Genomic DNA, 130,525 nt, shown 5'->3' on the forward strand with positions numbered 1-130,525 from the left:
ATTTGTAAAAGGGACCCAATTTGGTGATTTTGCCCTAGTGATGGTGGTTACAACGATGGTGAAAACAAAAAGTATCATTATCAAATGTGAAAAATATGTGTTTTAAACTAAAAATCACATTTATAATTTTTTTTTCTTAATTTAAAAAATGAGTGTAGAAGAATTTTGAAAAAGATTTAAAAATTATTTTGATTCCATTTATGCCAAACAAGTTTAGTTTTGAAATTTTTATTTTAAAATAAAAATTAAAAACTCGCATACACCCCAAATGAACCCTTAAAAAAACATGACAAGCAACAAATTGAGTATTTAAAATAGAAAAATGTAAATAAATAAATAAATGATCACAAAATGAAGAAGAGTTATCTAGCTAATAAAAGAAATATTGTAGGCAAAATAAAATTCAAATTTATCTAGATAACATAAAATAATATATTAGTTAGATGAAAAGATAATAAATATTAAGAGGTTAAATTAATTTTTTATCCCCCCTTTTCATTTAAATTATTCAATTTGATCCTTTTATTTATAAATTTTTTAATTTAATCTTCTATTTTTTTAAAATGTTCAATGTTTCCCTTTTATCCAAATTTATCTTAACGATATTAATGAAATAAGGTGGAAAGACAACATCGAATATTCTTTTAGGGTGTTAAAATTGATTCAACCAAATGAGCTGACCCACGTAACCCACCCAAACATATCAATCCACCAACTTGCATAACGCAACCTGTTTAACTTGTCCACATGTCACAACTTGGTTAACTTGTCCACATGTCACAACTTGGTTTGGGTTAACCGGTTCAATCCATCAACCTTTTTTAAATTTTTTTTCTTCTTAAATTAATTTTTTTAATAATCATCTCTTTAATATTTTCTTGATTTACTAGTTTTATAATATTTTTTTTCTTTTTTTAATTATAGTTGATTATAAAATTTGGATTTTTTTTAAAAAATATTTCAGGGGATTGAATTGGCCCGTTTAATACTCATATTTTTTTTTTGAAAATTGGAAGATTAAACTGAACATTTTGAAAAAATAGAGGGACAAATTGAATTATTTAAACAAAAACAGAAATCTAATGAGTAATTCAACAAATAAAATACTATAACTACTGTGCATTTCTACTTTCTAGACTACTCTATAAACATGTTGAAAATTTAAATGATTAAATCCTTCAAACCAATTCAATTAGTTAAGTTACGGGATACTTTTTTGGGTACATAATTAACTTCGTACAGGATAATAATTGTGAATGTGTAAATTTAATTTCTGGCAAAGCCGTTGCACTTTTTCTCATTCCTTCACCCCCTCTCTCCTTACATAATTTATTATGAGCCACCTCATGATTGAAAAAAAATATTTTTTAAGGTGAACAATGGAGAGAGTATTTTAGCCCAATATGATACAAAAGAGTGAAAAAACACACCAATCCTTCGTTCTCATGGACTGACCTATCAATTGATAGTTAAATAACCAACTGAGACCGTTTCCAAACCTAGAAAGTTAGGCAATATTAGGCCTCAAATAACGACGGTGGAAATGCTACATTGTCTTTTATTGAAGACATAGTTGTTGGATTAGATAACCTTCTACTTCATGGCAACTGGAAAGAGCATTCCCATGAGGAAAAGGCATGATGACATTGGTGTGTCTAGGAAGGATTCCAACAGAGTTGAAGGTGATGAAGTGGCAAAAGCTTATCTAAAAGCTATTTTGTCCAATTGATTTCATTCATTTTAGGGCATAATTAATTCTTTTCATGCTATGCAATGCAACTTGCAAGCACAATGTCACCAGTTTCTTTCTTTTTGCTGTCGTTCTATTATTTTTGTGTTCGTTTAATGATATGTCTTTCTAAGGATTTTGGTCCCGAGCATCATTAGGAAATGATAAAAGTTTAAAAATCATGAAGGAAATAAGATAAGCTAGTCTTGCATGTATTTCTTCTTCAAGTATTTAATATTATTCATACAATGTTTTAATAATAGTTTTTAGGCATTTACCTTTTCTCTTTATTTGCATGTTTGATCTGTGTTAGCTTAGGGATATGATTTTCTTGTTAATAGAAGCTACTAGTTATAGCTTTTTATCATTTGTTCATTTGATGTAATTTTTCACAGAAAATTCTCAACTTACATTTACTTTTCTTATTTATTTCACTTTTACCACTTTTTCTTTTCTTTGAACATTACTTATTATATTTTTTTTCTCTAGCTTTTTCTCTTATCTTCTTTTCCTTATCCTATCTTCACCCCAATCTATCACAAAATAAAGTGGATAAATATCACTATCCATTTTTTACTGAACGTATTTTCAAACATATGATTATTATAAAAAAATTTGATGTATAAATGACATTTGTCTTGATTATTCTCTGTTTCTGTTTAAGAATTTTCCCGGAACAAATATGCAATGGACTTCTCTATTATCAACACACTGCTTGGTTGATTTACACTATTTCTTCGTGCAATTCAATATTTCGAATAATCCTCCCATGTCTTCTCAGATTTCTGAAGAGTGATGGACTTACATTTTCACATGAATCAACTATGTTTTTCCAAGACCAACGCATGAATGTGAATTGATCGAGTTGTATTTCTTTTGTTTCTGTTACTCCTCCTTTTTGGTCCTCACGATTTCTCTTGTGATTTTGACAGCTTACTTGTTTTGAAGGTAAGTTTTTCCAAGTAAAATGTTAGTTTTAAATAGAATTTAAAATCAGTGATGCTATAGGCTCTGCACCCCGGGAAACACAAACACTTACATATTGTGTCACGAAATTTTCTACGTGAAAAATATATCAATTTAGTTCATTTATCATTCACAAGCCATTCCTGTTAATGGTCATTATCAATTTTCTTGCTGTTTCCAAGAGGTCCAATGCAACAATAAATTTCCTCCTTAGATATGGGATTTTACTTTCAACTACGGGTGTGGAAAAAAACCCAAACCGATCCAAAACCTAATCAAACCTTTTTTTAAAAATCAAACAGTTATGATGGAGAAAAAAATCAAACTAAACCACTTTGTAAAACGATCATGTTAACCGAATCGTTTTTAAAAAGAGATTCAGTGTAATACAATTTAGTTCTTTAGATAATATGACCCATATATGTATAAAGCATAAATAACCAAATTGAACCTAAAAAATGAACTGCTTAAAAAGAAATTGAACTAATTTACTTTATAAAATCGGTTTGATGAACCAAACTAGATTTATAAAATATGATGCGTAAAATATGTTAGGCTAGTACATGAATAATTGTATCTTATGCAATAGTAACAATGAATTTGAAAGTTTGGATATCGAACCCAAATGATCAGTTGTATTCCCAATGAGTTAAACTTATTTTTGGTCCTAGGTCAGAGACCATGGGTGTCCGTCTAATCACTAGGTAAGAGATTAATCTTGTTCGCAATGGGTGGTTGTTGCTGGTCCAAGGAAACTTTGTACACGGTAGGAATTGAATACGGGTTCTCTCGTTAAATAGATTGTTTTCACTCATATGGACACAACAAGGCCTTACACCACTGTGCCAACCCTTTGGGTTGATTAGTTAAACTTATTAAACTAACAGTAGAATTGATTAAAAATATGATTTAAATATTTTTGTGGTTTTGGTTTTTATAAGAAAGCAGATAAACAAATATAAATAGGAGTTTGAGTTATGATAAAAATGGTAAGGGATTATGACTCACTAGTGCCAATTATATCCCAATCCTAGCCCTAATGAAATTCCTTACCCAGTTAATTGCCGATTCTCAAAATCAAATAAAACCTATGATCAAGTTGAGAAGATGCTCTTTGCCTTAAATCAATACCCCAATGGTTATGGATATATCAATTTAAGTCAAATGATAAGATTAATTCTAGGGATGATTAATTAAAGATTAACTAATCTATCGGAGATTACCCAAACAATTTGATCATGTAATTTGGTATAAACATTCTCTACCTAGATCTACCAATTACATGCAAATGATATTACTATGCAATCGATTGAGTATTAGAATGGTCGGTTTCAAATACACATTAAAATAAGGAAGAAAATTAATTAACATAAAATAATAAGGAATTTCATTAAGAACAATGAGAGAAATACATTTGGACGGTTACATAATCACGATCCGTCTTAACGGTGTTGTTCACGTTCTTTAGCTCTTAAAAGCCCTCAAGGTTCTCTCAAAATTGTAAAAGACAATAATAAAACTGAATAATAAAAATCTCTTTTTACAAAGTCTAGAGATCTATATATAACTTCTTAAAGATATCTCACTAAAAGGCACATTGTGATCATGGTGAATCCACCACGACTTTAACATCCCTGATTTTTGACTTCTTAATGGCTCTCACACTACGACACTTCATGTGGTGACACTTCACTCAACATCTTTGTTGATTAGAATCTTCCATTGATCAGAATCCTCTATAGGTAACCCTTTCCAAAACCTCTATAATCAGTTCTGCCTACTTCCAAGATCAATGATTGATCCCATAAACCAACATGAGACTTTTCAACGTGCTTTGTCCTCACTTATACATTTTTTGGAAAATTTCCTAGAAGGTCACCCATCTCATAATTACTTTAAGCCAAACACGCTTAACTATGAAATTTTTATGTAATAGACCATCCAAAAGTAGATGCATCTTATTGATATAGGTAGTACCAATTAATTTATTTAAGTCATCATCAACTGTATAGTTTCATACCTACAAAATCTCTAGATCCCTCTCTTTTCGGTGTGATTCGTCGAGGTGTTACAATAGCCGTGGTTGGAAGTAACACTGAAGCCTTGGGTCATTATGGATTGACTATAGTCCTCTTGATTGACTACGACCCTCATGTGTTGACCACGATCCTCATGTGTTGACCACGACCCGATTTTGTTGGATTTTGACGTTGTGTTGGAGGACTTTTATCACTTTATTGTTGTTATGCTGATTACCATGGTCGTGATAAATGTACCATAGTCGTGATCAAGTGTAAAACCTTCAAATCTTCATAAATTTGTGGAATTTCTAATTCTTTCACTCAATTGAGCGACTGTGTTTTTCCAATAAAAACTAGTATCCAAACGTGATTTTTATCGAAAAAAATACATGCAAAATAACACAAAAACTCATATAAAATACTACTCAGAAATTGATTTATCAAAGTGGATCAAAAATACATCAGTTGGGATTTTTAAAAATTCAAATTTTGCACGGCCCTACTTTCAACATGTGATGTCACCATGTTTATTGGCTTATTGTGAAATATTTGGACGGCACATAACATGTGAAGTGTCACAAATTTGAATGGTAAAATAAGTGAATAATTGTTTTTATTTAGTAATTTATAGAGAAATGATGTTAAAATTGTTTTAAGATAGTAAACATAACATTCTTTAACTTATTCGCCGTACGTTGTACTTTGTATTTGTACTTGTACTTGTGATTACTTTGGTATCTGATTTCCAAATAGCTATTTTTGGGTTTTCCTACTAGTATGCCATGTTCTAAATTGAATTTAAACTTTATTTAGTTGGCTAACATAAGTCGGTGGAAATACCAGTAATCATATATTATTAATTTTTTGTTTGATGCAGTCATTTCAAAGACTTTAAAAAAATCTATCATAATTTATCATCACGTAGATTGTAAATTTTTTACTCTGAAAATACATTAAACTCAAATTTATAATCTTTCTAAGAACACTAGTTTGGAAATCATAACAATCTTCCATCCTCATTAATCCCATTGTTTTTCTGTTATTAATGTAGATAGCAAATTGGCAAAGGGAATAAGAAAAGTAACATTAAGTGGATAAAGGTGATAAATTGTAAGTTATCAATCTCCTATGGTTGTGTATCACATTTTAATCATGGCATTTTCATGTTGTAGTGCATAAGCTGCAAGAATCAGGGACAACCATGTGCATTATCAGAACTTAAAGGAAGATAGGTCCCAAAAATAAAAGCCATATCAGTGTCATGATCACCCAACAACAAAAAACAAGATTCAAGGACCATTTTTTGATTTGAACTGGTCCTTCTCGAATGAGCCTTTGTTTTTATCTCGGAAACTATGCACGCATGGACCGCAAGCATAGATCTGCCCAAGCAACCTACTAGTGGGTGCCAAACCATTAATAAAGGCTATCCAAAACTTATTGATGGATGATAGCTGGTTCACTCTTGTTTGGTGCAATGCTATGTGGTACAACGTTAAGGGCCTGGTTTTTCCATCACAGGCTTCAATTTGAGTTCTCTTACTAAAAGGGTAGATGAAAACATGAGAAAAAAAAACTTTTAGGAGGAATAATTAAGATGGACCTTACTCTATTCATTTAAAAGGTTGGTTAATGATAGAGCTTAATGCGGGTTTGATTCCATGTTGTTTAACTATAAGACTGTCCTAATCCAAATGAGATGACAAATGAGCTAAGAACACATGGGGTGGTTTGGCTTTTAATAGGAATTAGATAAGCTTCTGTTGTGAGTACAGGGTCTGAATTTTTCAAAGTTCAGGACCACCATCATATACTTATGATGTCTATATAAAAACATAGAGCTTGGCTTCAGAGTTTCAGAAAGAGCACTGGACCATTTACTACGATTTTGAGGAACGATGGCATATTGCCACTGCCTTGCTGGCTTGTTTGGTACATCGTACGTTGAGACACAAAATTGTGTGTTTTTGCACATACATACATATATATAAAAGTAGTTGCTAGTGGCTGTTTTTTTTGACTGTGGGAGAAGTAGAGGTCTTAAGAGTTTGAGAACTGAGAAGAGATGGGTGGTGTTGCATGGACAGAAGAAGAAGATCACTTGCTCAAGAAATGCATACAACAATATGGAGAAGGAAAGTGGCATCGTGTTCCTTTACTGGCTGGTAAAGCTGAATTCAATTCATCTCCCTCTCTCTTTTTTCTTTCTTTCTTAGAGTTTTTAAGTTATATTCTGCAAAGGAGTGCGCTATAAGTTAAAAGGGGATAATTTATTAATAGTAAAATGGTTTGTTTAAGATTAGCAACTGCAGGGTCCGCCCAAGGATAAAATAACAAAAATTCAAGCTTTAGGTCCACCAATAAAAAATATTTTCTATTAATTTTTATATGTGAGATTTATGTATCAATCCAATGCAAAAATAGAGAAGAATTATTATCCTCAAGAATAGCAAGATGTATAGAGTAGGCACTAAGGAACAACACATTAATGTTTTAAAGTTGAAGGAGTAATTATTTTTGTTTTTTTGTTTTGTTTAACATAGAGACATGTTTAGTGAAATTTCCAAACACATAATACTCCTATTTACAATTCTTTTTCAACTGATAAAATCTTCTTTGAATATTGGTTTGTTGAAGGTTTAAACAGGTGCCGGAAGAGTTGTAGGCTAAGATGGCTGAACTATCTCCGTCCTAACATCAAGAGAGGAAATTTTGCGGAGGAAGAAGTGGAAATGATAATCAAACTCCATAAATTACTAGGCAACAGGTTAACTTGGAAGTTGTAGTATTTCTTTTGGTATTTTTCATTGTAGGCTAGCCACTGGGAGTATAATTGTCAACGTTTTAATTTAGCCGATGCGGTTACAATTACGATCGCGATTTTGTCATGTTCTTTGTTGCGAGAATTTGTGGACAAATGTAGTAGATGAGGTCACAATTGCGATTGCAGATGTCCAACAAACCTTAATGTTGCGGCTGAAATCACAGTTGCAGACTATTTTTAAAATCTTGATAATAGCATTATATGCTATGCAGAGGATACCTTTAAAAAAAAAGCTTGTTTGCGTTTTGTAAGTTGTCATAAAGTAATAACATGTGTACCATATTGATCCTCATAAAAAGGGGACATTTTAGATAGGGGTTAAAGCTAGTTGCTTCTGTTTTTTCAGATGGTCGTTGATTGCAGGAAGGCTACCAGGAAGGACTGCCAATGATGTGAAAAACTATTGGAACTGTCATCTGAGCAAAAAACTAAATGTAATAGAAGCTGAAGATAGACCAATAACAAGAGATGTTCAAGTCATTAGGCCCCAGCCTAGGAACATTGTTGGTTCAAGCTCAGTGAAAAGAAGGGGTCAAAATGAGTCTCCAACTGACAAAGGAGTTCAACAAGAGAGTAGCATGTCCTCACTGACGTTTGATACTGCTGATGGACAGAACCATATGCTTGATTCACAACAAGACAACAACATATATGCATGCCTGGACCAACAGGGCATTGTTAGTGAGTTGTCAATGGATTTTCAGTTCGAAGGATTTGGAGCAATGATGAATGGGGAGGGTAGTAGCAGCCAATGGGATTGGGGTGATTTGCTCTTAGACATGGACTTGTACAAGTGAATTAATTTTCTTCTTAGTTATTGCTCCTGTTGATGTGGGGATGGCAATGTTGGTCTCATACCTTGGCTACGTATCAATATCGAAGTTAAGTGTTTCGATGGAAATGGTAGCTAAGTTGGTTGTGTATCATGGGTATGTCATAATCATAATTAAGATCTAGTGGGTTTCATCTTTTGACCACTGTAGATGGTCCATCTCACTACCATGAGCCATTTATAAAATCATCTTCAGTCAAACATGGTTATGCCCATAAGTCATTTCAAGCCATAACTACCAAACATCAATATTTATTTAATTGGGCCATCACCTTTAATTTATGCATGGTTGGTGATGTAAACCCATTTGCAAAGGGTTGAAGATGGATTTTCAAAGGTTTTTTTTTTTTTTTTATGAAATTTATTGAATGAGAGAGAAAGTGATGAGTTTATGGAGGGTTGAATGTAAAGTATTTGGTTCAAAGTTTGAATGTGTTTGGATGGAAAATGAAGATGATAACAATGGTGTTCAAGTAGGATTAAAGAATGAAGGTTTAGAAAGATGAAGAAGGAGAATGAAGAACGGGGTTGGAAGAATCACTCATCCGGAATTGGTGCCACACACAAGGTGGTGTTCCTTGATAAATCAATTTCTTGCATCACTCAAGTAACTAAGGAGATTCACTCTCACACTTTAGAAGGTGATTAAAAACTCAAATTCAAGGTCTATCTTTTTTTATTAGAAAATGTGCAGCCTATAAATAGGAATGACATCAAGTTGGTTACACAAGTGAAATGATAACCAAAAACAACAATTGATGGTGTCATTAAACCTAATTAAAACTAGAATTGATAACAACAATTGATGTAGTCATTATACCTAATTAAAACTAGAATTGATAACAACAATTGATGTAGTCATTATACCTAATTAAAACTAGAATTAAGACACATAAACATATGGAAAATTGTGCAACTCCTTGGTCAGCCAAGAGGCAACCATAATCCTAGAGTTTTCCCCTTATTAAACCTTAATTTCTTTAAATTAAAACAAGCCTATAGGTGGTGCAAATCCCAAGACAATTGACAGTCACTTTAACACAAGTTTGAGCCTTTATTTCAACTAACAAAATGCTAATAAAACCACTCAACAAAAGTGGCACCCTCTACTATTCTTGGAACATGGTGCAATCAACAATCCGAAGCTTTTCCATTTGTAACTTGGGCCTAAATTCAAATGGCATGGTTAACACTTGTTGAAGAGCTTCCTTGGCCTCCTTTGTTCTAACCCTTGCCATAGGTCCTCCATGTCCTTCTAAAGGTTCCTTGCCCTTATTCCTTGCCTTGTCCTCATCACTCTCTCCCTCTTCAAAAGGATTTGTCCTCAAATCGGCTTCTCGATCTACATCAAAAAGAGTTAAGTCGAACACATTAAATGTAGTACTCACATTATACTCACCGGACAATTCAATCTTGTACGCATTATCATTTATCCTTTCAAGTACTTGAAATGGACCATCCCCTCTTGGTTGAAGCTTGGATTTCCTTTGCTCCGGAAACCTCTCCTTTCTCATGTGAACCCAAACCCAATCTCCGAGTTGGAAAACAACCTTTTTGCGCCCCTTGTTTGCTTGTTTAGCATAGCTCTCATTCCTCTTTTCAATTTGGGCCTTGACTCTTTCATGGAGCTTTTTCACATAATCCACTTTGGCTTGTCCTTCCTTATGCTTAAAAACTGAAATATTAGGCATTGGTAACAAATCAAGAGAAGTTAGTGGATTGAAACCATAAAAAACCTCGAAAGGAGAACAACTAGTGGTGCTATGCACAATCCTATTATAAGCAAATTCAATGTGAGGTAAGCAAACTTCCCAATTTTTAAGATTTTTTTTCAAAACGATCCTTAGCAAGATACCCAAAGTCCTATTCACGACCTTCGTTTGTCCATCCATTTGAGGGTGACAAGTAGTAGAAAATAGTAGCTTAGTACCCAACTTCCCCCATAAGGTCCTCCAAAAATGGCTTAGGAACTTGGAGTCCTATCACTAACAATGCTTCTTGGTAATCCATGGAGTTTCACCACTTCTTTGAAGAACAAATCCGCCACATGATTAGCATCATTAAATTTCCTACAAGGAATAAAATGAGCCATTTTAGAAAACCTATCAACAACAACAAATATGGAATCCTTACCATGACTTGTTCTAGGCAGCCCTAAAACAAAGTCCATTGATAAATCAATCCATGGAGAATCCGGAATTGGTAAAGGGGTATACAAACCATGAGGCATTACCTTTGACTTGACCTTTTTGCAAACAATACAATGCTCACAAAATTTTTGCACATCTTTCTTCATGTTAGGCCAATAAAAATGCTCTTTCAATGTATTTAAGGTCTTTTGGACCCCAAAATGCCCCCATCAACCCTCCTTCATGTGCTTCACACACAAGCAAGTTTCTAGTAGAACACTTGGGCACACATAATTTATTTTCTTTGAATAGATAGCTCTCATATTTATAAAAACCATCTTTAGAAAACTTTTCACAATTTTTGAAGATTTCACCAAAGGTGTCATCTCCTTCATACATTTCTTTCAAGCAATCAAATCCAATCATTTTTGTTTCAAGCATAGAAAGCAAAAGGTGTCTTCTTGACAAGGCATCCACAACAATATTTCCTTTTCCCTTTTTATGTTTAATAACATAAGGAAATTGCTCAAGAAATTCCACCCATTTGGAATGCCTTTTGTTTAGCTTACCTTGTCCTTTTAAGTATTTTAGGGACTCATGATCACTATGGATCACAAACTCCTTGGATAAAGATAGTGTTGCCATGTTTTCAACGCTCTCACTAAGGCATAAAACTCCTTATCATAAGTAGAATAGTTAAGGGTAGGATCACTTAATTTTTTACTAAAATAAGCAATTGGATGACCTTCTTATAACAATACAGCCCCAATCCCAACATTTGAAGCATCACATTCAATTTCAAAAGATTTTGAAATTTTTTGCGAAACAAGTATGGGGGCATTGGTTAACTTTTGATTAAGAGTATTGAAAGCTTCTTCTTGTTTCTCCCCCCATTTGAAAACAAAATTTTTCTTAATTAACTCATTCAAAGGTGCTGCCAAGGTACTAAAATCCTTCACAAATCGTCTATAAAAACTTGCTAGGCCATGAAAACTTCTCACCTCGGTCACACTTTTAGGTGTAGGCCACTCTTGGATAGCCTTGACCTTTTCTTCATCAACTTGAACCCCTTTGGAACTCACTACAAAACCAAGAAACACAACATGGTCTTTGCAAAAAAATACATTTTTCAAGGTTAGCATACAATTGTTCCTTCGTAAGCACACACAACACCGATTTTAAGTGTGCAACATGCAAATCAAGGGTTGTGCTATAAATAAGGATATCATCGAAGTACACCACTACAAATTTACCAATGAATTCTCTCAAAACATGGTTCATTAATCTCATGAAAGTGATTGGTGCATTAGTCAAACCGAAAGGCATAACCAACCATTCATATAATCCATATTTAGTTTTGAAAGCGGTTTTCCATTCATCTCCTTATTTAATCCTTATTTGATTGTAACCACTTTTCAAATCAATTTTGGAAAAGAAACAAGCACCATGCAATTCATCAAGAAAATCATTAAGTCTAGGTATTGGATACCTATATTTAATGGTAATATTGTTTAAAGCTCTACAATCGGAGCACATCCTCCAAGAACCATCTTTTTTTGGAACCAAAATTATCGGGACAACACATGGACTCATGCTATCTCTTACCCATCCCTTACCAATGAGTTCCTTCACTTGTCTTTGGATCTCCTTGGTCTCTTGAGGATTACTCCTATAAGTTGGCCTATTAGGCAAAAAAGCTCCTGACACGAGATCAATTTGATGCTTAATTCCCCTCAATGGTGGCAATCTACTTGGAACACTTGATGGAAACACCTCCTTAAATTCCTGCAAAAAAGTTTTCACACTAGAAGACAATTCAAAGTTGTCAAAAGTGTTAGTGGTCAAAATATAATTTTTGCAAATCAACAAGTATAGGGGCTGTTTTGAATGAAACAACCATTTGACCTCTCCTTTTGTAGCTAGAAAATTCTCCCTCACTTCAAGTGTTTCAATCATCTTTTTCCTCTCTTGTGTTTCCCTTTTTTTGTCCTCACTTTTTGAACTCTCAAGTGTTTGGCTCTCTTTTACTTTTCTCTCTTTTCTTGAAGAATTCTCTCTCTCATTTTTCTTTGATCCTCACACACTTCTTGTGGACTCAATCGTTTGAGCACTATCTTTTTGCCTTGATACGTGAAAGAGATCTTGTTGGTGAAACCATCATGATTAGCCCTCTTATCAAATTGTCATGGTCTCCCCAAGAGTAAGTGGCTGACCTCCATAGGAACAACATCATAATGCACCTTATCATTGTACTTTCCAGTGGAAATATCCAACTCCACTTGCTTCCTTACTTGCACCTCTCCATCCTCACTAAGCCATTGAATCTTATACGGCCTAGGATGTGGTTTTGTGACTAAATTCAATTTAGACACAAGTATTTCACTTGCCACATTGGTACAACTCCCCCCATCAATGATCATCATGCAAACTTTGCCATTGATCAAACATCTAGGGTGGAAAATGTTTTCTCTTTGACTTTCCTCCATAGACTTCAATTGATGGCCAAGTAACCACCTAATCATCAACAATTCTCCCTCCGGTGTTTTCTCCACTTCCTCCTTATCATCCTCACTCTCTTCTCCCTCAACTTTGGACTCACTAATGTACTCTCCGTCTCTAAGAATCATGGCTTTCTTGTTAGGGCACTCCTATGCATAATGTCCCAAGCCTTGGCATCGAAAACACTTCACATCCCGACTTTTTTTGGAGGAGTTTTTGATGGTATTGGTCCTGCAGCTCAACAATATCACGAATATCACTATTTAAACCATTAAGAAATCTAGCCATAGTTACCTCTTCATCCTCTTCTATCTTGGCTTGAATCATGAGCACCTTCATTTCTTTATAGTATTCCTCAACGCCTTTGCTACCTTGGGACAACTTTTGAAGTTTGAATTTTAAGTCCCTAGTATAGCTTGCCGACACATACCGCTTCCTCATGATCCGTTTCATCTCAACCCAAGTTTCCACCAAAGGCTCCTCATTTCTAGCTCTCTCCCTTTTCAATTTGTTCCACCACACAAGAGCATAATATGAGAATTCCACAACTGCTAGCTTCAATTTTTGGGCCTCTTCATAGGTGTTACATGAGAAGATATGCTCTATCTTGAGCTCCTACTCCAAATATGCCTCTGGATCACTTTTGCCTTTAAAGGGAGGAATGTTGAGCTTGACTCCTTCAATTCGGTTTGGCCTTGGATCACCACCATTTCCTCCTCTTCTTTCTTCCTCATGACGTTCACGATTCTTTAATCTCTCAATTCTTTCATACAACTCCTCATTGTTCTCCCTCAATAATCATTGCATTTGAGCATTGAGAGCATCCAACAAGAATCTTTGTGCCCCATCCAATTGATGTTCACCACTACCTAACATATTCAAAATAAAAATAATAATTGTTATAAAGAAAATAGAACCTCAACACACTCAAGTGTATCTCTCAAATATGGCTTTTTTTATAAAAAAAATTGTACACTCTTGCCTTTTTCCACTCTAGAATTCTCCTTGAGTTCTAAAGCAATTCAAGATAAATTTTACACAAAGTTCAACCACCAATTTGTGACAAGGAAAAGGCTTAGGGTTAGGCTAACAAAAGCTTAGAACAAGGATGAAAAATTCCAGCAACTACACTATGGGATTTTTTTTTGAAGGAATTAAACTTCATAATTCGGTAATTCAAACCTTCTAACAACCAATTATATTACCTTCAAGAGTTTTTGAAAGCTATTATAGCATGAACCATTCAGCCCAAATAATTTTTTTTAAATAAGTTTATGTTTTTTTTAATAAGAAATTAAAGGCCTAATTTTTGCAATGGTTCAACCTCAATAAAAAAAAATAGCATGAACAAGGTAATATAAAATGGCAATGAAGAAATTAGAAGGATGTTACCAAGAAATTTCAACCCACGCACTCTTGAAAAACCCTTGAACCGAAGCTCTGATAACAAAAATGATGTAAACCCATTTGCGCAAGGGTTGAAGATGGATCTTCAAAGGTTTTTTTTTAATGAAATTTATTGAATGAGAGAGAAAGTGACGAGTTTATGGAGGGTTGAATGTAAGGTATTTGGTTCAAAGTTTGAATGTGTTTGGATGGAAAATAGAGATGATAACAATGGTGTTCAAGTGGGATTAAAGAATGAAGGTTTAAAAAGATGAAGAAAGAGAATGAAGAAGGGGGTTAGAAGAATCACTCCTTCGGAATTGGTGTCACACACAGGGTGGTGTTCCTTGATAAACCAATTTCTTGAATCACTCAAGTAACTTAGGAGATTCACTCTCACACTTTAGAAGGTGATTAAAAACTCAAATTCAAGGTCTATCTTTTTTATTAGAAAATGTGTAGCCTATAAATAGGAATGACATCTAGTTGGTTACACAAGTGAAATGATCACCAATAACAACAATTGATGGTGTCATTAAATCTAATTAAAACTAGAATTGATAACAACAATTGATGGTGTCATTATACCTAATTAAAACTAAAATTAAGACACATAAACATATGGAAAATTGTGCAACTCCTTAGTCAGCCAAGAGGCAACCACAATCCTAGATTTTTCACCTTATTAAACCTTAATTTCTTTAAATTAAAACAAGTCCATAGGTGGTGCAAATCCCAAGAGAATTGGCAGCCACTTTAACACAAGTTTGAGCCTTTATTTCAACTAACAAAATGCTAATAAAACCACTCAACAAAAGTGGCACCCTTTACTATTCTTGTAACATGGTGCAATTAACAATCCGAAACTTCTCCACTTGTAACTTGGGCCTAAATTCAAATAGCATGGTTAACACTTATTGAAGAGCTTCCTTGGCCTTCTTTGTTCTAGCCCTTGCCATAGGTCCTCCAAGTCCTTCTAAAGGTTCCTTACCCTTATTCCTTACCTTGTCCTCATTAGTTGGATACCTTTCTTTCACACTTTTGTTTACCCTACCTTTCTTTAAAGCACTATTTTTTTCACTTTATTTTTCTCACTCTCTCAACTTATAAAATAAAAAAAATAAAGGTTATATTAGTGAGTACTGTAAAAATATTATTTATGATACTAACAAATATTTTTTTTATTAAAAAGTTGAAGTAAAAATACATTCATAACCTTGAATATTGTATTTTTTATAGTTTTTTATTGAATAAAAATAGTAATTTTGCTAACTCCAATAACAGGACTAGCTACATCTTTTAGAAGATAAAACATTAACTACATTAGTAAAAATAAATTAGAGTTTCTTAAAATGAACAATAAATTAGAAAATTCAATTGTAACTATTAGTTACCATCCCATTATTTAGCTATACCATAGAGTGCTGCAATTTATTTTTTTAATTAAAGATGCAAAAAGTAATGAAGGCTTAAATAAAGGGTAATTTGTTTTATCAACAAAGTTAGATCTAGTAAAAAAAGATTAGTTTTAATAATGTGTTTGAATCATCACACGTAGATGATTAAATATTTAGTGTTTGACCATGTCTTAAAATAGAATTACCTACTTTTAAAGGAGAATCTCATAGAAAAAAGGGGTGCTTTGTTTTGAATTAAAATGTATAATAAAATAGGTTGACACTAAGGTGTATCAAAATAATTTTTTAAATATAAATAAATTGACACTAAGATTGAAACTTAATATACATTTGGATAATTTAATTCACTTTCTTCTTGGATTGGTTAGCTATTTGTCTAACAAATGTTAGTTTTTTTTCTACCTGATAGACCATGAATGTCTCTCAAACTATTGGATCAGAGATTGATTCCACTTACGGTGCATGAGTGCAACTGATATAAAGAAATTTTGCACATGAAACAAATCGAAAATATGTTCTCTTATTAAATAGATTTTTTTCCGACATGTGAACGTATTAACAAGATTTTATATCAGTAATTAACCTTTTGGATTTAACACATGTCTGCCATTAATGTAATAAGATATATAAATAAAAAAATAATTATATTACATTAAAAAATTAAATTGACAATTATTTTGGGATATTTTTTTTTCTTATATAATAATTATAATGAGAGGGAGGAAGTAATGCTTTTTAGTAGTTAATATACACAAACTCGTAAAACAGAAAAAGGTGGCCAATTAATTCAATGAAAACTATGTGCGAATCCTGTGTACATTGTTCATAATTGAAATGCACCAACATTCCAGCTAAGAAATTTAGCTAGACACAGTACAAAGACAAAGTGAAGAGGAAATGAACTCCATTAAATCATTAATGGATGATATGAGAGTACGGCTCCTCTAATGTTTCCAGTCAAAGGGTGGAGACCCAAAGGGTAATGCTTGGCTATGGCTCTCTTCCTTCCATCACTACTGTGGCACGTGTATTACTATGGATTCTCCTCTTTTGCTTCATTAAAACCAAAATAATGACAAATAAAACTACAATTAGAATACTATATTTAAAACTCTAGAATTAAACTAAGAACTAATCTTTTTTTTTAGAGGAAACTAAGAACTAATCTTAACAAGAGAAAAGAGTGAGAGCAGGACAAACTTTATTCTAATTTTGGGTTATCACAAAATTATTTACTTTTCTTCCCAAATGGTATCATGGTGCTATCCCTCTTATGTAAAATTTAACTAAGTTATGAACATTATGCTTCGATGTATTTGTCTCAAGAAGAGTAGAAGAGTCCATTCAAAAGCTATCAAAATACGGTCTAAAATTTGAGAAGTTGAACTTATTATTGAAGGGAGTTATTTTGATTGGAATAGACAATTTCGATAATTTCATTAAGATGTGAGATTGGAAAGCGCTCAGAAGCAAAATTTGTTTTGACAATTGAAGTATCAGTTGATGCAATTGCAGAGAAGTTATAGAAAGACAATTACTAGAGTAAGATCAATGTATTTAGAAATATTGTTGTACACATGCCGAAATCATATAATTCGATCATTAGTATTAAAAGTCCATAAATAAAACTACTAACTGTCAATTTTGAGGGGTTGAAACACTATCACTTGATTCCTCAAACACTGACAACGTCTACTGTTAACCGTTTGACAAGTGTACCAAATGTCCAAGTGGTAAAGACACAGAAGTCCGAGTGTTGATTTCCACAGGGACATTGTTTTGCACTTGTGTTTGATAATTTTCAATTTATAAGAGGAAAAGATAAGATGAGGTAAAAGATGAGTAAAAAGAACAATAACTAAATAGATATTAGTGGACAAAGGAAATAATAATAGACAAAAGAATTAATAGGGAATTCAATGAGATGAGAATGTTAGGACCTAACATGCCTTATTTGCTTAAGATGTATTATTTTTTGTTTTTCTCTATCAATTAGGTGAATTTATCTTACCCACATTTATTAGAATACTTGTCTCTGATGTATCACGATGACAAACCTATTTTACCTATCTATCTCCCAAGTGTCTTTGCAAAGATTCAATAGATAAAATGTATGAAGTTCTAATTCTAGATGCTTGCTTTGATGTATGTGCATAATGCAATCACTCTATGTCTAGCCATGATTTTATTAAGATACCCTTCTTTTTAGTTCTATTAGAAATTACCCTTTGTCAAGCGATTAATTCCTAAAACTGATGCATGCAAAACCTTCATTGTATATTCTATTAAGGATTATCCTCTGTCGAGCACCTAATCCCCAAAGATGATGCAAGGATGAATGATGCATGAAATTAAAAGTAAGAAAGGGTAATAGGAAAGAAAACACATGTTGTATTGATAAATATGAAGTGTACAATACATCTTTCGGCTTTTTAGGCCTGTTAGGCCCTACTAAGGGTTTAGTCTCTCATAACCATAAGGGGCCTTACACTAGAAAAAATATATAAGAACTGATGGAGGAGAAGGGATGGAAAAAGGAATAGAAAATGATGAAAGAGAAGAAAGAATTCCCTAAGGGAGAGTTCTCAGGCTTTGGGTGTGTATTAGAGTGTTTTAAGACTCAGTGTGTCTTTTTTCCTTGGTTTGTCTCTCTTTTTATAGTCGCTGGAGTGGAGTTAGGCCTGCGTACTTGCGCTTAGCGCACTCTGCTCGCTTAGCGCTGGTGCCTATATTCGCGCTTAGTGCGTGCTGCTCGCTTAGTGTCGATGCCTGTATTTGTGCTTAACACGCCTCTCCCTCGCTTAGCGCCAATGCTTGTTTTCCCGCTGAGCGCGTCCTGCGTGCGTATTGGACTGAGTCTTTTTCAACTTTTTGCTATTTTCTTCAGCTTTTAGGCTTTTAATCTCTCATTTTCATATCTGCAAGCCATGAATAGGAAAAACATCAGTTCTTAACAGTTAAGCATGAATAACTACTAAATAATCCTTTTTAAGGATATTTTTATTATAAAAAACAACTCATATTTAGCCGTTATCACCTATTATCGAAAATTGGCTACAAGTTTAACATGTCATCGTATATGTATTCAATTCTCATCTTTTATGAATTCATGTCTATTTACTTTAGCGCATCTTTCTAAATCCTTTACTTTTTTCAATCTTCATTTCTTCTAAAACAATCATTAAATCGAAAACACTTTTATCAAGTTTCCTTACTAACCATCTTATAAACTATTATATTATTGTAATGAAAATGGATGCGTTTATTGAAATTATAATTATTGTATGTATTAAGTATTAAACAATTGTCTGACAAGTTAAAAACTATGAACTTGCTTGTTTAATAAAAAGAACTCATTCAATTGAGAATTGATTAAACAATCAAGAATTGATTCTATGTCTCATCTTTAAACATTTATTTATTAATAGAATGATTTAATGAAAATTCCTTTACTCATTCAAAAATATCTTCCTTTCGAGAAATAAATACAACAATAACAAATAAAACTACAATTAGACTACTATATTTAAAACTCTAGAATTAAACTAAGAACTAATCTTTTTTTCTCCCGATAAAACTAAAAACTAATCTTAATAAGTGAGAGGAGTACAAACTTTATTCCAATTTTGGGTTATCACAACCAAAATTGTTTACTTTTTCCCCAAATGGTATCTTGGTAAAATAACTCTGGTAATTTATTGGTTTTTCCCCTATATTTTAAGGACTCAAGGTCAAGCTAACTGCCTATATATATATATATATGTTAGGATCACATTTTCTAATATACTTTTTTGGACATATCTTTTATTATCATTGATTAAAATTTATTAAAAATTATAAAATTTATTAAGTCTCATATCTTATTTAATAAATTTTTTTCTGGATAGAAATGTGTGTTAAAGAGTATGTTATTTGTACTTGTGTTTCTACTAATCTAAAGGTACCTCTCTCTCCACATACACACCCTGATAGGAGTAACACAGACTCATGATAGGAATTGGGCCCAAAATCCACTCTCGCATGCCTAAGAATCAGTTAGAAGAGGTTAACAGTTTTGGAGTGAAAAAGGTTAATAGTTCTGCCTGAATAGATAATTAAATGTGAGACATGGGGTAAGGCAGATTCTTTCACCGTTTCAGCTTTTAGCTTGGAGCCGTTGGACAATAACCTTGGCTGAGAGCAAATATTAGTAGCGAAAGTGAAATGAGTTAGAATGGATTTACTTTTATAATTATTAAATTTGAAATTTTATTAGGGTAATTTATATAAACAATAATTTAGCATGATTAAGATAGAATAATATATGAGATAAGATTGAGTCAATCTAATTTATTAGACTATTATATCAATTTTAGCATTATTTATAATTAAATCATACAAAAAAAATATAAAAACTTAAATTAAAGTATATTTACATATATTAAAATAAAAAGTTAAAATAATATAATGTCATGATATATAAATATTATTTGTCAAGGAGTCTAATTTAGTTGATTGAACATGATACATGAATTATTATAAATTTTTTGATATTATCTTTGATTTGTATGGATAATAAAATATATAAATATTATTTATCAAATAAAAAAATTATTAACCCACGGTTGTTCAAGAAAATTATATTTTATTTAAAATAATATAGGATATTGGATTCCAACTTAAAACATAGATCATGCACAACCTTGGCAAAAACAATTCTTTTTATTATTATTATGTAACTCTATCCTTATTTCATCATCAACTAATCTTCATATATGTATAAATGGAAAATGTTTCGAATCAAATTGATAGGAGTAAATTGGCCTACGAGCCTAATTATTAAATGGCAAGGAAGTTGTTGGGATAGATAAGACCTACAGAGCTTGAGCCTGTACGTGCCCAAACAATTGGCTTCAGCTAGTTTAGCTTAACCGTCCCACGCATGACCAAAGTTTCACAAGACTTTCAAACCATAACAGTGGAATACCACAAAAACTCAAAAGTGACTTAATTGAGAGAATTACATATACCAATATACACAATCTAGAAAAGTATCTTAACACACTGCAGTATAGACTACATACATATCGAAGAAGAAGCTGAACAAACACAATCAGCACCAATCCACTGATAAATAATCTATAATAGACAAAAGAAACTTGAACAAAAACCATGCCACTTGATAAGCATATACTTTCCTCCGATCTTCTTTATAAGAAACAAATGACAGTATAAAATAGACTGTCATTTATTTCTTATAGAATGGATAGGAGGAAATATTACAAATCAAATACATCAAACATTGTTTAAGATTGAGGAAGACCCTTTGTCTTTCCTATTGGCGATGGAAAGTGCACGAAACTTGGCGACGAAGAATCCCAAGGTGTGACCAACCACAGCAGCAATGAAGATTCCGGCGTTAAAGGACATGACGGCAAGCATAACCATGTAAACGAAGCTGATACGAAATAAGTGGACACCAGCTTGAATAAGTCCTCCCACAAGGGGACTAGTCCCTGGCTTGAGGAGTGGTTGGTTAGATAACACTTCAACAGCCATGGCAAGGAAGAACACAAAAATTAGGGCTAAGATGTACATGCCAACATTGTTCTCAGGCCACCTAGGGAAAAGCACTATGGCATCTTTGCCCCAGTAGAAACTGTTGTGCATCATCATAGACATGTTGTTTCTGTCATTAGACATGGATGACATGTCTTGGCCTGGAGACATATACATATCTTAATTACTCACAAATCACAATGAGGGAAAGAGGGTGAGAGGTTGTAAGGGTTAATTTCTTGGTGGATTGACTTGCTTTTAATGTATAGAGGAACCAATGAAATTTGATGTGGTGATGACACCTGAGAGTTACACAAATGTTTTAGCTGTGTTTTTAGGTTCTCTCGCTGGCTACTATTTTGTTCATTTCTCATCGTCGTTTGTGAGGGGGGTCACATTAGTCCATTCAATTTGTTGAACTCTCTACATATACATATTGGAAACCAGTTAGACAAATAATTAAGAAAAGGAAGATTCTCATTTGTCACGATTAATATTTAACATATGTTGTGTCTCGGTTGTTTGTTTGTGTCTGTCACGAGAAAGTTTGATTTGTTTTATTGTTTTAAAAATAATATTAATTAGTATTTTATTATTAATTATATCTCTATGAAAAGAAGAGAAAGAAATAATAATGTATGAATATAGAAAAATGAATGAGAGATGAGGGATATATAAAAAAGTTATAATTAGATTTAATAATATAAATTTAAGAAGATTATTGTTTTTTCTAGCTTCGTAGTGTATTATAAGTAGCTTTAAACATAAATAAAAAATTAATAATAGAGAAACATATAAGTTGGCTAGTGAAATCTCGGTTATATCGTAGAGGAGGAAACCGTTGGAAGTCTCCTAGAAGAATGAGTCACAAAGTTGGGATCGTTTATGCTAACGGTGCTAAGAGTAAAATGAAATTATTTAATAATCACTTTTAATTTCAAATGAACATGGGTTGTAACGTCTTTGTCTACCTATTACTATTACGATATGCCCGTAGTCTAGTGTGGTATATACCAATTTACTCCTAAGTAATATAACCATTTTTTAAAATGTTGCTTTGCTAATACTTTATAATTTAACTTCTTGAAAATTTAATATTTTAGTGTTAGCTTATGGCTTGTTCATCACTGAAGACGACACTTTACCGTTAACACTATAGTTGCTTTAATATTATTGATTATAACGAGCTGCTTCCGGTATAATTAGCCAAAACTAATTAACACAACTGCTTTAAATGCCGTATACATAAAAAAAAAATTGGTCGGTAAAGGGGTTAATCGTTTTATGACTAGCAATATTTTTATCTGATGAACTTGTCATGGCCGTAATACACATACATTAATAAATGGATTTGTCTAGTTGATTCTAAATAAAAATGTGATTAGACAATCCTGGATTTTATAACTAACAGAATTTAGATAATTATTTTATTTTGAATTCAATCATGCTATGACAATCACACTTAGTTTTATCTTTAATTTCACTTTCATATTATTTATGTGTAAAACTAAAACTTTATAATTGTTAATTAAAGTTAATAATTGAAATTCTACTAAAATACATAAACATATATGCAATAAAATTATAAAATATTACAATCTTAATAATTATTTTTTAATCCTTATATTTTTTATTCACCTCATAAAAAATAAATATGCTGTAATTTTAATTTTTATAATTTTTATCTATAATTTTTAATTAAAAATTAGAATGAAAATGTTGAAAAATATTTAAAGTAATATAATTAGAAGTTATAAAATAAATGAAATTTATTTACCTAAAGTTTGTTTTTTATAATAACAATTTACCTAAAGAAAACTAGAAATATATATATATATATATATATATATATATATATATATTATTATTAAGATTTTAATGTTTTATAGTTTCATTATAATTTTAATTATTAAATTTTAATTAACAAATATAAATTTTTAATTTTATAAATAAATGATATGAAAGAGAAATTAAAGATGATACACTAAATGTGATAGTTATAATATTAATGATAAAATTTTAAATAAGATAATTATTTAAATTTTATTAATTATTTAAGATAAAATTATTTAACCTCGTTTTCTCTTGGGTCAAATAGACAAAGCCTTAATAAATAAATGCTCAATAAAATCATAGTCATACACACAATTCTTATAATATGGAATTTTGTGTCGTTGTGATTGCACGTAGCTAGGCACAATGTATACGAAAGAATTGCTAGTCGTTTACTTTAAATTTCAAACCAGATAAATAAATGCCTTTCAAAAAAAAAAAAAAAAGAACCAGATAAATAAACTGTTGATTAGGCACATAGCTCCAAATTTTTAACTCAGTCACTCGATACAGCATGATTGAGTCGATCCATGCAAATGCTTATCGTTAATGTTATTATTATTTTTTATATATATGAAGGAAACAAATGCTTATCATTATTAAGAGTTTAGAATGCGATTCTACTCTCTCTCTCTCTCTCTCTCTCTCTCTCTCTCTCTCTCTCTCTCTCTCTCTCTCTCTCTCTATATATATATATATATATATATATATATATATATTATAAAATTATGAGATAATGTCATGTGTCAATCTGATATTCATTCATTTTAATAAATATTAAGCAAGATTATTTTATTTTTAATTCAAACAAATATGATTAATAATTAAATACAATCATTTAACATTAGTATAATAGATTTATGTTAATAAATTAATTAATCAATAGATTGATGTTGATAAATGAATCATTAATAAGTAATTATCAATTAGATATTAATATATAAATTAATTTGATCAATTTGTATTTTACAAATTGATATATATATATATATATATATATATATATATATATATATATGTTGTATAATTTTTTTTATACATGTCACTAGTTATATGAAAAATATATAAAAAAGAATTGTTAACACATTGTGATTTTTAGAAGAATTGATAATCATGTTAAATGAAAAATATATGAATATATATGAAAAGAATATCCAAAACTAATATATTGATGTTTTGTTAATAACCAATTGATTGATGCATTGAATATATTTAATTTTAAAATTTATTATACTTTCTTTTATTGTCAAAATTTATTATAATAAATTATATTTATTATCACTTTAATAATTTAAGCTTAATTCAATCAAATAGATTCTTTTTTATCATTACATTTATTCTACATGTCATTTCTGTCTCTTCTATTTTTCAGTTCTATTTAAATTTCAAAAAAAATTATCCATAGAAAATTTGATAGAAATATATAATCAACATTCATTCTAATTAAATAAATATGTATCTTAAACTTTCAATTCTCATAACTTTTAAAAATATTTATTATAATAAATTTAAATTTAAATTGAGTAATATAATTATCAATTTAATATATAATATTTGATAATATTTTTTTATTTATGTTCAACCATTTAATTACAAAATTTAGAAAATATATTTTATCATTTAATTAAAAATATCATGAAAAATAAATGCAGTAAATTATTTCATATTTAGTTAAAAATAATATGCATAATTAGGAATGACAAAGTAATCCATACCCATAAATATTTGCTCATTCACAGTAGATACTAAATGAGTGTCTTTAGTAAGTACCATTTAATTACAAAATTTATTTATGTTCAACCATTTAATTACAAAATTTAGAAAGTATATTATAGCATTTAATTAAAAATATGAAAAACAAATATAATAAATTATTTCATATTTAGTTAAAAATAATATGCACAATTAGGAATGACAAAGAAATTCATACCCACATATAATAGATACAAAATGAGTATCTTTAGTAAGTATCCGTGAGTAGAGTCGTATATGTATATATTTTCACTATCTATTTATTAATGAACACGAGGGCGAATATCATGGTATTTATAGATACGGATATGTGTTACTTGTTTCTTTTAAAATACATAAATATTCTCAATTTTTTTTTACCAAACTTAGATACGTACGTATTCTTTAAAAATATTTTTTATTTTTACATATGCTTTGGAACATAATTTTAGTTGGACCTATATTTTAGTGTAATTTTATTTGAGTTAATATGTTAAAGAGTAATTTATAGATGATTTTGTTTGGAGTTCACAAAATTATTTATTTATTTAAAATTATTCATGGGCATTTTTATTTGTGTAGATTGTAGAATATTTCAACAACTTTAGTTGTAACAATTCAAATTATTTTTTAAAGAAAATATTAAAATAAATAAAAATTACAATAAAAGTATTTGTTAAAATATTTTTAAACTATTTTTTATTTTAGGATATCTTGAGATATTAAAAGAATTCACAGCTATCCGCTTAACTTGTACTGTGCAAGTAACAAACAAGCACATGATAAATATTTATTTAACGAGACAGCTAAAGGAAAGTATTACTTGCGTCCATCCCTCCAATTCTCATCCCTATACACAATATCATATACAATTTTTTGAGAAAAATAATTCAATAAGACATGTACACTTGTAATGTAAAACTATTTGTTTATATATATATATATGAATATTCGTAATTATTTTTTATATATATAGTAACATATATAAAATTAAAAACAAATAATTGATATATATATTATAAAAAATAATAAATTATGAACTCAACACCCCGTGTAGGGCAGGAAATATTTTGCTAGTAAGCTATGACTTGGTTAAGTTGGTGACTTGCGGCTTAGGCAACATTAGGTTCAAACCACATTACGGGACTCACATTTGTCCATTTCTTGACTATATAACTGTCCAGCAATTTTTTTTATTGGTATTGAAAATGGGCGTAATCCATTGGGTTTGGAAAGGATAAGCTGGTCAAAATAAACAATAAAAAGTAGTTTCTATTAAATATGTCTACAAGATTCTTGTAAAAAACAAGTTTATGTTAAGAGTCGTTTTATTAAAAAAATTACAAATATAAGTGGGGAATGAGAAGATGAAAAAAGTCATGGGCCATCACTTGGTGTTGTTCTTACATGGGCCTTTCCTTAGTCTAACCATATTTGGGCCTTTGCTTCCTACACTCCACATTTGCTTCCTGCACCCTATAGAAACCCAAATGGAAAAGATACCATTTGTTATCACTTTTACTCACTAGGCTCCACACTCTCAACCCTAACACACATCCCTTTGTGTGACGACCACTCCCAAGCACCTCCATTTTGTCATCTTTCGTTCTTTGTGTGCACATCCCAACTTCTTTCTTTCTTTCTTTATGCGCATGACTAACACACATCTCTTTTCTTGTTTTTTTCTTTCCTTTTTTTTGGGACATGGTTATAATTTTGGATTGGAGAATCTAGAATAGACAAAAAAAATGAGCACTTATGCATTTCGGAATTATGCATGCACAATTCCAAAATAAGTACCCAAAAAATAGCATATGTTGTATTCTTGGAACTTACCTTGGTTAGTTATTGCAAAACAGAGCAATGAATAGTAACACATCGAGGGCAATTATGGTGACAAAGTCTTTTAGATGGATGGAAAGGAAGTAATTGTGGTGGCTAAGGCTTTTAGACGAAGGTTCCATGGAGGAACATCCCAGGATATTTAAAAACAAGGAGGCATAGCTAGCAAAAAATGGGGTACTGTAACATGCGAGGAAGAGAGAAAGAGATTGCCGCCAAAGTTGGTTAGGGAGAATGGACACGTGTCAGCTGATGCAGGAGGCAGGCAAAACACGCAAATTAAGAGGCCGAATGTGCTATATAAGAAATTTGTTACGAAGAAGTGAAGGGAGCATGCAGAATAGAAACCTTCTCTCTGATACCTCTGTTCTTCCTCTGATTTCCTTGTTGTGTCTCTATCCCTCTGGTTCTAGTTCTCTTCTTAGTCTGCATGACGTTATTTCCATTTCATTTTAGAAGTGTATCATAATATTCGATAGCTTCTATTAATACAAAAAGCCTAGTATCTTTCACTACTGTTGCATTGGTGCTTTCATTTGTAGAAGCAAAGCTTCCAAGATTATTTTGATGATGCCAAAGATTATTAAAGATCCATTCAAACAAGATTAAAGAATCAAGAAGATTCAAGAGAAGACTCAAGATATGCAAGAGCCTCAAGAAAAGTATCAAGGTAAGTTAAAAAGAATTTTTCAAAGAAAAGATTGAACAACACAAAATTGTCCAAGAGAATTTTTCAAGAAATATCTTTTACTAGAGTTTTTACTCGCTGGTAATCGATTACCATAAGGTAGTAATCGATTACCCGAAACCCAAAATATTTTATAACTAATTTACAAAGTAGTAATCGATTACCATGGGCATGTAATCGATTACCATTGTCTTGTAACATTAAAAAATATTTTCAAAATAGTGTAATCGATTACACAATATTTGTAATCGATTACCAGTGATTTTTGAACGTTGGATTTCAAACCTCAACATGAAAAGTCCCAACTTTTGATAAAATAAACTGTGTAATCGATTACACTGTTATGGTAATCGATTACCAGTGACTGATTTTGAAGAAATTGTCAAGAGTCACAACTTTTAACATGATTTCTTCAAGAGCCATCAAATGGCTATAAATATGTGACCATGACACGAATTTCAAAATGATTATTCTCAACATCTTTTTAAAATTTTTTGTTCAACACTTGCTTTTTCAAGAAAAGTTCATTGGACAAAAACTTGTGCTATTCTATTTTCTTCCTCTTCTCCATTCTTACAAAAAGCTTTTCAAGAGATCGACTCTTGGTTGTAAAAGTTTTCAAGAGACGGTCTACTTGGTTGAAACACTGAACACAAGGGACCAACATTCCTTGGGTTCATTGCAAGAAGCGGGATTTGCTTCTTGGTTGATCACTAGAGACAAAAGACCAACGTCTTTTGGGTTCATTGCAAGAAGTGAGTATAACTTCTTGGTTGTTATCACTGGACACAAGAGACTAACGTCCTTTGGGATTCATTGCAAGAAGTGGGAATAACTTCTTGGTTGTAATCACTGGACACAAGGTACCAACATCCTTTGGGGTCCATTGCTTGTAAAGAATTTTACAAGGAGTGGAAACTCTCAAGTGGGATTTACTTGAGGACTGGATGTAGGCACGGGTTGTGGCTAAACCAGTATAAATCCGATTTTGCATTCTTTCTTTCCTTAATCTCTTTTACTTTCTGTTGTGTTTATATTTCTTTAAAGTTACTTCTCCTTATTTATTATTCAAGTAACTTATAATTAAAGAAATAATTGAATCTAGGGAATATCTAAGAAAACGATATTTTCAATTAGGAATAGTCAATGAAATCTTAATTCAAATCTCCCTTCTTAAAATTTCTGAGGTCACTTGTCTAACATCATTGTCATCAATGGCTAAGCACAACGACCGCACACGGTTACAACATCTCCAGTCTCAAGTTTCAGCTATTCAAACATGGATGGAGGATCAACGTACTCGTGATAAAAAATTACAGGACCGCTTCGATGAACTTCAAGCTTCAAACCAAGCTCGGATGGATCTCACGCAACGATCTATCGATTTGTTGATTCAAAGTCAATCTCATACCATTGGTGGTTCGAAATCAAATCGTGGCACTCCAGGTTCGTCTAACGGCGTTTCGGTTACTTCGATTGCGACAGTTTCTGCAGTTCGAGACATTTCTTTGGGTTTTCCGCATTTTGATGGCAATACACCAGTCTTGGAGTGGATCTTCAAAGAAGAGAAGTTCTTCAATTATCATAGCACTCCAGATCTGGATCGAGTTGATATTGCTTCTATTCATTTTCAGAAGGATGTGATTCCCTGGTTTCAGATGTTGTAGTGGATGCAAGTTGTGAGCACCTGGGCTGAGTTAACACGTGCTCTGGAAACACAATTTGGTCCTTCACTGTTCAATTGTCCCATGGCAGAATTATTCAAACTTCAACAATCTGGTACAATTGCTAATTATTGTTTGAAGTTTATGGCATTAGCTAATAGATATGAAGGTTTGACTCCTGAGGCTTTGCGTAATTGTTTTATTAGTGGATTGAACAAAGACATTCGTAGTGATGTTGTTGCTCAAGCTCCTAATAATTTTGTTGCGTGCTGTTTCTTTAGCTAAATTGTATGAGGAGAAGTATGTTACAATGTCTGTTACTCATTCTACACAATTTTCACCTAGATATTCCACCTTGTCTTCTTCAAATCATCATAATAATGTACAAAAAAATCAACCTAGAAACAATTTACCTCCTTTACTTCCCACACCCAATGTGCCTCCTGTTTGAAACACTTCTGTTAAGAAAATTAGTCCTGCTGAAATGCAATTCTGAAGAGAGAAAGACCTTTGTTATTTTTGCAATGAGAAGTTTTAATTCACTCATAAGTGTCCTAATAGACAAATTTTATTGCTACAAACTGAGAGTGATGATGTTGAGCTTGAAGGTCATGATAGTAAAGACATAATTGATAATGTGGATGGTAATGCAGAGGTGATTCTTGAAGATCATCACTTATCACTGAATGCATTGAAGGGTGGTAGGGGTGTAGGCACAATCATGTTTACGACCTATATGGATAAGCTTCCAGTTAAGGTTTTGGTGGATGGAGGCAGTTCGGACAATTTTTTACAGCCAAAAGTTGCTAAAGTCCTTAAGCTACCTGTGGAACCAACACCTTCTTTTAAGGTCATGGTGGGGAATGGAAATTACATGGCTGCTGAAGGCGTGGTCAGCAAGTTGACTATCAAGGCCAAAAATGCCAGGTTCCAATTACCTGTGTTTTTATTACCCATATCAGGAGCTGATCTCATCTTGGGATCTAGTTGGTTGAAAACTATTGGTCCTCATATTGCAAACTATGATAAGTTGCAATTGAAGTTTATGTATGATGGTAAGTTCACCACTTTAGAAGGAGAAACTGATATGATTCCTGCTAGGCTCAATTACATCACATTAGGAGAATGTTGAATACATATGCTATTGTTGAGATATTCACCATGCAGTTAATTGAGCCTAATTCAATGCAATTTCCCATAGTGGAATTGCCCAATGATATGGAACTTGAATTGGCATTGCTTCTCCATTCTTATAGTTGTAGAAGCAAAGATATCATGATGTTTTGATGATGCCAAAGAAACGCGCTTCTCAAGTTTGATCCAAAACAAGACTCCAAGAAATCCAAGATAAATGATGAAGTTAGTCTCTAAAGTCTTAGAAAGAAGTTTCCAAATTGATGATGCATAAGTTATGGCCAAAGGTTTTTCTCAAAAGCTTTTAAAAGATATATTTACTCTCTGGTAATCGATTACCAGTGAGAAATTTTCTAAAATAACTCCCAACAGTCACATATTTTCAAATGATTTTGAATGACCATCAAAGGCCTATATATAGGTGACTTGGGACACGAATTTTCCAAGAGAGTTTTTCTGAACTGAAATGTCTTATCCTCTCAAAAAGATTCATTGGTCAAACACTTGCATATTCAATAAGGAATCTTGATTGATCTTCAATTGTAATATTCTTCTCTTAAAGAGAGAAACTTCTTATTCTTCTTATTCAAAGGAAATTGTTTAAGAGATCGAGGCTCTCTTAAGTTGTAAGGATTCCTGAACACAAGGGAAGGATTGTCCCTGTGTGGTTCAGACTTTGTAAAAGGAGTTTTATAAAGAGAGTGGAAAATCTCAAGTGGGTTGCTTGAGGACTGGACGTAGGCACGGGAAGTGGCCAAACTGGTATAAATCGAGGTTGCATTTCTCTCTTCCCTTATCTCATTTATTTTATTGCAATCAATTTTGTCTTGCATGTTTAAAAAATATTATTAAATTGGTTGTTGCTTCTTCTTCTGCATTTTAAGCCTATCCTGCTAAAGTTATTAAGGCCACTTGTCCAACAATAGTGTTGTGTTTGGAACTCCTACTTCATTACCCCCTCCAAGGTTTCATGATCATTATATTCCATTTGTTGAAGGCTCTCAACTTGTTAAGGTCAAACCTTACAGGTATCCTCACAGTCAAAAGGAGGAAATTGAAAAGTTAGTGAATGGTATGCTAGAAGAAGGAATTATTCATCCAAGTAAAAACCCATTCTCATTTCCAATAATCTTGGTCAAGAAGAAAGATGGATCATGGAGAGTATGCACGGATTATGGAGCACTAAATTCCATCACTATCAAAGACACATTTCCAATTCCAACTGTTGATGAATTGATTGATGAATTATATGAAGTGGTTTTTTTTTTCTAAGTTAGATTTCAAATCTGGCTATCACCAAATTCTTTTTAATCCTGAAGATAGATACAAGACTGCTTTTAGAACACACCATGGGCACTTTGAGTGGTTGGTTATGCCTTTTGGCTTGACCAATGCACCGATAACTTTTCAAAGTTTGATGAGTGATATTTTCAAAGGAGCATTGAGGAGATTTGTTTTGGTTTTTTTTTTTTATGACATCCTTATACTCAGTTCTAACTAGAAGGATCATTTGTCTCATTTGGAAGTGGTGCTAAATACCTTGAAGCAACACCATTTATTTGCTAGATTCTCAAAATGTGCATTTGGAGTTAGAGAAATTGATTATTTAGGTCACACTCTTTTAGGAGTTGGTGTAGCTATGGAAACAACAAAACTGCAAGCGGTGTTGAATTGGCCATTACCTACATCTCTCAAGTAGTTGAGAGGATTTTTAGGCTTGACAGGTTATTACAGGAGGTTTGTGAAAGGTTATGCTACAATAGCAACACCTTTAACTGATCTTTTAAAGAAGGATTCATTTAAGTGGTCTGCATGCACCACTAATGCAGTTAATCAATTGAAGGAGGCTATGACTTCAGCTCCAGTCTTAGCAATTCCGAATTTCAAAGAACCCTTTATGTTAGATACTGATGCCTCAGGAATTGGAATTAGGGCAGTTTTGAGTCAAGTTGAGCACCCAATAGCATATTTTTCAAAAAAATTGTCATCTAGAATGCAAAAACAATCTGCCTACATTAGAGAATTTTATGATATTACTCAAGCATTGGCTAAGTTTTGGCATTATTTGTTGGACCATAAATTCATTATCAGAACTGATTAGAAGAGTTTAAAGGAGTTGTTAGAACAACGATTGCAAACTCCGAAGCAACAACAGTGGCTTCCCAAATTTTTGGGATATGACTTTTTTATTCAATATAAGCCGGGTAGAGAGAATATACCTGCTGATGCCTTATCAAGAAGTTTATTGATGGCTTGGTCTGAGGCAGTAGGGGTATGGATGAATTAGGTAGTTGAATTGTTACAAGAGGATGATAATTTGGCTGCAATATATAAGCAATGCAGGGAAGGTACTATGAAAGGCACTAAGTATATAGTGAAGGATGGGTTGTTATTTTGGAAGGGCAGAATGATGATTCCTGAGAATCAAGCATTAAAACAGCAGATTATGCTGGAGTTTCATGCTTCAAAGATTGGTGGTCATGAGGGAGTCACCAAGTCAGTATCTAGGATATGTAAGCAGTTTTATTGGCCAAAAATGCAGCAAGACATAAGGGATTTTGTGAGAGAATGCACTATTTGCCAACGAACTAAAGTAGAACAAGCGTTGCCAGCAGGATTATTACAGCCACTGCTTATTCCCTAGAGAATTTGGGAGGATATTGCTATGGATTTCATCACTAATTTGCCATTTTCACATGGTTACTCTACTATCTTAGTTGTGGTGGAAAAACTTTCAAAATTTGCTCATTTCATAGCACTTAAAGCTACTTTTAATAGTAAGATTGTGGAAGATGCTTTTATTGCTAATATTGTTAAAATGCATGGGTTTCCTAAGACAATTTTCTCTGATAGAGATCATGTTTTCATCAGTTCATTTTGGCAGCAGTTGTTCAAAGTACAAGGCACAACTTTGGCCATGAGTTCTGCTTATCACCCTCAATCGGATGACCAAACTAAGGTGTTGAGTAAGACACTGGAAATGTATTTGAGATGCTTTGTGTTTGATTATCCTAAAGCATGGTTTGATATGCTTCCTTGGGCTCAATTAGGGTACAATACTTCATTCCATCATAGCATTGGTATGCCTCCTTTCAAGGCTGTCTTTGGTCGGGATCCACCATCAGTTGTTCCTTATGAGTGCAATTCAAAGGATCCAACCTCTATACAAGAATCATTGACTGCTAGGGATACCTTGCTGCATTAGTTGAAACTCAATCTGCTAAGAGCTCAAAATTACATGAAGCAGAATGCCGATAAGAAGAGAATGGATTATAAGTTAGAAATTGGAGAATTGGCTTTAGTAAAGTTGCAACCATTAGACAACATTCAGTGGCTTTGAGGAAAAATCAAAAACTTGGTATGAAGTACTTTGGCCCATTTGAAGTGATTGAGCGAATTGGAGCAGTGGCATACAAGTTAAAGTTGACTGAAACAACTTGTATACATCCGGTGCTTCATATTTCGGTGTTGAAAAAGTTTGTTGGTAGTTCAAAGCAACCTTACTTACCATTACCACTTGCAATGAGTGCTAATGGTCCAATAGTACAACCCATAGCAGTGATGGATTCAAGGGTTATACTTAGAGGTTCAACACAAGTGAAGTAGGTGTTGATTCAATGGGAGCTTGCAAGTCTAGAGGAAGCAACATGGGAAGATGTTACTTGGGTGGGGACAACTTATCCTCAGTTCAACCTTGAGGACAAGGTTGTTCTTAAATGGAAGGGTAATGTAACATGCGAGGGAGAGAGAAAGAGATTGGCGCCAAAGTTGGTTAGGGAGAATGGACATGTGTCAGCTGATGCAAGAGGCAGGCAAAGCATGCGAATTAAGAGGCCGAATGTGCTATATAAGGAATTTGTTACGAAGAAGTGAAAGGAGCATGAAGAATAGAAATCTTCTCTCTGATACCTCTGTTCTTCCTCTGATTTCCTTGTTGCGTCTCTATCCCTCTGGTTCTAGTTCTCTTCTTAGTCTGCGTGACGTTACTGCCATTTCATTTCAGAAGTGTATCATAATATTTAGTAGCTTCTATTAATACAAAAAGCCTAGTATATTTCACTACTGTTGCAGGTACAATTGCTCCAAACTAGTTATTTAGTTACATGGCCCAAATCAACCCGAATGATTCTGTGTCTTAGTTTATTCGTGTATTAATACCTTTGGCATTGCTATTGGCATCACCAACATGGGTGACTTTTTTATTTTCCAAAAATACCCTTCTCCATGGAAGTATGATTTCATTGTACATTTTACAACAAAAGCATACTTCAGTTGCAATGTTAGGGGGTGTGGAAATAAGCAATGCAATAGAAGTACAAATTCATCGTGCATGTCCAACAAAATCATACTTTTGTTGTGTTGTTTGGGGTGACAAATTTTTTTACTACGGAATTGTATTTTCGACGTTGAAATAAAGGATGTAAAAAAGTAACATAAACAAGATTTTGTTTTATTTAATATACATGGAAACCTATTTTGTTACATATTTTTTACACTCTTATATTACAACAACAAAAAGCTGATTCCGTATATATTCAAATTGGAGTTACATTTTTGTTGAAACCATTGTTCAGCCATACACATGAAAATGTTGATACATGCAAACAACATGCCAAACATAGCCTCATCATAAGCAAAAGAAACTTCCTTATCATAAGACAAACAACAGAGAAAGTACCTAAATCTAATGATGGTGGTGAAGATTTGGGTTGATCGATCTTGGTTGATGCAAATCAAAGGTGTTTGGACATAGTGGTGGTGAGGGTGAACAATGGCCCAAACGAAAGTGCATAGGTGGTGTTGCGACGACGTAGTGGTGTCTAGGCCAATGGGTTGCACACATGCGGATCTAGAGTTAGGAGCGATGTGAGACGCATTGGGACTATGTTGGCTCTATGTGCTGTCAACACTGGGTCGCTGATTCAGATCTGGACTGAGATGGTGTGGTGGTGATGGATTGAATGGTTGCTCAGAGGGGGTCGCAAGTGGATTTGTGCGATGTGGGTGTGCACAACAATGTTGAAGGACGAGGGTGGGGTGGCAGAATGAGAAGTTTGAGAGGGTGTAGGATTTGGTGAGTAGACACGAAAGAGAATTTTCACAACTCTTGGTGGTGCTAATAGTAACTTCCTAATTCCTTTGTTTTTCAAAATTGATTGAATGATGATTTAAGAAAACTCAATTAATTGAATCAAATGATTTTTCTTCTTCTTAAAAAGTGATCCAATTCTCCAATACTCCATCCTTCCAATTGAGAGTTTCATGATTTTGGAAAATGGTTATTGTAATTTTTTTAAAGTTAAGCATATAGATAGTTCATATAGGGTGGATAAAACTTTATATTTTTTTATAGTTCAATACATTTAATTTAATTTTATTATATTTTTATCATTAAATATCTCTTAAAGGTTTTTTCTTTTGTAGTAAATGTCTCTTAAAGTTTAAGTTAAAGTAAAATTGATATATATACAGTTTTTTTAGGATATATACACAGTTAAAACTGTGATTAATAAGTTTTTTTTTATAGCATAGTTAAATTAAGTTTAAAACTATAGTTAAATTAAGAAAAAAATATAAAGGTCACGGAAGTTTAGATATACAAAAGAGAGTTTGGTGATATAATTTTATTTTGTAAAAGGTAAATTAAGAAAGTGTGAAATGACAATGGAATAGAGTGTAATTTACAATAATATATATTATGATTTTTGTTAATCTCTTTAGAACATTCATATATTAGACTGAAAATGAGTTGTAATGAAAAAAAGACTCAATTAAAAAAAATTTACTTCCAAGTAGAATTGAGATTAGATTTTTTAAGTAAAATTTTCGATTAAGTCTTATAGATTTAAAAAATGTAGTTGGAGATAGTTTTCATTAAAGTTTAATTAGTTATATGCAAATTAAAGTTGATGGATATTAAGTACCTATAATGAAAAAATATGCATAGTTTAAAATTAAAATATATTTAATATTTTGAAGTAATGAGAAAATTTAATAAAAAATTTATAATAAATACATTATATATGTAATTTTTATATATAACTATTGAAATTAAAACCTATTGACTCTCGTGGGATCTCGAGATATTTCATAAGTTTCAGTTAGTTGGACTAACTATTAATCCTTAATTGAAAATTTAGTCACATTTAAAATTCATCACTCTATCTCAAAGATTTATGTGAGAATTGAACTAAATTTTTTTTTCTTACAAATTTCAAGTGTTAGTAATTAAGCTACACTGATTTGAATGTTTTATATATGTACTTTAAGATTTAAGATTATACGTTACTAAAGTCTTATTATAAAATAACTATTTAATTTCTTAGTTTTGCTTTACGTTTAAGAGTAATTATGTTTTAGTCTTTTTGAATAAAGATTTTTCATCATGATTTAACAAGTTGTAATATTAAATTACAAGTCTGTTAATTTCTCATTACGTTTCAACATAAAGCTTTACTTATAAGTAATTATGTTATCACGTAAAAAAAAAAAATGTTACCAGCATTAAAATCCTAAAAGATAAATATCCTAAATAATAAAGTTAAAAATAAATTAAAACGTGCATTGTTGCATTTTTCAAGTATATACTATTTTTGTTATTCATAAACAATGTAAATGTTTCTACAATATTTTTTTTTATTAATTTTCTTATTTTTTTGGTATGAAGTATATTGAATATTTTTTTTATAATTTTTCAAGACATTATTAATTAAATATATTTTCTTTTGTATAATATTTTCTATATAAAATAATAAAAAATGTAAGAAAATGCATAATTACTCTTTTTGTTAGAACTTGTTATATGCTTAATGACTGAATTCAATTCCTTGTTCATAACCAGAGTGAAAAACAAGAAATTAATTGTTATTTCATCAAAAGGAAAACAAAACCCACCATGACGTACCTCTACGGCTCTACACGATACCCATCCAAGTTAATTGTTAATAAACCAACGCCTTCGTCTCCATCTCTAACAAGGTTACTGACAAATCTGACCTGACAAGAGGTTATTGGTGTGACAATTAGTACAAATCCCTTTATCAACATTGTTATTTCTATATCATTTAAGAAAAAAAGAGAAAATAATTTATATATTCACTTCCAATGTGTAATTTTTTTATATTATCATCTAATTATAAATCATGATGTTTGTATGATAAATTTATTGACTTTTATAATCATTATAAATATAATAAAAATTATTCTAACTAATAGTTATTTTTTCATTTATAATTTAAATATTTTGTTAAAAAAATATTCCATATTTTTCCTTTTTAATTAAATCTGACGAGGATACTTGCTTTCTGCAAGAAACAAATATTTTTCCTCTTTTTATTTCATTTTAAGTAAATTATTTAAATAATAATTAATCTCACTTTGTTTTATTTGATCACATTCCCCCCCTAAATGGATACTCTTTTTGACACAATCTTTTGCATGAGATACTATCAAATAGTAAATAAAAACACCATTTTTTTTCCCTTTCTACCACAATCTAATTCCGATTAGGGTACGTAACGATAAATTTTTTAGAAAAAATAAAATAAAAAATATTAAATAAACTATTTTCATAAGTTAAACTTTATTTTTATATAAATAATTTATTTTTTAAAAAATAAACTAATTTAAATGAAGAAGCTTCTACGAAACTAACTGATACCTAAATTAATTTAACTTATATAAAAAACTATTCAATTATTTTATAAATATTTTACATCATTAATACATATTCTATTCTATATTAATTTTTCATTAGCCATCATCACATCTACATATATTTTACATCATTAATACATACTTCTTCACCTCACACCTCCCTTCAGCCGGAGCCGATGCCGTCACCGACAGAGACGGCGCCGCCATTCGAAACGGCGGCACATACCACATCCTACCCCTCTTCGGGGTAAAGAACGGCGGACTAGAACTCGCCGCCACCGGAAACGAAACCTGTCCACTCACCGTGGTGCAATCTCGCACTGCTCAGATTTTCAGGGGCCTCCCAGTAAGAATCTCATCCCCTTATCGAATCGCTTACATCTCCGAAGGCCTTATTCTGAACCTCGCCTTCGCTTCTTCGCCGTCGTGTGCCCCCACTCCTCCGAACTGGACCGTTGTTAAAGGTCTACCAGAAGGGCAAGGTGTGAAACTACCCGGGTACGGGAGGAGCACGGTGAGTGGCTGGTTTAAGATCGAGAAATCTTCCCTTGAATACTTGTACAAGCTTGTCTTCTGCGCACGTGCCAGCAAAGCGTGTGGGGAAATTGGGATCAGTGTTGATGATGAGGGAATCAACCGTTTGGTTCTGACTGAGGAGGAGGGTGATGGTATCATTGTTGAGTTTATGAAAGCTAGTTCAGTTTCTGCTTGAAAAACGAAACATGTGAAAGAATAGTGTACTTTCTCCTAGTGTGAACGAGAGAGAGTATGTATGATAAATAAATTATTCTAAACTCACGACTATGAACTATGACAGCCCATATAAACAAGAGATAATACTAAGGGTTAAAGAATAATCTGGTGAATTCTTCTCGTCGGAAACTGGTTTTATATATTGTAATTAACGTTGCATAAAGGGATAGACTAATATTAACGACTTAATTAGTAAACTTTTATATTTGAAGTTACCGTTTCTCTGCATTTACGTACGAAGAAAAAACAAGAAATATTTGAAGTTTCAGTTTCTCTACATTTCAAAGGTACAAGTATTACTTAATCGATATACTCAAATCAAACATCAATTTTTTTAGGTATAAAAAAAAAAAAATAGAGGTTAGGTAATAAATTAAAATAAACTATATTATATGTACGAAAAATATTTAATATATATATATATATATATATATATATATATATATATATATATAATAATATAAATAATGTTAGACCAAATCTCATTCATTAATTTTATCATCATCTAATGGTCATGATATAAGAAAATTAGTGAGTCACATGACATTCATTGAAACACTATCTACTCTGTTTCTGCAATTAATCTGAATCAAACCTAATGATGGACACTGTAATATTCTCCAAACTTATTTATCCTCTCTTTTGGGTTTCCGTTCAACAATGGTTTGTATCTTTTGAAATAATAAAAATATAAAAGAACATATATACGAATTGATTTTCAAAGATAAGTTTCGATATAATTAATATGCACAGTGGATGCTCAATAAAGAACTTGCTGAATTAGAACAACAGTCATGGGAATCGCTAAATTGCTTTGCTGCGCAGTATCCAAAGGTTTTGAAAATATGCCAAATCCGTTTCACTGTTTCACTTTGGATTTTGCCTAATGAATTTGAAAACCAATTAAAGTAGTCTTAATAATCTGAAAACTATAATTTGGTGGTTGGAATGAAGGGAGGAAATGATGGGTTTTTCTATTCACACCCTCTCTGAGTCTCTGTTGCACAACAATTACAAATCCATTTTTTTCACCCAGTGCTGGATCTTATTTCAACAAAGCCTTGAAAACAATTAGTTGTCATTGTTAATGGCCGCCACCAGGCCTTATTTCGTGCAAGGAAGAGGCTAAGACGTGAAACAAGGGAGATGGGCAGGAAACAATATCAGTCACGTGCCACTTTAGTGATTAGATTAGAACCATTAGATTATATTAAAATTAGCGGGTAAGATTTAGTGCAACACTTTTTATGTTACCTGAAATTTTATTCCTCCTATAGAAAAAGGAAAGATTAAATTATATTGGTGCAAATTTGATAATTATTATATTATTTTTATAATTTAATATAAAATATGATTTTTATTGATTCAACAGTTGAATTATATTTATGTATTATTAAAATTGTTTGTGTCAAATTTTATCGAAATCAAATAACAAGAAGATAATTAAATGATTTATATTTTAATATATTTTAAAATATTTATATTAAGTTGATTTTAATCTATATAAATTAGATCACAAATGATTTTAGATTAATATGAAATTTTGCATATATGATCTATGCGAAAAGAACTTTCAATCCAATGATGATATTATTCGGTTGAAAACATGATTGGATATCTTCTCTCTATATATTGTTATTTAAAAAAATCCTCATCTTTTATAATAAAAAAAGAAAAAAAATTGTATGCTGACTAACGTACATGTTTACATGAGCCTAACAAAGTTTTAAGCTAGCTATCCTATTTAAAGGTGTGTTCAAGTAGGTGAATCTATTTTCTGAAGGATAAAGATGTTTGGATAGCCACATGCTATTTGGGAGAGAAATAAAGAGAAATATAGATATGATAGGTAATATAATTTGATAAGAAAAGAGAGAAAGATAATCTTTTTTTTTTGTCAAATAAATTTTTATAATATATAAGTGTTCATATATCATTATTGTAATACAAAAACACAAAATGTTAGAATGAGAGTTAACTTTATACTTACCTCTATCACTTAGAGCCTTTTCAACTCACCCTTTGTCAATAGTGGTCCTAGAAAAATGATTCGTGAACACTTAAATTTTAGATAGTTTAGATTGTTATGTTTGATTTAGGGCTGGAAGTGAAAAGAAAGAAAGAAAGAGATAGGAAAGAAAAACAATAGAAAGTAAGATGACTTTCTAAGTTATTTGCTAAAAATGGAAATGCAAAGAGTAAAGTTAAATATGTATTCAAAATGACATAAATATTGTACTAAAAAAGAAAATACAAGAATAAGGCTATTTTAGTCATTTAATATATAAGATCATGTTTCTCTTTCATTTCCCTTTTCATTTTGAGAGAAAAACTATACATAGGGGTATCACGTACACATTTTATAATTCTTCTTCCCTACTTTTAAAGAAACCAAACCTCCTTGTTCATTTCTACCTCTTTAAGGTTCCAAATTGAGCACAAAAGATATAAAAAATGTAGATGTAATAAGTAATGTAATGTGATAAAAAAAATAAATAGAGAGAAATAATACATGTTAATGAAATGTTTCTGATTTTCAAATTAATTGACATTTTATAATATATAAAATTTATATTGATTGACGTTTTTAATTTTTATTGAAATATTAAAATTTCTATTCCAATTGTGTCACTGAATAAATACTATTGGCTCGAATACTCCATAATATCTTTATAACAATTAAGAAAAAGAGTAAAATATTTTTTTTTTGCTAATGCTAAAAATAAGGTATCCTATGAACAACTTATTTCCCCACAAATGTTGCTTTATTCACAAGCTATTAGTCACTCATGTCACGCTTGTGTGCATTGTAAAGACATTTTAGTAAAACATATCTAATAAATTATGTAAAGTAGTTTAATATAGTTATTCAATCACAAATCATTACATAAGTTTATTAACTTTTACAATAATTATTTTAAAAGTTATATCAATAATGATTTTTTTTAATTGCTATACAGTGTAACTGTAATTAAGCTCAATGAATGTTATGATCTAGGAGTAATTATTTTCTTAATCTAAGTATTTTTTTAAAATAATTAATTTGAAATGAAAAAAAGTATTTGAAGTACTCATCTAATGTTCACATATCACTGCTCTAATCCTAAAATGCACTTGTATAATCTTTGAGATCACGGAACTAAATATTATTGTATGCCTAGCTAGCTTAGAGGAATAACATTGTCACCAAATCATTATTACTTTAGACATCCAAAAGTTATATAAATTAAGGATATCATTCTTATTCATCACTCAATCATTGCAATCCTTGGAACTTTATTTTTGTGAAAATGCTTTACCTGAATACACCATCACCTTATCATTAAAACCACAGTATATTAAGTTCAATTAATTACTGTCAACAGTAAGCTCCATGTCCAAGTTTTCATCACAGAAATCGGATCACGCGTGTTTCAGCTTGATTAACAGTAAGATTTTCAACTTTATTGTGAGATTTATTTATATTAGACATCCATATTGAATTGAGCACCTTTAAGGCTTGAACTCATCTTTATGCGACAAGAAAGAAAACCTTGACTTAGTTTATCAAAGAAAATGCCAAGTTGCCAACGAGGCAATAAAATACAGTAACCTAGCTAGTCCCATTCCTGTCCTCACAAAGGTACTATGAAATTTTAGTCACATTAGAGAAACAGATTTTTTCTTGAAACATTTTCTATAATGAAACAGAGGTCCTGTTTATATATATAGTGCAAAGTTAAACGCCTAAGCTGCTGAACTCTTTAATATTTTATGGCTACAATACATGCTGATAAAAGAGGAAATTCATTGCCAGATAAAACAAAATTCACTTTGACTTATTTCGCCACCAGAATTAATTTTGCTGCTAAGTTTTATCAACTCATAATCTGTCTTTGCCGCTAGGAGGTTAAACTTTAACCATGAAGTAAGCAACACCAATGTGATTGTTGATCCATGCATGACTGACGAGGGATTTACATATTTTTATCCTCATTAATTCAAACATTGGAACTCAATATTGTCTAACTTAGTATTGTTGTCTCACGTGCATTAATTAGTAGATGTGAACATTCAAATTAATTGGGAGAATTTGCATGTGTGGTTCAGCTTTTGGGAAATATTGCTGTGACGTTTTGAAGTGCATGGCAGGTGAATTTATCATTCAATTCTCGGAAGATCCTTGAGGAATATGCATCTGATTTGTACTAATGTACATCAAATAACTGAGTGCAGGGAGGTATACTGGTACGTGCTTTAAATTATAAACTGATATTATGCATCAATTTGTCGTTTTTAACCCCCTATACAGTTTTATTGACGATTATACTTGACCAGAAATCATGAGATTAATGCTGAGCTTGGAATCCTATGAGAGATCATATAAAATTTCCCAATATGAAAGCTACTATTTCAGAAATTAATACTATAGTGAGAGTTTGAAATCTGCAAGACTGCGACCAAAGAGAGAGTCTACTGAAGAACAATGCTGAATTTGGTAATTCATCTGGCAAAAACACTACTAAAGGATCTACAGCGATGAGAAAACCCTGTTCTGGGAAAGTTGGAAGCAAGTCTGAAAAGATCATTTCTGGTTCAAATATCTCAATGAGTCCAAAATCAAATATAAACATCAGGAAGATCTTTGACTGAAAATTTTGTTAGGACGTCCCACATTGTCTGTCTCAGTTCTTGGAATGCAATTTATATATCTGTTTGACAACTTCACTTAAAGGCAATTGATTTTAATATGAAATCTAACAAATTAGAGCTTGATTTCAGCAAAATTTGAAATGCCTGATTTTGAGGAAAACTAAAACCTGCTCCCAATGTGTGATCAGATGAAATACGCTTCATGAATTGGTGAAGCACAACAATCAAGTCTATTATGTGCTTAATAAGACATTAAGACACTATCTGTCAAGCCTGTTAGAAAGCTGAGTAATGCATTTCTTCTATTGGATGCTGATTCAGAGTCTGACTTCTGAGTTACTTGTTGCCTTTCTATTGATTCTGATTTGTTCTTTTGGGGTTGGTCTTAAATATTTCACACTATGATGGAATTCTCTTGGATTCTTGTTTGATACTTGACAACTAAATCTGCCATTTATTTTTTTTACGAGTAAATCTGCCATTATGATGTTGTTAAGAACTAGTTTACTTAGGATGCTTTCATCCCTTGTAGCTTGTTGACTTTGTTTAAAGGAGCTATATTATCAATTACGTTGGAGAGATGTCTTAGAAAAGCACACATTTGCTTCTATTCATACTCATTGAGAAATGTTGTGAAGCAGATCATTACTGTCTATATTTATTAATTATTTCTATGGTGTCTGATTCAGCAGTTTCTTGTAAAATTATGCATTCTGTCTCGTGTATATATATATATATATATATATATATATATATATATATATATACAGTCTGTCTAATTTATTGATTTTCCGCAGAGTTCAGCGCCAAAAACCAGAAATTATATTAAACATATTAAAAGTGTAGACATGGGGAAAAGAGTAATGCTATTCTGTATTCTTGTACATCAAACACCTTTGCAACATCTACAACATCAGACACTGTTACTACATACCACACCACACCACACCTGCTTGCAAACTTTTGGGCATACATAACACACTGATTAAAATAAACTGCACCTTTATTCCAGGGAATTCAAATGCTGCCTTAAAACTTAATTGCATCTTCAGTGTTAATGAAACACCTGAAACCAATTGAATACTAAGGTTCGTGTAATGACTAATGAACATGACCTTCATTAATTGCTTCGCTACACTGCAAAAATGAAACATCTTGTCACATATAAGCAAAACTGCAAAAGTAATTATGCCCTTTATAGATAAGTTTGTCCATAAGTATTAGATGATTTTGAGTCCTCCAAAAAGCTAATTTGAACTCATACATAAACTAATTTTAGAACTTATTTCATTTTTCCTTCTTATGTTCTTATCTTGTAAGTGACAAAGAAAGTTATCCAAACAGAGCTTTATATGTTAAAGATGTATTAATTCAAGCTAAAGATGATTACCTCAACATTTAGGAGGCGATTGCAGACCACATTTACCAGGCAAGGCCAAAGCCTTTTTTGGGGTTAATTCCAATTGAAGGTAGAATAGATTTGTATCTGCAGAGGCAAGGCAAATTGGCCTGGCGAATAACTGCACAACATTTTTCATCTGGTGGTGGAGGGTTTCGACTGCAGCACGACACAAGTTTAGTTGACTTGAGTCTATGTTACATAACACAATATTGTTGGAATAATTATGCTCATTTTTTCAGCTACTGTGTTGGGATTTTGTGACTCCAACAGCATGTGGTTGAAGGAGTCAAATCAGATAAATAAAGACATGTTCCTATGCTATTTCTTAGGAGGATTTTATGCATGGTTTAGTTAATTAGCTTAGCATATATCTCTCAAGTTTGTTTACATTTCTGTTTTTAATTTGTAGTATAAATATTTGCTGTTTATGCTCAATAAAATCATCAGTTTCCCTTTCATCCTCTTGTCTCTTATACTTTAAATCCTACAAATTGGTATCAGAGCAATAAGGTATCTTATGGGATCTGTGATATAACCCACAAACACCTACAACTACCAAATAGCCACCACACATAAGATGGAATTTGAAACCTCCTTTACTACCATTTCTGTACCTGTATTTGATGGACTAAACTATCAAATGTGGGCTGTCAAAATGGAAGCATATCTTGATGCTAACGATGTATGGGAAGCAGTAGAAGAGGACTACGAAGTTCCTCCTTTGCCAAATAATCCCATTGTTGCCCAAATGAAAAGTCACAAAGAAAGGAGGCTTCGAAAGTCCAAAGCCAAATCAATTTTGTTCACAGCTGTATCTCCAGTCATTTTCAATAGAATAATGACGATGAAAACGGCACACAAAATCTAGAATTTTATGAAGGAAGAGTATGAAGGCAGTAAGAAAATCAAAGGAATGCAAGCTTTGAATCTGATTCGAGAACTTGAGATGCAGAGGATGAAAGATTCGGAGATAATCAAAGATTATGCGGACAAGCTTCTCGGCATTGCAAACAAAATACGTCTTCTTGGCACTGAAATTCCTTACTCTCGAATTGTTCAAAAAATACTTGTAACAATTCCAGAAAAATATGAAGCCACATTGACTTCCTTGGAGAACTCAAAAGATCTTTCTATTATCACCTTGGCAGAGCTTTTGACCGCACTTCAGGCTCTGGAACAAAGAAGACTCGTGAGACAAGAACGTACTACTGAAGGGTCTTTGGTAGCTAAATCATTGGACAAAAAAAAGAAGGGCAAGTCAGGAAGTTTCAATCACAAAAATGGTAGCAAATCCTCTCATGATTTTCCATCATGTCCTTTTTGTAAAAAAAAAAAAAACAATCATCCACAGGCGAAGTGTTGGTGGAGGCCAGATGTGAAATGCCATAAATGTGGACAATTAGCGCATGTGAAGAAAATTTGCAAGTCATCACAAAAACAAGAGAATGTACAAGATGTTGTTGAAGAGGTGGATGAAGAAGAACTTTTTGTTGTTTCTTGCTTTGCTACCGCAAGATCAAAAGAAAGTTGGCTAATTGACAGTGGTTGCACGAACCACATGACTTACGATTAAGAATTATTCAAAGATCTTGATGCAACCTACAACACAAATGTCAGAATTGGAAACAAAGCAAAAATAGCAATGAAGGGCAAAGGAACCATCGTGATCAAAGGTTGCACAGGTTTGAAATTAATTCCTGATGTTCTATACGTTCCTGAAATTAACCAAAACTTGTTGAGTGTTGGCCAACTTCTAGAGAAAGGCTATAAAGTTCTATTTGAAGATAAAAGTTGCATGATTAAAAATTCAGATAATAAAGAATTATTCAGAGTTCAAATGAAAGGCAAAAGCTTTGTCTTGAATTTGATTGATGAAGAGCAGGTTGTTGTGCACAAGGTTGAAGACAACATGCTGGTTTGGCATAAAAGGATGGGTCATTTTCATCATGGCGCTTTGCTCTATTTGAGGAAGAATGATCTTGTACAAGGGCTGCTTGAGTTGGAAGAGAAATCACCCGTATGTGCTGCTTGTCAATATGGAAAACCAATGAGGTTGCCTTTTCCAAAAGGCAAATCTTGGAGAGCAACAAGCAAGCAACAGTTAGTACGTACGGATGTCGGAGGACCTCAAGAAACCCCATCTCTGAATGGCAGTAAGTAGTATATTGCTTTTATTGATTATTTTTCAAGAATGTGTTGGATTTAATTCATGAAAACAAAACCGAGGTTGCCAACATATTTTACAAGTTTAAAACATGGGTTGAAAATCAAAGTGAAAGAAAAATGCAGATATTAAGATCTGATAATGGAATAGAATATACGTCTGATAAGTTTAGCAAGTTTTGTGAAGATGCAGGAATAGAACATCAATTGACAACACCGTATACCCCACAACAAAATGGGGTTGTGGAGCGCAAAAACAGAATGGTCTTGGAAATGGTGAGATGTTTACTTCATGACAAAGATCTTCCAAAAAAATTCTGGGCAGAGGCTTCAAGCACTTTTTTTTTTGCTGAACAGATTGCCAACAAAAGCTCTTTCAAAATCGACCCCATTTGAAGCTTGGTATGGTTTCAAACCAAAATTGATGAACTTGAAAGTCTTTGGCTGCTTGTGTTTCTCTTATATTCCACAGGTTAAGAGAGACAAACTTGATAAAAAGGTGGAAGCGGGAATCTTTGTAGGCTATAACTCAACATCAAAAGCCTATAGAATATTCTTGCCACCAAGTAATAAAGTTATTGTTACTAGAGATGTGCTATTCTTTGAAGAAGAAAAATGGAGCAATGAAAGTGAGAAGCTTCAAGTTCAAGAGGAGAGCGAAGAAGATGTGGATGACCAGCCAGTTAGAGGAACTATATCTCTCTTTGATATTTATCAAAGATATAATGTTGCTGTAATGGAGCCTGTAGACTACAATGAAGCTGCAGTTGATTCGAAGTGGGTAACTGCAATGAAGGAGGAGCTTGATATGATTGAAAAACATCAAACATGGGGGCTCACAGAGAAACCTAAAGATAAAAACGTCATCAGAGTGAAATGGGTTTATAGAACCAAGCTTAATGTTGATGGTTCTGTAAACAAACATAAGGCGAGGCTTTTTGTGAAGGGATATGCGCAGATGTTCGGGGTAGACTTCTCAGAAACTTTTTCTCCAGTTTCCAGGTTGGATACCATAAGGCTATTGTTAGCTCTTGTTGCACAAAAAGGTTGGATTATACATCACATGGATGTTAAATCAGCCTTTTTGAATGGGCACTTGGAAGAAGAAATTTTTGTAGAACAGCCTGAAGGATTTGTAGTTCATGGACAGGAGGAGAAAGTCTATCAGCTGAAAAAGACCTTGTATGGCTTAAAGCAGGCCCCAAGGTCTTGGTACGACAGAATTGATGCACATTTGATAAGCTTAGGCTTTGAAAAAAGTCTAAGTGAGTTTACCTTGTATGTCAAGAAGAGGGATGTTGGAATAGTAATTGTTTCCTTGTATGTTGATAACTTACTTATGACAGGAAGTTCAAAGGAGTTGATTGAAGAGTTAAAAGAAGGAAAGAAAGAAGCCTTTGAAATGACTGATCTTGGAAAAATGTTCTTTTTCCTTGGTATGCAGGTGCAACAAGATAGAGGTGAAGTCTTTGTAAGTCAAGAAAAATATGCAAAGGAAATTCTTAGAAAGTTCAAGATGGAGGAATGCAAGCCAATTGCAACGTCAATGAATCAAAAGGAGAAATTCAGCAATGAAGATGGAGCTGAAAAGGTTGATGAAAAACTGTACAAAAGCTTAATAGGATGTCTGATGTATTTGATTGCAACCAGGCCAAACATTACCTATGTAGTAAGCTTGTTGTCACGATATATGCACTGTGCTAGTATGATTCATTTTAAGGCAACTAAAAGAAACCTGAGATATATCAAGGGTACTGTTGGTTACAGAGTGAAGTTTCAGCCAGTAAAATATTTCAGTCTTTATGGATATTCAGATAGTGATTGGGCTGGGAGTAATGATGACATGAAAAGCACTTCAGGCTACTGTTTCACATTTGGTTATGGATTTTTTTTCATGGCGTTCAAAGAAGCAAGATGTCATAGCACAATCTACCACTGAAGCCGAATACGTAGCAGCTGTTGCAGCTGCAAATCAAGCAATTTGGCTAAGAAAACTTATGGCTGATCTACACATGGAGATAAAGGAGAGTACACAAGTTCTTGTTGATAATCAAGCTGCAATTTCAATTTCTAAGAACCTTGTGTTTCATGGGGAAACAAAACATTTTAAGATAAAGTTGTATTTCCTAAGGGAGGTGCAAAACCAAGGTGACATGGAGTTGCTGTATTGCAAAACTGAAAATCAACTTGTTAATTTTTTTAGCAAAATCACTTCCTCAAACAAGATTTGAGTATCTTCGACAACAACTTGGTGTATGCTACCGTTGAGTCAAGGAGGAGATTGTTGGCATTTTGTGATTCCAACAACATGTGATTGAAGGAGTCAAATAAGTTAAATAAAGACATACTTCTATGCTATTTTTTAGGAAAATTTTATGCATGGTTTAGTTAATTGGCTTAGCTGAATTTGTTTACATTTCTGTTTTTAATTTGTAGTATAAATATTTACTGTTTATACTCAATAAAATCATCAGTTTTCCTCTCATCCTCATGTCTCTTATACTTTAAAGTTTGACGTTGACTTAGTGGTATTAGGCTGTCATGTGAGTGCAGTCGGTAGAAGTTCACCAAATGGATATACTTATTATAATGATGAAGGTAATCATTACATAACAAACTTACAGTGATCCATTACTTGCTAATTAAAAAAATACAACTAACGCTACTGTTTTTCATTTTTAATTCAACTATAAAATATTTAATTCTACTATATTCTTTTATTTTTTTATTCAATTTAAATGTAGACATAAATACAATTAAGAAATATAATTTCAATAATTTTTTTTATCATTTTCTAAAGTAAATTTCTATCTTATTTTTTTTTCATTTCTCCTTTACTGGTTTATTACGTAGAAAATATGTTTTTTTTAAAGGAGATGTACTATCTGGAGGAGCTAATTTCACTTTTATTTATGGGCCATATAAAGCGTAGAAGTATAACACTAAATTTAAATACTAACATTATTTTAATTTTAACTAAAATTAAATTGATAACCTCTTAAATCTAAATGACAAGAATAATATTTTGACTTTGGAAATTACACTTTTGGTCCTGGATATTATAATTGTGTGATTTTGATGTCTCATTTTAATTGCACCCATTTGATATCTTAAGTATTATAATTGTTCATTTTATTTTTTATATATTTAACAAATTTTACCGAGGTGAAATTAATGTATGAAATGATAGATGATGTTGCATTAAACAGTAATATGACAAATGATATAATAGACTAATTTTCATGTCATTTATCACGCCACACATTAGTGTCCAATCATTTCCCATATCTCTTATTATTATTTTTTAATATTTACTTTTAATATAATTTTTCTCCAATATATGATGTTTGAAGTTTACTTGCTACATTTTTTTTATTTTATACCTTTTGAGATGATGTAAAATATGGTTTAAAATGAATTAGAAAAAAAAGGAATTCTAATGTCTTAGAAAAACAACCTTAATTAACTTTTACATCATAAACTAATAGCGTGCGTGTTTGGACTTTGGACACCCTTCCACTCGGTACGTTCCTCAATAAAATCATGTCAAATGGTGCAAATGACACAAAAGTAACATTTTGTTGCATCTAAAAAACGTGGATAAAGTGTAAATGTACATTGTTAATTGCATCAAAACACGCTCTAATACAAGGAAAATGACTTATACATCTATCACTAGAAGTCCAAAATCTGTAGATAGATGTATAAAGGACTTTGTCCTACAGACGTTTTTTGCGTCAACTTTGAGGAAGTATACAGTGACAACTAATAGTCTGCCACTATAGGCTTTACTTAAAGATATATTTTTACATACAGTCAAATTTAACTATCACTATAGGTAACACTTACTATTTCAAATGTGTAGCTAAAAGATATTAATTTATACCTATAATCTCTAACTGTAGGTAAAAGTCAATTTACTTGTATCTACGGTCTTCTGTAGGTAAATGCCATATAATAATAATAAAAATAGTTCTTAATTACACTCTTTGTTGATTATAATTTTTAATTAAATATACATGAGCTTATTATTATGCTACACAAAGTTAGAGATCTACTGCAACATGACCTTTGAAAAGTTACAATAACCTGCTACATACAATTAAATTTTTGTTAGCCTAATTTGTGATTATATTAACTAGATTGTGTGCTTTTTAACATATTGTAGCCCTTGATCCATTGTCATTGTGAAATGATCTAGCATTAGTAGTGCTATAGAAAATTTTCCAATTCACTTTGCCTTGTTTTTTAGTACCATGTGCATAGTCCTTCCTAAGTGTATATTTTTGGTGCACCATGACCCTCTTTACATGGAGGGAATCATCACTAAAATGTAACAAGTTTCTAAATTTCTAAATGTATAAAAGAGTTAATTCTAGTTGTTGGACAAATAGACAAAGTAAAAACCAAACACTTGAACATTTTGTCGCCGACTCGCATCTTCATTACCATCTAAATTTCAACTCACCTCTAGTTAAGATTGTTTTTAGTTTGATGATCTTTACTGGTAGAACCATTTGTAGGTACCTAAATTAAAAGAATGTTTTTTCTTTGTAAAGTATCATATCATAGTTAAATCGTTGAATAAGTAGAATTATAAATTCATACCTCTTGATCTATAGCTTCTAAGACTTGATTAATTTGTGGATCTTCTGCAAATCGTACTTTAAGCACAACTACAAGGTTTCCAAGCAAATTCTCCAACTTTTGAATCCTATTGTTTGTATAAGAGCTTTGAGATGAACTTGCTTGATGTGGAAGCTTGCCAAGATAACGCACACGTCCTCTTTTTTCAGGTCCTTTGACTTTTGAATATATATCATTTGTCCAATTAGTAGAATCTTGGGTACTTTGTAAATTTTGCGAACTCTCCGCTTCAACCATTTTCTTTTTTAGTTCATCCTACATAAATACACCTTATAAATTATTATCATACACCAATATCCTGAATACTTCAATATCACTAAACAAAACTCATCTCCACATTAGTTACTCCCCCTCACCCCATAACCTTCTATTAGAAAATTGAGCAAAATAAAGAAAAAGTATTGAAATAAAAATTAAAATTCTTACAATTACAATAGCAGCCTTTTCAGTAACAATGCTTCCATCTTTTCGAGTTCAAGTGTCAATATAAATTTCTGCCCTAGAAGGTTGCACTCCCTTAGCCTTTGTAGTCTAACATTAGTTAAAAAAATCAATCATCCTATTTGTATTAAACAATTTAATAATAAAAAATATAAAAAAGACAAACCATCTCATGAATCCGTCTTGGAAGATTATTGGTTCCCATGCAATGCAAGTCCTCATATTTTGAGCGGCTCCTTTTGTTGATGTTGCTTATTTTCTATAACCAACAAATATAAAAAGTCAATAATAAAAAAAAACATATAATATATAATTGTTGTTAGCAAAAGGTTTGTGACATTGTCATGTATACTTGTCCTTTCTCAGAACACCAATAATGTACTAAATCACGATATTGAGAAGGATCAACCCTTGGATCTGGGATGTGAGCAATCATTTCCTCCTTAGTTTTGCTCTCATCATATCCTTTTGATTTCAGTTCATATTTAAATTGCCTCCATTTTAGACTCATGTCAACAATCAATATTTTCTTTGTTTGTTCAGTTAATTCAGGAACAAATCGAAACTTACTCTATTATGAGTATCATTAACAAACAAAAAGGATCATTTTGTTAGACATTAGAAGACATAAAATTTTACAAGAAGCAAGATGAAACAACACTTTTAAAGTTTTATACCAGACCTGAATTAATTCAACCATGTCAGTAATATAGTCCTTAGGCATGTCTTTCCAGCTAAGAAAATTGATAGGAGCACACTGGTGTCTCCTTACCAAGCTCCCAATTGCATTCAGTAGAGTTTTCCCTTTCCAACCCATAGGATTGCCCCAATGATCTACTTCAACAAGTATGAATTTTCCATCTGACAAGTTCCACACATCTAGCATATGTGTATAACCTCTGGTTCTCTTTTTACCTAAATCATTCATGGATATGACATTTATCAAACACACACACACATATTTGAACTATATGGAAAAAGGAAACTCACTAGTAAATTTAATCTTATCATATTCTAAAAGATATTCAACTCAAACAGAATTGTACATATAATTCTAACCCAAAAAAGCATGTGTATAAATACCTTTAGTTGAACTTTCACTTGCACTTTCAAGAGAAGTATGAGACTAAACATGACTATCTTCTTGTATGTGTTGTTCTGTTTGTGATTGTTGATTTAGTTAATAAACAATTGTGCTATAAATAATTTAATATAAAATAAAGAAATTAAGTTAATAAAATCTTTATACCTCCTTCAAATTGTGTATTTTCTTCAAGTATAGAGTTGTTATTTTGGTTTACTTCAGTAGAACTTTCAATTGATTGCTCTTTTGCTTGTGATTGACAATCATTCTAAATGATATTCAACTTTCTGTGTTTTTCCATAGTATGCTGAATAAACCAATCCAAAAAATAAAATAAAATAAAAATTAGATATAACTACATTATTGACTATGATTTTTTTAAACACCATGCCAAAAAATAAAAGAAGAATAAAGTAATTACCTAAAATACGAATTTAGATTGCTTGTAAGCTATTTTTTCACCAATCTCCAATCACCAAGAATCAAACTATTTAGGAAATAATGAAACAAATTTTGATAAAAAACGGATAACATCATTATATTGTGAGTGATTTTTATACGTAACAAAAAATAAACACAAGAGTAATCAATAATAAGAACAAAAAACTAAAGAAAGGAATAAGAGTATATAAATGTGACAAAATGTTCAATACATGTATACTCAAAATATAACCAAATGTTCAAATAGAACAAATAAAAACAAATCAAAAGAAGTCTGCATCGCTCTCATCATCATCTATATAATTATCATCCTTGTCATGTGATAAAATGTTCTCCATAGGTATTGTAACTTCAATGATATCATCACTATCATCGGCTTCTGGTCTGACCAAATCATTATGATTTATCTCTTGTAAGATTTGTTCATTCCCTTGATCCGTGTCATTGGATTGCTCATCACCCATATCATATACATTTCTGATTTTTGCATGCACAACAACAAGCCAACCATTTTGTGTTTTATTCTCCACATAGAATACTTTCTTAGCTTGAGATCCAAAAACAAATGGATCGTCACATATATCATTCCCTGTATGTTGCAAATAATTGAAATTCACTAATGTCATACCGAAGTTATCAATTTTGCAACCCCTGTATATATCAACTCAATCACACTTGAAAAGTATAGCCTTATATTTTCTAGAATAATCCAATTGAATTATATCTGTTAGTGCACCATAGTAGTGGATTTCTCCCTCCTTTGGGTTTTTATCTCTTGAACTGGCATAACTTAATGTCTTAACAGTTACAACAATGCCACTGTTTTGAGTCTTCAAGCACCTTTCACGTGTCTTTGTATGAAATCTAACTTCATTAAAAATGTACCCGTTATATCTTCTCACTATTTCTAGTGGACCACGAGCTAACCACTTGATATCATTTGTCATTAGAGTGTTGTCTTGCTCTTCTAATCGAGCAACCTACCACAATTTTATTTCAAATGGTTAAAATTTTAAATGAATGCAAAATTTAATATTATTGATGCTTCCTAAACTTACTCTTTCACAAAACCAATATGGAAATTCTTTACTATGAATTTTGTCAACTTCATATGGAGATAATCGACAATTTTGTCTCTTGATAAGATTAGTATGGGCTCTATGTAAAAAAGGTTAGAAAAAGTAAGCATTATCATTGATAGAAAGATATTATACAAATATTCAATAACTAAATGAACATGAAAAAAATTGTATTACGTTTGAAAGTGTTCAACATTGTTGCTATTGAAAAGCACATATCTATGTGCTTGAACCAATGCTTTCTTATCAAGAGAAATTCGAGAATCTCTTTTTCTCTTCTTCAAATTGAATCCAACTTGCTTCTTTCTCCCCAATGGTCTACCTCTAGGATTTAAAACACTTACATTTTCCACAAAACATGAGTCATCATTTCGAGCAGATTGATTAAAATGAGTCTCCACCTTAGATAGATATCTTGAACAAAATATCAAGCATTCATGAGCTAAATATCCTTCTACAATAGATCCTTCTGGATGTGCTCGATTATGAACAAATGACTTTAGAGTCAAAAGGAACCTAAAAAGAAAATTTTAGGTTACAAATTAAGATAATATCATTTTACTTTATAACTCTAGAATGTTTTAAAATGATTAAAAAGTATTCATACCTTTCAATAGGATACATCCATCGGTAATGTACAGGACCTCCAACTCTTGCTTCATGTGCCAAATGGATTACCAAATGTACCATTACAGTGAAAAAAGATGGAGGAAAAATCTGTTCTAATTGGCATAATGTTAGAGCTACTTGATGCTCTAGGTGCTCTAAATTACTCTCATTAAGCACCTTGCCACACAACTCCTCAAAGATGTTGGATCGAGTGGCCTCAGAATAATTAAGAAGGGGGGGTTGAATTAATTATTCCTAAAACTTTACCAATTAAAAATTACTCTTTTAAGGCTTTTACTTATGTTGTTAAGAGAATATGGAGTAGAAGAGAAACTTAACAGAAAGTAAAAGCGGAAATTAAATGCACAGCGGAAAGTAAAAAAGTAGGGAAGAAGGAAACAAACACACAAGGATTTTTATACTGGTTCAGCACAAACCCGTGCCTACCTCCAGTCCCCAAGCAACCTGCGGTCCTTGGGATTTCTTTCAACCTTGTAAAAAACCTTTAACAAGCAAAGATTCACAAGGGATGTACTCTCCCTTGTTCTCTTTGAACCTAGTGGATGTACCCTCCACTAGAACTGATCCACAAGAGATGCACCCTCTCTTGTTCTCAGTCAAACCTAAGTAGATGTACCTTCTACTTGTGCCACAAAGGATGTGCCCTCCAATGTGTTAAGACAAAGATCTCAGGCTGTTACACCTTTGATACTTTGTGAATGGGGATACAAAAGAATTCTCAGGCGGTTAAACCTTTAAACGATTTTGTATTAGGGAATGGGAAGAATCAAAAGAATTCTCAGACTGTGTCGTTTTGAATTCTTTGACAAGGGAGAAGGGAGACACAAAAGAATTCAGGCGGTTAGTCCTTCCTTCTTTTGGAAAAGGGAGAAGAGAGACAAAAAAAAAATTCAGGCGATTAGTCCTTGGCGAATTCTTTTTGGCAAAGGGAGAAGAGAATGAAAAGGATGAATAGCACAAGTTTTCAAGGTTTGGAAAAACTAAAAAACTTTGGAAAGATTTTGGTACAAAGAAGAAGAAGAAGTTCAAAGAGATTCAAGGCTTGTAAAGGATTGTTTAAATGAATTGGAAAAGTGTTCAAGATTGGAATGATTGATTGATAGAATGAATTCAATTGAAAATGTAAAACAAAGTCTTGCTTTTATAGACTCTTCATGTCTGGTCAAGAAGGCCATTCAGAAGAGTTATAACTTTTAGAAAAACTTAAAACCCATTTGAAAAAGTCAAAACCATTTTGAAGAGTTACATATTTAGATTTTTCAGAAACAGTCACTGGTAATCGATTACCAAATAAGTGTAATCGATTACACAAAGCTTTTGAGTGAAATGACGTGACTCTTCACATTTAAATTTGAATTTCAACGTTCAAGGGCACTGGTAATCGATTACCAAAACATTGTAATCGATTACAGCCTTTTGAAAATATTTGGAACGTTGTAAATTCAGTTTGAAAACATTTTCAAACTTATTTTGCTACTGGTAATCGATTACAACAATATGGTAATCGATTACCAGAGAGTAAAAACTCTTTGGTAAAGGTTTTGTCAAAAAATCATGTGCTATTCAAAGTTTTGAAAAAAACTTTTTAATACTTATCTTGATTGAATCTTTTCTTCATTCTTGAATCTTGAGTCTTGAATCTTGATCTTGATTCTTGAGATCTTGAATCTTGAATCTTGATTCTTGATTCTAGGCTTTCTTCTTGAGTCTTGAATTCTTCTTGATTCTTGAACTCTTGACTTGTTCTTGATTCACTTGAGATGTTCTTTGATTCACTTGAGCTTTTTGTTCATCACTTTTGTCTTCATCTTTTGTTGTCATCATTGTTATCATCAAAACACCTTTGAATCATTGTTGATTTATCATGAAGCTTTGCTTCCATAGAAGAAACAACAAAGATCGGATATAGCTAAACTCACTTTGTCTGGCAAACAACATTTCATAACTATAGGAAGAAACTTTTGCATTAAAAGATGACAATCATAACTTTTGAGACCGAATATTTTGTGTTCCTTCACTTGCACACATCTTGAAATATTAGACAAATATTTATCAGGAGCTTTTATTGTTTTGAGAACTTCCAAAAATGTTTCTTTCTCTTTTGAAGTCATTTGGTAACAAGCTCTAGGAAAATATTGTTTGCCTTTACTTGGGTGCATCTTTGGATGACGAGCCTGTTTGGATACAAGGTTAGAAGCTCTTTTAAGAGCTTCTCTATTGAAAAAAGCTCTATATTTCCAGTAGAAAAGATCTCAAAAGCACTTGTGACTTATATCCAAACAGACCCGTAATTGGCTTCTAATATTCATATCCACAAGATCATAGCGTGCCTTATCATTTTCCTTTGACTTACCTTCTAATTGTAACAACATCCGAATAATGTTATCACACACATTCTTTTCTATGTGCATAACATCAAGATTATGACGGAGCACACTATGTTGCCAATAAGGCAATGTGAACAAAATACTTCTCTTTTTCCATGGTGACCAATCCCCAACTCCATGATATTCCATCTGTCTCAAAGAAAAAGCTCCACTAGGTAGATCAAGTGGAGCTCTAAACTCCTGGGTTCCATCAAAATCTCTTTTATTGTATCTCCACTTATGATCAGGCTCTAACCAACGACGATGACACATATAGCAAAACTTTCTACCATAACGCAACCACTTTGAGCCAATCTCAAAACCACAACATGGACAAGCATATTGGTCTCTAGTGTTCCAACCAGACAAATTTGCATAAGCAGAAAAATCATTAATAGTCCACATAATTGCAGCACGCATTTGGAATGATTCTTTTTTACATGCATCAAATGTTTTTACCCCAATTTCCCATAATTCCTTTAATTCTTCCACAAGAAGCTGCATATAGACATCAAGGTTCATACCTGGACTTTTTGGACTAGGAATAAGCAATGAAAGTATAAAATTAGGTTGCTTCATACACATCCATGGAGGAAGATTGTACGGAATCAAGATAACAAGCCAAGTGCTATGGGAAATTGCCATAGTTTTGAAAGGATTAAAGCCATCAGTAGCCAAACCTAGTCGAACATTACGAGCATCATAAGTAAAATCAGGATACTGACAATCAAAATCCTTCCAAGCAAATGAATAAGCTGGATGCCTCAGGAGTCCATCTTTAGTTCGACCAACCTCATGCCATATCATAGAACAAGTTGTTTTTGGTGATACAAAAAGTCTTTGCAATCTAGGTATAAGAGGGAACCAACGAAGAATCTTTGCTGGTATCTTTTTTCTACATTCAACATCATCAGAGTTATATTTCTATCTTGACAAATTGCATTTAGGGCAAATTTCAACATCAGCTAAATCCTTCCTATACAATATGCATTCATTGGGACAAACATGAATTTTTCATAAGATAGACCCAACCCTAAAATAATCTGGTGGATTGGATAAACTGTATGAATAACACGAGAAGAAAACATTGCATAATAATAAAAATAAATAATTAGATTTATTACTGTTTAAACGTGTTTTTTAAAAAAGGTATGTTCAGTTTCAGTAATGTCCACATCAAGGTATCTGAAAGTAACAGTGTTCCTAGCTAGCTGATCATATGGACCACGTAATTGAGTGCCATATATGTAATTATCCAAAGCATTGCTGTTTTCTTATCACAATTCACAAGGCCTTCGAATTGGGCATAATTAATGTTCTCTGCCATTATTTCGTATTAGTGCTGTTAAGATTCCAAAATAGATCAAGCACTAAGACCCAACCCTTGCAAATTTCGTACATTCAAAAAATTATAAATGATTTGTAGGCTCATCTTTAATGTTGCATTCTCTGGATACATTGCTCGTTGCTTGCACGTTTCCTTTTATGTAGATTAGCCTTACATTGAACTACGTAGCTAGGAAAGATCCTTCAAAAAAAAAAAACTATGTAGGAAAAAAGCAGAAAAAGAAAAAAAAAACAAGATAAAATTAAAAGTGGATTTTAAATGAAATTGTTTCACAATTACTCGAAAACCAATATGGACACCAGGACGTCAACTGAAAAGCATATCTATGAATCAAGCATACTGCATATAACAATACCCTCTCCCTAATTACACATCTTACTATCAGATATACCCTAATACATAACTGCCACCGGTTATTTTCTATGAATAACTTATCAGGGTTATTTCTAATTCTTATACAGAATAGTAAATGCAAGATGACCTATTTTCTATATTCTGATTCTAATACATTTTTGCTCCTAACTTCTACCCATAGCTGCCAACATGAGTGTTTATCACACAAGTATCCAATAATACATGACTGCTCATGACACTTATCATCAGTTCCCATTATCACCACTTTCTGAAAAATCAGCCTTGTCCCCAAGGTTGATAGCAGAGAAAAGCTTCTTCCTTATTATGTCCATCCATTTCAACAATAATTATTTCAGCCTAATCATGTAGTGCTTCATCATCAGATAATATCACCAATCTTAATTGTTTCTCTGCACATTGGTGCAACGGATGGACATTTTCTCAACACCTATAAAGCATAATCCTTTGTTTTTCCTCTATATTACTTTCATGTAAATTAGAAATAGCCTAAATACTGCTCCTTCGACAACCTTTAAACTTGTATATATCCCTGTAACGTTGCCAATTGCTTCAATTCTGATAATTAATAAAGATTGCAAGTTGTCTGCCTCCAAATCATGCCACTATCACTCTTGAATGTCTCCAAGGTGAGATAATCTTCAGTGAACCAATGGATGGTTAATCCCTATACTTTTAGCATATTTGATCTTCACTTTCTTCAAAATATTTGGCACTTCAAAATATGTCTCTGCTCTTGTGATCATCCTAGTATCCTACAGGGTTTTCAGTTTTCTCCATTAAAAGGAAGCCAGCTCCACCTTAATTGCCATACAATATTCATCTATACTGTATTGATGATCTAAACCAGATTCATTTCATGCAAAATCTTTGCTCACCATGATTGGAAATTCCAAATTCTTCCTTCATATGGTATATCAATGTCTTCCTCAGTTCATTTAAAAGACTCTCAGTTATAGTAGTTTACTAGTTTCCATTCGTGTCATTTTTTCTTCCATTCTATTTCTATCCCCAATTCCAGCCTCCATTCTGATTGGAAATGATGTCATATTTGAATCTAACATGCTTCCATTTCCTATTTCTAAGTAACTCTTAAGCAAATACTAACATGTTATATATTGATTGCAAAAAAAATATGCAGGAAGCAATTAAGTTATCCATAATATCAATAATCAATGCAACACCATGATAACGGCAAATTCGGAAAGGAAACCACAAGAAAGACCAACAGAAACAAAGGAAGTAAAGATTCAAATAGGAATTGGAAGCATGTTAGTATTCAAAATAGGATTTTTTTTTTCAGTGGCTACATTAGTGGATTCTATAGATTTTCAGCTCACATTCACTCCGCACATTCTACAATCAATGCACAATTGAAGAGTATGCAGTTACAATACTTATTAAACGACATTTAAAATCCTTCCACCTTCGCAGCACTGCCCAGCTAGACTCAACAAACAATTACCACACAAGTAATGAATAAAATCTAGAATTCGTGTTCATCATGGCATAATGATTATACTGTGAAAATCCTAGTTGTGCTCAATGAAACCATGGCTGAACACAGGCTCCAAGTGTGTACTAATTCTGCATTAATGAACCAAAACAATAACTTTGACTCTTGTGAGAATTTTAACTAATAACTAAATGTCTAATGCACTGGAAGCCTACAACCACCAATATATTAGCAGTTGAATCAAGTTGCAAGAATACCATTGATCACCACATGCATTGGAACAAAACTTGAATAGTTTAGAAAGAACAGTTCAAAACCATGATATCTCAGGCACAACTTTACCTCAAAACAAGAAACAAGGATGGAAAAATTATAACAAGTCAGACTATTTCAAAAATCTAAAATGTCTACCAACACAGATAATATAAAAAAAAAAAAAGCGCAAGGCCTGGTAAACTTTTTTTAAAAGATTGAGCAAACCGATGAGCTATCACTTTACAAACCGATGAGCAATTCAGAGAAATATTTTAAAAGATTGAGCAAACCGATGAGCTATCACTTTACAAACTACCTACTCTAAACAACGTTGGATAAATCAGGTCGTATCTTAAAGAGTGATAAAATAACTAAACCTAAATCTCTCAACAATAAGATTACCAGTCACTTCAAGGACTGGTACAAAGTCACACTTAATAATAATAATAATAAGTTGTAACTTTCTAATCAAGATCAGTGAATCAATATGATTTCAATGTTGCAACGGCCAATTCGGAAGTAAAATCACAATCCCCAACAGTAAATGCAATTGAATTAAAAATTCTGATTAAAAACAAATGCATTATGAAATCATTAGGCGTAAAACGTACAAAAAAAAAACAGAACACGAATCCTTAATTTCAACAAAGATTAGCATAAAAATTCTCAAGGAGGGGGTGGCATAGACGCGGCCTATAGCAAAACCCTAAATTTTGCGTTTGATAGAAGATATGGAAAACCCTAATAAATAAATAAATAAATAAAATTGCAGGCGTATAGAATTGTAAAGAGGAATAAAGTTAATAGGCATGTTGTCATAATGAAAACGCTGAGATGCGTCACGGAAAATGTAAATCCCTAATAAAGGAAGAAAGAATAAGTGTGAGAGAAGGGAAATAAGCGATAAAAGAGAGAGGGGTTTACGTTTGCGTTGGTGAATGAAATTGAAACCCTAGCTAGCTCCGGTTGAGGTTCGAAAAGGAGGAGCTCCACCGGCTCGCGCGGGTTTGCGAGAACTGTAGAATGTTCTGCACGCAGAGTCTGAATTGGCGCTCGAGAGAGAGACTTCAAAGCGGAAGAGAATGAGGAAGCAACGTTTTACTACTTCTTCAAAATATTTGGTGCTCAATCTTTTAAAAGATTAAGAGTAGGTAATCTTTTAAAATATGTCCGACCTGGTAAACTTTTTTTTTTTTTTTTTGTAATGGGTGTTTTAAAAATATTAAATAGTATTTTTTAAAAGGTTAACTTATAACTTTTTATGTTTTTTTCTCTTAATAATTTATTAGTTATTCTTATTTAATAAATTATGATTTTATAATTTAATAAATTAATTTTTTAGTTTTTAATTAACTTTTAAGTTAATTTTATCCCAAGTAACTTATGTTTGAAGTTCTAAATGTATAACTTTTATATTATTATAATTTTTAAACTATCATTTGAGGTTATACCTACACCAACCAATGGTAGGTATAAGACTTTTTGAGGTTATACCTACATCAATCAATTATAGACATAGGTTTTATGAAGTTTTATCTGCATTGTTCTTTTGTAGGTAGTAATCCTTGAGTTTTACCTACACTAATCAATCATAGGCACAAGTTTTTTTTGGAGTTTTACCTACACAATGTAGTTGTAGGTAAAAGTCTTTTTTTAGTTTTAATGAATTTGCCTACACCAAATAATGGTTGGTACAAACTGTTGAGTTTTATCTACATTAGTCAAGTGTAGGTAAAAATATTTTTGAGATTTACCTATACTAATTCATGTCTGTGGGAAAAGGCGTCCATAGGTATAGGTCATTTTTTTGTAGTATTTGGATCTAAAATAATTTATTATTTACCATACAACATAAAATGTTTTACTAGTGGACAAAATATCAACTGGGAGACACTAAATTTTTTATATTTTTAATTTTGTAACAACTATAATTTAAGTTTTTCAATTAATTACAAAATCAAAGATAAACATGAATCAGTTAACAAATCTAATATGCACGAAATATTATAAATCATTCTATTAATTATTATAATTATGAACAAAACTTAGATGCAATTTCTTAGTAGACATTTGTTTCATGTTATAATGTTACATTCCCATAGGAATCACATTCCTGAAAATATTGTAACTAGAGTGTTATTCCTGGACATATATAAAAATACGTTGGATTAACTTTTGATATTTCTAGACGTACTTTTTTAATTTTAAAAATAAAAAAATTGAAGTTATAGTGAGGTTAAAAAATTAACTTTATGGAAATGAACTTTCTCACCCCTCACTAAAAACAGTGTAAACAAGGGAATGCCATTTTTTCTGGAAAAGATGTCCATCAATATTTTTGGATAATCTCTTAACAAACATGAGAAATGGTATTCTTACTTTCATATTCTCGAAAATGTTTACTGTGTTACTTACTCATATGAATAATGTCATATATCAATACAAAATTTGTCCATTTCTTAACTAAATTTATTTTTATTATATTTTTTACTAATTTAATTTTTAACAATTTTTAAATATCAATATTCTATAAATGAATGATATTTAGACTTAAATCAAATAAAATTAAAATTAAAATGACCCATACCCAAATTATCACAATTTAAATTATAAAGCTTTATACTAACAAAGTAATAAATAAAAATAACAAATAATTTCCATGTAAATAATCCAAATTTTTAAACTGGTATTCAATCTATCAATTTTTAATCTATTTTAATTTAAGCATACTAGTGAAGAAGTTAATATTGTGAAGGAGATCCCATAATTGATAAATGCTGTGAAGACCGGACACAACTATCTATATTTATTAATTATTACTATGGTGTCTCATTGAAGAATTTCTTGCAAGATTATGTATTCTGTCTCTGAAGGCTTATTTACTCAATTGCATGGAGCAGATTAAATTCGGTTTTATCATTTGGAGCGCAATCTTCATATGGAGCAGAGTAATATTCATTGGTTTATTATATGCTCAATTTAGCTTGCTCTTACGTTAGGTGTTGTTGGCTATCTATGTTCGTAAGTAAAACAGCAGGGTGTTCTTCTATGTTGGTATTTAATAGCTGTTGTGTAGAACATGCTGTTACAAATGTCTCATGTGCATGTACGGGAGTTGCTACGTGCATTCAGCATTATTGTTGGGGCACCCAGTAAACAGTGAAGTGGCGAAACTGCCATTCAACAATTCTTCTTCTGGAAGAAGATTTTTTCTAAAAACTTTCTGGAAAACCTCTTTCTGGAAATTTTCCGGAAGAACCTTCTTCCAGAAGAAGAATTTGTGACTTCCGGAAGTACCCAGAAACTACTTTCGGAAACTTTCGAAAAAAGGTTCTTCCGGAAGTTAGTTTTTTTGAAAAAAATATTTTATTTTATAATAATTTACTTTTAATGGATAAACTAAATTATAAAATAATTAATATTATTATACATAAATAATTAAATAATTAGTGAACGTAATTATGACTAATATTTATAATTTGTTTTTTACGCGCATGTCAAATATTAATTTGTGTGACAATTTAATATAATTTAAACCATAAAAATTAATTAATTCGTAAATTTTATTAAAAATATAAATTATTTATTATGATAACATTTAATTTCTATTACAAAATTATTTATTAGTATAATAAAATTTTATTATTTTATAACAAAATGAAGAAAAAAGAATTTTCATTTTATAATAATAAGTAAAAATAAAATAATATTTAATGCGTATGTAATGACGATTTTGCCCTTGTGTAATTTTCTTTAAATTAACGCGTTCACGCTTCTTTTTACTGTGCTTTCTTCTCTGCTTTGTTTCTTCCGTTTTGGTTTTGGTTGCTTGCTGTTGTTCCGGTGGTGGTCCCTTTTGCAGTTTCCATTGGTGGTCCTGTGAAGTATTTGAAGATTTGGTGGTCCCGTGTTCCGTATTTGAAGTTTTGTTAGTGGCTGTTCTTCCTATTTCGTCAGAGGTACGCGTTTATGAGTATTTTTTTCGTTTTCCGTCTAGTTTTTAGAGAAGAAAAACAGTAAAAACTGTATCCGGAAGAAATTTTAGGCACAGCAGGAGGAAGGTCCGGAATGACTACTTCCGGAAGACCTTCTTCCGGAAGTTACTAAGGCCAATTCCGGAAGCACTGCTTCCGGAATAGGCCTTAGTAACTTCCGGAAGAAGGTCTTTCGGAATGTTAAATTATTAGCATTTTTTTATTTCTATTTGATAATTTATATATATATTTTTGTTAGTTAATAATGGATTAATGGATTATTGGTTTAATTAGGTATAATGGTATAATATTAAATGATTTAGGTAACTTAAATGTATAATGGTAAAAAAATGTTTTATTAGTTGTTTATTATAGTGATAAGTTTAGTTTAAGTAAATAATATAGTTATAAATTTAGAATATATTTGTATTAGTTGTTACTATGTTTGTTAGTTAATAAGTAGTCAATTTATGGATGTGGTTATATGATAATTTGAATATACATTGTGTATGATGCATATGTGCTGTTAATGTTTTTGTCATTTAAGGTGTAGTAAATTTTTGGATGTGGTTATATGATAATTTGAATGTACTTGTGTATGATGCATATGTCCTTAAGATGGACGAAGATCAATGGAGGTATGACTTTGCGATGTCACAAGAAGTTCATATGGATTATGATTATGATAATCAAGAAGAATGTGGGGTGAATGAACCACATGTGGATTGTTCAAATGCTTTTAATACGTCTCAGGTAATCATAGATAATTTGAGTCATTTGGTTGAATTGATGGTTTGTATGAAAATTAAAATGTTAGGGTTGCCTTGTAGGTATTCGCTACTCGAGATGATGTTTTGCAATGGGCTCGAACAGTTGCCCATGAAAATGGATTTGTTGCAGTGATTATGAGGTCTGACACAGAGACCGGTAGCAGAGGAAGAAGTTCATTTGTCTTAATTGGGTGTGAAAGGAGTGGTACGTACAAGTGTAGAAATAAAGAATTTGTTAGAAAAGACACCGGGAGTAGGAAATGTGGTTGTCCCTTCAGGCTTCGTGGGAAACCAGTGCATGGAGGGGAAGGTTGGATGATGAAGTTGATCTGTGGGATTCACAATCATGAATTGGCGAAGTCCTTAGTTGGACATCCATACGCCGGGCGATTGACTAAGGAAGAAAAGAAAATTATTGTTGATATGACAAAGTCGATGGTGAAACCGAAAAACATCTTGCTAACGTTGAAGGAACACAATGCCGACAGTTGCACCACGATAAAGCAAATTTACAATGCAAGAAGTGCATATCGTTCTTCAATAAGAGGAGTTGATACCGAAATGCAGCATCTGATGAAGCTTCTCGAACGTGATCAATACATTCATTGGCATAGATTGAAGGATTAAGTTGTGGTGCGTGATCTGTTTTGGTGTCACCCAGATGCAGTAAAGTTATGCAATGCATGTCATCTGGTGTTTTTTATAGACAGTACCTACAAAACAAACAGGTACAGACTCCCACTACTTGACTTTGTTGGAGTGACACCAACGGCGATGACATTCTCTGCTGGGTTTGCATATCTGGAGGCTGAGCGTGTTAATAATATTGTATGGGCTTTGGAACGATTTCGAGGCCTATTTTTAAGACACGATCGCCTCCCTCTTGTTATTGTCACTGACAGAGACCTAGCACTGATGAATGCAGTGAAAACTGTGTTTCCCGAGTCTACTAATTTGTTGTGCAGGTTTCATATCGATAAGAATGTGAAGGCGAAGTGCAAATCTTTAATCGGGGAAAAAAATGTGTGGGACTATGTAATGGATAGCTGGGGTACTTTGGTTGATTGTCCGTCCGAACACGAGTTCCATGAGTCACATCAGAAGTTTCAAGTTGCTTGTTCGCCTTGGCCGATGTTCATTGACTATGTTAACGACACATGGATTATCCCCCACATAGAAAAATTTATTACAACATGGACGAATAAGGTCATGCACCTAGGCAACACAACAACAAACAGGTATTAAGAACTGATTTTATTTGTTAGTAATGATTAGTATTAAATGGTATTTAATTGTTGTATATTTTCATGTTTGTTGTGTATTTTAAATGTAGGGTTGAATCAACTCATTGGGCTCTCAAAAGAGTACTACAAAATAGCGTTGGAGACCTATGTAGTGTTTGGGATGCCATGAACAACATGATCACGCTGCAACACGTCGAAATTAAAGCATCCTTTGAAACCAGTACGCATGTGGTTGGCCATGTATATAAAAAAACCTTATACAAGAGGCTTCTTGGGATGGTTTCGAGGGATGCTTTAAATCAGATTGCTTCTGAGATTAACCGTCTACGTTATCTCGGCAAGAATCTCTCTTCTTGTGGTTGTGTGATGAGAAGCACGCACGGCCTTCCTTGTGTATGTGAGCTTTCTAGGTATACTGCTGGCAGCATCCCATTGGAGTCAGTCCATCTTTTTTGGAGGAGACTTTGCTTTTCAGACCAAGGGTTATGTGAGACGGAAGTCACCATCAAGGAAGAGATAGAGGTCATATCTAAAAGGTTTGATGAACTTGATGTGGCTGGCAAAGTAACTCTGAAGAGTAAACTTCGAGAAATTGCATACCCTGATCATAACTCTATGTGCCCTCCTCCGTCAAAGGTCAACACTAAAGGTGCACCGAAGAAACCGATGAAAAGAAGTCAAACATCCACAAAGCGTGATCCGTCTTACTGGGAGTATGTTGATGCTTTTCATTCTGTTCAAAGCAGCAACTCTCCAATGAAACGAAGTGCATCATGTTCTCAACCGCGTCAGCCAACAAGGATCATCCCGATGTTGGATCAATTTGCGTCATTCTTTCAAGGTTTCATTCGTGACGTTGTGGATGTGAAAGCGGATGGTAACTATGGATATCGGTCCATTGCCGCTTTATTAGGTATGGGGGAAGATTCGTGGCCGTTAGCGCGTAATGAATTGATTAAAGAACTTGGCAGGTGGTCGCATGAGTACATGAACCTCTTCGGTGGCACAGAGAGATTTGAACAATTAAAGTTGTCCCTACTTGTTGATGGCTTTTCAAAGGTATGTTTTTAGGTTAATTTTTTTTAATAACAATGTTTAAATTACTTACATGTATATGTTTGGTTCATTTAGGTTAGTGTGGACAAGTGGATGGATATAACAGACATGGGATATGTGATTGCTTCACGGTATAACGTAATCCTTGTATCGTTGTCCCAACAGCAAAGCATGACATTTTTCCCTCTTAGAAGTCAACCACCACCTGACTCTTCTGGCCACCGCATCATATGTGTCAGTCACATGTTTGGAAATCATTTTGTTCAGGTACATTGAATATAGTTAGTATAACAATTATGCAATGACTTCGCTGGTTCATTTGGCACGGTCAGCGCATGATATAATGTTTGTTCATGTACAACAGGTTTATTTGAAAGACCATTGTCCCTTGCCGCCTCCAGCGCTGTTGTGGTCAAGCAATTATTATTCTCAGGCAAAACAGTGGGCAATTCCATATATTAGTAGAATGCAGCAATACACAAGCTTGATGTCATTCAAAACACACTATGTAGACCTAAATGAAGACTAAACATGCATTGTTTATGTAATTGTATTCATTATGCGATATAATTTGTTGTAACCCGTTACTAACCAATTAATATTATCAAGTACTCGTTTGGTTAAGCAAGGAAATTGTTGGTCCAACAAAAATCATTTACGCGTGTAGCATACATCATTGTCATAATTGACAACACATAATGACATGCATGCATATTACAGTTTAAGCACGACAACACATTGGCTGACTTGAGTACACATTGCCGACAACACATTGGCTGACTTGACTACACATTTACGCGTGTCTATTTTTTTTGTAAACAAAGTTAAACAATGGCTCGGTGACAACCATCTATATATATGGCAGACTAGGCTACTAAATCACACATTATCTTGCTTTCAAATAATCTCCCAACTGATACACAAACTATGGCATTTTTAGGAGAAACTAGCAGTCAGACGATTGTCAACTCAAGGTTGGCTTTCATTTATCCAAATGGATCGATTATTCACAATGATACTGGGGTTTACTTCCAAACTTCAACTCCGGTGCCCATTCGAGTACCAAATAGGTGTGATTTTGCAAGCCTAAAAACCAGAATACACAATACCCTTCAGGTATCCGACAAATAATTTTTGGATGAAATTCACTACCGGAAGACATTCACCGATACCGGTAACCAAATTCGCTTTGAGTGTATCAAATTGATAAATGATGACGATGTCAACACAATGTTTATGTGTAATGATCAATTTTCTTGTGTTGGTCCGATTGAGTTATTATGCACCGTTGGAAGAACACCAGATGGAATAATAAACTTACTTGAACGCACTATGCCTCGTATTCATGACGCGATCCTGTATTACAACGGGAAATGGAACATGCCACCGCAGAACAAATTTGTTGGATGCGCGTTCACAGGAAAAAATCCTAAGAAATTTCAAATTCCGTCAACATGTACCATCGATGAACTGAAGAATTTAATCAAACAAGTTGCACCTAAAGGGATTCCCCCTCTTGGAATTCACGAATCACAAACGGTAAGACAATTGTTTTTCCGCCAACCAGCTCGGTTTGAGTATTCAGATACGGTTATAAAATATGAAATAAATGAGCTGATCACCAACGAAGAACTGCTGAAGGTGTTAGTACAATCTAACTACTAGAAAAAATATGGACCAATAGAAATTTTAGTTGTCTTTACTAAATATGTTGAAGACGAGGTCAGTGGGACGTCGCTAAACAACTGAATGTGATGTTTAATTTTTTTTTCGTTGATGTAACCTTTATCTGTTTACGGCGTGTTTAATTCCCATAATAAAGTTGAATGTGTTGTTTCAGTGGTCCAAAAAATTAATTGTTAAAAGGGTCCATTTCCTATTTTTTTTGGATTTTCAGGCTTTGTTTTGACGTGTTAGTTGACGAAACCGGGGAACGGGACTATTTTTTTTGGGTTCTTTGACGTCCAAACATGAGAAATGGCCGCCCTCCATTGTCTTACGGCACTGGCACACCCACGCAAAAAAATCCCAAACATGGGTACTTGAACATGGATTTTTTTTAAAGTCATCCTTGTAGTATCTTATATGGCGATTTCATTGTCATGTAATTTTTTTAAAATATTTAGTTTTTGGTTCGACCTTATATATTAATGGTGTAAATTATGAATTATGAATTATTAATGATTTTAAAAACTTTTATTTTTTATGTAATTCTTACAAACAAAACTCATGATTCTAGGTTCCCTTTTTTTAAAAATAAATTTAAAACAACCGTAAACTTTGCTTAAGGACCACAAAGAATCGGAATAATAATCTATATTATAAAATAATAAATTGTGCAAAACACGTCAACTATATTAAACAAAAACTGCAATAATTACAAATATTCATGTCAACTACAACACAAAAAATAAATACAATGATCAATGGTCCGTGCGGCGTCTCTGACGAGCCCTGACCGTCCCATCAGCACTGGGTGCCCCTCTCGCGATCGTCAGGTAGTCCTGCATAATGTCATATAACTCTGTGCCTGCAGTGACTATCCTAAGGTTGAGCACACGCTCCAACCTCTGTGCAATCGCCTCATATCCCTCGTAATCATCCTGTCAAAGTCATTAAAAACATTTATTATGAAATTTAAAATAAACAACAACTCATAAAACATTAAACGCGCATATAATCTTACCACATGTGGAGGGGGGTCAAATGCCACTGGAACCTGGGGGCTGGGCGGCTGTATGTAGTCCTCAGGGTCTGCAGCTGCTGCATCCCTCTGCTGGTCACCTGCCTGGGTCGGTGTCATGAATGGGTGAGATATGCGGAAAAACCACTCCATGTAATCCGCAGATACCTGCCCAGGCACTAGACAAAGCTGACCCGCAGGTAGTAAGTGATATGCAAACCGCATCCACCTGTCATCTATCTGATCGTGTGACAATCGTGCACTAACAGGCGGAGGAGGGATGCTCTGGATGTAACCGAACTGGCGTACCACCCTCTCTGGTCGAACCGTGACGACCATAGGACCCCATCTAAGCTGACCCTGGAAAGATGAAATCTCCTGAAATGCCCTAACCCCCCGATGCTCCGTGTACGGCAACCAGGACACATCTATGACGGTCAAACCATCACAACGTGCCCAGTAGGGTGCTCCTGTGATTCCCTTCACGTGCGCCTTCGACGTCAACCACCAGGAAGCACGTGGGGACGTCTCCTGGTATGTATCGTCAGTCACGCACTGGTGCACACTAGGGAAGTGCTCATAGATCCAGCACTACAAAATAATTGGATTAACATAACATAAAATAATGTTTAAATCATAATTGAACCTAACATATTAATAAACACAAAATTTACCTGAAGTAGCGTCAAGTACCCCGCAAGCTGTCGGGTGGTGGTCCTACAAGCCTCATCTAACTGGTCATACATATGAACCAGCGCGGCAACCCCCCAAGCGTAACCACCACTATGAGCAAGGTCCCGGAAAACGTCAAGGTGGACCACATGCACATATGTTGCACTCTTATTAGCAAAAAGAGTGCAACCGACAAGGTGCAGCAGATAAGCGCGAGCTGCGACAATCCACCGCTAGGCCTGACATCTGGTCTCATAAATGTCACGAACCCATCCTAATCGTACATATGCTCCACATGTGAGTGCTGTCTCGGCTCTGGCCTCCTCGGCAGATACTTCCAGCAACTCCGTAAGCAAGAATCTGGCCTCCTCCATAGAAAGAGCGTGGAAACTGTGCAAGGCGCTAGTGATGAGCAAATGTAGGATGGACGACACATCATCCAATGTGATCGTCAGCTCTCCTACAGGAAGGTGGAAGGTGCTAGTCTCATTGTGCCACCTCTCCACAAATGCGGATATAAGTCCAGGATCGCCAGTAATAACTGAACAATCTATCAGTTGACTTAATCCTGTGGCAGCCACCAGGCCTTCAATCTCAGGCACTGGCCTCCCAATCAGTGTCACCTTCCTCCCATGTGACACTAACTTCAAATCAGGACGTTCCTGATTTAAAGTACAAATTATACAATTATTAAAAAAAATTAATCATAAACAAATAAATCAACAATGACAAATAATTAACAAATTAAAATACCTGTCCACTCCAAACGGCATGTGCAACATGCTCGGCAAATGATGTGAGCACTGACGGGTCACGTGGACCACCAGGGAATCCCTCTGCAGCATCATCACCATCTGACCCCTCACCACTATCAGCACCCTGTGCGTCCGCACGCATTTCAGGTGCCTCCGTAGGCTGCTCAGGGACATCGTCAGTCATGTCAACGACGTCCTCAGCCATATCACGTCCCTCCGTAGTCATCTGATGAACGCGTAGCCTACGGGCTGAGGCAGTAGGCCTACGCCTCTCGGGAACATCGCCAGCATCCTCGTCAGCAGGTCTATCTCTGCCTACAACTCTACCTATGGCACGACCTAAACCTCGTGTTCTGACCATGATCTGTAAATCATGTCGAACACGTATTTTGTTCGGTCAAAATATACACAATTTTCTTTATAAAAAAATAACTTTATTTATAAACAAATAAGACTAACTTAAATCAAATTATTTTAAAACATACACAACATAATTTAAAAAAAAAATTAAACAACTTCATTTATAAAAAAAAAACAACTAATGTAAAAAAAATTTATTAATAAACATGCACAACTTAATTAAAAAAAAAATTAAACAACTTCATTTATAAAAAAAAAAACACAACTAATATAAAAATAATTCATTACTAAACATCCACAACTTAATTTTAAAAAAAAATTAAACAACTTCATTTATAAAAAAAAACACAACTAATGTAAAAAAAATTAATTAGTAAACATCCAACTCTTAATTTTTAAAAAAAATAAGAAACTTCCTTTCTAAAAAAACACAACTAAATTACTTAGTAAACATCCACAAGTTAATTTTTTTTAAAAAAATAAACAACTTCATTTATAAAAAAAAAACACAACTAATATAAAAATAATTCATTACTAAACATCCACAACTTAATTTTAAAAAAAAAATTAAACAACTAATGTAAAAAAAAATTATTTAGTAAACATCCACAATTTTTTTAGAAAATAAAATACTTCATTTATAATAAAAAAACTAATTAATTATAAAAAATAAGTATTTTTATAAAACTTCCAAAACACACAACTTTAATTATAAAAATAGACAACTTCATTTTTAAAGAAAAAACACTAATTTAAAAAAATAAACAATAAACAAAAACAAACACAACTACTTTTATAAAAAAAATAATTTACAAATTAATATTTAGTAAAAATACACAATTTAAATTATAAAAAAAACATGACATCAAAAACCCAAACCTCATTTTTCATAAATCTAAAAAAAAATAACCAAAATAAATACAATAATTCATTTAAAAAAAAACAAAACAATTTCTGTTTAAAATTTTTTTAAAAAAAAAACAAAAAAACCACTTCCGGAAGAAATGGTTCTTTCGGAAACATTCCAGAAGAAGTGGTTCTTCTGGAAAGGTCTTCCGAAAATTTGAAAGTTCTTCCGGAATTCTTCTGGAAGAACCACTTCTTCCGGAAAGTTTCCGGAAGAGGTTTTCCGGAAGAAGTATTCTTCCGGAAGACGTTTGGTTACTTCCGGAAGAACACTTCTTCCGGAAACTTTCCAGAAAAGGTTCTTTCGGAACTTCCGGAAGAACCCCTAACGGGTCTTCCGAAAGACTCCGCTGTCAGCCATTTCCCCATTTTTTCCGGCGTCTCCTGCTCTCGTCTTCTACCCTAAGGTTCCGCTAACCTAAGGTTCTTCTAACCTACCCTAAATGCTACAACTACAGTGCATAATAAAAGCAAAGGGAAGATTAGGGACACCTACCTCGAACGGAAATGGCGTCCAACCGAAAGAAGCAGCAGCTAGGCTCACGGTGGAGGAGAAGGCTCACGGAAGAGGTAAGCAAAGGAAGAAAAGCAGAAGCAAGAAGAAGTGGCTGAGTGATTCCGGGAGAGGAGAAGAAAACTATTTAAATGTTTTAAACTTTTTTAATGAAGGGTAAAATGATAGTTTCAATAAATTGCAGGGTGCACCAATTCAATAGCATTAAATATGTATATGCTATATATATATATATATATATATATATATATATATATATATATTTGTTTGAATACAAAAAAATGTGAATATTATTTTATGGTCTGGAATGAAATTAATAAAATGACTATGAATTGCTAATAGCAATAAGTATGTCGAGGCCGTATATTTGATTGGAATTAAGTGTATGATGAATTTGTTAGTTACCAAAGTGGCCAAATCTACAGGGTTATTTAATTCCAAATTAATGATTACTTCAATTTCTCATAAATGTGAATATTATTTTATGGTCTCGAATGAAATTAATAAAATGACTATGAATTGTTAATAACAATAAGTATGTGCAGACCATATATTTGATTGAAATTAAGTGTATGATGGATTTGTTAGTCACCAAAGTGACCAAATCTATAAGGTTATTTAATTTCAAATTAATGATTACTTCAATTACTCATAGAATAATGGATGCTAAATTATATGATTATTGGTTTATGAGTAATTGAAATTCATTGTTATAAGACATTTATGGATCACCCAAAGGTTGATTAATTGTTCTTATAATCAATGAATATAATTGTAGGTAATTTGTGTGTACCATTAGTTTATTTATATACCCAAAGGTAATAGGTACTACTAATTGATGCATATTTAATTGCCAAATAATGTTAAGAGTTTTATTAGCATCATCATGTTTGTATGTTGTCTGTTGGTGTATCAGCCAAAGGAGAGCATCAATATACATTGATCCTTATCTAAATGAATTATATGTATGACATGCGTTTTATGTCTCAAAACCCTTATGTGAATTTATTATGTAGTACATGTTCTCAATTCACTGAATTCACATGTATCATCAATGTCAATATTTTATGGGCTTAACTTCTCTGACTGGAATGAGCAAGTCCAATTTCACCTTGGTGTATTGAATTTTGATCTTGCTATATTGGAAGAGAAGCATGCTACTATTACTGATGCTAGTAGTAATGAAAAGAAAGTCCATTATAAAGATTGAGAAAAATCTAGCAGACTCAACCTAATGTTCATGATAATGACTATTGCAAACAGTATTAAGATAACTCTCCCTAAGACCGATAGTGCTAAAGAGTTTATGGGGTTAGTGGGAGAGCGCTTTCAAACAATTGATAAGTCTCTTGCTGGGACATTAATGAGTACACTAATTACCATGAAGTTTGATGGTTTATTTACTATGCATAAACATGTCATTGAGATGACAAACATTGCAGCAAGACTTAAGACCTTGGGAATGACTATGAATGAGAACTTCCTTGTCTCGTTTGAGTATGAACCGTTCCAAATATAATAACATGAAAGATAAATGGAATGTGCATGAATTGCACAGTATGTTAGTTAAGGAAGAAACAAGGCTTAAGAATCAAGGAAGTCACCTAGTTCATTATGTAAGTCACCAAGGGAATCAAGGAGCTGGAAAGAAATTTGTGAGGAAACATGAAAAAGGCAAAAGGCCATTAAAGATCAATGATGACTCTTTGCAAATCTAGAAGAAGGTATCAAAGGGAAATAATTGAGATTTCTATGGGAAATCTGGACACTTCCAGAAGGATTGCCCAAAGCGTAAGTCTTGGTTTGAAAAGAAAGGTGAGCTTAATGATCATTTATGTTTTAAATCAAACTTAACTGAAGTTCTCCATAATACATGGTGGATTGATTCTAAGTGTACGACTCATGTTTCTAATACTATGCAAGGATTCCTTACCATCCAAACCATAAGCCCAAATGAGAAGTTCGTCTTTATGGAGAATAGAGTGAAAGCTCCCGTGGAAGCATTCAGGACTTATCGTTTAAAACTCGACACTGAACATCATTTAGATTTATAGGAAACTCTTTATGTACCTAGTTTATCTAGGAATTTGTTTCATTATCTAAACTTAATGTTACTAGACACTCTTTTAATTTTGGTAATGGATGTTTCAGTTAATTTAAGCATAATAATCTCATTGGTACTAATATTTGTTGATGGATTGACAAGTGCACCAATTCATCCCAAGTGGTAAAGTTAAAACAGAACTCCGAATGTCGAATCCACAGGGACTTTGTTTGTACTTAGGTAGATGAATATTTTATTAATAAAAAAGGTTAAAGAAAATTGATTTGAAAAGGTTATGAGAAAAAATAATTTAAATTGGTAGAAAATTAAATCAAAAAAAGAAGAAATTAAATTAATTAATTAATAACAGAAAGGAAAAGAAAAGCCAATTATTATATAAGTTTAAATTAAGAAGATGAGAATGTTGGGAACTTAGTTTACCAGAGCTACTCCTTGATGTAATGTTAATGATTTTTCTCTATTTATAATTATTTTAATTTACACCTGCATCTACTAATATACTCTAACTTTGGTCCCTTGCATGAAAGAGACTAATTTATCTATTTTCTCTCCCAAATCCCTTTGCAGAACCTAAATAGTAAATTGCATTAAGAATAGAGATTTATAACAGGCTAAACAAATATCAACCTATTCCTAGCGATGACTTTATTTAGATACTCTTTCCTAGTTCTGTTAGAAAATAACGTTTCTCAACGCTACCCCTAAAACTTACCATGCAAATGGGTGATCAAGCCACAAACAATAATATTAAGCACAAGAAAAAAATAATGCAAATGTAATATTCATAAATAGATAGGAAGAAAAATTACATCAAGAGTAGTTGGCTGCCAAGTTCCCAACAAAGGGGGTTTAGCCTCTCATTGTCATGGAGGCTTTACAATTACAAGAAGGGGGTTTTTAGTAAAGGGGAAGAAGATAAGAAAGGAAATGGAGGAAAGGAATGACTCCTAATGCTTGCTTCTCTTTCTTTTAGCCTTTGCCTTCTATAATGAATTGTATTCTCTTAGAATTTCTGTGTGTTTTTTCCTTCTCTCTTCTTCTTCTTTTATATGTGCAGATTAGCTTAGCTAAGCGGACTTCTGAATTAGTCTACTTTCCTTAATTAGCACTCCTTTCCTTAATTAGTCTGCTTTCTTTAATTAGTCCTAGTTTACTTAATTATCCATGCTTTTTGGGCTTTATTTTACTCATTAAGCATCATAAATTCATCAATTTTAATATTCTCTGCACACAAATTTAAATGATGTTAATTTAACAATTATTTGCTTAAAAAGAAAGAATTAGGAGAGAAAAATTACAAATTCTTATATAATTTAACCCCAAATAGACTCATAATTAATAGTTATTAGTATTCTTTGTGATGGTTTATATAATTTGAAATTAGATGTTTTGTATGCTAAAACCGTTTTAACTCTGCATCATAATGTTGACACTAAACGTAGTTTAGTGAATGAACGATCTGCTTTCTTGTGACATAAACGTTTAGGTCACATTTATAAAGAAAAGATGAAAAGATTAATAAAGGATGAAATTCTTCATGATCTAGATTTTACGGATCTAAATATTTGTGTGGATTGTATTAAGGAAAAAAAAAACAAAACATACCAAGAAAGGAGCTACAATAAGAACTTAGCCTCTTGAAATGTTGCATACTGATATTTGTGGGCCTTTTGATGTTAATTCTTCCGGAAAGGAAAAATATTTTATCAGCTTTATTGATGACTATTTACGTTACGGTTATGTCTACTTACTACATGAGAAATTTTAGGCAATGGATGCCTTAGAAATTTACTTGAATGCCTAGTACACCACAACAAAATGGTGTGTTACGGAAAATAAAGGAGAAAGTTGTTAGGTTTGATAAAAGGTGGTGAATATTATGGAAGATACAATGAAACTGGGCAACACCAAGGTCCATTTGCTAAACTCCTTAAAAAATGTGACATTTGTGCGCAATACACAATGTATGGTACACCACAACAAAATGGTGTATCAAAAAGGCGTAATAGAACATTAGTGGATATGGTTAGAAGCATGTTAAGCAATTCAACTTTACCCATACCTTTGTGGATGTATGACTTGAAAACTACCATATATTTGTTGAATAGGATTCCTACTAAGGCAGTTCCGAAGACACCTTTTGAACTGTGGACAAATAGGACACCTAGTATAAGGCACTTGCATGTTTAGGGTTGCCAGGCAGAAATAAGGATTTATAATTCACAATAAAGAAAATTGGATGCAAGAACAATCAGTGGATATTTCATTGGTTATCTAGAAAAGTCAAAAGGGTATATGTTTTATTGTCATAATCATAGTATGAGAATTGTTGAAACTGAAAATGCAAGGCTAATTGGAAATGGTGAAATAAGTGGGAGTGCAGTTCCACCAGATGTGGAAATTAAAGAAGTTAGAGTGCAAGTCCCTTTAGCTTGTGCCTCTGGCAGTAAAGTGATTGCTCCTTTAGTTGTTGTTCCAAACAACAATGAAGAAGAGAAACATAGTAATGAGCCTATGATACATAATGAATCTATTGTGGAAGAACCACAAAAAGCAGCATTAAGGAGGTCTCAAAGAGAAAGGAGACCAACTATTTTGAATGATTATGTGGTATACCTACAAGAATCAGAAACATACTTAAGCATTAATGATAATGATCCAATTTCATTTTCACAAGTTGTAAGCCATTATAATTCTGAGAAATGATTAAATGCCATGAAAGAAGAGATAAATTCCATGAAACATAATGGTGTTTTAGACCTTGTATAATTGCCAAAGGGTTGTAAGAGAAATGGTTGTAAGTGGGTCTTCAAAACTAAACATGACTCTCATGAAAACCTTGAATGTTACAAGGCTAGACTTGTTGCTAAGGGATTTACTCAAAAAGATGACATTGATTATAAAGAGATGTTTTCACCGGTCTCATGAAAGGATTATTTCAGGATTATCATGATATTAGTAGCCCATTATGACCTGGAGCTACATCAAATGGATGTGAAAATTGCTTTTCTTAATGGAGATTTAGAGGAAGATGTTTATATGGACCAACCAATGGGATTCTCAGTTAAAGGAAAGGAACACATGGTGTGCAAATTAAAGAAATCAATATACGGTCTTAGGCAAGCTTCCCGCCAATGGTATTTGAAGTTTAATGATACCATTGTTTCCTTTGGATTTAAGGAAAATACTTTTGATCGGTGTATATATCTGAAGGTCAGTGGGAGTAAGGTTATTTTTCTAATTCTGTATGTTGATGATATCTTGCTTGCAACTAATGTTCTTGGTCTTCTTCATGAGACTAAGAAGTTTCTCTCTAGCAACTTTGAAATGAAAGATATGGGTGAGGCAAACTATGTGATAGGGATACAAATATTCCAAAATAGATCACAAGAATTGTTAGGCTTGTCTTAGAAAGCATATATCAATAAAGTACTAGAGAAATTTAGGACGGAAAAGTGCTTAGTATCACCCATTCCAATTCATAAAGGAGACAAATTTAGTCTCACACAATGTCTTAGAAATGATCTGGATTGAAAACAAATGGAAGCAATTTCGTATGCATCAATTGTTGTTGCATCTACCATGGAAGCTGAATTTGTAGTATGTTTTGAGACCACAATTCAGGTTAATTGGTTGCAAAACTTTATTTCAGGGCTTAGAATTGTCGACAATATTGCTAGGCCACTGAAAATGTATCGTGATAACTCCGTAACAGTATTTTTCTCTAAGAACGACAAGTACTCTAAGGGTGCTAAGCATATGGAATTGAAGTACTTTATTGAAAAGGAAAAAGTTCAGAAACAAAGAGTGTCCATAGAGTATATTAGCACAAACCTTATGATAACTGACCCTTTGACAAAGGGATTACTGCCCAAGACATTTATAGAACATGTTGAAAGTATGAATATTATTGTTATTGATGATCATTAAGTGTAATTTAACTTATGGATTTTACTCACACTCTAAGCTCATTTTATGATATGTTTCTGATTACCTATTCTCTATGTTTGCATGCATATTTGTATTAGAGTAATGTTAACAAGTTATGTCTTGAATAAAGACATTATGTTGGGCCAATTATGTACTCTTAACTAATGGTCATATTAAGGAGAAGACTAATTTGTAGTACATGGGAGGGACTATGTCGATTAAGTGATGTACAACTATCATGACTTGAATTGGTTTCTATTCTTAATCATGAAATTATGATGTGCCCAATGTATAGAAAGATTTATTCATTAATCTATTTATTTATTTAGTCCATAATGTTTGGTAATGTCACATGAGTCAAGTGGGAGAATTTTAGAATTAATGTCTAATGTGAGAGGCATGTGACTTATGTAGAGACTAATAAATAAATAATTAATAATTAAGCACTAAATTATAATTAGGGTAAATAAGAGAAGTTTTTAAAGATAACTGCTACTTGATGGAAGTAGTGGTTATAAAAGGGTTAATACCCACTAATGTGAGACAAAGTCTTCTTCCTAACAGAAAAATGTTCTCTTTAATCCCTAGCCATCACAAACATAGAGAGATAGAAAAAATAATCAAGGAAACGAAATCTTGTTTTTCTCATCTTCCAAGAAATCAAAGTACACTGGAGAAAAGTCTCACTAGAAAGAAAGATACGCACTGTGTATCTATTATTTATGAAAATCATATATTTTAAGATCTTATTGGTTTTCTATTATTAATCTAATGAATATTTAAGTTTTACACATGCACATTTGTATACTTTTTTACTTGTTATTGTTCGGGCACTACTTGTGCTTAGAACGTTTTTTAATAAAATCATTCATTAGCTTTTTTTTTCTTTAAAGTATTCTGTCTCGTGTATATACTGGCTGTCTCATTTATTTATTTTCCACTGAATCAGAGTCCAAAAACCAGACATTTTATTATACATATTACAGGTTTAGACATATAGAGGGAAAAGAGTAATGATATCTTCAAATACCTCTGCAACATCAAACACTAATACACGTACACATCTGCTAGCAAACTTTTGGACATTACATACTGATTAAAATAAACTGCACCGTTATTCGAGAGGTATCAAATGCTGTCTTAAAATTTATCTTCAGTGTTAATGAAACACCTGAAAGCAATATTGAAGACTAAGGTGCTTGTAATGACCATGAGTCCGTGACCTTCATTGACTGCTTCACTACACTGTAAAAATGAAACATTATCTCGTAAAATTAATATAATCAAAACTGCAAAAGTAATTAGGGGTGTTCACATGAGTCTTGTCTCACTAACACAACCCTGCTTGAAAGGACTTTTGGCAGGTCCGGGTTTAAGAAACTAGAACCAATGCATGTAGAAAATGAGTTTGAGTTATGCTCCGAATTGTTCAACTTAGTCTATATATATACATGTTACATAAAGATTAATCGATATCAAAGAAAAGTGGTAGTCCACGACCATTTAATAACTTCTTCATAAACACCCCTGAAAGTAATTAATATGTTCAAAGTGTATTGAAGCTAAAAATGATTACCTCAACAATTAGGAGGCCATTGCAGACCACATTTACCAGGCAAGGCCAAAGCATTTTTGGGGTTTATTCCAAATGAAGGTAGGGTAGACTTGTAACTGCAGAGGCAACGCAAATTGGCTTGGCGAACAACTGCACAACATTTCTCATCCGGTGGTGGAGGGTTTTGACCAGTAACTGCAGCACGACACAAGTTTAATTGACTTGAGTCTATGTTACATATTGCAACAGCTTGTGCACCACCCAACAAGGCAATGAGCAATGCTGCTACCAACCACTGCACCAAAGTTTTGCAACTAGACTGTGCCATGCTATACTCTATCCTTAACCAGGTGCAGTGTTTTGTTTGGTCTGGTCTACTATGTTTCACCAACAAAGTTATTTATAGTGTTTTTTGAATGGTTGTGGAATTAATAATTATTTGCATTTTTTTAAGCCTGTGTAGTTTCGCGTTGACTCTCTATTGCACTAAGTCGTGCCGTGTGAGTGCTGTCGGTAGAAGATCCAAATTCAAGTTCACATGGATGTACTTATTAGAGTAGAGAAAGTCATCATAACACAACAAATTACAGTGGCCCATTACTTGGTAATAATATTTAACAAAAATTGAAGTTCCCTGTTTTGCATTATGTTCCTTAGGCGTTTTGTTTTTTGTATGATAATAATGCCAAAAAATGAAGAATCAAGATTTTATCGTCATGGCTTTATTAGACAGAATTTCCCTGTTTTGCATTATTTTCCTTAGGGCGTTTTGTTTTGTTTGATAATAATGCCAAAAAACTGAATAATAATGAAGTAAAACTTATCTCCCTTCCATTTATATTTTAAATTCTAATTGAGTAAAAAAAGAATCTAGACTAAATTAATCACTTAGACTCTTAATTACAACTTTTATATACAAGGTACCAAATTGCGACCTAAACAAAAGTTAAGAGAACGAGTAATTTAACTTAAACTTTATTAATATCAATTATGATTGATTAAGTGATATTTTAATTTAATTCATGGAAAAATGCAAGATATACTAAGAGTTATTTTAATCATTGAGTTTTTTTTATTACGTGTGATATGAAAAATTAATTAGTTTCATGTAACAAAAAAAGAAGTGTTTTTCTTGTGCATATAATAATTGACATGATCAACCATGCCAAGGTAAGATTAAGGTAGTTCATGGTTTGGTTAGACAAACAAAATTGAACTGAGCTGGAAAAATATTCTGAAGAACCGAACTGAACCGGTCTTTTATAAGTTCAACGAGCCGGTTCTATTTTAAAAAATTGAACTAAAATGGTATAACTTCATCAATAACTTTTATTTTAGCCAAATAGTCAAGATAAATGTGAATCATAAGGCCAATAACAGGTTCAAGCTAGGTTACTTTGACGCTTTATTAGTTAGGGGAATTTCTTTTTTATTTTCTTCTTTCTTAATTGTTTATGCTTGAGATTCATCTTAATGAGATAAGAGAATCTATGTGTAATTATGTTCAATTATTATCCCGTATTATTAGTCTGTGATCATGTAAATTAATTTGTTTAGTTTAGACGTAATCTTAGGAGTTTTATTTGGAGAATCAATCTATATAGCTCAATCTTAGGAGATTTTGTTGTAACTTTCTTGTATATATTTATGCCTTAGCAAAACATGAAATACAAAACAAAATTATTCTATCATAGAATCCTTTATGGTAGCAGAGCCAATAGGTTTTGTTTGAAATTTAGTGGCAATGAGTCATCATGAAGAGAAGGCTCCTAAGAATAAGTCTCATAAGCAAGAAGAACATAAGATGGTGAAGAAGACTTCATCATCGTATGAATTAAATTCCAACGACAACCCGAGAATTGGATGAGGAAAAGGAGGAACAATGTGTGCAAATGTTGTGCACAGTGGTGGAACAAGTGCAGACACCGGGATCTATGTAAATGCTCAGAAAGAGACAGTTTAGATTTGACTGGGCTTACTATAAAGCAGCGGCAGACGCTGGTAGAATTACTAAATGCTCATAAAACAAACTCTAATGACAAGATGGTAGGTGAGCGTGATACCAATACATGGATAATTGACACAGGGGCTTCCAACCACATGACTGGAAACCTGAATCATATGCATGAACTGCGAGATATTCAAAATTGTCTAGTTGAACTTCCTAATGGACAACATACAACAACGACTAAATAAGGAAGCGTGGTGCTAGATGGAGGCTTAAAACTTACTAATGTTCTCTATATGCCTAAATTGAATTGCAATCTGATATCTGTTTCACAGATGATGGATGAATTGAAATGTGTTGTTCAATTCATTGATAAGTTATGTGATGTGTAGGACCATATTTCAAGGATGTTGATTGGAGCAGGTGAACGGAGGGATGAGCTCTATTTCTTCAAAGGAGTTCGAAATATGAGAGCTTACACAAACTGATGGTTTGTATTCCATGAACTTGTGGCACAAACGGTTGGGACATCCTTCCTTGAATATCACCCAGTTAATTCTTGAGGTTAGAAAACACAAAGATAGCAATTTAGTGAATAAAAAATATGAAGTCTGTTTTAGAGCCAAACAGACTAGAAAGAAGTTTCCTTTGAGTGAACATAAAACTAGTAGTGCATTTGAATTAGTCATTGTGATTTATGGGTACCATATAGAACTCCTTCTACTTGTTGTGCTTTTTATTTTCTGACAATAGTTGATGATTATTCACGTGCTGTATGGGTATACCTATTAGCTGATAAATGAGAAGTATCGAAAATGCTTCACAATTTTTTTGCTCTGCTTAAGAGGCAGTTTCATAAAGAAGTCAAAATATTCATAAGTGATAATGAGACAGAATTCACATGCATGAAAAGGTATTTTCTTGATCGTGGAATAATTTTTCAGACATCTTGCATCGGAATACCCCAACAAAATGGGAGAGTGGAACGAAAACATAGACATTTGAATGTGGCTCGAGCACTGCGATTTCAAGGTAATCTTCCTATTAAGTTCTGGGGGGAATGTATTTAACTGCAACATATTTGATTAACTGAACTCCTTCCACTGTTTTGAATGGAAAAACTCCATATGAGATGCTACGTGGGCAACAACCTACATATGAACATTTGAGAATATTTGGCTCCTTATATTACACCCATAATCAAAGAAGGAATGGTGATAAATTTGCAAGTAGGAGTAAGCTACCCATATGACAAGAAAGGCTGGAAGCTGTTTGACTTAGAAACAAAAGAGATTTTTGTCTCTCAAGATGTTGTATTCGTTGAGATCAAGTATCCTTTTTCTATTGATGTTACTACCAGAAAAGATGTTCCTCCTAAAAATTGGAGTTGTGAAGAAATTGTTGATGATGTGACTGATGGTGTAGAAGAAACAGATCACATAGGAGGTACTAAAGAAAGTGGTGATATGATAATGGATGATAGAAGGGGTGAGCCAGATGCGGGATTCGATGAACAAGGTGTTACTCTATAAAATATGGACACACAAGATATAGTGTTTCCATTTATATCACCAACTAAGCCATTATTGGGTAGAAGACATAGAACCAAACAAACTTCTACTCGATTGCAAGATTATGTGGCAAATACCACCAAAAGATTGAGCTCATCCAACTGTTCACCCTCTCCAAAGGTAGACTCAGGTGCACCCTATCCCATAACTGATTATGTGAATTATGATCATTTTTCTCTTGCACATCGGACTTTTCTTGCATCCATTTCACAGGAAAAGGAGCCTGTCACTTATATTGACGCGATGAAAGACAATCAGTGGAGAGATGCAATGAAAAGTGAGATACATGCATTTGAGACCAATGGAACTTGGACAGCCACACAATTACCTCTAGGAAAGAAAGCACTTGGTTGCAAGTGGGTGTACAAAATAAAGCATAAATATGATGGAAGTGTAGAGCAGTTCAAAGCACGGTTAGTAATTCTTGGCAATCATCAAAAGGAGGGAATCAATTACACAGAGAATTTTGCACCCGTTGTAAAAATGGTAACGGTACGCACATTGTTAGCCGTAACAGGCACACGAGCTTAGGAATTACATCAGATGAATATGCACAATGCATTCTTACACAGGGACCTTGAGGAGGTTGTGTACATGAAGCCGCCCTCTTGGCTTTCTTCCTCAGCATTATGGCATGGTGTGTAAACTTAACAAGTCCTTATATAGACTCAAACATGCGCCTCGTTATTGGTTTGCCAAGCTATCCGCTGCACTAAAACACTACGGATTTCAGCAATCTATTTCTGATTATTCTCTTTTCGTCTTGCAAAGACCGGGGGTACATATTGTAGTGTTGGTGTATGCTGATGACCTAATCATTTCGGGTGATAATTATGAAGCTATCACTGAATTTAAAGCCTATTTACACAATTGCTTTCACATGAAAGACTTAGGGATCTTCAAATATTTCTTAGGTGTTGTAGTGGCGCGATCTTCCACGGGTATCTTTCTTTGTCAACGCAAATATGCTTTGGACATTATAGCCAAAGTTGGACTTCTGGGAGCTAAGCCATCAAAGGTGCCAATTAAACAGAATGATTGTTTGGCACTTGCAACAGAATTGCCTTTTCCTCATCTTGATCAATATAGGCGATTAGTAGGTTGTCTCATTTACCTCTATTTTAATAGACCCGAGCTTTCATACTGTGTGCATGTGTTGTATTAATTTATGTAGGCGCCTAAAGAGGCCCACTGGTTGGCTGCTCTCCGTGTTGTTTGATACCTGAAAGGGAATCCAGGACAGGGTGCTTTGTTGCGTAAGGATTGTGACCTGCAACTATCTGGTTGGTGAGACTCTGATTGGGCTGGATGTCTTTTAACTTGTAGGTCCCTTATCGGATGGTTTGTTCTACTTGGATCTTCTCCAATTTCATGGAAAACTAAGAAACAACAAATAGTATCTTGCTCATTTGCTGAGGCTAAGTATCGATCCATGGCAGTTGTAACAGGAGAATTGAAATGGTTAAAAGGTCTTCTCCATAGTCTTGGTATCTTTCATTCTCAGCCTATGCGACTTCATTGTGATAGTCAAGCAGCGCTTCATATTGTCAAGAACCCGATTTTTCATGAGTGCACCAAGCACATTAAAGTTGACTGCCACTTCATTCACGACGAGTATCTCACTCGCAATATTGTACCTACTTATGTTCCTACACATGCACAATTAGTTGATATTTTTACTAAGGCTCTTGGTCCCACTCAGTTCACCTCTTTGTTGTGCAAGTTGGGGTTATGTAATTTACATGCTCCAACTTGAGGGGGGGGGGGGGGTAATGAGATCATGATGAGATAACAAAATCTGTTTGTAATTATATGCAATTATTATATCGTATTATTAGCCTGGGATCAGGTAAATCAATTTGTAAAGTCTAGACGTAATATGAGGAGTTTTATTTGGAGAATCAATCTATATAGCTCAATCTTAGGAAATTCTGTTGTAACTCTCTTGTATATGTTTATGCCTTAGCAAAACATGAAATACATAACAAAATTATTCTGTCATAGAATTCTTTACATCTGTTATTATTTAACTAGAAAACATAATAAAAATATAAGAAACTTATGTTTTTGTGTTTTATGTTTTACTGGAAACTTTGTACTTTGTCAAATAAATGTTAATAGAATAGAGAATAGAGAGAAAAATCATATTTGATTTTGGTAGAAATGATTTCCATGATTCAATTCTCTCACATTCTTGGTATTTATTCATAGTGTGAGAGTAACTGACTTTGCCACGTAGGCTACAACTGTGATTATAATGCCATGACTAACACTAACAATAACAAGGCTAACACAATAAAGTGTTGAGGATAAAAGGATTTGTAAATTTATTAAATTGTATGAGAAAACAGGGACAAGAAAAAAAGTAAAAGAGACCAAAACATACCGAATCAGATTTCATATTAGAACAAGGGCCGAGGTGACCCTCTCTCAACAAAATTCAGCTGCACTCATCTTATCTTAATCTTATACTGACCAAAGAGACACCTCCCCTGACAACTCTCACTCATCTTAGCAAAGAAGTTAAGGTTCAGTGGTTCACTGTATAATGTTCTTACACTGGTTCAATTAGTGAATTGTTTTGATACAAGAATAGTTTCGTGCAGCTTTGTTTATAAATAGTTCAGCTATTAATGGTTTAGTGCAGTTCAGTTATGCTTTGGTTTATGGTTTTATGAGTAGGCCTAGGTAAGAAGTAAAGAAAGAAATAGGTAGGCTGAGCCATGAAAAGAAAATCAAAATAGAAATCAATTATATGCCTAAAGACATGGGGAGAAATGGAAGATAATTTACTCATGGATTTTGATTATCTTTGATACCCTCCAAATTATGAACAAAAGAAACAAGCAGTTCTCTGTTTTGTCAGACTTATCAACATTAGTCCAATGTTGGAAGCTTAGGATTGGGTTTGGGCATGGGCTGATGCTTTGTGTGATGGTCCTAACTCCTAATAGGCTTAACTTGGTTTAGAATTAGGCTCTGATTTATTATTATTGTATTCTGATCCTCTTTAATTTATTACCATTTTATGCTGCTATTGAATACTCATTAACAGTAAATTGGCAAGCTTGGGATTCTTTTATTATTATTATTATATGTTGTTATATGTCTTTTGCTATAGCGTCATCTTGCACATGAATTTAATAATTTTAAACAATCTATCTTGTGCCACAATTGTAAGTATATTTATCTAACAATTCTATCTCAAATCTTATTTGCTAATTGTTGTATACATGTCTAAAATTCATATAACTTTTATTATTTATGACACCCGGGCATTCGTGCATAGTGTTACTAACTAATTTGTAAATTGTAAATAATTTCCCAAATCACATGCGTATATATTAACATAAATGTGTATTATCAAGTAAAACCACTAAAGAAAAAGCAATAGTAATTCCATTCCCAACAATTTATCTTCCAACAACATGAATGATTCAAGCAACATACACAACAAAAGTATAATCACAATCGACTTCCAAAACCAAACAACATAAACAAGAAACAAATATGATAACTGTTATGAACAAAACACATGAGGCACCATTGCAAGCAGCACCAACAACAAGGAAGGTTATGGAGCAGCAGAGCAAAGAAGAAATAGCAGCAGACAAGGTAGAGACAACCACTAACCAAAAGGAGAATATGTAGGCCGCACTACCAGAAGGATCATGTGACCAGTGCCAATAACAAGCGCTGAGCTGGCAGCCCCTTATTGGTCGAAGGAGATCCTGTTGTCTGCAAGGAATCATGCTCCACTACCATTCTGTTATTTCCTTTCGTACACCTTAGGCCCTGCAGAGGAAATAGAATAACTAACTAAGCATTTCAGTGCCTATATATATGAATCAAATTGTAAAGGAATGCAAGCAATGAAATCAGTAATTTCCTCTCTTTAATCCCCTTTTCTAGAGGTCCCCTAGTTCTCGAATTCTAGAAACCATAGAGCAGAATCTCTGTTCATAACAATTTGGTGCTTTCATTTAGCTCCGATGGCGGACGACAAACTCTCCTCCGAGTGCTTGGACCGTCTCGAAGCTCTCATTGCCAACCTCGTTGCCGCTCAACTCCATTCCATCGTGACTCTCGATTCCATAGTCTCCAAACTCGATGCCATTCTTCTAAAACGGCATATCCCGATCCCATCTTCATCATCAATCAACAGTCACCACGTCGACAAGGAAGTTCCCAGTGACACCATGGAGGAACTTGTCTCTGTGGGTTCGTCGGAGTTGTCTTCAGAGGTTCCCCCTCTGCCCATAACACACGGTGCGGCGCAAGCGGTGTGGTTGTCGTCGCGACCCGTATCGGCGTCGGAGTTCTTGGCCAAGCAGCCCCCTCTAGTGACGACACGTGGCGGTGCCAGTGGTTTTGCCAGAGGTGTTTCGCATTGACCACCAACACTACCGCCACCGCCACCGCCACTGCAACACGGTCCCCTATGGCAGCGTCATCTGGCATAGCGGTGCTACTAACGCATTCGGCCCCCGCGCCACTAATAGATATTCACTTGCCTCTCTCCTTCGACCACTGTATCTGCTGCCGTCACCTCCACTACCACCTTTGAAACCACCGCCCTCCACCACGAGCACGATCGGCGTGGGTTTGCGCCTTGTGGATAGTGATGTTCAACTGTCAAGGTCTGCCCGTGCAAACCTCTATTCACAACTCTCGCTCCCTCTTGTTGCTTCTTCTTCTGACCATGCAACAGCAGTATCTCTTCAATTTGGTGAGTTCCCTTCGTGGCTTGCACCAATTGGAGCAGCAGTTAGAGTTGCTGGTGTTTCCACGAGCCATAACCTAGCAGAGAAAAGGCACAGGGATAGGATCGATGCTTTGCACCGCCGGTCACCACCCAACCCACGCACCTTTACGAGGTTGGTAACCCTAGAGGATTATCATTGTTAGGCCCCAACCAGCCTAGCAACTTCATTCATGTACCTTTCTTCTTTCTATATCCACCCCCGTTGTTTTAGCTTGTTTTTTTTATTATTGCCCACTTTTCTTTTTTATTACACCTCCATCTTTCCCATAGCAAGCCCAATTCACCCTGGCCCAACTCTCACTCACGTGTTATTTTTCTTTTTTTTCTAAACTCACCTCGTGTTTTAGCTATTTTGTTTTTGAACTGTGCCACCATGTTGTTTCGCAGTCTGGATTTAAGATCCCAACACCGTGAGGACAAGGTGTTTTTGAAGGGCATGTGAATGTTATGAACAAAACACATGAGGCACAATTGCAAGCAGCAGGAAAGGTTATGGAGCAGCAAAGCAAAGAAGAAATAGCAGCAGACAAGGTGGAGACGGCCACTAACCAAAAGGAGAATATGCAGGCCGCACTACCAGGAGGATCACGTGACCAGTGCCAATAACAAGCGCTGAGCTGACAGCCCCTCATTGGTCGAAGAAGATCCCGTTGTCTGCAAGGAATCATGCTCCACTACCATTTTGTTATTTCCTTTCGTACACCTTAGGCCCTGCAGAGGAAATAGAATAACTAACTAAGCATTTCAGTGCCTATATATATGAATCAAAATTTAAAGGAATGCAAGCAATGAAATCAATAATTTCCTCTCTTTAATCCCCTTTTCTGGAGGTCCCCTAGTCCTCGAATTCTAGGAACCATAGAGCAGAATCTTTGCTCATAACAATAGCTGCATGTCTGTGATCTACCTCATTTATTCATTGGAATAGGATAAGTATCAGGTTATTGTTGCTGTCTTCCTTTTCTCCAGTGGTCTCAGTTTCTTTCTAGTCCAAACCAGCGTGTTGTGCATGCCAAATTAACACCAGTCAAAACTAGAAGCTTATCTCTAAGGTCAAACACAAGCTTAAAATATGCATGTCTCCACGACCTATTCAACACCAAGCTGCCACAGACTAACCAGAAGCCTGTAATGTACCCAAGAGTTATGCTTCCATATAACCCCAACTTTTCAGTCTTATCATTATCTTCTTCATGTTTTGTTCCTTGCTCTCCTCCATTTCCAGGCAACCATAATGAGCAGTTAGTTGGCATCGAATTTCCACAAAGTTGAGGGTTGCCTACATAAATTGATGGATCAAAGGTGCCGAACTGATTAGCAACTGGAATTTGACTAGAGAGGTTATTGTATGCCAAGTTGAAATAGCTCAAGAAAGTGATGGAAACCATGCTAGGAGGAATTGAACCAGAAAGAAAGTTGTGTGAAAGGTCGAGACTTTCTAAATCTATTAATAATCCAATGTTGTTCGATATGTTTCCCATTAACTTGTTCCACGACAAATTCAGGGTACCCAAGTGAATTAGCTCTGTTAACTTGTCCGGTATCTTTCCACAAAGATCATTATTAGAAAGATCAATGGTGAAATGCATGGCGATTCGGTTCATGTATTCAATTATTCTTCCTTTCAGGATCAACTCAATATGCCTCATGTATGATAAAGAGGGAAAAACAATAAATGGTTTCATTGAATTAATGAATTAAGTTTGCGACTGTTTGAAACTATGCAAATCACCCAAACATTTTGGTATAGATCCTGATAGGTTATTTTCTGACAGATCCAACAAATGGAGAAAAGGTAGATGACATAATTCTTCAGGAATGCTTCCTGTTAGTGTGTTACCTCTTAACAGTAACTCTAAAAGTAAAGGAAGGTTTTTGTTGATCTCTTTTGGCATAGACCCAAAAAACATATTGTTTCCCAAAGAAAGAGTTTGCAGACGAGTACAATTTTTAAAGGTTGTAGACAAATCTGCCAAGAGGTTATTGTTGCTGAATTCTAGGATAGAAAGAGAAGGCAGAGAGCATATTGAAGTTGGAATTCTACCTGAGAAACTGTTGTTGGATAGATCAATAATGCTTAATTTTTGCTTACTCATCCAAAACACGGGGATAGCTCCAGTCATATAATTGTTAGATAAATTAACAAGTAATTAAATCAAATCAAAATTTAAATCAAACTAAATCATTCATAAAATATTATTAAGTCATTCTATTATTAGTTATTGTTATTATGGACAAAACTTAGATGCAATAATTTAGATGTTTCCTGGTGTTATTTTCTCATATGAATCATGTCATATATCAATACAAAATTGGTTCATTTCCAACCTAAATTTATTTTCATTATATTTTTTACTAATTTAAATTTTAACATTTTATAAATATCAATTCTATAAATGAATAATATTTTCACTTAAATCAAATAAAATTCCAATTAAAATGATGCATGTCCAAAATATCACAATTTATATAGTAAAGCTTTATACAAACAAAGTAATAAATTAAAAATAAAAAATAATTTGCATGTAGGTCGTCCTAATTAATTTTTAAATTAGTATTTAATTTATCAATTTTAATCTAACTCAAATTTAAACATACTAATGGAGAAACTAATATTGTGAAGGAGACCATAATTGAGAAATGTTGTGAAGATCGGAGACCACTACTATCTATATACTATTCATTAATTATTATTGTGAAGGAGACCACTGAGTTCAGAGTCCATAAACCAGACATTTTATTAAGCAAATTAAAAGTGTGGGCATGGAGGGAAAAGAGTAATGATATCTTGTATTCTTGTACACATCAAACACTAATACACATCTGCTAGCAAACTTTTGGACATGACACACTGATTAAAATAAACTGCACCGTTGTTCGAGGGGTATCAAATGTTGTCTTAAAATTTATCTTCAGTGTTAATGAAACACCCGAAAGCAATATTGAACACTAAGGTGCTTGTAATGACCATGAGTCCGTGACCATCATTGATTGCCTCACTACACTGCAAAAATGAAACATTATCTTGTCAAATTAATATAAGCAAAACTGCAAAAAGTAATTAGGGGTGTTCATATATGAGTCTTGTCTCACTAACACGACCCTGCTTGAAAGGACTTTTGGCAGGTCCGGGTTTAAGAAACTAGAACCAATGCATGTAGAAAATGAGTTTGAGTACGTTATACTCCGAATTGTTCAACTTGGTCTATATATATATATATATATATATATATATATTAAAGATGTTTAATTAAGTGTTAATAATTCTTTTCTCTTAAATTAAAAATTTAAATACATGTTACATAGAGATTAATCGATATCATAGACAAGTGGTAGTCCAGGACCATTTAATAACTTCTCCATAATCACCCTGAAAGTAATTAATATGTTCAAAGTGTATTGAAGCTAAAAATGATTACCTCAACAATTAGGAGGTGATTGCAGACCACATTTACCAGGCAAGGCCAAAGCATTTTTGGGGTTTATTCCGAATGAAGGTAGGATAGACTTGTAACTGCAGAGGCAACGCAAATTGGCTTGGCGAATAACTGCACAACATTTCTCATCCGGTGGTGGAGGGTTTTGACCAGTAACTGCAGCACGACACAAGTTTAATTGACTTGAGTCTATGTTACATATTGCAACAGCTTGTGCACCACCCAACAAGGCAATGAGCAATGCTGCTACCAACCACTGCACCAAAGTTTTGCCACTAGACTGGGCCATACTATACCCTCTCCTTAATTAACCTGGTGCCAAGTTTTGTTTGGTCTTGTCTACACTATGTTTCCCCAACAAACTTAATTTATAGTGGTTTTCTAATGTTGGTGGAATTAATAATTATTTTCATTTTTTATAGCCGCTGTAGTTTCACGTTGACTCACTATTGCACTAAGTTGTGTCATGTGAGTGCAGTCGGTAGAAAGATCCAAATTCAAGTTCACGAGATGGATGTACTTATTAGAGTAAGAAAGAAATCAAAACATAACAAGTTACACTGGCCCATTACTTGGTAATAATTTAACAAAATGGTTCATGGTACTAATGGCCTACCTTGAATTTGATCATCGTGACTGTACTATTCGGACAAGGAAGTTCCCAGTTTGCATTATGTTTATTGGGTGTTTCGCTTTCTGTTTGATAATAATGCCAAAAAATGAAGAATAAAGATTTTATTATCATGGCTTTATTAGACAAAGGTTCTCTGTTTTGCATTATTTTCCTTAGGCGTTTTTTTTTATAATAATGCCAAAAAACTGAATAATAATGAAGTAAAACTTATCTTCCTTTCATTTATTTTTATTTTTAATTGTAATTGAGTAAAGGAAGAATCTAGGCTCAATTATTCACTTGGTCTCTTAATTACAACTTCTAATAGATAAGGTAGCAAATAACAATCTAAAATAAAGTTAAGAGAAGAAGTGAGTAATTTAGCCTAAACTATATTAGTATTAATTATGGTTGATTAAGTAATATTTTGACTTGATTCATGGAAAGATGCAAGGTACGTATACTAAGTTTTTTTTATCATTGAGTTCTTTTTATATTAGGTGTGATATGAAAAGTTAATAAGCTTCATGTAACAAAAAAAGAATTGTCTTTCTTGTGCATATCATAACTGATATGATCAACCATGCGCAGGTAAAATTAAGGTTTTTCATGTTTGGTTAAACAAACAAAATTGAACCCAACTGAAAAAATGATTCTGAAGAATTGAACTGAATCATTTATTTTCAATTCCGAATTGAACCGATCTTTTATAAGTTTAGTGATAAGTGTAAATCATAAGGCCAATAACAGGTTCTCGCTTTATTAGCTAGGGGAATTTCTCTTATTTTCTTCTTTCTTAATTGTGATTCATCTTTTTATTATTTAATTAGAGAACATAATTGAAATATAATGAAAAGATAAGTGTGAATGAATCATAAGTGCTTTTATTCTATATAAGGTAAAAGGATGTGTATATTTATTAAATTGTATGAGAAAACAGGGGGGAAAAAGAAGACCAAAATATACAAATTAGATTTGATATTAGAACAAGGAACGAGGAGTTGGAATTTTTTAATAAACCTTATAAAATATCAAATGAGCACCAAAATACTTTACGTCAGATATCAAGAGGTTTCAAGGAATATCTGGATCCATAGAGCTTGATCAATATATAACATCTCATTTTTCGTAAATAAATTAAAAAGATTTTTTAGTAAAAAAAAGTAATAAAGTCTTAGAAAATGGTGAGGTTTTCATAATTAAATAAATAAAGAGAAATAGTTTTATTAAAATAATGGTTTGAAGAAAAAATATTTGATTTATTCCTTCGATAGGAAATAAAATAGAGTTTCTTTTTATAAAATAATAAAAATGAATAAATAGAGTAATAATAGACTATGAGTATCCTATCTATAAATAGAGACATCTTAGGTCAGTTTTCAGACTAGCGATACTCTTTACGTCTCCTCTTCCACTCAATTTCGTTTTTCCTTTTCATTTTCCCAAAATCCTCTCTTTTCCCGCATATCACCAAACTGGTTTTAGAAAAATGACGATCTTGAACTCATTCACCATTGGATCGTTATGAAATTTGAACACTAGGTTTGAAACTCATTTATGAACATTCGCACCGTTGGGAATTATGAAATCATGTTGGAGCTGAGAGAAATACACTTCGCATCGTAGTTTTTTCTTTCCCGCAGAAACCCAAAGCTATCCCAGTAAAACTATGATCCCAGACTAGTTAACTGTTGGATTATTTTGAAATTTTGATATGTGGTTCAAGGTTCATTTCTGGACATCTTCACCGTTGGGATTTGTAAATTAAGATTTGTGGAGTGAAAAATGCTCATCGCATGTAGACAGTGGAATGGAGGTTTCAATCCCTTCTCTTTCTCTCTAATGTTTGGGAACCCTATCAGAGCAATCAGAGGAAAAACTTGAGGAATCTTAGGAAACTGCTAGAGATGTCGCTATTGTTGTCACAATATGCAAGTGAGCCCGCATAGAAGTAAGGGATGAGTTATTCATAATTAGGGAGTAGTGAGAACATGTGTAGAGATCCTTAGATTATCAATTGGAATGGGGTTTGGGGTGTTTCCGCAAATTTTGATTCTATCCTTACAATTATAAATGTGAATTATATATGTTTGATGAACCAATTAATGTCCTAATGAGAAATTGATGTGTTTTTATGTTAAGTGTGAACCCTTAAAAAAATTGAGTTCTTTTTATTCACGTGAATTCTACTCTAAATAATATTGTTTAATGACTTATTTTATACAAATTATTATCTTGTTCTAATTTTCCCATGATGATGATCAACATGTTATATATATATATATATATATATATATATATATATATATATATATATATATATATATATATATATATATTGTAATACTAAAATAATAAATTAAATAAAGTTTTAAGGTTAATGTCCAGTAGTAATTTCTTTTGATGTAATCTTAAATTAATTGCTATAGAAACTCTTTTGATTAAAAATAATGTAGTTTGATTTACTATATATATATATATATATATATATATATATATATATATATATATATATATATTGTGTCATGCAAATATTATTATTGTGTGATGTGTATATGAGTTATGAGACGTGATAAATTATTATTATAATGAGATTATAATATTGTTATGGAGATTGAGTAATGCAAAGTGGAATGTGTCAATTTGCAAGATACATGTAAACATGAGATGATTGATTGTGAAATAATGAGATATGAAATTGTGAGTATGAGTTTTAGTTGTGAGTAAGTGTGTGGTTAACACCGGATGTGACATTACTTGTGATGTAAGCTGTGAATTATACAATAACCCGACCAATGTTTATCTTGAGAAATATTTTGATGCGCAGTGTTAAAGGGAAAATGTAGGTCTCTTATTTAGGAACCAATGTTAAATTGTAACGTAATGTGTTAAACGTGTTTGAAACACAAGTGTGAGGTCGTGGGTATTGTATAATTCATGAGTAGTGTCTATAAATTGAATATGTGATGAATTGTGCAATAACATGTTGCTTTGAGATTATAATATTGTTATTAAGATTGAGTATAAGTGCAAAGTTGAACATGTGTTAATTTGTGAGATACATGTAAACATGTGATGGTGGATTGTAACGTTATGAAATGTGAAATTGTGAACATGAGTTTTAGTTGTGAATAAGTGTGTGGTTAATACTTGATGTGACATTACTTTTGTTGTGAGTTGTGAATTATACAATAATCCAACCAGTGTTTATCTTGAGAAAAGTGTTGATGCGCAGTGTTAAAGAGAAAGTGTAAGTTTCCTATTTAGGAACTAGTGTTAAATTGTAGCGCAATGTGTTGAACGTGTTTAAAACACGAGTGTGAAGTCATAGGTATTGTATAATTCATGAGTAGTGTCTGCATGCAAAAATTATTTTAGGGGTTGGACCTGAATCAGGAGGGAGAGGCTCTGACGGACTCTTCGGAGTGTAGGCCTTAGGGGTAAATACACCTGGTTTGAGTGCTCCTTTAAGCCTATGTCGATCCCAAATGGTTGGAGCATTCTTGCAAAACAGCGTGACCCTGACTGGTCTCCCTATGATTTTACTTAGTGAGAGTGACCTGACATACCCATTTTGTGGTGTGTATTGTTATGTACTCCTAAGCGCCCCAAGGTGGTTTTTCAGTGACATGGTACCACATTACATATAGGCTTGAGTCTTAGCATAATTGTTGCATAACGCTTGCTAATTGTTTATTATGAAATTGATGTGTTATTATGTTTTGATCTGGGTGTGTGATTCATGTGTAATGTGATTGATGATTGAAAAGTGAATTTTAAATGACAAAGTGGTGGAATTACGTGAGTTATGTTGAAGTAAGTTGTATCTTATTTATATGATATGTATATCTAGTTGTCTTGTTTCTCTATTAGTTAGGAATGTGATAACTCACTCCTCGTGTGTTGTTTGTGTTTGAATCCTGTGATGATCTTGAACTTTGTGTTCGGGGGAGCAGATGACTAGGTGAATTACTTTAAGGAATCTTGTGCTGAAGGACATCGAGACACAATGCTCTGATAGGATGTGACATTGGAGTATAGGTTTTTATATTAATTGTATGAAATCTTGGATGACCTTATTTGAGCCAAAGTGATTTCATTATTTATTCATACAAGTTTACTATGATGCGAGGAAAGTGAATGTGAGTCTTTTACTCTTTTGAAAGACTTTTATTTAAACATGTTCTAAGAACTTTTAATTAATTATTCATTTTATTATTAGTATATATATGTATGGTGTAGAGAGTGTCACACAACACGCAGCGAAATCTTACAGCGGTCACGAACAATTGATTTAATGACCTTCCTCAACCAAATCACTTTTTTCCTTTGGGACCTTCATTTTCTCTTCAGATGGGGAGAGGAGAAACTGTTTCTTGATTTGGTGTCTTGGGGACCATAACCATGCCTCAGGTTTTAACCTATTATGGTTCTCATTATCCCCTAATGGGCCAAACTGGTTTCCACTTATTAAGTCCATATCAATTTTCTATTGGCAGTCTAATGGGGTCATTGAATTAGATCACTTTATATTGAACTCATCTAAATGTAAATAACTAATATAAATGTTATAATATAATATGTAACCTATATTAATTAATTAGGAATTATAAAATTCCTAACAATCTCTCACTTGGGCTTCATATTAACCTTAGATATTTATATCACAAAATTCTTTAGGCGCACAACCATATGTTATTTGCTCTTAGACTCCTTTTATACAATTTGGTCCATCTCATATAGCAATAGGAAACCACTGCAGTTTTCATCACAATTCAGCGTGACTAAGCCACAATGATCACCATTGTTACTCATACTCGATGACATATATCAAATATGGATAAACAACATGGAAATTACATGCAATATGATCTTAATCATGTTTATTTCCAACTAGTCCAAACTTTATTCTTTATAGAGATCAATCCAAAGTGCAATACAAATATTGTACACAAAACAAGCTCAGAATAGAATGATAAACATCAACTTTATTTTTGTAGAAAATCCAAACAATACAAATATTTGGAAAACATAAGATATAAAACATAAATGGGACTCCCACTAAACTAAGGTACTGTCAGGAACTATACCCATATGAGCAGTGTGCTCATGAAAAACTCTAGGTACCAAATCTTTAGTAAGTGGGTCAGTTAGCATGGAATCAGTCCCTATATGTTCTATGGAAATCTACCTATTTTGAACTTTTTCCTTCACAACCAGAAACTTGATGTCAATGAATTTTGACTTGGTTGGACTCCTATTGTTGTTGGAGTAAAGAACTACGGAGTTATTGTCACAATAAATTTTCAATGGTCTTTCAATGCCATCGACCACATGCAAACTAGTGACAAAGTTTTGCAGTTATATCCTGTGATTAGATGCCTCAAAACAAGCAATGAACTCTGCAGCCATGGTTGAAGAAGCTACAAGAGTCTGTTTAGCAGACTTCTAAGAGCTAGCTCCTCTAGCCAACATATATATGTATCTAGAAGTGGAGTGTTTGCTATCTTGACATCCAGCAAAATCAGAGTTTGAGTACCCGATGATCTCCAAATTGTCAGACTTCTGATAAGTGAGCATGTAGTCTTTTGTTCTCTTCAAGTAACGCATTACGTGTTTCACTGCCTTTCAATGCTACAATCCAGGATTACTCAAGTATCTGCCCAGAACTCCTACGACAAATGCTATGTCGGGACGAGTAGAAACTTGAGCATACATCAAACTTCCTACTGCTGACGCATAGGGAATCTTCTGCATCTCAGTTTTTTCAAGGTCATTATTGGGGCATTGTTTGAGACTAAATTTGTCTCCTTTAGCTATTGGGATATCTCCTGGTTTACTATCTTTCATGCCAAATCTATCAAGTACTTTATCGATATAGCTCTCTTGTGACAACCTTAGGATACCCTGAGAGCGATCTCGTAGTATCTTAATACCTAACACAAAAGAAGCTTCCCTAAGATCTTTTATTTCAAAATTTTTTGTTAGAAATCTCTTGGTCTCCTGTAAGAAGCCTATATCTCTGTTAGCAACTAGTATATCATCGACATATAATACCAAGATTATGTATTTACTCCCACTGAACTTATGATATACACAATCATCAACTACATTTGCCTCGAAACCATATGAGGTAATGACTTGATGGAACTTGTAATACCATTGACGGGAAGCCTGTTTGAGACCATAGATGGATTTTTTTAGTTTGCATATCATGGACTTTGAGTCACCTAACACATTTTTCTGGTTACGTCATATAAATCGTTCCTTCAATGTCACCATTTAGAAACACAGTCTTGACATCCATCTGATATAGCTCTAAGTCAAAATGAGCTACCAGTGCCATTATAGTTCTAAAAGAATCCTTTGAAGATACTAGAGAAAAAGTTTCTTTATAGTCAATGTCTTCCTTCTGAGTAAAGCCTTTAGCAACTAGACAAGCCTTATATCTCTCGATATTACCCTTTGAATCCTTCTTGGTTTTAAATATCCATTCACAACCAATAGGTTTCACACCTTCAGGCAATTCGACTAGATCCCAAACTTCATTGTCCTTCATAGACTTCATCTCATCCTTCATGGCGTCAATCCATGTTTGAGAGTTAGAATTGTGTATAGCTTGACAAAAGTTGATTGGATCATCCTCTTTTAAACCAACACCATTCTCATGTTCTTGAGAAATATAATATAATTATTTGAGATTGCACTTCTCCTCTCTCTAATGGATCTCCTTAATGGCACTTTTTGAGGTTGTTGAGGTTTCTCTAAAGGTATTTGAGGGAGAACCTCATTGTTGTCTTGTTCTGGAACAATGTCAATAGTTTGAACATTGTCTTTAATTACTGGAGTTGTATCTTTAACAGTAATAGGTGCGAGGACTTGATCACTGTAAATAACAGGTTCTTCCTCAAAGACAACATTCCTTATGTTCTCTTCCTTCCCAAACTCAACTTCCTCAAGAAATCTCACATTTTCTGTCTCGAAAAAGGATCTTAAGGCGGAATTGTAAAATTTATAGCCCCGAGAGCGTTTAGCATAGCCAACAAAATAGCAGCTAATTCTTCTTGAGTCAAGCTTTCTTTCATGTGGCCTATAAGGTCGTGCCTCAGTCGGACAACCCCAAATGTGCAAATGTTTTATGCTTGGTCTTTTACTAGTCCAAAGTTCATAAGGGGTTTTGTTAACTGCTTTACTTGGCACCCTATAAAGGATGTAAACTGTGGTCTTTAAGGCTTCTCCCCAAAGTGACTCTGGCAAAGAAGAATGACTAATCATACTTCTCATCATATCCTTAAGAGTTCAGTTTCTTTGTTCTGCTACACCATCCATGCTAGGTTTGCCCGACATAGTGTATTGCGGAATAATTCCGCATTCTTTAAGGAAAAGTGCAAAAGGTCATGGACGTTGTTATCCTGATCCATCATATCTGCCATAGTACTCACCACCACGATCAAATTTGACAGCCTTAATTTTCTTTCCAAGTTGAAGTTCAACCTCAGCCTTGAAAGTCTTAAAAATGTATAGGGGTTAAGATTTCTCATGTATCAAATGTAGGTAACCGTATCTAGAGTAGTCATCAATGAACATAATGAAATATTGTTGTCCATTCCAAGAAGTTATAGGAAAAGGACCACAAATGTTTATATGCACTAGTTCTAAGACGTCTTTAGCTCTTTTGACACCTAATTTCCTTATGTTTGTTCGTTTTTCCTTTATGCATTCAACACAGACCTCAAAATCGGATAAATCCAAAGGGTCAAGAATTTCATCCAACACAAGTCTCTGAATTCTCTGTTTAGAGATATGGCCTAAACACTTATGCCATAAGGTGGTTGAATTCTCATTCAACTTTCATTTTGTACCATGTGAACTTATTTGCAGTATTTCGTTATAGGAACTAACAACATCAAGCATGTAAAGATTATCAATTAAAGAACCAGAACCAACCATATTTGAATTTTGGTAGAGACTAACTTTATTATTTCAAAATGAACAAGAAAATCCAAATTTGTCCAAACTAGAAATAGAAATCAAATTCCGTCTAAAAGACGGTACAACAAAAGTCTCAAATAAAATCCAGTTTTTAACTATAATCTAAAAGTTCCAATAGCTTCCACTGCAACCTTCTTGCCATCACCCACAAAGATGAACCTTTCATCATCACTTGGCGGCCAGCTCCACAGGCAACCCTGCATAGTCATACTTATGTTAGTAGTAGCACCAGAATCGACCCACCAAGTATCTTTAGGTACAAAAGCCAAATTAACTTCAGAAAAAACTAGAGTAAGAAATTTACCTTTCTTCACACGCTATGCGGCATACTTGGGACACTCTTTCTTCGTGTGTCCCGACTTCTTGCAGAAATAACAAGTAAATTTCTCATCCTTCTTTTGTTTCCTTTGCTGAGAAGTCCCTTCCGCATCACCCTTAGTCTTCTTCCTTTTCTTATTCTTAGAGGTCAAAGTCAAGTGAGCACTTTCAGTCCTATCTCTCTGCAGCCTCTCCTCCTCTTGCACACAGTGAGATATAAGCTCATTGAGGGACCATTTGTCCTTCTAAGTGTTATAACTCACTTTGAATTGCCCAAAGTGTGCAGGAAGCGAGATCAAAACCAAGTGCACGAGCAAGTCTTCACCAAGCTCTAACTTAAGTGACTTGAGTTTCGATGCGAGATTGGACATCTCCATAATGTACTCCCTTATGTTCCCTTTGCCTTTATACTTCATGGAGATAAGTTTAGCCAAAAGGTTACTCGTCTCCATTTTTTCATTTTTGGAAAAGTATTGCTCAATTTTCTCAAGGAATTTCTTTGCACTTTGACCCTCAGAAATAAAGCCCCGAAATGCCTCTGGAATAGAGCGCTTTATGATCATAAGACACATTCGGTTGGACCGATCACACTTCTTAATTTTTACCTCATTAGAGGTTTCCGAAGTGGAAATGGATCATTTTGTCCCCAGTTCCAAGTCCAAATTCATACAGACAAGAACAATTTCTACAGTTCCTTCCAGACCTTAAAATTTGTCACATTCAACATTGGGATAGAATTCACTTGTGTAGTAACATTTGCAACATTGACAATATTAACTAAAGAGAGAACAAAAATTAATAACATGTTCACAAATAATCAAGCAAGTCATATAAAGTATATATAACAAGACATGCAAATATTTCCCATAACAGATCCATCACAAGATACCCAGCACAACGTTAATTCTAGTCTTTGGACAGAGAAATTAATTTGTAATTGGTATTCTCAACGTAATGATCAAATATTGACAATTAGTTCTAACAAATAATAGTCTTTCTTTGGACCGACTATTATTCTCATAAAAAAAAGCTTTATAATTGTCACATATTTATCATCATAGGTATGTTATTATTTGGCCAAATTATGTCTTCCTTCAGGATGAGGAGAATTCGCATAAATAATTCCATACTAACATCCGTGCAATTTAATTAAATCAATTTACACAATAGAGGTTACTTTGACAACATAATGGTTCAATCAATTTAATTAAAATTATCAGACACACAAATAAATGGAAAGGATCCGCAATGGTTAAATTTGCACCCAATTATGATAGCAGTAAATATTTGAAAATAATATCATGGTAAAAAAATTACGCATCCGAAACGAACATACCATGGTACTATCACAAATTTATACTAACCACAAAAATATCATAAACTATCAGCCTATCATCGATTCATGAAGGAAAAACAATTGGCAAAAAAAAACAATAAATTATTCATATAAGACAAACAACCATTTCCTTTTTACTGATTCATATAAACAATATATATATATATATATATATATATATATATATATATATATATATATATATGAAATTGTGCCATGTACAAAATATCATGATAATGACATACATATAGATTCACAAATCGCACACAATGACCTTATATAAAAATATAAGTCCATGTAGCTTTGTATTCAATGTAAAGAGTTTTCGAAAACCTTATATGTATAAAACAAAAATAACTTTCTTGCTCGCGAAATATATATTGTTCTAGAAAACCAACACCGGATACGTAGAACCTTTATCCCAAATAGAATAATATGTAAGCACACGCGACACAAACAAAAACTGTGTACAAACCCATAAATCAAATGCAGAGGCCTTTTATTCATTTGAAAAAAAAAAGAAAAATTTTACGACCATGACACAGAAATTTACGGGTTTTATAATTTTATTGATCAAAATAGTTTCTCCCCAAAATAAAATTAGGGTTCATATAACTAAAATGATCCAGATATAATACATATCAAACAACTTTAAATCTCAATAATCTAACAGTAATGGTGGCTCTGATACTACTTATTATAATTTTTAATAAACCTTATAAAACACCAAATGAACACCAAAACACATTACTTCAGATTATCAAAAGGTTTTAAGGAATACCTAGATCCATAAAGCTTGATCAACACGTAACGGAATCTTACAGCTGTCACGAACAATTGGTTTAATGACCTTCCTCAACCAAATCACCTTCTTCCTTGTGGGACCTTCGTTTTCTCTTCAGATGGGGAGAGGAGAAACTATTTCTTGATTTGGTGTATTGGGGATCATAGCCATGCCTTAGGTTTTAAACCTATTAGGGTTCTTATTATCCCCTAATGGGCCAAACTGGTTTTCGTTCATTAAGCTCATATCAATTTTCTATTGGCAGTCTAATGGGCTCATTGAATTAGATCACTTTATATTGAACCCATCTAAATATAAATAACTAATATAAATGTTTTAATATAATATGTAGCCCATATTAATCAATTAGGAATTATAAAATTCCTAACAATAACTGATATAAATGATAAATATAATATGTAGCACACATTAATTAATTAATTAGGAATTATAAAATTCCTAACAACATCTCCCTCAACAAAATTCAACTACACTCATGTTACCTTAATCTTGTATAGACCAGAGACACATCCCCTGACAACTCTCTCTCCTGTTAAAAAAGAAGTTAAGGTTCAGTCGTTCATTGAATTTTGTTCGTACACTGATTCAATTAGTGAATAATTTTGTTAAAAGAATAGTTCCGTGTAGTTTTGTTTATAAATAGTTTAGCTATTAATGGTTTAGTGCAGTTCAGTTATGGCTTGGTTCATGGTTTTTGGGTTTTATAAACAGGCCTAGGTAAGATGTAAAGAAAGAAATAAGGAAGGCTGCACATTGAAAAGAAAATCAAAAATAGAAATTAATTAAAAGCCTAAAGACATTGGGAAAAATGGAAGATAGTTTACACATGAATTTTGAATATCTTTGAGACTATACCCTCCAAATTATGAACAAAAGAAAGCAAAAGTTTTGTATTTTGTTTGACAAACCACTTAAACCAGCTCTAGTCCAATGTTTAAGGCTTAGGATTGGGTTAGGGCTAGTGAGTATTTTTGTCTTGGAGTAGAAGAGTTTGAGCATTGACTGGTGGCTATTTTTGTTGGTTCTAATAGGCTCAAGTTGGTTTAGAATTGGGCTTTGATTTCTTGTTGATTGTATTCTGATCCTCTTTTATTTATTACCATTTTATGATGCTATTGAATACTCATTAACAATAGATTGGCAAGCTTGGCATTCTTTTATTATCATTTTATGATGTTTTTGCTCTAACATCATCTTTCACATGAACTTAATGATTTTGAAACAATCTATCTCGTACCACGGTTAAAAGTATATTTTTCTAACAATTTTATCTCAAATCTTATTATTATTTTTTGTTGTATACTTTAATGAAATATTACTACTATGACTTTTATTTGCACGTTTAAATTTATATAACTTCTATTATTTATGGCACCCGAGCATTCATGCATAGTGTTACTGACTAATTTGTGTAAAAAACTCTTAAAGGGTTTCTTAGACTATCAATTATAGAAAACTAACAAGATCTTGAAACATATGATTCTCACAAATAATCAATAAACAATAGATAATGATGTGTACCTTTCTCCATAGGAAGACTTCTTTCCAGTGTACTTTGATTTCCTTGAAAGAGGAGAGAAATAAGATTTCACTTCCTTAGGCCTTTCTTTTCTGCCTCTCTCCGTTCGTGATGGTTATGGGTGAGAGAGAACACTTTTCTGGTTAGGAAAGAGACCTTATTTCAAGTTAGTGGGTATTAACGCCTTTTATAATCACTACTCCCATCAAGTAGCAATTCCCTCTAGAAACTTCTCCTATTAAGCCCAATTACAATTTAGCTCTTAATTATTATTTATTTATTTATTAGTCCCCACATAAGTCGCATGTCTTTCACATGAGACATTAATTCTAACATTCTCCCACTTGGCTCATGTGACATTAATAAACATTATGGACTAAATAAATAAATAGATTAACTAACATAATGCGCATTAAAAATTGACTAAATTGTTCTTTACATTGGGTACATCATAATTTCATGATTAAGAATAGGAACCAATTCGAGTTATGGCGGTTGTACATCATCTAATCGACATAGTCCCTTCCATGTACTACAAATTAATCTTCTCCTTAATATGACCATTAGTTAGGAGTACATAATTGGTTCAACATAATGTCTTCATTCAAGACAAAACCTATTAACATTACTCTAACACCAAACATGCATGCAAACATAGATATAGGTAATCAGAAACATATCATAATTGAGCTCAGAGTGTCACTAAAATGCATAAGATAAATTACACTTAATGATCATCAATAACAATAATGTCCATACTTTCAACATGTTCTATAATGTCTTGGGCGGTAATCCTTTATTCAAAGGGTCAACTACCATAAAGTTTATGCTAATTTATTTTATTGACACTCTTTGTTTATGAACTTCTTCCTTCACGACAAAGTACTTCAATTTCACATGCTTAGCACCTTTAGAGTACTTGTCGTTCTTACAAAAATATTGCTGCGGAGTTATCATAATACATTTTTAGCGGCCTAGCAATATTATTGACAATTCCAAGCCCTGAAATAAAGTTCCGTAGCCAATGAACTTGAATTGTAGCCTCAAAACATGCTACAAATTCAGCTTTCAGATGCAACAACAACTGATGCATACAAAATAGTTTTCATTTGTTTTCATTCCATATCATTTCTAGAACATTGTGCGAGACCAAATTTGTCTCCTTTCTAAATTAGAACAGGTGATGCTAAACACCTATCCATCTTGAATCTCTCTAGTACTTTATCGATGTATATACTTTCTGAGATAAGCCTAACAATCCTTGTGATCTATTATGGAATATTTTTATCCCTATCACATAGCTTACCTCACCCATATCTTTCACTTCAAAGTTTCTAGAGAGAAATTTCTTAGTCTCATGAAGAGGACCAAGATCGTTAGCTGCAAGCAAGATATAATCAATATACAGAATTAGAAAAATAACCTTACTCCCACTGACCTTTAGATACATACACTGATAAACAGTATTTTCGTTAAACCTAAAGGAAACAATGATATCATTAAACCTCAAATACCATTGGCGGGAAGCTTACTTTAAGACTGTATATTGATTTCTTTAGTTTGCATACTATGTGTTCCTTTCCCTCAACTGAGAACCCCATTGGTTGGTCCATACAAACATTCTCCTCTAAATCTCCATTAAGAAAGGCGATTTTCACATCCATCTGATGTAGCCCTAAGTCATAATGGGCCACTAATGCCATGATAATCCTGAAAGAATCCTTTCGTGAGACCGATGAAAACATCTCTTTATAATCAATGTCATCTTTTTGAGTAAATCCCTTAGCAACAAATCTAGCCTTGTAACATTCAAGGTTGCCATGAGAGTCACGTTTGGTCTTGAAGACCCACTTACAACCAACTCTCCTACAATCCTTTGGTAATTCTACAAGGTCCCAAACACCATTATGTTCCATGGAATTTATCTCTTCTTTCATGGCGTTTAACCACTTCTCAGAATTATCACAACTTATAGCTTGTGAAAACAAAACTGGGTCATTATCATTAATGCTTAAGTTTGTTTCTGTTTCATGTAGGTATACCACATAATCATTCAAAATAGTTGGTCTCCTTTCTCTTTGAGACCTCCTTAATGCTACCTTTTGTGGTTCTTCCATAATAGGTTCATTATGCATCATGGGTTCATTATTGTGTTGCTCCTCTTCATTAATTTTGTAACAACAACTAAAAGAAGCAATCACCTTACAACTAGAGGCACAAGCTAAAAGGACTTGCACTCTAATTTCTTTAATTTCCACTTCTCGTGGAACTGTACTCCCACTGATTTCATCATTTTCAATGAACCTTACATTTCTAGTTTTGGCAATTCTCATACTACGATTAGGACAATAAAACATATACCCCTTTGATTTTTCTGGATAACCAATGAAATATCCACTGGTTGTTCTTGTATCCAATTTTCTTTCTTGCGGATTATAAATCCTTATTTCTACCTGGCAACCTCAAACATACAGGTGCCTTATACTAGGTGTCCTATTTGTTCACAGTTCAAAAGTGTCTTTGGAACTACCTTACTAGGAACCATATTCAACAAATACATGGCAGTTTTCAAGGCATACATCCACAAAGATACGGGTAAATTCAAATTGATTAACATACTCCTAATCATATCCATTAAAGTTCTATTACGCCTTTCTGATATACCATTTTGTTGTGGTGTACCGGACATTGTGTATTGTGCACAAATGCCACGTTTCTGAATAAGCTTAGCAAATGGACCTGGGTGTTGCCTAGTTTCATCATATCTTCCGTAATACTCATCACCTCTATCATATCTAATAATTTTCACATTTATGTCTAATTGTCTTTTTACTTCATTGTAGTAAATTTATAAGGCATCCATTGCCTGAGAAATCTCAGGCAGTAAGTAGACATAACCATATTGTGAATAATCATCAATAATGGTGATAAAGTATCCTCCCTTTCTGAAAGAACTAACATCAAAAGGTCTACAAATATCAGTATGCACAATTTCAAGAAGCTGAGTGTTTCTTGTAGCTCCTTTCTTTGTATGTTTTGCTTGTTTTCCCTTAATACAACCCACACAAATATTTAGATCCCTAAAATCTAGATAAGGAAGAATTTCATTATTTATTAATCTTTCCATCCTTTCTCTAGAAATGTGACCTAAACGTTTATGCCACAAGAAAGCAGATCGTTCATTCACTAAACTACATTTAGTGCCAACATTATGATGCAGAGTTAAAACAGTTTCAGCATACAAACTGTCTATTTTCAATTTATATAAACTATTACAAGAATATCAGTACCAATGAGATGATTATGCTTAAATAAATTGAAACATCCATTATCAAAATTAAAAGAGTATCCAGTAACATCAAGTTTAGATAATGAAACTAAATTCCTAGATAAACTAGGTACATAAGGAGTTTCTAGTAAATCTAAACGATATCCAATGTCGAGTTTTAAACAATAAGTCTCAACTGTTTCCATTGGAGCTTCACTCCATTCCCCATGAAAATGGACTTCTCATTTGGGCTTATGGTTTGGATTGTAAGGAATCTCTGCATAATGTTAGAAACATGAGTCATACATCCAGAATTAATTCAGCATGTATTATGGGAAATTTCAGTTAAGTTTGATTCAAAACATACATGAGCATTAAGCCCACTTTTCTTTTCGAACCAAGACTTGGTAATCCTTCTGGAAATGTTCTGATTTCCTACAAAATTGACAATTATTTCCCTTTGATACCTTCCTCTAGTTTTGCAAAGAGTATTGATCTTTAATTACCCTCTGCCTTTATCATGCTTCTTCATAAATTATTTTCCTGCTCCTTGATTCCCTTGGTGGCTTACATAATGGACTGAGTGACTTCCTTGATTCTTAAGCCTCATTTCTTCCTAAACAAACATACTGTGCAATTCATGCACATTCCATTTATCTTTCATGGTATTATAGCTCATTTAGAATGGGCCAAACTCAAACAGTAATAAGTTTAGAATAAACTGAACAAGAAAGTTCTCATACAGTAATGAGTCAAGGTGATGCAACATATTGAGAGAACCAATAAATTGGAGAATGGGGATTCCTCCGAAATTATTCTGACTTAGATCCAAGTGACTCGGATGTTTCAAGTCTGTTATTGAAGGATTTATCTCACCCCCTAAGGTAGGCCATGCATATATATTTGTGGTTTTGGAGATTTGTGGCTGGTTGAGATCAAGCTTTAGAACGTTACCAATTTTGCTGTCACATTTTATACCTTTCCATTTAAAACAATCCTTCCCAACCCATGAAGAAAGGCAATTTAAAGAGTCCCTGAGATCTTTTATTTATTGTAAGGAGAGCCACTCTTTATTCCTTAATGCAAAGAGTGCTAGTGGCCGGCATTAAGGCTAGTAACTACACAGGGAGTTGATACAAAAAGAACGAGGAAAGGAATAGTAAAATATCCAGAGTTTTTTTGTGTGCTTATCATCCTTCCCTAGTGGATATCATGTATGTGAGCCTCTTGATAAATAAATATATGTACATATATAGAGAGAGAGAGAGAAGAACAAAGCGGATAGGAATTGTTTGGTTTGTCTTTCTTTCTTCTTAATACATAGTCGCATTAATTTTCTATACTGATAAACAAAATAGTGTGATACTATCTGAGGTTGCTTATCATCTTCTGCAAACTTCACTAAATCAAACAAAAATTTGTTGGCAGTTGACACACCTTAAATTCTATAGTCGTGCGTGCCCCATTCTGAAAAGTCAAGTCATAAACAGTTTGTACAAGAATTTTCACTCCAATAATAAAAAAAAAAAAATAAAATTATAGTACAATCCAAAAATTATTTATACAAATAATATAAATTAGTATTTAAGATCAAAAATTGGTTCCCCCGGTTGATTTCTCACCTTTATTTTTATTTATTTTTACGTTATGAAATTAGTTTAATGTGCATGTTATTTTTTATTTAATGTTGACCAAATTGATGTAAAATACAAGAAAATAATAAATGTCATTGCAACTGTTTTAATTATTGTTTAACCTTTCACTTATAACTATATTTCATTGTAAACTTTGTAATTATAATATATTCTTTATTTTTGTACATATTTTATAATCTTAACAAAAAATTAAAATAAATATTAACAAAATACATATGAATGAAAAAAGTACTTATATTTTTAAAAGTATTTTTTGATAAAATAAGTAGTTTTTATTTTTCTTTTAGCTCAAATATAGGTATTTTGTGTTGTGTACAATAGAGGATGCTTGATAAAGTATCATGCACGATAAAGTTTGGTGTCGGCCATTGTTTATTTTATCAAAAAAAACTTTTAAATATATAAGTACTTTTTCATTCATATTTACTTTGTTAATCTTTATTTCAATTTATTTATTAAGATTATAAAATATAAGTACAAAAATGAATTGTATATTATAATTACAAAGTTTACAATTAAATACAATTATATAACGAAAGGCTAAACAATAGTTGAAACAGTTGTAAGGGCATTTGCAATTATTTTGTATTTGCGTCAGTTAAGCGGACGCTAAATTGAATAAAAATGTGCTTGTAAAACTAATCATTGAATATGTATTTAGTATTAGTTTGACCCATGCTAGCTAAATAAAAAAAAAAACGAAGGTGAAAAATTGGTTTGAGGGGAACCAATTTCATACCTTAAATAGTGATTTATATCTTTTATGTAAATAATTTTTTAGTTATATTATTTGTATAGTTTTATAAAAGAAAATTATATTATTGGGGTGAAAAATTGGTTTATACGAACTTTCTTTATTACTAGTTGTTAGAACAAAGGAGAAAATGGGTGAAAGTTTGAAAAAAAAGAGAAAAAAAAGGCTTCAAGTCCCACATCGCTCAGGATAAACACTTGAATAGTGTTTCACTCCCTATATATAAAGAGTCCCTTTCTTCATTCGGTTGGCTATAATAGTGACTTTTCAAGTCATATTTTTGGTTGGCTATAAGAGTGACTTTTCAAGTCATATTTTCGGTTGGCTATAATAGTGATTTCTTAAGTCATATTTTCGGTTGGCTATAAAAGTGACTATTTAAGTCATATTTTCGGTTGACTATAATAGTGACTTTTCAAGTCATATTTTTCGGGTGGCTCTAGAGTGACTTTTCAAGTCATACAAGAGGGTGTAATTCTAGAAAGGTTCCCTCAGTGCAGTGTGAATCTTATACAGTGATCTGGGCTGTTTTATCCTGGGGACTTCGTGGTTGATAGTCTGTTTGCACAATTTTTGGCAGTGCCACGAAACGTCTTAAAGAAAGCGACATTGTTCGTGACTTAGCCAGTAATTTTTCCGGTTTGCCATAAATTATTGTTATAACACTAGTTCTCGTCTAATTTTGCTTCCACTATTTTAATTAACTGTATAGAATTTTATCAGCATTTACTTAGTGAAGCCTGGGGGTGTTAGATTGATGCATAATAGTTAGACTTTCTTCAAAGCAAGCAACTCAAGACGAGGATTGGAGGTTTGGAATGAGTAGCGTGTTGCCTTCGGACTCTGGGTTTACAACTAGTTAGATATTAGCACTACTAAAAAAGCTGGAATTTACGACGTATGATTAACAACGATTATTTAAAAAACGTAGTTATTAAACATGCGATGGCATTTCGGTAAATATGAGTACATTTTAAAGTCGGTTTTTGTTAAACCGTTTTTGAATAATGTAAAACAAAAACGGTTTTTACGAAACCGTCTTTGTTTGAGGGAAAATTTAAAATTTTTTAAATAATTGAAAGCATGGGCCGTCTTCTCATTTCGCCTGCTCACCCCTTCAATTCCCAGTACGCCGCTCTCTCTCTCTCTCTTCAGCACGCTCGCTATGAATGAACAATTCGTCGGTCTTCGTGCTCTTGACCGTTTGATCTTCCTCTTTCGCCAGCTGCCGCAACTGCTCCTCCTCCATCTCTGCCTTCCTCCCCCGCCACTTCACCTCCTTCTCCCCCCATACGACTCGCCGTGTCAACTCGTCCCCCACCCCCCGAGTCACAAAAATCGTCTTTGTCACAACCACACCAAACTCCACACCCTATGCCTCGAATTGACGGCCACGGTAATGGCGGCGTCGTCGTGGATTCTGGCACTATGCTCAGTTTCTCGCGGAGCCGGCTTACGGAAAGATCCTCGCGGCGTTCCGGCTACGCGTCAGGCTTCCAGCAGTGGAGAGCGCAGCCACGCTCAGGTTTGACCTTTGTGTGAATGTCTCTGACTTGGCGAGTCTGAGGCTGCCGATTCAACCGGTTCGACCTTTGTGTGAATGTCTCACGCTCAGAGGTACTGAAGTGTCTCGTGGTTCAACTGGTTTGACCTTCAACCCCAACAAGCATCTCAAAGAAGAGTTACTCTCTTCATTTCCTTTTTTCCCGATTAATAATAATAATATTTTTTCCCCAATTAACAATTGCAATATTTCATTCTAATTTTGATTTTTTTCTCCTTATCATTATTGTTTGATTACATTCGATCTATGATTCGTTCTAATTGTTTGAATTTCCTTTTTATTTTTGTTTTTATTAATTATAGGTGCCTCACTGAAGAAGAAAAAAATGATGATGCGCCTTCGGGGAATAGGAATTTAAAATCATACCTATCCACATTGTCTCAGACTTTCTTGTCATTGTTGTTCCTATGCTCTTATTTTTCACCGTGTGCTCAATAGCATCAAATGTTTTGCCAACAAATAGAAAATTTGGGACTTGAAAGTAGATTAAAATAGCTTGTTTAACTGAAGATATGTTTATAACAGGGCTTTTGACTTATGCTCCCCTCGTTTTTATTTTGTAATTACTACAATAACCTTGGTGACAAGTACTTGCAAACTGGACCTATTTCTTGGCAAGTTTGTACACTTAACTGCATGTTTGGTGGTTCTTCTCTTTCTTTTGAAGGAGAGTCCAACTCTCTTCGGGCATATGTTACTTCATATAAGGTTATTGTGGTATGAAGTGCTACTATAGAGTTTTTTTATTCCATTGTTCTTATTGCATTCTGTTTTTATGTTGATGAAGTTATTTTTGTAGATGATTTCTCCCATTCTTATGCATCTTGTCTGTTGACTTCAGAATATTTCCTAGAAGATATGCAAAGACTGAAACTTACGGAACTAGTTTGGTATGAGTGTTATGCAATTCTGATATAAGAATGAAAGACATGGTTAGAATAAGAATATAGGAAAAAATATTTCATTTAATATGATTCATATGGTTACTAACCCAACACTTTTTTCCTCTTATTATAGGAAAAAAGATTTCATTTGTGAGTCAAATTTCTATTTCACATATTTATTAAATAATGATAGTAGATAATTTCTCCCAGAGTATATCCCTGCTTATCAATGAAGAAAAAAAATACTTTCAAAGATTGTCAATGTTTTGTCAAAAGTCAGGGGTGGAGGTTTCTCAAATATCTTGTCTAATCCAAGACTCACGACATTCTCAAAGAAGCAAGTGATCATTTTTCCTTCATATAGGTACATGTGGGTTAATATGGTGTACCATGCAGAGTCCTTTATTTCCTGATGAATATGAGAATTTTTTTACATTTTATGTTACTTACTCTCTTTGTCTTTCAAATAAAATCCTTTTGATGTTTGATCTGCTTGCTTTCCAATACCTCTCCAATTTCATGTGCTTTTTATTTCTACTTTTGCTTTCATTTTCTGTATATTCCAATTAAGGGACCAAGAGTGCAGTTAAGGGTTTTTTTTTTTCTCCTATCTCGTGCGCACACGAGTTTGAGAATATTAATAATTTTCTACTTCATTTTTTTATCTTTTGTGCCAATGTCTGCACACCCCAGCTGGTGAGCCACTTCCAACCAACAAGAGGTATGATGCTGCCAAAATTTTCAGTCACCCTGATATTGTTGCTGAGAAAACATGGTATGTATTTCCTAATATCATCATACTTTGGATTCTTTTAACATTTTCCCTCCATATGCTTACAATTTCTGGAAACCCTTTCTAGAAATCACTTTTTTATGTGATGCTCTATACATGTAATTGTTATTGCAACATAATTAAATTTACTTTTTCATGGATCTGCTAACAGGTATGGTATTGAGCAAGAGTATACCTTATTGCAGAAAGATGTAAATTGGCCACTTGGGTGGCCACTTGGTGGGTTTCCTAGACCACAGGTATGAAATGTTCCCCCTTTTTTAATATATAATATACCATCTAAGCACAAATTCTTTTTTGGTGAAAAATAATCACACATTTTAATGTATTATAAATTTATTAATATTTATAATAATTACCTTAAAATATTAGGGATCATTTTTAATTGATATGTATACTAAATGTTAGTATTTTTTTTTTCTTTTTCTTACTCTACTAAATGTTAACCAAATCATATGAACTTGATTTAATTTTTGCAATATTTTCTTTACTTGCTTTGTCGCGTGTCCTGTATTTTCTTGACATTAGTATATTTACTGTGTATCAACTATTAATTGTTGTAATTGTGAGAAAGAGTAAAGAAAAGAAGAAATTTAAAAAAAATGTTGATAATTTCCAGAATATTTTTAATATAATTCAGAAACTAAAATTTTAAAATTTTTATAAATATTAAAATATGTTTAAAAAGTCAGTTAATGAAAAGTGGTACGAAAAGGAAAAGAAAAAGGGATTGCAAAAATTCTCCCTATTGACTATCGAAGTATGATGAATAAAATAAAATTGGTCCAGTAGTCCGTGTAGGTCCAACTAGTTAGTAGTATTTAGGCCTAGCATGGACTTAATCATATTTTTTACAATTAGAAAAAAGAATCAGTGAGTACCCATATGCTTCTTAATCCCCTCCCTACCCATGTTCAGGTTAAAATGTACTTAGATTTTAGTTTAAAAATATTTTTTTACATATATTTAGATCCAGAAAAAATAATTCTAGTCATCATTGGATTATCAAATCAAAAATCAATTCTCAACTTCAGTTAAGAGACTCAAATTCGAAATTAATTACTTGTTTAAAAAATTTTAGTTTATATGATTTTTTATATACTAGTATACTATAGTAGTTTTCAATTTGTTGTTTTAAAAACGCTGGCAAATTAGAGAGGCAAAACACTGGCAAATTCAAAGGCTATGACTTTGTAAGTAATTAAGTTAATTATATTTAATGTTTACAAGCAAGCACTGCAAAATTTCCAATAATTGAATAAATAAATATGTAGCAATAATAGCTCACCATGAAAATGAGAAACTTGTTGTTATGACACAACTTGGAACCCGTATGGGTAGATTTTTAAGGCCACAGCTACTTTGATTGGCAATTTGGCATACATAGGATGATTTCATGTGGTCTATCATGTTACTTGTGAATGTCACTATACATTATTTTTATTCTTTGGTTTCTGTGTCCATAATAGTTCTGTATGTTTTTCTATTCATTATTTAATTAACGTTTTAGAAAAATTAAAATTTAAATAACGAAACTATTTACTTAGCAGTTAGTTTTTTTTTTCTTTTTTTTTTGAGAGGATAATTTGTGAGATTAATGTTTATGTATTGTAAAGTAAAAAAAAATTATGTTATTACATTTAGTTTTATTTATATGACACTAAACTCTAAATTTATTTAAAAACTTCACTCCACCCCATATTTATAATTTTAATGATTTATATATATCTCTTCTATATAGTTTTATAATATGTTTATGATTTCATTGTTTTTTCTTTCTTTCATTTCTTCACTTATTTTATGTTCTAGTTTCTGCTACCGTGATTTGTCTTTCTACTCTTGTTCTTTAAAAGCTTGGAGTTTAATTGAATGATAGATACTATTGGAGTTTAATTGAATGATAAATTCAATTCATATGAATTTTTAAGACAATTATGATTATTAAATACATACTAATAGTTGAAATTGGTTGACAATGATTTAGCATATATTGTTATTTGTGATAAACCTGTTTATTGTCATGCTCTATCTAAAATTTGGCACAACATTCAAAGACGGTTATTAACAATTAATCGTCTTTGAAAGACACAACATTAGGCGGTTATTAACAAATAACCGTCTTTAAATGTCTATTTTGACACAGCATTCAAATGCGGTTATTTACTAATAACCGTCTTTGAATGTAAAGTTTGACTCACCTTTCAAAGACGGTGATTAATTAATAACCGTCTTTAAATGTCTATTCTGACACATAGTTCAAAGACGGTTATTAGCAAATAACCGTCTTTGAATGTAAACTCTGACACAACTTTGAAAGGTTTCTACATTCAAAGACGGTTATTATAATAACCGTCGTAAAAACTAATTTTATTTTAATGACGTTTTAAACAACAACAATTGATAATCGTCGTTAAATGCACTTATTAACCGTCGTAAAAAGTCCTTGTTTTAGTAGTGTAATTATTGTTCTCTTCTCTTTAATTTCCTTATTTCTTTCTATAAGGCAGTAAAAAAAACTAGTCATTATCAAAGGTAGTCAAACCTGGTTGGTTAAGTAATATGTGTAAATATTATAAATTATTTGGTATTGTATTCAATTTATACAGATAAAATTCTAAGGAAATTGGTTAAGAAACTTAAAGTAGAAATGTTTTTTATTCTGAGACATAAAATTATATATGTTGTCCATATTTTTTTAAGGCTCTTCTATGATTTACATAATAAATGTTTTTCCCTTTTAGTTTAGTCAATATTCTAAGGACACTGGTTAACAAGATCCTAAAAAAATCAACTTATATCATATTTAACTAGTTTTTTAATCTATGCGATGAATGAAATAAACAGAAGATTTTGGTGTTTTATTTAGATTTAAATTTTTTACTTAAACCTTAAAAATGGGAATAGACATGTGGTAAAGAATAACTTTTACTTCTCCTTGTTTAGTCATAATTAAATGTCTAAATTTACATGCTTGAAAGTAAAATCTCATGAAATAAATTTCATTTACATGTTATATAGTTACTACATTTTTTTTTAGCACATCTAAATTTTGGGTTATTAAAAATAGTGTATTTGGATATACAATGTTTTATAATTACTCTTGTTAGGTCTAAAGAAAATACTACCCCTCTCGTCTCTTTTAAAAACAACAAAAATCACTCGTTACATTTTAAATATAAACAAAAGTTAATTAATTTTATTTTATTTAATGAGATTATTTTTAAAATATTTTTTATTTAATAAGACCAAAGATTTTTTTTTATGTTTGTCTCATATATGAAGTATAATTTAGAAAAAAAAAAACTTATTTTTGTTTTGGGATTAACAATGTAAATGAAATTAATTAATTTCTTAGTAAGTGTAAAATCATTTTTTTTTCGTGCTTATAATAAAGACAGGGGATACTTTTTACGATTGTGAATTTTAGCTACTAAAATCTTCAGCTTCTTTTTTTTCATCCATTAGTATAATGGAATACTACTCTCTTGGCCTCAAGAATCATTGATTATAAAATAGAATGATTATCCTAACGATTAGTGATATATAATAAGATTACTGGTGCAATAAACAAATATAAATATGCATTAGCGTCATATAAATAAAATATATATTAGTTTTAAAAATATAATTTTTAATGCTGACAATAAGATTATTTTGATATAAAATTTTTACCCATTTAATTTAAATATAAATATCTAAAAAAAATTTATATAAAAATCTCAATGATTATATAAAAGAAAAACACTGAAATGGATTTATAGTAATGTGAATATTTATGTTACCGATAGATATAAATATGGATTACCACAACATAAATATAATATATAATGTTTTTAAATATATAACTTTATACTTTCAATAAAGGATATTTTGATATTAAAAAGGAATTCAAACATCTTTTATATGTATGCATTAAATTTAAATATAAAAAATCCAAAAGTCTCTTAACATCAAATAACCAATAATTATAAAAAAAAATATTAAAATAGATTTACTCTAGCTTGTTTACCCTTGTGATCGGTGGATACAATATGGACTAGCATAACCTAAATATTTTATATATATATATATATATAGATAGATAGATATAAATATAGTAATTTTATACTTTTAAATGAAAAAAATGAAAGATATGTTTTGATATAAAAAGAAATATAAGCATCAATTATATAAAAATTATATACATTAAAATTACATATAAATATCTAAGGGTCTTTTGATATAATTAAATTAAAATCACTCAAATGAACTTATCCTACTATAAAAATATGTGGAACAAATAAATATAAATATGAATTAGTATAACATAAGTAGAATAAATAATAGTTGAAAATAATATAATTTTTATAATTTTAAATTAAAAATAAAGCCTCTGAAAAAATTTAAAAATAAAAGCTATTTTGATATGCAAGAAATTTAATCAGTCATGCCCCACGAGACAAATACCTGCATCGTTATCCCGGGGTACCCATTAAACGGATACCTGTGGATTTTTAAATATCCACGGATATTCGTAAATATTTTTAAAATAAAAATATTTTAAATTTTTATCATAATATTTATTCATTCTAATATTTTATTTTAAAAACTAATCTTAATATTTTAAGAAATTATTCAAATATTTTATAAAATTAAAAATATATACGGATAATTCTTAAAAAATAAATAAATAAATAAAATAGCAAATTTATTTTGTGATCTCCAACCAAAATTATCTAGAAATTACTCTCTAAAAAAATAAACTCAAATAAAACTCCAGTATTATATAAGTCCAAATTAAATTATATTCCACAACATAAGTATAAATAAAAAATATATTAAAAATATTTAAAAATTTAAATATTAATGAATATCGGCAACTCGTGGATACGTGTATCATGATATTGTCCCCATCCCATTAACAAACTGGTAGTAAAAATATCCATACCCATCACTCGCAGGTATCCGTATCCGTTAGAGATACCCGTTTACTATCCATTGTAGATTTTATCTGCAAGTGCAAAATTTGTCATTTATATATAAAAAAATCAATGATTATAAAAAAATAACCATCCCAATTAACAAATTTGTCCTAGTGTGATCACCCATGTGATAGATGGATATAAATATGAATTAATGTAATATAAATAAAATATATAATTTAAAATTTTAACTTTTTATACTTTCAAATTAAAAAAATTAAGGATGTTTTGATATAAAAAAAAATATAAACACCATTCATATAAAAGCTAAGTTTAAATATGTTTTTGATCCATTATATATACTTGAATTTTTCCTTTGCAATAAGTCCCTAATGTTTGAAAAGCTTTGTGTGAGGTCTTTACCGTTAAGAGGAATCCATTAAATGCTAAAATGGTTGTTAACTCAACACGTCGGCAAACTACTTGTGATGTCATGTCAAATTAAATGTGACACATAAGCTGACAATGTGTTGTCTTACATGGCATCGTATTTCAATAAATTTAAATTAAATTAGAACAATAAAAATAGAAAGGGTTGTGTCTTCTTCCCCTAGTGCTAGTTATTGCAATAGAGAAGAGGAGCCCCACAGTCTAAGATTCATGGTGGTGCATCTCTATATAGTGTTGTGTTGGCTTCGTTGAGGGGTGTTTGTGCGAGTTGAAGGTCCTCGATCCCAGAGAAGAGAATGGCATCATTGGGAGCTTCTTCTTTGTCATTTGGGTCCCTTTTCGTTTGTTGTTGGTGCGACAAGGCGACGATTAAACTAACATATTGAACCAAGAAACATCCAAACAATATATTTTGACGATGTGCCGAGTGGAATATAATTTTTTTTTACTTTTGATGTAGTTAGTTTCTGTTGTGTTCTATTTTAGGGTTCTTAGTAGCTATTGTATAATGTACAAGAAGATACGAGGTGTAAATTTTGGGTTTGGGATTATGATTTGGCAAAATATTTAAACCAAGGTTCTCGAAGTATTGTGATGTTTATCTTTCACAATTAGAGGAGCTGAAGCAGAAGTTTATAGCAACTGAATAGAAACTTGAATCACATAAGAAAAGAATTCGTTTGTATGATGAACAAGTACAAGACTTGAAGAAGATGCTTGCAAAAGAAGAGGCTTAATTTCGAGGATATGTCAAAGGTGTTGAAGAACTACGAAAAAAAAATAACAAAGTAACAGATGAAGACAAGCATCAAAAGAAAAAGAGTAAAGGTCCTAGGGTGCATTGTCATCTTCCTTTGGGATTTGTTGTGTGTTATCACTGTTGGATCAAGTGGACTCAGAATAATTAAGAAGGGGGGTTGAATTAATTATTAATGTGCCTTGAATAATTAAAAAACTTATCCTTCTTAATGTTACTAGATTTAATTCGGCTTTTACTACTAAGTTAAGAAAGTAAGGAACAGAAACATAAACTTAGCCAAAAGTAAAAGCGGGAATTAAAAGTACACAGCGGAAATTAAAGAGTGTAGGGAAGAAGAAGACAAACACAAGATTTATACTGCTTTAGCCACAATCCGTGCCTACGTCCAGTCCCCAAGCAACCAACGATTCTTGAGATTTCTTTCAACCTTGTAAAATCCTTTACAAGCCAAAGATCCACAAGGAATGTACCCTCCCTTGTTCTCTTTGAACAACCAAGTGGATGTACCCTCCACTTGAACTGATCCACAAGAGATGTACCTTCTCTTGTTCTTAGTACAACAACCCAAGTAGATGTACCCTCTACTTGTACCACAAAGGATGTACCCTCCAATGTGTTAAGACAAAGAAATCTCAGGCGGTTAGTCCTTTGAATCTTTGTACGGGGAAACAAAAGATATCGCAGGTGGTTAGTTCTTTGAAATCTTTTGTTTAAGGGGAAGGGAAGAATAAAAAGAATTCTCAAGCGGTTAGTCCTTTGAATTCTCTTGGAAGAGAGAAGGGAGACACAAAAGAATTTAGGCGGTTAGTCCTTCTATTCTTTTGGCAAAGGGAGAAGTGAATGAAAAAGAAGAATAACACAAGTTTTTGAACAAAAACTCTTAGAAAGAAGTTGAGAAATGAATCAGAAATTTCTATAAGAACTTGTTCTGTAAAAAGGTTGTTCTTGAAATTCATGCCATGGTCACATATTTATAATCATTTGATGACTCAAGTTTGTGACTCTTGGCAATTTCTTTAAAACTAATCACTTTAAAAGATTGTGACTCTTTTGAAAACTAGTCATTTAAAGGTTGCGACCTTTGAAAAATTCTTCAGAAACAAGTCACTTTAAGAATTGTGACTTTTGGTAATTTATTTTTTGAAATCAGTCACTGGTAATCGATTATCATTAAGGTGTAATCGATTACACATCAACAGATTTGACTTTTCATGTTTAAATTTGAAAATCAAAATGTTTAGAAACACTGGTAATCGATTACAAGTATTGTGTAATCGATTATACAAGTTAAAAATGATTTGAAAATGTTTTATCACTAGTTGTGACTCTTGAAATTTGAATTCTAACGTTTTAAAGCATTGGCAATCGATTACATGATTATGGTAATCGATTGTGCTACTCAATGTTTTGAAAAACTTTTTTAGTACTTACCTTGATTGAGTTTTCTCTTGAGTCTTGAATCTTGATCTTGATTATTCTTGAAACTTGATTGACTCTTAATTTTTTGGCATCATCAAAATAATCTTGGAAGGCATTGCTTCCACAGTCACCATTACATTTATAGTTGAGTAGATGATGTAAGTTGTTACTGTTTTGTTTTTTGAGATGTACTAATTCAAATTGTGTTGTGATCAAATTTAAGGTTATGAGTTTGGTGTTTAGTTATTGTAAGCACAAGCTTGTATGGACAAGTTTAGTAATGACGTTTATGGAAGTAGTAATCCATGTATGAGGTCTATGTATTCTTCTATTACATTGATGAATTGTGTTTTAGGTCCCTATCAAATTGCACAAGGTCCTTATTAAATTGGAAAATTTTGTATGAGGTCTCTATCAAATTGCAGAATTATAGTCTAATAACAATGACATTAACAAACTTGTCATAATGTAACAAAATGTTAGGACATTAACAAACTTGTCATATCAATGACATTAATAACAATGACATTAAAAAACTTGTCATAATGTAATTACTAAGTAAAGAGTATTAAACATGATTACATGGATAAAGTTAACTTAAAGTCATGTGGTACAAACAAAAAAGCCAACCAAAATGACATCATTACATGGATAAAGTTAACTTAAAGTCAATATGAAAAAACCAACAACCAAAATAAATAAGTCTTCTTCAATGTTGGTTTCAAAAAATCATCTTCACTTCCGAACCATTACTACTTCTTAGGTGCTCCTTGCTGCCCGATAGGAAGGCTACTAACTTCTTCAAACAGATTGTCCCATCTTTTGACTTTGTTTCTTGTCACTAGTTTTGATGACCTAACAACTTCGGCCTTATCCCCAACCCCTGTATCTCTTTTTTGCTAAGAAAGCTAAAAGTCAAAAGTTTATAAGTATTGAACATTGTTACATCAAGAAGAAGGGTTCAATCAAATTAGAAACAATCTTGTCAAGACTAGCAACAACACCAGATGTTGCTTGTTTTGGAAAAGCCAACTTGTCACACAATTCAGTCAATCTTGTTTACTGCAATATTTTCCTTTGAATGACATCATCAATAGATTGATCTTTCGTCATTTCTGATAACTTTTTCAGTTATTCAATTCCAATATGGGCTAACCGTGCAACAAGTGTTGATCTTTCAAACCTCTTAACTTTTTTGTCAAGTGTTCCATTTCTGTGTAAATATAAACTAAGAACATTAATAATGTCACATTTGACCAATAACATTAATGTTCAGCATCACTTGCAGTTTCACCAAGTTGATAGACTTTGTAGTCCTAGAAGATATATGTAACAAGTTGTGATTGAGGAGTTTGTTTTGTCTTTTTCATAGTCTTTGAACAAGAATGTGTTTGAGGTGCTTGTTTCCTTTTATTCAGCTGACCACCTTTTGGTTGAATTCCCTAAACCTATAATAAGTTCCATTTTAAGTAATTAACATAAAAAAGATGTTAACTAATGTAAATAAATATTAGAGACTTACCAAGTTACTTTCCTTATTAATTGTTGCATCTTTGACATTTTTCATTTGTTGAGGGACAGGTTCAAGAACTATGTCAACATTCTCAACATTGTCTTCATTCTCAGCTTGTTATGAATGAATAATAGGTACTGTGGTGTCATTCTCAACAATTATGTTGTCAAGAACTATGTCAACATTCTCAACATTATTTTCATTCTCTAGCTCTTCAATAATTGGAGGAGACAAATTGCACTTCCTCTGATTGTGACCAGTTTTCCCACATCTTTTGCATTGGTACTTGGTTGTTTTTTCTCTTAATTTAGTGGGATTAGGATCCTCATTAGTTTCCCTTATCCTTAGTTTTTTAGGCCTACCTGGACCCCTCTTATGCTTAAGTGGCAAAATAGAACTAGGGTTTCTAGCATTTTTCTCATCGTACTGTAATGCTAACCACTGCATGATGACATGGAATACCTACTGTGCCCCAAAAGTTACAAGAACAAGAATTATCAACCAAGTTGACAACAAACTTGTCACCCTTTAAAGCATGAGTAACCTTCAATTTCTTGTGACTCGAATACACAATAGTCCAGTTACGACTATGTTCAATTTCCTAAGCTAGCCTCTTCATAGGTTTAGGCATAATTTCACCCTTATATCTTTCTAACTTTTCCTTTTATGTAACAAACCTAGCCATTAAGAATGACCTAATCCACTCAAACAATGTAATTATCAGTTTCTCCCTTGCTACCAAGATGGTGCTATTGAAAGACTAACTCAAATTATTCAACAACAGATCACATTTAGGATAATGATAAATGACATGCTTACACCATGCATTTTTGTAAACTATATTCATCAGCCAATCATGTGCCTGTTCATTCACCTCCTTAATTTGAGACATCTTGTCTTCCCATGCCTCCTCCTATGTTGCCTTTATTGCACCCATCATTAAGTCTTTGAGAGGTGTGCCTCCACCAATTTTTTTTTTTTTTTGAAATTTTGATACAAATGTCTCAAGCAAAATTGGTTCTCATCTCCAGCTTCCATTGCTTGTAGTGTTTGAACCAATCCCCGAAATAAAGGCAAATAAAAAAACTTGAAAGTATAGTTAATCAATGAAAAATTTAGATTTAAAAGAATGCAGTGATTCAAATGTAACAAACCTTTTGTTGATCACTGATGAATGTTGGCTTCTATGTCTCCAATATTATTGATAAGAAGCTCCAAAAACCACTTCCATGAATCCTTTGCTTCATCCTCCACTGCAACAAATGCTATATGGAGATATTGGTCATTAGGATCTCTACCAACAACAATCAATAATTGCTCTCCAAACTTACACTTCAAGTGACGCCCATCAAGACTTATCATGGGTTTGCAAGCATGCTTAAAGGCCAATTTACTGCCTTCTAGACACATATAAAAGCTCCCAAACCTAGGCAATAGTAACCCTATTGGTCTTTCTAATATAATTTTGTAGTTGATCCCTTCACAAACATGCTTGAGCTCTTCACCATGAGCTTCTAGATAAGAGTATTGTCTAATAGCATCCCCATCCATTATTGCTTTAGCAATCATCTTGGATTTCCAAGCAATAGCCAAACTTATGCCAATACCATACTTGAACTTCACAACATCCATTATTTGTGTCAATTTTACATCATTGTTGAACTTCAACTTCTTTGCAACAATTTTCAAGACCCATTTAGAGTTAGCATTCTTGTTGCTAAAGTCCCTTCCACAATGATGTTTTGGTCTGCAGGTCTTATCCTAAGGGTGGAACTCCTCCCAACCTTGCTACAAAAAACCTCGTACCCACATCTGTCTTTGTGCTTCCCTATTACTCATTTTGTCATTTGGTCAAAACACAACCTGTATCCCATTCATTATAGAATGCTCAACAATTGCTTCTTTGAGCTCCTGTAGGCTGCAAAAATTCATACCAATCTTGAACTGAAAATCTCAATTCAAATCTTTTTTCTTGTATCTAACAAACTTATGTATGTCTTCTTCATTAAATTCGAATTCAGCACTGTAAAGCTCTTCAGTTTCATATCCCTCACTCAATTCACCATCTCCTTCTTCTATATTCACATCACCACCACTAGATCCAACATGAGAATCTTTTTTTCTTTTTCTTTTTTTCTTCAAAATCAGGTTAACTAAAGGTTCATCCTCACTATCAAAACCGTCATAACTGCAATTGCTCTCTTTTCTTGACTATCTTAAAAAAGAACACCCTCATTATCATTCTCATACCCACTTTCAAAACCACCTTCATCAAACTTAGTATCACCATTATGAAAGATTTTATTATTATTATTATTAGGGTCTTAATTTAGAATAACAAAAAATTATAATATTAAAGTTTGAAAAACTAATATAATCCTACTAAATGCAAAAATGAGCGATTACTTATATATTATTAATATAGGTGAAAAGAATGATCCTCTTTTCTTCGCATAAAGATAGAGATAATATTTTTTAATGATAAATAATCCTTATAATACTTAAATTATAAGATATAAAATTTAAAACATATATAATAACTAAAAACTATATTTAATTAATAAAAATCACATTATTTCAACAAATTAAATATTTTTTTACAATAAACACATTTAAAACATTTATAAACAGACTCAATTAAAAATATAAAGCAAAAAAAGAATATAAGTAATCTTCTTCCTCAAAATTAATATAAATAATTCCAAATATTTTAAAAATAATAATTTTAGTAATAAATATATAGTTTAAAAAGTATTAAATAAAATATACAAATATTATTTAAAGAAACCGTAAAACGCCCGGATTTAAAATTTAGTTTAGTGTATAGGAATCTATCGTTTCAAGATTTAAACTTTCAATTTTGATGACAACGAAGATATATATATATATATATTATAATTAAAATGATTGTGCAAAAAAATATAATAAATTGACAATATATCAGTGTTAAAAAAAATCGCCCATAGTTCACTTAAACTGCATTTTTGTCTTTACAATCAACTTTAAAATTACAAGAAATAATTATGTTGTGGAAAATAATAAGCAACCCTAAACAAGTCAATCCGCATGGTCTAATGTTCATATGCTTTTGTCGGACTTAGCTCACATTAACTACAAGTTAAAGTGGCCGTCCATGAATCACAATTCACAACCCATATACTCACATCTCTCTCTAGTCACAACACAGTCTTACACGTCATAATATTGTATCTTGAGTAAGAAATAGTACAATCATAAAATCCTCATTTGCATTTCACAATTTGAACATAAAATTAACTCGAAAGTATATATACAAGTTTTATGTATCAACAACAAAGCCTGAGTTTAGTTTTTTTAGTATTAAAATCAATTATTAATATAAAATATATATTAATTCTATCGATAACTAATATCCTTAAATCCAAGCAGAGCTGATTGAACATTTTGGATAGAGGGTTCCTCTCATGTGTTTATGATTTGTGTTTTCAACATATATTTATGTGCCATTCCAGAAGTTGTGAATTGTAGTTTTCACAGCACTTTCTAATTTGACGTGAAATTTTATATCCATAAAGTATATCCAAATACACTGTCATAAAATCTAGGTAAAAAGCATAAAAGCTACTCTGCAACCTCGCACAAATTTGCTACTATGATTAGTTAATGCATGAATTTCGAAAAACATCGAATAATTTTTATTTTTCTGCACTTTCATGAAACGGAATTATAAAATAACGCAAACAGACCCAAAGTTGGCTCCGTTATTCTAACATCCAAAAACACCATCACAATTTCTTTTTCTTGGCAGTTTACCATTGCAGAGGCAAAACCACGCCGTTTTCAACTCTTTTCATTCGTTTATTTTGCTCAAGAATTCAGAAAAAGCACAGCCTCACGATCCACGTTATTCATAGTATCCAACGGTATCCTCTCAAACCTCCAAACCGGACACACCCTACGGTTTCGATGAGTCCAACCCATCCGATTTCTTCCTTATAGCCCGCGTCCCGAAAATCAAGAACCCGATGACGTGGCCGCAAATTGCAACGACAAACACACCCCCATTAAACGACATGACGGCCAGCATCACCATATAAGAGAGCCCGGAACGCACGCCGTATAGCCCCGTCTTGAGGAGCCCCCCAACGACGTCGTTTGAGCCCCCGGGCTTGAGCTTCACTATGTTGGTGAACGAGAGCCACTCCACCAGCACCGCCATGAAGAACACGAGGAGCAGCGCCACCGCGTACATGGCGGCGCTGTCCCCGGGCCAGCACCGGAACAGTATGTCCACCTTGTGCCCCCAGTAGAACGTCGTGTGTATCGGAATCCGCCGCCGCCCCAGCATCGTCGCCACCGTAGAATTGTACGGCGTCGGAACACCGTCTGCAGTAGCCGTTGAAAACATATTGAAAACTAATGAAGTGTTGTGACTAACTATAGATATTAATGCAACGTAACAAGGGTTTTATGAGACTGTCCAAAACTACCATATGTAATAATAACGTAGGAACGAACATGGTACGTGGATTACTATGGTTTATATAGAATGCGTAATTGCTTAGCAACGTTAGTGTCGGTTGGGACATGACAAAATTGAACATGAAGATATGATTCTGTTTCATAAAAATTGTTCCATAATTCGTATGCAAGCAAGCGGATACGTACTATGATTAAAATTTAACATTTTTCGGTGATCAAGAAAACCGAAAGGGAAATTAAAGGAAAAGCAAGCTATGAAGAAGTAGCACTTTAGCTCTAGCATTATCAGCAGAATGGGACCCTCCATCAATTCACTTTTGTTTTTCTTATTACAAAAGTTTAGATTTGGACTGATTTTGATAGTTTATAATTTATATGCTATACTTTACAGTTTTTTTTTAAAATTTTGTATTTTATTTTTAACAATTTTGATTTCAATAATCCGGATTAGAGTATTAATGTTATTGCATTTTTATTGAAAATCTCTCATAAATGAAAATTATAAAAATATTTTGACTTATATTTGTTAGAGTAGGAATAATCTTATATGAGATATAGATTTGCATGCCTATATATGCTTTAAAAAAACTTATTTTTAACAAAAAATTACAAATTACAAATTACTCAATTCCTTTATTTAACTTATTCCTTTATCTTTTTTGTTTTACGTTTTTCTTTTAAGGAATATTCCCTGTATTTTCTTTATCTCTTTTCCAACTTTTTTTCTTATTTATTCTTACGTATATACACGTATATATATGCTTGTTTTTTGTGCTTTGAGTGAATTGTGTTATACCAATATATTTATCAATTGAATAAGATACACAAAAGTTGAGATTTTGATTATGAACATTAATATTAGAGTGAAATCTTGTTGGGAGTTCTTAAATCTATTGTAAGTTGTAGGATAAATAAATAAATTAAGAACTCATATAAGGTCCAAATCATTGGAAGTACCCAATTTAAGGGGGACTTAGATTCTCTACCGTGCCCTACAACAACATATTAACTATTTTATAATTAAACATATAAATATATTTTTTATACTTTTATTTTTAATAATCATTAAATTTAAATCCAATGATCAAAATTATTACTGGAGAGGCATCATGAGAGCAGACAACCCATATTGTTGGTTCTTCTAGTCTATTAGACCTGCACTACATCAAAAAAGAAAAACAAGAACAAGTACAACAAAAACAAACAAGGATCTACACCAGATTTTACGTGGTTCAACAATATGTCTACATCCATGAGAAATGACAATTCATCATCATCACATTGATCATGAAATTCAAGTTCAATACAAGCAACAACTAACTTTTATCTCTCTCGATTTCTTTCTAACAAAACCTCTCTCAATCTCCTAACTTTCTATCTCCTTTGAACTTTCTGAATTTTTCTTGCAAAAACTCTGTTTCTCTATAACATGATCAAGAATATATATATATACACTAATTGCTAGCTCTAGGAACAAAGATTTTCCTTTGACGCCAAGACATCCATTCAGTTATGACAACTGAATTCAGTTATGTCATCAACAAATGAATCCTTCACTTTTGTGGCTTTGGTGATTTTTGAGTAACATACCACAAATCTCCACCTTGACTCCAAATCAACAAGTGTCTATCTTGTGATTCCGGGTTGCACTTCTACTAATCTGCTTTAGGCATCCTCAAAATTGATCAAGTCCAGGCAATGCTTGAACTTGACACTAGATAGGGACTTTGTGAACATGTCAGTAGGGTTTTCTTCTGTTGAAACCTTCTCCACCTTCACCTTCTCAGAATCAATCACATATATGATGAAGTGTAGTTTCACATTTATATGATTTGTTCTCTCATGGTAAATTTGGTGATTTGCTAAATGGATAGCACTTTGACTGTCACGATGAATTGTGACCCAGGATTGTGCTATTCCAAGTTTATTTATAATTCCTTTTAGCCAGATTGCTTCCTTAACTCCTTCAGCTAGGGCCATGTATTCTGCTTCAATTGTTGAAAGAGCAACAACTGATTGTTGACTTGCTTTCCAACTAATTGCAGTTCCATACAAGGTAAACACATATCCAGTTAAGGACTTCCTTGTGTCTACATTTCCTACAAAATCGATCTGCATCAACATAGCCTATAATTGCTGCCTCGTGTGCTGTCTTCTTGTACCTTAATCCAACTTTCAAAGATCCATTGAGATACCTCAGTGTCCACTTCAAGGCCTCCCAGTGTGCACTGACAGAATCTCCCATGAACCTGCTTATTATACTTACTGCATGAGCCAAGTCAAGTCTGCTGCAAACCATTCCATATACATGATGCTTCCAACACCACTGGCATAGGGTGTTTGATTCATTTTAGAC

General features: G+C 32.8%; 6 protein-coding genes and 4 long non-coding RNA genes across 12 annotated transcripts; 2 read left to right on the plus strand and 8 right to left on the minus strand.

Moving 5' to 3' along the window:
- Window positions 1-6,566: 6,566 nt before the first annotated feature.
- Window positions 6,567-8,587, plus strand: LOC114396076 (transcription factor MYB90-like). Its single transcript, XM_028357967.1, has 3 exons — window positions 6,567-6,881; window positions 7,354-7,483; window positions 7,887-8,587. Exons 1-3 carry the CDS (start codon window positions 6,782-6,784, stop codon window positions 8,335-8,337), a joined length of 681 nt encoding a protein of 226 aa, XP_028213768.1. The 5' UTR covers window positions 6,567-6,781; the 3' UTR covers window positions 8,338-8,587.
- Window positions 8,588-20,592: 12,005 nt separating this feature from the next.
- Window positions 20,593-21,715, minus strand: LOC114395913 (copper transporter 1-like). Its single transcript, XM_028357786.1, has one exon. It carries the CDS (start codon window positions 21,517-21,519, stop codon window positions 21,079-21,081), a length of 441 nt encoding a protein of 146 aa, XP_028213587.1. The 5' UTR covers window positions 21,520-21,715; the 3' UTR covers window positions 20,593-21,078.
- Window positions 21,716-33,594: 11,879 nt separating this feature from the next.
- LOC114397311 (trypsin inhibitor B-like) lies at window positions 33,595-38,711 on the plus strand. The gene is made up of 2 exons (XM_028359381.1): window positions 33,595-33,807; window positions 37,991-38,711. The coding sequence occupies exons 1-2, from the start codon at window positions 33,595-33,597 to the stop codon at window positions 38,600-38,602; spliced, it is 825 nt and encodes a 274-aa protein (XP_028215182.1). The 3' UTR covers window positions 38,603-38,711.
- Window positions 38,712-44,074: 5,363 nt separating this feature from the next.
- On the minus strand, window positions 44,075-44,909 carry LOC114395026. Its single transcript, XR_003662928.1, has 2 exons — window positions 44,666-44,909; window positions 44,075-44,412 (listed from the first exon to the last, which is right to left on the minus strand). It is a non-coding gene; the product is annotated as an uncharacterized LOC114395026 (long non-coding RNA).
- Window positions 44,910-51,025: 6,116 nt separating this feature from the next.
- LOC114394685 lies at window positions 51,026-53,501 on the minus strand. Of its 2 annotated transcripts, XR_003662814.1 has the most exons (8): window positions 53,434-53,501; window positions 53,178-53,319; window positions 53,012-53,086; window positions 52,611-52,843; window positions 52,095-52,187; window positions 51,914-52,018; window positions 51,449-51,742; window positions 51,026-51,367 (listed from the first exon to the last, which is right to left on the minus strand). It is a non-coding gene; the product is annotated as an uncharacterized LOC114394685 (long non-coding RNA). The 2 variants fall into 2 exon arrangements; XR_003662815.1 differs by lacking the exon at window positions 52,611-52,843.
- A 118-nt stretch (window positions 53,502-53,619) lies between these two features.
- Window positions 53,620-55,426, minus strand: LOC114395497. The gene is made up of 2 exons (XR_003663031.1): window positions 55,140-55,426; window positions 53,620-55,048 (listed from the first exon to the last, which is right to left on the minus strand). It is a non-coding gene; the product is annotated as an uncharacterized LOC114395497 (long non-coding RNA).
- A 1,771-nt stretch (window positions 55,427-57,197) lies between these two features.
- Window positions 57,198-62,078, minus strand: LOC114395496. Of its 2 annotated transcripts, none has more exons than XM_028357290.1 (2): window positions 61,884-62,078; window positions 57,198-58,423 (listed from the first exon to the last, which is right to left on the minus strand). In XM_028357290.1, exon 2 carries the CDS (start codon window positions 58,333-58,335, stop codon window positions 57,415-57,417), a length of 921 nt encoding a protein of 306 aa, XP_028213091.1. In that variant the 5' UTR covers window positions 58,336-58,423; window positions 61,884-62,078; the 3' UTR covers window positions 57,198-57,414. The 2 variants fall into 2 exon arrangements, 1 of the variants encoding a protein (XP_028213091.1); XR_003663030.1 differs by lacking the exon at window positions 57,198-58,423 and adding an exon at window positions 58,621-59,056.
- Window positions 62,079-81,465: 19,387 nt separating this feature from the next.
- On the minus strand, window positions 81,466-81,771 carry LOC114397312 (putative lipid-transfer protein DIR1). Its single transcript, XM_028359382.1, has one exon. The coding sequence runs from the start codon at window positions 81,769-81,771 to the stop codon at window positions 81,466-81,468; it is 306 nt and encodes a 101-aa protein (XP_028215183.1).
- Window positions 81,772-92,440: 10,669 nt separating this feature from the next.
- Window positions 92,441-93,516, minus strand: LOC114395387. Its single transcript, XR_003663012.1, has 2 exons — window positions 93,147-93,516; window positions 92,441-92,731 (listed from the first exon to the last, which is right to left on the minus strand). It is a non-coding gene; the product is annotated as an uncharacterized LOC114395387 (long non-coding RNA).
- Window positions 93,517-127,264: 33,748 nt separating this feature from the next.
- Window positions 127,265-128,205, minus strand: LOC114395883 (copper transporter 6-like). Its single transcript, XM_028357751.1, has one exon. The coding sequence runs from the start codon at window positions 128,093-128,095 to the stop codon at window positions 127,643-127,645; it is 453 nt and encodes a 150-aa protein (XP_028213552.1). The 5' UTR covers window positions 128,096-128,205; the 3' UTR covers window positions 127,265-127,642.
- Window positions 128,206-130,525: the final 2,320 nt, after the last annotated feature.

This window comes from Glycine soja, chromosome 18, assembly GCF_004193775.1.
Source record: "Glycine soja cultivar W05 chromosome 18, ASM419377v2, whole genome shotgun sequence".
In the NCBI taxonomy this organism is placed as follows: Eukaryota; Viridiplantae; Streptophyta; class Magnoliopsida; order Fabales; family Fabaceae; genus Glycine; species Glycine soja.

What these genes read in the sequence shown, in the direction of transcription:
- LOC114396076 (XM_028357967.1), top strand. Translation starts at nt 6,782, where the DNA reads ATGGGTGGTGTTGCATGGACAGAAGAAGAAGATCACTTGCTCAAGAAA. An exon ending in TCGTGTTCCTTTACTGGCTG is followed by an intron (nt 6,882 to 7,353) that starts GTAAAGCTGAAT and finishes GGTTTGTTGAAG; the next exon opens with GTTTAAACAGGTGCCGGAAG. An exon ending in CATAAATTACTAGGCAACAG is followed by an intron (nt 7,484 to 7,886) that starts GTTAACTTGGAA and finishes CTGTTTTTTCAG; the next exon opens with ATGGTCGTTGATTGCAGGAA.
- LOC114395913 (XM_028357786.1), bottom strand. Translation starts at nt 21,519, where the DNA reads ATGTATATGTCTCCAGGCCAAGACATGTCATCCATGTCTAATGACAGA.
- LOC114397311 (XM_028359381.1), top strand. Translation starts at nt 33,595, where the DNA reads ATGAAGTACTTTGGCCCATTTGAAGTGATTGAGCGAATTGGAGCAGTG. An exon ending in TAGCAGTGATGGATTCAAGG is followed by an intron (nt 33,808 to 37,990) that starts GTTATACTTAGA and finishes ATTTTTCATTAG; the next exon opens with CCATCATCACATCTACATAT.
- LOC114395496 (XM_028357290.1), bottom strand. Translation starts at nt 58,335, where the DNA reads ATGATATGGCATGAGGTTGGTCGAACTAAAGATGGACTCCTGAGGCAT.
- LOC114397312 (XM_028359382.1), bottom strand. Translation starts at nt 81,771, where the DNA reads ATGGCACAGTCTAGTTGCAAAACTTTGGTGCAGTGGTTGGTAGCAGCA.
- LOC114395883 (XM_028357751.1), bottom strand. Translation starts at nt 128,095, where the DNA reads ATGTTTTCAACGGCTACTGCAGACGGTGTTCCGACGCCGTACAATTCT.